At 47.1% G+C, this 140,742-nt stretch overlaps 4 protein-coding genes and 1 pseudogene across 12 annotated transcripts; 4 read left to right on the top strand and 1 right to left on the bottom strand.

Annotated features, from left to right (window-relative positions):
• The first annotated feature begins 5,537 nt into the window (after positions 1–5,537).
• On the top strand, positions 5,538–14,322 carry ZFTA (zinc finger translocation associated). Its single transcript, XM_037140217.2, has 5 exons — positions 5,538–6,244; positions 8,327–8,824; positions 9,313–9,699; positions 9,920–10,474; positions 10,709–14,322. Exons 1-5 carry the CDS (start codon positions 6,112–6,114, stop codon positions 11,170–11,172), a joined length of 2,037 nt encoding a protein of 678 aa, XP_036996112.2. The 5' UTR covers positions 5,538–6,111; the 3' UTR covers positions 11,173–14,322.
• A 246-nt stretch (positions 14,323–14,568) lies between these two features.
• On the bottom strand, positions 14,569–63,524 carry RTN3 (reticulon 3). Of its 3 annotated transcripts, XM_053659086.1 has the most exons (8): positions 63,213–63,460; positions 37,387–39,459; positions 22,362–22,569; positions 20,051–20,189; positions 19,560–19,629; positions 19,050–19,096; positions 18,153–18,211; positions 14,569–16,715 (listed from the first exon to the last, which is right to left on the bottom strand). In XM_053659086.1, the coding sequence occupies exons 1-8, from the start codon at positions 63,349–63,351 to the stop codon at positions 16,670–16,672; spliced, it is 2,781 nt and encodes a 926-aa protein (XP_053515061.1). In that variant the 5' UTR covers positions 63,352–63,460; the 3' UTR covers positions 14,569–16,669. The 3 variants fall into 3 exon arrangements, with proteins under 3 accessions (XP_053515061.1, XP_036996113.2, XP_053515060.1); XM_037140218.2 differs by lacking the exon at positions 37,387–39,459 and having other exon boundaries at positions 63,213–63,524; XM_053659085.1 differs by lacking the exons at positions 14,569–16,715; positions 18,153–18,211; positions 19,050–19,096; ... (2 more) ...; positions 22,362–22,569; positions 63,213–63,460 and adding an exon at positions 47,885–50,775 and having other exon boundaries at positions 33,536–39,738.
• Positions 63,525–64,267: 743 nt separating this feature from the next.
• Positions 64,268–67,059, top strand: LOC119045504 (ATP synthase subunit g, mitochondrial-like; annotated as a pseudogene).
• A 2,959-nt stretch (positions 67,060–70,018) lies between these two features.
• On the top strand, positions 70,019–102,943 carry ATL3 (atlastin GTPase 3). Of its 2 annotated transcripts, none has more exons than XM_037140221.2 (13): positions 70,019–70,110; positions 83,297–83,511; positions 83,642–83,785; positions 85,940–86,044; positions 86,542–86,592; positions 90,477–90,533; positions 91,176–91,268; positions 91,970–92,108; positions 94,599–94,726; positions 95,337–95,393; positions 96,396–96,467; positions 96,880–97,311; positions 98,084–102,943. In XM_037140221.2, the coding sequence occupies exons 2-13, from the start codon at positions 83,305–83,307 to the stop codon at positions 98,168–98,170; spliced, it is 1,572 nt and encodes a 523-aa protein (XP_036996116.1). In that variant the 5' UTR covers positions 70,019–70,110; positions 83,297–83,304; the 3' UTR covers positions 98,171–102,943. The 2 variants fall into 2 exon arrangements, with proteins under 2 accessions (XP_036996116.1, XP_036996115.1); XM_037140220.2 differs by lacking the exon at positions 70,019–70,110 and adding an exon at positions 70,199–70,395.
• Positions 102,944–107,387: 4,444 nt separating this feature from the next.
• Positions 107,388–136,206, top strand: LOC119045505 (phospholipase A and acyltransferase 3). Of its 6 annotated transcripts, none has more exons than XM_053659163.1 (5): positions 107,405–107,495; positions 108,108–108,185; positions 121,322–121,424; positions 125,569–125,837; positions 135,939–136,206. In XM_053659163.1, the coding sequence occupies exons 2-5, from the start codon at positions 108,171–108,173 to the stop codon at positions 136,038–136,040; spliced, it is 489 nt and encodes a 162-aa protein (XP_053515138.1). In that variant the 5' UTR covers positions 107,405–107,495; positions 108,108–108,170; the 3' UTR covers positions 136,041–136,206. The 6 variants fall into 6 exon arrangements, with proteins under 6 accessions (XP_053515135.1, XP_053515138.1, XP_053515137.1 ...); XM_053659162.1 differs by lacking the exon at positions 107,405–107,495 and adding an exon at positions 107,565–107,673; XM_053659164.1 differs by lacking the exon at positions 107,405–107,495 and adding an exon at positions 107,675–107,766.
• Positions 136,207–140,742: the final 4,536 nt, after the last annotated feature.

The following is a 140,742-nucleotide window of genomic DNA, read 5'->3' on the forward strand; positions in this document are numbered from 1 at the left end:
GTGTTCCACTGGCCGGAACTGGGGAAAGCTTTTTACTTATTTATTTTTGAGAGAGGGGAAGGGAGGGAGAAAGAGAGGGTAAGAAACATCAACTGGTCGCCTCTCACATGCGCCCTGACCTGGGACCGAATCCTCAACCCAGGAATCAAACTGACGATGCCCAACCAACGGAGCCACACTGATCCGGGCTGGAGAACACTCTTCTCTAGCGAAAAGGCAGAAATAAAGTACAGAGGCCCCCTTTATCCACGGTTCCACTTGCATGGTTTCGGTTTTCTGCGGTCAACTGTGGCCCAAAAATCTTAAATGGAAATAAATCTTCAGAAATAAATACCTTACGAGTTTTAAACTGCATGTTTTCCTGAGTCGTGTGATAAAGTCTTGCGCTGTCTGACTCCGCCCTCTCTGCCTGGGACTCAAACCATCCCTTTCGTCCAGGGCATTCATGCTGTACCTACAGGAAGAGAGTTTGAAACACAGAGAAAGCCTGTGTGAACATAGCTTTTATTACGACAGTCATTATCATTCTATTTTACTATTGGCTATTGTTGTTAATCACTTAATGTGCCTAATTTATAAGTTAGACTTTATCATAGGTATGTGTGTGCAGGAAAAGCCGGGCCTCTGTTGGGTCCGTTACTACCCGAGGTTTCAGGCATCTGCTTGGCGTGGGAAACACCTCCCCTGTGGCTAAGAGGGAGGGACTCCCCTCAGAAAATGATTGGCTGGGCCTAGCTGAACCCCTCGTTGGCTGATGGTGATGGAGCGCCCTTTGGTTTCACTTTTGCAGCTTGGGGGATCCACAAGCCTGCGCTTTGGTTCGCTCAGTAGGTGCCGTGGCCTCGTGGCCCACTCAGTCCCTAACGAATTTAACAGGCAATACCAGTTATTTAAAACTTAAACACATGAAAGCCACTGAGTTATTTTTAAAAAGTCATTGATTTTTATTGTTTACGGATTCATGAGCCATGAAAGTGTCAGAACTTGGTAGGATGGATAAGTGCAGGCTCCGGGCGGGGGAGGCGGGGGGAAAGACGGGACTGGGGCGGAGAGGCTGGCGTAGGAGCTTCGGCTGTCTCTGTGAGATTTTATTTCTTAAAAGCCATTATGTAGCAAATATGTCAAAATGTTTAGATGTGTTAAAACTGAGAGATGTGAGTATGTATGTGTACATATATAATAGGCTTCTTTCTGTATGTTTGAACTATTTTATAATTTGACAGTGTTTTTAAGTGTCAAGGATTTGGAGCCTGGTAGGTTGGGAGTTAAGGCTTCGTTTCAGTAATAACTAGCTGCATTTTTGGACAAAATACCTCTTTTCCCACCTTTTCTAAAAACAAAGATCATACTGGCTGATTGGCTTTCGAATTCAAGAGGCTGGGGTTGAAATAGCTTCCTGCCCTTCCCCCCCAACACACACACACACACACACACACACACACACACACACACACACACAGTTTGGAGTTCTGGCTTCCGGCTGGAGCTAATCTAGGTTCCGAGTTCCTTTGGAATGGTACAGTGGGATGATTTGATTTGCAATCTACATACACAGTCCCTTTGATGTTCACAGGGTCTGTGGCTAATTCACTTTTGTTCTTTGAAAGGGCTTAGGTCTGCTCTCTGGAGAATGCCCGGAAACTACGTTTCAGGACCAGTTTTATAGTTCTGAGACACAATGAAAAGTAGAATCCAGAATTGATGGCATATTTGGGTCTAGTGAGGTTTATGTATATAATTCCCTAAAAACTTCCTTTAGAAACACTATTAGAATTTCTTCCATTCTAGACATGGGCCCTTCCTTTCATGGGACTGAGGAGGCTACCAAAGTAGTGGGACCACAGCTCTGGTCCCCCACCCCGCCCCGCCAGAGTCTCCAGCCCCCTGCAGGGAGGGATCAGCCACCCTAAGGTCCTGGAGACACCAGGGGGTTGGCTAAGAATCTGAGCCAGAGAATGGAAGGGAAGGGACAAGTGTAAAAACGAGATGTTCTGGGTTTGAAACAGACTCCCAAATATCCTCATTCTGCCTCTATCCCCGCACCCCGCTGCAATGTATTTTTCTTTTCATACCCCTGTCCCTCTAATTCAGAGACTTGGGAGCTGGCCTCGCCTTTCTCCGAAAATCATATTCCACCAGGCACCACATCTCGTAGATTCTCCCCTCTTAACACGGCTCGATCTAGGACCACAAGCTCCCAGGGGCCTTGGCTAGAAATAAGCTAAAAAGATCCCTTCTGGGCTTGTAAATTATGAAAAGATGCTCCCTCTGGGCAGAAGCAGCTTTCAGGCACATCTTTGGTTAACAAATAACTTTCGTGAGGTGTCCTTTCCTCCTGGCACACGCCAGAGTTCGGGGCTCACTTGCGGGCACAAGCGGCACTTCAACCCCCTCGGCCTCTCTAGCGCCCCTAGTGTGCAGTGAAGGTTTCACCACGCCGTGCGGTGGCTGTGCTCAAATCTTTGGCTTCCTCTCCATTGGCTCTGCCGCTGCTGCTGCCTTGAAGTCGTTCTTGACCGTGCGGTCTGCTCCAGCAGTGTCCAGCCTCCTCTCCCTTCCTCCCTGGTGTTCCCAGGGCTGCCTCCTGAACACTCTGCCCACTGGCTCAAGGCGCTCCCCTGGCCTCCAGGACAGACAGACTCTCAGCTTGTACCCAAGATCTTGCCCCTGCTCCTTTCTATTTCTTCTGCCTCTTCCACCCCAAAGCTTCCTTCACCCCAGATCCCCAGCCTCCGCCTGAAAAGCCCTGGCTGCTTCCTCCGCCTGGCAACACCTCCTGGCCCTTCAAGACTTGGCTCAGGCAATGCCTTTCCTAGGAAGTCTTCCCAGCTGGGGGGCCTCTCCCTTAGCACTTTTCACCCTGCATTGTCATCCAGGCCAGCTAACCACTGGGCCCCAGGTCACAGTGCCTGGAAGCCAGGGTACTTTTAGGGGCTCAGGAAAATGTTTTAACTCTGGCTGGATAGCTCAGTTGTTTATAGTGTCTGTCCTGATATGCTGAGGTTGCAGGTTCGATCCCTGGTCAGGGCATGTACGAGAATCAATCAATGACTGCATAAATAAGTGGAACAACAAATTGAGGTTTCTCTCTCTCTCTCTCTCGAAAATCAATCAATCAACAAAAAATGTTTTAATTTATTTGGAAATCAGAAGACAAAAATGAACTTTAAGGGTCAAATAAAATGTGTTATTTTTTTCTCACATTAGAAAAAATAAAGAGCCCTGGCTGGTGTAGCTCAGTGGATGGAGAGCAGATCTGCAAACCAAAAGGTCACCAATTCAATTCCCAGTCAGGGCACATGCCTTTTTTTCTTTTTAAAATCAATTAAAAAAGAAAAAGAAAAAGAAAAAAAAGAAATTAGTAGGTCTCTCAAAAACTTATTAAAATCACATTTCTTTTTCGAAAGATTTTGTTTATTTTTAGACAGAGAAGAAGAGAGGAAGAAAGGGAGAGAAACATCAATGTGTGGTTGCCTTTCATGTGCCCCCAGCTGGGGACCTGGCCCACAACCCAGGCAGGTGCCCTGACTGGGAATTGAACTGGTGAGCCTTTGGCTTGCAGCCGGTGCTCAATCCACTGAGCCACACTAGCCAGGGAACATTTCTTTTTATAGAGGCAGGTTGCCCATGGAGGCAAAAGTACCCAGGGTCCATGAAAATCACGTCGCGGCCCTGCTTGCCACTGTTTCCCCCCTGACCACAGCAGGCCTGGAAGACGGAGAGCGCCTATGAGGAGGGGTGATGAGCCCCCTCAGGGGCGTGTGCTGTTCTTTCAAACCTTTGTATCTCCAGCCCAGTGCTCAGCACTCAGGACCGGCTCAGTTAATACTTTCTGAAGAAGTGGATGAGAAAATGAACCAATGCCTTTGGGTGAGACTCTTGACTCTCTAAGTCTCCCTTTCATTATCTGCACATTGAAACTTCATCTTCATCGGGTGTCTGCAAGGACAAGGGGGTGAATGGGAAATGCTTTGGAACGTGGAGCTCGGAGCCTGTCCTGAAGCTCTGCAGGATGTGGGCAAAGAGAGGAGTGCCAGAATTTGTTAAAAATGACTCCAGGTGGCTTTGATAGCTTTCTTTTGGTAACGAATAAAATTATCCTATTTATACACATAGAAACTGGAAGGACATGGACCAAAGTGGCTCGCAGCCTTGAGGGTGTGTTACCTTTGTAACTAAAAAAAAAAAAAAAAAGTAATAAGTCAATAAAATAATATAAAATAAAATACTTAGTAGCCCCTGAAAGCCAGGTCTGTGTCTTACTTTCACTTTGTGTCCCTGGGCCTGGCACTAAGGGACACGGAGGGGCATAATGAGGGGAGGAATCCCCTATCTCAGAGCCTCATCTGGCACCCCGGTCAGCACCGGGGCCTCTGCTCCCAAGTGGCCGAGAGGAAGTGCCGCTCCGCCCCGAGACAGCAAGGCCAGCAGCAGAGGGTGCACAGCTGCGGGAGACTCCGTTGGCCCGAGGGGACGTCTCTTGTAAATCATCATGGGGTTGAGGAAGAGATGGGGCATTTCCGATGGTGATAGACACCTTTAGGCACTTAAGAAATTCTAAGCCCACCCTCTCTTTATAAACACTTAGGCGATGGACTTCCTGAGTCCCTAGTCATTTAATATTTCCCATGGCTCCCGGAAGGCTGGGATTGCTGCCTTTTTATAAACCGTGCATGCTGTTAAATCTTAAACGGTGTCAGACTGGTCCATCTTGCTCACTACTGTATTCCCAGGGCCTAAAAGCAGGCGGATACACAGTAGGTGTTGAGTGAGCAAACCAACTTCTCGAGGGTGAATTTAACGGAACGCTGGGACCTCCCCAGCGAAGAGAATAACCCATCCCTGGATAATAAGACCCTGCGTCGGCTCCCGCACCCTGTCATTTGGACCTCTAGGAATCGCCTTTGTTGTGGGCGACCAACCACAGGCAAACCAAGCACCTGCTCTGTCAGCCGGTCCTCGAGGAAGGACCCTAGGCAGCCGCGCCCCCGGCTGCCTCTCCAAGCCCCTTCTCTCTGCTTCCCGGGAGCTGGGGGCTCGAGGCATCCCGGGGCTCGAAGCCAGAGTTCGCCCCAGTACTTCCCAACCTTGGTGGCGCGCGTCCCCAGGTGCCCGACACCCCGCCCAGGGTCAGCGTTCGTCGCCTCCTCCGCCCAGGCGAGGGGTCTGAGGCTGCGTCGAGGGTCTCATCTGGCACCCCCAGGCCTGCGGGGGCAGGAGCCTGAGTCAGGGCGGCGTAAGCCCTCTTCTCTCGGCTTCCATCCTGGGGCCCCCTCCACCCTGCAGAGTAGGGCCCCGGCGCAGCCGGCCATTCCCGGGTCTCCGGCACGCCCCTGTTCCCGCCCGAGTCTCCGCGGCCGCAGCTGCGGCCCCCGGCCAGCTCCATAGCAGCTTCGCCCGTCCGTCCCTCCAGTGGAGAAGCCAGGACTCCGGGCGCTCCCGGGCGGCTCCCGCGGGAGGGGGCGCGGCCGCCCCCGCAGCTCCACCCTCTCTGCCCGGCCGCAGCCTTCTGGGGCCCCTGCCAGTTGCGTCCGCCCTGGGGCCCGCGCGGAGCTTGCGCCGGAGGAGGCAGTCTCACCGGGCGACCCCCTGCCGGCGCGGATGCGCTGAGATGCCCGGCGGGTGTAGCGGCTGCGAGCCGAGCTTGGGTGGAGGCGCGTCGCAGCGGACGCGGCGCCCCTCGCCAACTCGGTGACTCTTCAGGAGCTGGGACCGGAGCCCCGGAGGCGACAGTGGGGCCGGCGCGGGTGGCAAGGTTCATTCTTCTAACGTCCCGGGCGGGCACCGGCTACGGAGCCTCGACCCGGCTCGGTGTCTCCCGCCTCTCCCCCACTCCCTCAGCCCCCAGCGAGCTGGCAGAAGGAAATAGCGCGCGGCCCCTTTAAATTTACCCAGGAGCCCTTAAAGGAGCCCCAGGGGCCCCCAGACAGGAATCCCCACCCCGGTCCAGCCCGCGCCGCCGAGCGAGCAGCCAGCCGTCCGTGCGGCCGGCTGCCCGGTGCATGCGCCCCGCGCCCCGGGACCCCGCGAACCGAGCGCCCCGCACGGGCCGTCATCGGCTCCGCGGCCCCGTGCCCCGCCGCCCCGGGGCCCCGCTCCACAGCACAGCGCATGGAGCCCAGCGGGGACCACCGGAGCCGGAGCAGCAGGGGCGGCCCCGGGCCAGCAGCGGCCTCGGCACGGGGCCGACGGCTGCCGCCCTCCGGATCGAGCGGCAGCGCAGAGCCCGAGGAGGACGACGGTGGTAAGGACTGGGGCGGGCAGCGCGGGTGGGGGCCCCGGCATGGGGGAGGGGAGGGCTGCGGCTCCGGGCTCCGGGCCCCTCTCCGCCACCGAACAAAGGGGGGGACGCGGGCAGGGCGGCCGGGGGCGCCACCTGGCGGGCACGGATCGCGGCTGCAGGGCCAGCGGGGGAGCCCCCCGCCCAGATCCCGGGGTCGGCCTGCGGGGCTCGGGCGGATCCCCTCCCCCTTAAAGGGCCCCGCGGGCCCCGCCTTGGAGGCCCAGCGGAGGGGCCCCAAAGGGCCTGGCTTGGCGCCGCGGGGCGCGCGCTCTAGGCTGTTGGACGGGGGCCCCCTCCCTCCCCTTTCTCTTTCAGACACCCAGGTGGTCTCCCTTATCGGGCTGTCTCTTAAAAGTCTGCCCAGACTGTGGATCCCTTTCCAGGGCTCCCCCCACCCTCAGATGAGCGGAGCTGGTAACTCCGCTGTGTTGTCTGGCTGGCCCGATCCTCTTGCTTAGAGACTGGAACTCTTTTTCTCCACCCCCCCGCCTCCCACCGCGTTCTCCCGTGGAAAGAGCGTAACTCGCACCGCCGGGGGCCTGCCCCTACCTTCCCCACTGCAGGCAGTTTTAAAGGGTTGGGCTCGCCCACAAAGGCTGACAACCCCTCCTGTCCGCGTGTTATCTCCTCCCGAATTTTCAGAAAAATTTGCCACAATTAGTCAGCTAGAGTGGGATCATCCAGTCCTCCCATTCGCTCTCAGAGGAGGCAGTTTCTTCATTCCCCTGCTGCAGAGTAAACGCCTTAAGACCCTTGGAGGTTCTGTCAGAGCTAGGAAGACTGCCCTAACCTTGGAGCTCCCCTCCCAGAAACTCTCCCCATCCCCTTTTGTTTTTAAAGAATTTCAGCTCCTCCCCTTTTTTCGGCTCTTAAAGGGCCAGTCCACCTTAGACTAGCATAGATCCAGCGCTGGAAGGATGCTTAGAGACCAGCTAGCTGTCCAGTGCCTTGGCAGACAAAGAGCTTAGGCCCAGAGTGACAAGACCTGTCAAAGGTCACAGAGCAAGTTCCCAGTGAAGTCAGGACTTGAATCCAGATCTCTAACTCTGAAGACTGTGTTTGTTCTTTGGAGCGATTTGAACAAAAAACACAATGGTGACAGGAGCCCTCTCTGTTCCTGTCTTTGTTTCCCAGACCCTGAGATTCTCTGTTTGGATAATGATCACACCTGGCTATTCATCTTAAACAAAACTGGGTCCAAACTGTAGGGAGGGCGGGACTGTTCAGGATCTGTCTCTGGCAAAAGGGAGCATCGCTGGGTTAGTGGGTTCTGCGCTGACCACCCTGGTTGCTGCCCTCTGATTGCCGGGCAGTGGCTGGCTCCCAGCCAGAGCAAAAACCAAATCCCCAGAAAGACTTAATGGTCTCCCAGGGGTGGGGACCACTCTGGTGGCTCTTCTGCTGTCCCCTAGGGAAGTCAGGGTCCTAAAAAACGCCTTTTCCTGGAGACGTTGACAGCTTTGTCCTGGGGATCCCTCCTGTGGCTGCCTATAATTTGGGAAACTGACAAAGCTTAGTGCCCCTAAAATGGGGCTCTTGGGAGATTGTACTGGAAAGAGGGAGAAGCTCTTTGGGTGGGGCCCTCCTGGCTGGGGCCTCGGGCGGGTGGGTCCTCTGTGCAGCCCTGGATGCAGACAGATGCCCCCTTTGTTCTCGCCCTGCTGCCCGCTCTGCTCCAGCTGTAACCGCCCCGGCATGCTGCTCTCCTGGCTTTACCCCTACAGCTCTTGTCCAAAAAGGGTACCTTTCAGAGCTGGCTGCCTCCTTGGTCTTCACCTTATTTTTTTAAAAGTCAGAGCTAGTCCCTCACAGTGTCCTGCATCCTTTTGTTCTCGATCCTCTCTTAAAGGACCCTCGCTGTCCGTAAAGGGCCAATGTTTTGACTCCCTGCTCTCCCATGTCCCTTTTATTGCTGTTGCCATCCCTTTCCTGCCCCTGAACGACCCCTCCCTCCCCCCTTTCTTGGGCTGCAAAAATCAAAGCCCTGGGTTCTTTCCTTGGAAATTGGAGATTGAAAAACTGTCTCCCTTTCCCCCTCTTCAGGGCAAGATCTTCATCTGGAAGGGGGTGCCTTGGGGTCCTGGGGGAGTGCCCCCCCTCCCTCTTCCAGGGCCAGGGGATCAGCATCTGCAGGCAGGAAATACTCAGACCACTGTGAGGCCTGGGCCTCGAGGCCTGGAAAAAGCCGCATCCCGGGCCGTGACCACCGGCGATACTACCATGACCACTGGCGGCTGGAGTACTTGATGGACTTCAACCCTGCCCGGCACGGCATGGTGTGCATGGTGTGCGGCAGCTCCCTGGCCACGCTCAAGCTCAGCACCATCAAGCGGCACATCCGCCAAAAGCACCCCTACTCCCTGCATTGGAGTCCCCGGGAGAAGGAAGTCATCAGCAACAGCTGGGATGCCCACTTGGGGCTGGGGTCCTGTGGAGAGGCCGAGGGCCTGGGGGCCCAGGGGGCGGAGGAGGAGGAGGAGGAGGAAGAGGAAGAGGAGGAGGAGGGGGCCAACCTCCAAGCTTGCCCACCCAAGGGCTCAGGTAATGTAGGACATGGAGAAGCAGGGGCCTGGGTGGCAGGTGGGGCCGAGTGGGGCCAACCCTGGCTTCTCAGCCAATTAGCTGACTTCCTTTGGGTGGGGTCTGCTTATTGCCCTTGTTGTACAATAGTGGGGGAGGGACAGTGGGACAAGGGAGTCTCTAGTGTCCCAGACAGCTCTGACATTCTGTTGTTTTAGAAGGATCGACTGGAGGCTGCAGGGGCAGGGCTGGGAACAGAAGGTGCTGGAGAGACATGGCTGGCAGTCCAGTCCGGAGTAGGGTCTGGGGGAGGAAGGGGTGGGCCTTAGGGTGTGTGTACAGGAGGGTTAGGAGATGGAGGGTTTCAAGAGTTGAGGGAAGAGGAAGAGGCCAATGGCTAGGCCAGGGGCTCACAGTGAGGGAGAGGCTTCTGGAGGACCTGGCTGTGGTGGGGGGGCTCCCCCAGAGGGCCAGCATCTCAGTTCCTTCCCTCCCTCCAACCCTTTCAGGCAAAGCCCCAGCTGGCAGGGGTGGCAGGCGCCAGCGACGAGGGGGCCCAGTGGCACCCCGGGCTCGGCGTCAGCGCCTCTCGGCCTCCCGGAGGGCCCGGGGCAGCAGGGGGCTGGGGGCTCGGCGCCTGGAACGGAGGCTGAAGGAGTCCCTGCAGAACTGGTTCCGGGCAGAGTGTCTCATGGACTATGACCCGCGGGGGAACCGGCTGGTGTGCATGGCCTGTGGCCGGGCACTGCCCAGCCTGCACCTGGACGACATCCGTGCCCACGTGCTGGAAGTGCACCCCAGCTCCCTGGGGCTCAGCGGCCCCCAGCGCAGCGCCCTGCTACAGGCCTGGGGTGACCAGGCTGAGACACTGTCTGAGCTCACTCAGTCCCCACCAGGTGCGAGGCCCATCCCAGGGCCAAGACCTCCTCATAAGGGCTGAAAAGTGGGGTCTGGCTAAAACCGGGAGGGACTCACTCGTGACCCCATCCCCCCCACACACATTGGCTCGGGCCTCACGCTTGGGGCTGGGGTGAGGAACAAGGGACCTCCTTCTGCGTGGGTAAGGGCAACCCAGCCAGCAGGCTGAGCCCTTCTCCCTCACCCCTTCCCCAACAGACGATGACCTCGTCCCCCAGGACCTGACCAGAAAAAGCCGGGACTCGGCCCCCGCTGCTGGAGCCCCCTCCTCTCAGGATCTCAGCCCCCCAGACGTAAAGGAAGAGGCTGGCTGGGTCCCTAAGAGGCCCGGGCCCGCAGAGGAGGAGGAGGAGGAGGAACTGGAGGAGGGCGAGGGGGTGGGGGTCCCAGGCCGGGGGCCACGAGGCCGAGACCACCGCCGCCACTACCAGGAGCGTTGGCGACTGGAGTACCTCATGGAGCTGGATGGCGGCCGGCGCGGCCTGGTGTGCATGGTGTGCGGGGGCTCGCTGGCCTCGCTCAAGATGAGCACCATCAAGCGGCACATCCGCCAGCGCCACCCGGGCTCCACGCGCCTCAGCGGGCCTGTCAAAGCCCTCATCGCCCAGGAGTGGAGCGAGAAGGCCACCCACCTGCTGGCCCTGGGGCTGCCCTGCCCTGAGTCCCCCAAGGACCCTGCCGCCCCCAGCACAGCCGCAGCCTCGGAGGAGGGGGGAGGGGACGAGGAGGAGGAACCAGAGGAGGAGTGGTGGGGTGAGCTGGTGGAGAGCCAGAGCAGGCGGAGAGGGAGAGGGGCAGGGGCCCAGCCAGGCAGGGAGAACGGGCAGGGGAGTGCTCGGGTAGAGAAGGGGACGGGGAATGTGGAAGGCTGGAGAGGAGACTGGGGGGGGTGGGGCCGGAGAGCAAAGATGGGGGTTGTGGAGCTGAGGCACGGACCGGGCTGCTTTCCACCCATCTGCTCCAGTGCGGCCCTTTGTCTCTTCCTAGGTGATGCCCCGCTTTCCCCTGGGGAGACATCGGAGCGGCCTACTGAGGAAGAGGAGGACGACGAGGATGGCCAAGAGCCCGGGGGACTCGCCTTCCCGCCCCTGCCGCCGCCGCCGCCGCCACCTCCGCCGCCGCCGCCGCCCCGCAGCCGAGAGCAGCGGCGAAACTACCAGCCGCGCTGGCGGGGCGAGTACCTGATGGACTACGACGGCAGCCGGCGCGGCCTGGTGTGTATGGTGTGCGGCGGCGCGCTGGCCACGCTCAAGGTCAGCACCATCAAGCGCCACATCCTGCAGGTGCACCCCTTTTCCATGGACTTCACGCCGGAGGAGCGCCAGACCATCCTGGAGGCCTACGAGGAGGCGGCGCTGCGGTGCTACGGCCACGAGGGCTTCGGGCCGCCAGCCCCGGCGCCGCGCGACGGCGGCACGGACCTCAAGGCGGGCGCTGTGTGTCGAGCGTAACTGGCGTAGCCGACTCACGGGCCGGGCGGGGCGGCCCTTGGCTTGGGAGAGCGCCGCCACTGCCCCCCGCTGGCCGGGCCGGGCGGAGATTGAGGATCGGCGGGGTGCCGCGGAACTCCCGAGTTGGTCGGACTTCTGGTCCTGGCCCTCCCTGCGCAGGGCTCCACATTTCCCGAGGAGCCACAGCGGTCTCCAGGTCTCCAGGCGTCTGTGCCGAGCGCTCGCAGCCTCGGCCAGCGGGTCCTGTGCGGGACCAGGATGGGGGCGCCTCCAGTCAGTATTAGGACCCCAAGGCGGGCTGGCGGGAAGGCCCCTTCCCTGCCTGGGGCCCGGCTCGGCGGTGTTGCACGCCCGCAGGCCAGGTGCCCGTGTCGGGCCGGCTGCCTTGGCCTTTGGTGTTCTTGGCCGCTCTGAAGCCCGTACAGCGGACGCGGGCCTGCACGGGAGGCGGGGCCCGGGAGCTCGTCCGGCCTAGAAGGCGGGTGGGACCGCGGTCCGGCTGCGGCTGGGGGGCGGGGCGGAGCTGGGCCGGGACTGCTGGCTGCGCCCTGCTCTCAGGGCAGGCTCTGTGGGGACAGCAAGCTGGTGGTCACACCCGCCTCCTTGCGTCCGCCTACCCAGATCTTGTAAAGGGATTAGTACTTTCTCTTTTACTCCTCTCCTGCTACGGAGGCCTCCGTTCACCTCTCCGCCCAGACGCTGCTGCTTTCATTGAAGCACCTCCATGGGTCCGAACCCGGGACACTGGGGGTCCCGGCAGTTGGCAGTATATTCCTGTTCCTTCCCTGTTCCCCTTTGTACGCGGTGGGCGCGCCACCCGTTCTCAGTCCCCAGGGCCTGGGGCCGAGCCTCGGCCTTCCTTTCTCTTCCCCGCGGCAGTGCCAGGCCCTGTGAGGCCGGGAAGGGGCCCCGCGATCTCCCAGGCAGGTCCGAGAGGGATGTGTCGATTCATTCTCCTGTGGAGAACAGGTGGCCCCGAGATCAGGCCCTTTTTGCTCTTTGTATTTTATTTTGAAACTGTATTTAATGCTTTTATATGAAAGGGGAGGGGCGGGGAGAGAGCTGTCCCAGTCACCCTTATGTGCAAATGTCTTATTTATTATGCGTGTATCAGAGATAAGCTGTGAGGTGGTGGAGGAAGTACTTAAAGGAAGAAGGAGCAAGGACAGGGGATGAGAGGATCCCAAACATCCCATGCTGTGATTCTCCAGCCCCGGTGTCTGGTCTTCATGTAGCCAGGCCAGTTCTTTGGGTCTTAAGGCCTGAGAATGGGGAGGTCAGCGGGTGGGACTTGACAGCTGGGCCTGGAGGTGGAGGGGCCCTGGCACCTGGGGCCAGGGGTTGCCTCTGTGGGTGGGAAAGCAGATAGCAAAGAGGAAGCCCTTCCTCTCATCCCAGCCCCCACAGACCAGAGCCCAAGGTTCAAGTGCCTCAGGCCCAGTCCCCTGGACTCCTGATTTGGAAATTGGATTTTATATCACAGATTTTATAGCATTTTTATATAATTCAAGATTGTCAGAGTTGGAAAGACCTTGGAGGCCAACTAGTATCTGCCCCCACCCCTTTCATGGATTGGTAAAACAAAGCCCAGAAACGGAAATGATCACACAGCCAGCTAGGAGCAGTACAGAAACTAGTACACAAAACTACTTCCAGGTCAGTTTCTTTGCACTACACGACACTGCCTCCCGATGTCTGGTAAACTATATAAAGAGTTCCCGTCAGGCCTGCCCAAGGGCGATGCGTGCTGGGCCCACAGGCAACCACAGTGCAGTCCGCTGTGATCTGGGGACAGAACACTGCACACTTCCCTGAACGAGCCCCCTTCCTGCGGGTCTTTCGGCCACCATAGACTTTGGCTGGAAGGCGCGGGCAGTGGCCTTCTGCACCGAACCTGGGCTTTGCAACCCGGCCCAAGGTCTTCCCAGTCCTCCCTGTAGGGCAAGGGCTCAGGAATTGCTTCCCTGGTTGCTGCCTCCAGGGAGTCAGGAAAGACTTGCACTGGCCTCACGGGCCTCTATTCAGCTGAAAAATGAGTAACCAGTGTGAACCTCCAGGGCTTTTGAAACAGTGTTACAAGCTTGAGACCAAGGATTATGGATGGCATCGGGCTGGGCACTGCCATTCTTTTGTTTTCCTTCACACGTTTTCAAGTCCAGAGTGAGTATTTTAACACTTCTACTCCGTTGGAAACAGTAGGCATACCAGGCAGCCTGTTGCAGTCACCACGCCCACCGCTCAAGTTCAGGTCAGCCAGGGCAGAGCTGGTTGGGAATGGTATTTCCTCTGGATAGGAAGGGACCGACCTTAGGACAGGAGGGGAGGGCTTCCTGACACTCCAGTGGTTCTGGGTGGCACCAGACCAGCAGTATTGAGAAAACTCACAGAAATGGAAATTATTTGGCCCAGTCTTACTCAGACTCTGGGGCAGGGCCCAGCAATCTTCGTGAGCCCTTGGACCACGAGCCAGGCTCGCTGCAGTGCTGAGCCCCTGTGACCCAGGAAGTGCCCCTGGCATGATGGCCTCACTGCTTGCAGGTCAGGGGGTCCTCATCTCTAGGTGACCTTCCCTGTCCCTGGAGTCGGACACAAACAGGTGAAGTCTCTTCATGAGTTTTGTTAATGGTATGCTTGCTCTTAAGGCCAATATGTAAATGTTACTCTGAATACATATTTATATACCATGTTAGTGACATTATTTGAACATTCTTATGCGTATTTGTGAAGTTTGCATCAGCTATTTTTTTTTTTTTACTTTCAGCCTACGTTTTCTAAGAGGTATGTTGAATAAATTCCTAAATTCCGGCATTAAGGGTCACAGCAGCCTTAGTTTTGGAGAAGGGCAAGTCCCAGGTGACAGGTTGTTTCAGCAAAGACCTAACGTGTTTGGTTTCCATTTTCCATGACAACTGACTCGAATTTTTTAAGTGCTTTGTAGTCATGTGTGGTTAGAGGCTGCCTCACATGTTGCAGGTGGGGAGCCCTCCTGGGCTGGTGTGAGGCTGGGAGAGCAGACCCCGCCGACCCCTCCCGCCCCTCGTGTGCGCTCTTACTTTCAGAAACCAAATGCACATCTTTGCTCTACTATGGAAATTCTGCGATCGTGGGCGTCAGTGCCGGCTACCAGCTGTTAGTTGCTTCTTAAAGCCTCAGAAGCGGAGTGGGGATGGGGGCTCGTGGAGGCCTTGTCTGGTTCTTCCTTTACCCAAACTGTGTATAAAGAATAAAGTTAGCAGAATGACACCAAAGTCTTTTTTTTTTTATTAATACCACATCAATTTGCAGTTTTACAGGAACCAAGATTTAAGCTCCTTAGGCGCTACTGTATTTTTATGTTGCACGCACATACACGCACACAGCTTCATTAGTGATTTTTCATCTACAGGTTTTTCTTAAAAAAAAAAAAAAATTTCCTGTGTGGCACAAAGATTTGTCCAATCACCTAAACACAGCATAACAAAACAGAAGAGCGGGTGTGGGGGCTTCCAGTGCAGAACACAGTCCCTTGGGGGGGGAAGCCCCAAAGATGATCAGTGCACGGCACCTTGGGGGGGGAGGGAGAACACCAGTCAGCAAGTTCAAAAGGAAAGCGGGCCAAGAAAATTAAGAGTGGAGTAAGGCAAGGGTACCTTTTACCCATCTAAATTGCTAAGTAATCCCCCCTGACGTAGAGAGACGACTCCTGCCACCTTCTACAGAGTCGTGTGCTCTGGGACAGTCGAAGGTTGTAGCCCTTACTTCCAAGTCACCAGCGCACATCCCCTCCGGATCCTCATGGCGAGTTACTATCCGAAGGAACTCACAGATGGCTTTCAAGTTCACGGAATGTTCATGCTCTGAGGGGAGGGAGATGCTTCTCAATCTCACATGGGAATCCTGGCATCCCCCTCCGTCTGACGGCATCCTGAGCTGTTCCGTTGTCTTCACTGTGCGCAGAGCCCACCAGCGGCGCCTGACCCTGCCTGGCAGCCCTTACTCAATGCTTCCTGGAAAACCTCAAAGAAAGCGCCCTGGGCCACAGCCAAGGTGCTCTCGGACATTTCATGTGCCTGGACAGGAAAGGAACCTTCAAAACAGAGCACAACCCAGAGGCTGGCCTCCAAGGTGAAACTACACGTGAGCCACGAAATGCACTTCCCTACACTACTCTGTGGTCTTGACCACACACACACACACACCATGTCCTCACAAGCCGGCTCAGCTGGGGTCCTCGGGGTTCAACGAGGACCGAAGTTAAAGCAGCAGCCCGTAGCCCTGCCCGGTGGCTCAGTCAGTTGGAACATCCTCCTGTACGTCAGAGGTTTCGGGTTCAACCTCCGGCTGGGGTGTGTATGGGAAGCAACTGATTGATGTTTCTCTCTCTACCCCTTTCTCTCTCTAAAATCAGAAAACATCCCTGGGTGAGGATTAAAAAAAAAAAGATGTAGGCCATGAAGGAGGAAGCTGTAGGGAAAAGAGAAAAGAGAAAAAGCCTGTGTTTCTGTGGTTCGCCTCCCGAGAAGGTCCCCCTCCCCACACACGAGCTGAGATAGGATCACGGTAACTTGACGACTGAGGAGCCCACATGCAGATTTTCTCTGACAAGTTTACAGCAGTTACAGACATTTATTTCATAATAAGAAAAGTACGACCATATTTATTAAACTTGAGGTGCGGTGGAGGGAGGAGGGAGGAACGCACACTCAGGAATGAGTCCTCACACCGAAGCCCGACTGCTGCCGAAACGCCCGACGCCTGGTCCGGTGGTGGAGCCTTTCCTTCCCCAGCTGTGCGGGGTGGGGGTGCGGGGCAGAGGGCGCTCGAGGGCGGCACTCCCACCCCCTCCCCAGGCCCACGGCCTGCGCCCATGCCCGGCTACCAGGGGGCGTCCCGGGAACCAGGACATTACTGCCACCTGTTGCCTATTCACAGAGCTGGAAGCCACAGGGATAAGTGAAGAGGAGGAATGTGAGGGCAGCCGCTCACCTTGTGCGGCAGGAAGAAGGGGGCGAGGGCTGCAAAAGCCGCGGACCTGTGGGAAGGGCCCGCTCTCGTCCCTAGATCATTTTTCTGAAGTTAACCATTATTTCTTAACTTAAAAATAGGGCAGAATTATGATGGGAAACTATGTAAGAAAATTACATAGCTTTGAAAATTAAATAGAAGAACCCAAAAGATGTGTTTTATCTTCCTTTTTTTTTTCTTTTACCTGCTGATCCTTCCCCTTTCAAGCTACACAGAAAAGCTCCACCACCACCATTAAGGTACTGATTTATCCATTCGACTGATTCTGTCTTTATTCTTTCGGGTTCTAAGATATCAGTTCATTTTTTAGTCCAATAATTCTTGTGCTTGATACTGCAGGTAAAAGGGAAGGAGGGGGAAACACTAAACTGGGGGGAGGGGCTTGGAATGCAGGCTCAAGCTGACACTGAGCACTTCCCTTCAAAGTACAAGGAACACGATATAACTATTAAATGGTGTTTTAGTGACTGTGGCATTTCTGGTTTCCATGTACTTATTCTGCCTTTTTCTTTGCAATTCCAGGTAGTTTTGCTTGGATCCTATTGAGAAGGAAAAGAAAAGGTAAAAGCAGCCATTAGTTCTGGGGTTTTATTCCAACAGTGATGCTAGAGGACAGGCGTGGACGTGCTGCAGGCGTGCGGCACACCGCCTCCCACTCCCAGAGGGCTCCCTCCGGGTGACGGGAGTCTGGTGTGGGGTGGGCCAAGGGCTGCACCAGATCCCCTCCCGGTCCCTGCCGCTGAGCCTGCTGCCTGCCCTCTTTCACTGCCAGAGCCTCACAGGCCCTTTGCTGGGGTTCCAGAGCAGGGTAAGGGTACCTGGGTGTAATGTCTGCGGACTGCTCTCCACACTGGCAGAAGAGCCCAGTTCTCTGTAAATGCCAGGTCACCCACTGGTACCAAAACAGGAATCAGAAGGGTCCCAGGAGTCAAAAGTCAAGGAGACATATCTGAAAAACTACAGGAGCTGCCATGCCAAAAGTTCCCAGCTCCCTGGAGGACACCAAAGCTGCCCTTTGTTGTTTATGAAGACTCATCATTACCAAGGTCACTCACGCCCCTTAGCTAATGTGGAAGCTAGTCCCCACAAGTGTGACATCCCAAGGCAGGCAGCCGAGGGATGCTAACCAAGGCATCAGGTTTAAAGCTAAGCTTTGACCAACCATTCTCCAAAATCAGGAGTGAACAGCACCTAGGTACAGACTTTGTGCCAACTGTCCCTGCCTGGTCCAGCGCTGGTATGCACCCAAAAAGAGCAGGTAAAGACCCTGGATCAAGCCAGAGCTGGGTGAAAACAGCCGGTTTCCTGTTCGTAAAGCTGCAGAGAGCACTAAAATGTGGGGTGTGAGAGGGGCCGGCGCAAATGGTGGATTTCACTATGATGCTTTGTTTCTTAAAGAATATCTGAAAAAACCAGAAAACTGCTCACATTTTTGAAGTGTTGGACTCACAGTGTTTGCTGTAAATAATGCAAAATTCAAAGAAAGTCTACTGATGCTTCACTTTTGATTTAAATTGGTTTTAAAAAGGAAAACAATCAGATAATCCCAGGAAAGAGGCAGAGTTGGCCCTGAAGGCACTTGTTTGACTTCTAGAAAGGCAGGGGAGAATCTGGCTGCCGTGGACATGGATCAAAATAAAGGAGAGGGAGGCAAGCGCCAACACTTAGAGCCAGTTCAAAGGGCAGAGTGGTCCTGACCCCACTGATACTTTGGTTTTTTTGTAACTTAGAAGCATTTTATTATTTCAAGCAACTCTCTATACATATTTACTAGCAATTTCTCCCACTGACCCTTTTTAATCTAAGATTCAAAGAATGTGTTTTTAAAGAAGCAGATAAAACAATTTCTTGTAAAATCGAACTATTAGGTCCTCCCCACCCCCGGGTGAAAATCTGGCACCAGCATCTGACGCAGGGGACTAAACCCGAGGGCAGGAAGAGCGCGGCAGTGGAACTCGGAGCCCAAGCACACTTACTTTTCAACAATCGACTTGGTCTGATCGCGGGCGATGCCAACATAGTGATCAATCTGGGTCTGCAAGGGAGGAGAGTGACTCAGCTGTGGCCACACACAGATTGACAACTTCCCCGGAGGTAATGTTCTTTTGTTCGGAGTAACTATTTTTAGAAAACACTACTGAATATTCTGGAAAACGAAAATAATGCCCAGCCTTGAAAAGTAATTTTTAAATGCCAGCATTTCAGACTCCAAATTGAAGTCCTAAAACACCCCAGACTCAGCTGCAGGGAAACCACCGGTTTCCCTGGCGGAGTGAAGTCTTACTTGCTGGGTGTGTCCTCTGGAGACATGGACTGACAAGGGCATTTTCTCAACACTAGGTGACACGTGTCTTGATCCACTTTCTGTGATCGTAAATATGTTTTGGCTCCTGGGCAAGACTAATCACTTAATACCAAACAACTGTGAAGTCTGCTGATGGATGACTCAGCCCATAAAGAGCGCACCCTGGCAGAACCTAGTATACCCTGCACACGCCATTCCACAACGCTAACATCTGTTCGCGCCGACAGCGCCTGAACAGCCGTAATCGCTCCTTAATCGCTCCTTTTTAGACATGAGCTTTGATTTATTTAAATATTTTTTCAAGTTGTTTTTTTCTGAACAGGTAACGCACTACGTGATAAAAACACAGAAGGCACACGACGACGTGTGACAGTCTCCCCACCCTTCTGTCTCCTGGCCGGTTTTCTGCTTAGAGGGAACCACCACCAGTTTCCTGTGGGCACTTGGAAAAGTCAGACTGTGCAAGAGTTTGAAGAGATTGCTCTGAACTCTCCATGCCTAAAAAATGAACTGGAACACCAGTCGCACATCAGCGGGCACGTGTGAGGTGGAACAGGCCGGTGCTCACCTTGTACTTCTCATAGACGATGGGAACGCTGAAAACGAGGAGTTCGGCTGGAAGACAGAATCGTGGGACATGGCAAGTGTAAATGTGGGACAGTCGCAAAGTCTCAGGACTCAAGTAACACGTTTTTCTTCATAAAATACAGAACATAAACCTTCAATATGAAAAATTCTGGCTAGCTCTCTCAGTTAAGGACAGTTAGATGCTGGTACACAGGCTACCACAGATAATTTCCAAATTATGAAAAGGATTTCTACAAGTAAGACCCCCATATGTAAATCAAATCTAGATGACTCTCCTTTCCTTCTCACTGTTTTGAATAGTTCTTTAAAATTAGGACCATTTCATAAACCTATGGTCACAAACACAGGTTCCTTCAATATCTAGTTCAAGGTTTCTAAGAAAGTTCAAGGCCGGGCTGTGCACAAGGTGGGGGCTGTGCTGGGCATTCGGTTGGCTCTGTCCTCACCCCTCACTTCCAAGAGCAGGGAGGCACTTCCCTCGCCCCCTTACCGAGAATCAGAAGGGTGATCCCATTGAAAACGGCGCCAACATAGGTCATCAGCCACATGAAGACAGCCAGCTGTGAAGGCCAACGTACGGGGTTAAGCAGGAATAGTTCTAACACAAAATTCAGGTTAATGATTTTCCTTCAGCTAATGAAGTCTACATGAGCTTAGTGATATATGCCGTAATTGCAGAATAAAGTCACTCCATTTGTGCTATATACATTTGAGGGTGCGTAAGAGGAGCCTGCAGCCCCTCAGGCCCAAAGACAGACTGTAAGTGTGTTTCCATCAATTACATTGTTCCCTGTTCTGACGTCAGTTCTCCAGGCATGAGACGACTCCCCCAACTACTCCTATCCCTGTTTTTATAGGTTGATGGAGATGAGTGATCAACCATTTTTGTCCGATAAAACCCTAGTTACTGTTTTTCCCCTGAATTGTAACACCACCCCTGGTTTTCCTCGGCCCACGACCGAGAACAGCAGTGGAACTGACCTTCAAGGAGTCAACCAGGTCCTCTACCAGGAAGAGGCGGACGATGAGCTTCAGGGCCTTGTTGACGTGCGCCAGGGCGGCGTTCACGTGGCCGTGGAAGGCCTCGGGGGACAGCGTGATGTCCACATCCAGGTAGGCCCTTCCGGAAGGAGAAAACAGCCACGCGTTGGACACAGAAGGAAAAGACCGCTGTCGTTAGCACAGCAGCCCTTCAGAGTGTGAAAGGCCCCACGGTTGCATTTAGAAACAGGGACATTTTGTTGTCATGGGGCAGGGCGGAGGCATCACTGTCATTTAGTGGCAGAGGCAAAGATGTCACAAAGTGTGGGACAGTCACAAGATATTTTCCCCCAACAGTTTCAATAGATCCTGAATTTTCTAAAACTGTATTTTGTTTATGTTAAACTTTACTAAGATTTTTTTCCCATCATTTTGAAAGATCACACTGTACTGGAAATCAGATATGTAGGTGCAAGTATCTGATATTTCTGCTTTCATTATTATTATGAAATTATTTTTTGTGTGTAGTCATTTCCAAGCAACTATATATTTACTGGAGTGAAGATTACTATACATGGCTATTTTATCATTCCTTTATATTACAATTATGATCTATTTTTAACTTTTTAATTTATAGATATATTATTTATGAATTTCTTGGTAAAATGATAAAGGAGATATAAAATATTTGTTTAAGAAAAAACAAAAAGGAGGGGAGCTACTGAGTTAACCAAACCGAAAAACACAGAAAAAGACAGACCCGGGTTCTGTTCCCGGAGGTGCCGTTTACTGAGATGTAACCATTTTTGCTCACGCGCTTGGCGCTGACCAAGCGTCCCCGAGCCCCACTGGGTGCGGTGCCTGGGCTACCAGCAAGGCGAGCCTGCTTTGCCTTAGAGAGCCCACAATCTTGTGGGAAAAACAGGGTGAACAGGCATGTTTTCCTCTATTGATTAAGAAAATATTTACTACCAAACACAAAAGTTATAAAAAGTACTTGTAATTAATAGAACTTGGCAAAACACATTTTACAAATTTACAACAGGGTCATGCAAGAGGGAAAAAACCCTAAGACATCTGAAACTTGTGGTAAAATAGTAAAATCTATTCACTCGTTCATTTAAACAACTATTGATGTCCTAAAGCTAATTTGCAATAACTTTTCAAATGCCACGTACAGTTCAACTTATTCCTTCCACTTTCACCAGGAGAAAATACAAGGACCACAGCCAGGGCCAGACACCTACTCTGCCAGTCCTGAGAGGTCACAGCAGGGGTGCTCTCCCCACGAGGAAAAGGTTTTTGAAAAAATAGTCACTTGCACTCTGGCTGGCGTGCCCCAGTGGACTGAGCGCAGCCTGAAAGGCTGCCAGCTTGACTCCGGGCCAGGGCGCGCGCCTGGGCCGTGGGCTAGAGCCTCAGCTGGGAGTGCGTGAGAGGCAACTGACTGACGTTTCTCTCACACGCCGCTGCTTCTCTTCCTCCCTCCCCCTCTCTAAAAATTAGTACATAAAATCTTAAAATATTAAAAAACAAAACAAAGACACTGTCATGTGCTAATGTTAAAAGGTTTTTTTTTTTTAAGATTTTATTTATTTATTTATCTTTAGAGGGGAAGGGAAGGAGAGAGGGAGAGAAACATCAATGTACGGTTGCCTTTCGTGGGTCCCCTGCTGGGAACTGGCCTGCAGGGAACCAGCCTGCAACCCTGACATGTGCCCTGTAATGTTAAAAGTTTTTATGGCCTAAGATTTTCAACAGTAAAAGTGTGAGGAACCTAGTTGTTAGAAGTTATAGCACCGTCTGAAAAGCTAGCAACAGGATCCCAAAAAGGCATGACCTACACTCACCAAGACGTGCCCCTGGTATTAAGAGAAAAATTAAGGAGAGATCACAAGGAAATCAGTAATGAAACTGAGGTAAACAGGCTGAGTTCTGATGCTCACCAAGCACACAGCCTCAACACCAGGATCTCCAAGCCCTTTGGAGACCGCACAATGTGGAGGCTTAGATGCGCGCTGGGCCCCCATCTAACCGGGCGCCATCCCAGACGCTGCGTCCTCTGTCTTGCTCAGGAATTTACACAGTCCTTCTTGGTCGTAAAGTGTGAGACTCTAGCTTGTCAGAAGTTCCTAAAAGGTCACTTTTTAAGGCGGCCCCACGGTATACACTTGATGTTTTATGTCACTGGATCAGCTGTTTTAGGCCCTGTAATTCTCGACTTTCCATCGGGTCTGATGTTTACACCTTCCCAGCCTCAGCAAACTCCTTCACTAAACTGCAGAGTGTTACCTGGGATCCGTCAACTCACTTGAATGGATGGCCTTCCTCTGACTTCTGCACGGCTTGGATGACAGACTTGTAGACCCTGAAGCTGATGGTGACGAAGAGCAGGGCCAGGATGAGGTACGAGACCACACTGATGACACTGAAAGCGGCCAGGGAGAGTAGCACGATCAGCGTGGTGCCAAAGACAAACCCGGTCTTCTTCACGTCCCGCCAGAAAATCAGGTCGTGCACTGCCGGAAGAAAAGGGGACACGTGTTACCGGGCCCTGAGCCTCCGGCGGGGCCGCTCTCTGCCTGGGTCCTGCGTGCCAGAGAAATGCCGGCCTCGAGTGTGGTTACAGCTGCCCCCTCCTCCGGGGAAATCTGGTGGCGAAAACCAGCCGTCAGGGCTGGCGGTGCACTACTCGAAAGGCTCCTCTGGCTTCTGGACAGGTTTATAAAAACTCGGGAACTTATTTTTTAGAGGTGACTGCCACTTAAGTACAATGGGGTAAAGTGTCACTTGGTTCGAATGTTTCAGCAGAAAGGATGGTAGAGCAAGTGTGGTAAAATCTTGGTAACTGCTGACTACATTAAGCAAACTATGCCGATAGGCCAGTTGGGTCAACACGCTATAAAACCAAAGCTAAACTGAAATGTGTAAATTGGGCTGAGGGGCAGAGAGTCGTGAATAAAAATAAATCAAGCTCTACACTAGTGTTAGCTGCAATGAAACACCAGCCCCTATGTTATTCGGAAGAGTACTCAGGACAGATTATGGGTAAGGGACTGTACCACTGTCTAAACCATGATACTTTTGAAAATAAGTGGGGGTACTATTAATAATTGCTAGGAAACAGGAATTAACTGAGACTGTCCCAGGCAAGTGGGTCTTATGACTAGGGACATCCAAACTGGAAAAATCCCCAGTTCTTCCACCTGAAGAGACCTCAAAACCCTGGGTATCAACTGCTAGTGACGACCTCCAATCCAGCAGTGACACCACAGCTGGGTTTCAATCTGTGAAGGCTCATTTCAACACTAGTAGCTCTACCATTGCAAGTTCCCTCTGCACTACTTTGGCTTGTATTTAAAAAGAGCAAGGGCTTTGGAGTTGGAGAAACATGAGTCTGAGTCCCGGTAATTTTATTACATTAATTAACCTTTCCAAACCTTTGTTTTCTCATCTATAAAATGAAGAAAGTGACATCTATTTCCTAGAGTTGTTTTAAGGAATATATAATATATAAGGCGAATGAATGTAGAAAACTTAGCATTGTAAATGACATGGTAACCGCTCAAATTTGAACTATAATAAAAATATGGTTAGCTTGGAAGACTGCGATTGAGGGTAAAACGAACTTGAATCTGATTCCAGTTGACGCCCTGGCACCTAGTTCCTTCCCATATTCAACTTCAACATTTCTCTGGAGCTTAACCTTGTTAGAGCCAAGGACACCTAACTTCAAACTAAGAAAATACTAAAGACACACTCATTGTACGGAACAAAGGATCGCGGGTTCCAAGAGTCTGGCCAGGGCATCCAACTACTAGGAGAAAGAAGAGGTATTAGGGTCACTGCGCGGAGGTCACAAGTCCCAGACGGTGATATTGCAAAGAAAGGAGAGAAGTGGGAGCCCTGGCGGGTGTAGCTCAGTGGTTTAAGCACAGGCCTGCAAACCGGAAGATTGCGGTTCGATTCCCCGTCAGGGCACATGCCTGGGTTGCAGGCCAGTTCCCAGCAGGGGCCAGTTCCCAGCAGGGGATGTACCAGAAGCAACCATACATTGATATTCTCTCCTTCTCTTCCCTTCTAAAGATAAATAAATAAATAAGTAAATAAAATTTAAAAAAAAAGAAAGGAGAGAAGTGGGAGTAACTCAGGCGCACCTGGCTGGACACTTGTCAGCTTTTGAGAGCAGTTCCTGTACTCAGAGGCCAAGTGCATGCATGTCACCATTCCTGTAACTATGGGAACAATTTCCACATGGAGTGCTTAGTATGGAACAAACCGACACCATGCGCCTCCTGATAAGGACACAAGACTGCGTCTATGATATTCTTGGGAAAACAACCGGAATCTAATGAGAAACACCAGACAAATGCAGACTGAGAAACGGTCTACAAAACTGGCCTGTGTTTTTCACAAATGTCAGTGGTGTGAGTGACAGGCGACTCGACAACACACAAACGCCAAGTGTGACCACAGACTGGCCGGTGGATGCGGGGGTAAAGTAGCCATAAAGAACATCACAGGGACAACCGAGAGAATCTGAATGTGGATTATATAAATGATAAAAGTTCTATCAGTACTGTTTCCTAAATTTGATAAAAATTTAAGTGTACTATCAAACAAAAAAATTCTTATTCAAAAGAAACGCACTCCAAAGTGTTTAGGGTACAGGGGCAGGCAGCCTGCAACCAGCTCTTAAATGGGTCAGGAAAAAGCATGTATCTGTCATGTGTGCCCTGGCCGGTGTGGCTCAGTTGGCTGGAGCGTCTTCCCACAAACCAAAGGTCTCGGGTTCAGTTCCTGGTCAGAGCACGTGCCCCAGCGGTGGGTTTGGTCCCTGGTGGGGCACGTACGAAAGGCAACCAATCAATGTTCCTCCCACGGATGTTTTCCTCCCTCCTCTCCCCTCTCTAAGCAAGTCCTCAGATGAGGATTTAAAACACACACATACAAACATGTGTCTACAGACAGAGGGATGAAGCGATAAAGCAAAAGTAACCGACTGTTAAGAACTGGTGTGCTCGAACAAGGGTTATACGGGAATTCTTTTGTACTAGGCTTGCTATATTTTATGTTTGAAATATTTGAAAGGAGGAATAAGAAAGAAACGCTTAGAGGCAAAGGCTGGCGCTCAGAGTGAAAGGCCACGATGTGTCAGTGAAAGGAAACAGGATGAAGACAGGACCGTGAATCCACCTCTGTGCAAATCAGAAGAACACCCTGTCCTCATGAACTCCTACTGCCACCTGCTGGAAACTAGTCGTAAGGAACACTCAAGCCCGGGTGGGTACGCTCAGTGGCGTGAGCGCCAGCCTGCCACCCGAAAGGTCACCGGTTTGATTCCCGGTCAGGGCACATGCCTGGGCTGCGGGCCAGGTCCCCAGTTGGGGGTCAGGCAAGAGGCAGCTGATTGCTGTTTCTCTACTTCTCTTCCTCCCTTCCACTTTCTCTCTAAAAAAATAAATAACTACAAATCTTTAAAGAGCGTGTTTCTACAAAGCCATTTCAAGAAAAACAAAATACGGACTTCAGAAAACCCCAAACACTCAAACCTAAATGTTAACACGCGTGAATGCTGCCCCCTAGAGACAGGCAGCACAGCACCCGCACAGCAGGTCACTGGGACGAGCGTTCGCGGTGAGCGCAGGGGAGCGCGGCAGATGAGGCTGGGGCCGAGGGAGGGGCTCGGTCCTGGAGCACTTCCAGGGGGCAAGGCAGGAGGCTTGGACTGCAGCTCAGGTGAAATGTGGAGTCACTACAGAGATGTCACGCAGGGGAAGGACATGATGTATTTTAACAAGAGGAGCACTTTTACTGCTGTACAGAGAGGATGGATGGGGAAGGGCGGAGAGGCTCCCTGGGAGGCTGACCTGGAGGTCCAGTGAGAGATGACGGTCATCTAAATAGGACAGGGGCAGTCAGGCTGGAGACGAGTGGACAGAGTCAAGCTATACTTTTGAGGTAGAACAGGCAGAACTTGATGATGGTCTAGATGTGGATGATGTGACAAAATATGACACCTAGGTTTGGGGCCTGAGTAAAAGGCTGAATGTGGTGTCGCACAGTACTGAGTATGCTAATTTAGGGCGGATGGCTAGTGACACCCATTATTAAAGGGGCGGTTAGATCCACCAGCGTGGAGCACACAGGACAAGTCTGAGCTGGGGATACACGTCTGGAAGCCACCAGCACACCAATAACAGTTAAAGGGCATCGAAACAAACGAGGTTACCTAGTACCGATAGGGAAGAAGGCCCAGGTCTTAATTCTGAGACACTCCAACGTTTAGTAGTCGGGTGGAGAAGAGCCGGTGACAGGAAACAGGAAGGACCCAGGGAGGCAGGGCTAACTGGGAGAGCAGAGGCTCTGAGGAGGAGGGTGTGCAGACTGGCTGAGCCTGCTGTGGCTGCACAAGGAAAACGGTGACCCTGGGTTTGGCAACAGGGAGAGAGGTGACGGCCCGATCCCAGCTGTTCAGTGGGGTGACGGGAACGCCAGCGGTTAGAGGGCAGTGGAGAGGAATCGGTAATGACACATGGTGGCAACGTGAGAAAAAAGGCCCGAGGAGCCCGACTGTAAAGGACAGTAGAGAGACACGCGGAGCAAGGCACAGTTTGTCCCAGGTGGAAAACTCTAAAGTGCACGTGCAGACAGGAACAGGCAGAAAAACGGGGCAGAAGCAGTGGAGTCCGGAACGGGGATGAGATCCGAAGCCCAGGCAAAAGGCTGACCCTCGTAACACAGTGATGAGCACAAAGACACAGAGAGGCCCGAATCGGAGAACAGGGGCTTCTTTTTGAAAGCTCCTATTTTCTCAACAAAAAGGAGCTGAGTTCATTAGCTGGGGTGGGGGCAGGAGGGCAAATAAGGTTTACAGAGAGAAAAAGATATAAAATAGTTATTTCAGAAAACAGAAAGTATTTTGAAGTTCTTAGAAGAAAACACAACATATCTTTGTGATCTTTGGCAGCAGAGGTTTCTCAGATAATACCAAAAGTGGGGGAAAACAGAAAAAAAAAAAAAAAAAAGATAAACTGGACTATATCAAAATTAAAAAACCTCTGTGCCATACCTAGAAAATGACAAGAAAACTCAGAGAACAACAATATATTTGCAAATTATATATCTGGTAAAGTATTTGCATCCAGATATATAAAGAATTATAACGCAATAAAAAAATTAGCCTAAATGAAAAATGAACAAAAGATCTGAACAGACACTTCTCCAAAGATACACAAATGGCCAATGGCACATTAAAAAGTGCTCATCATCATTAGTTATTAAGGAAATACAAATTGAAATTAAAATGAACCCACTAGGGTAGCTAAAATAAAGAGAAGAGTAACAAATACAAGTAAGAATGTGGAGAAACTGGAACCTAAACTCCTTGTGGGAAAGAAAGGGTACAGCCCCCTGAAAATCAAACACAGCTATTACATGGCCCAACAACACCACTCTTAGCAAATGTCCAACCAATAAAACCAGAACATACAACAACACAAAAAATAATGTATACCAATGTTCATAAGCATTACTCCTAATAGCCCCAAAGTGGAAACAATACGAACACCCGTCAAACACCCACCAATGCAAACATATAATAGAAGACAGGACACCCACACAATGGAATTATCGTTTGGCAATATGAAGGAATGAAGTTCTGGTGCTACATGCTACAGCATGACTAAAGCTTGAAAACATGAGGCCAAATAAAAGAAGTCAATTATGAAAGACCATGTTATATGATTCAATTTATATTAAATATCCAGAATAAGCAAATCTATAAAGAAGATCTTTAGCCCTGGTTGGTGTGGCTCAGTGGATTGAGCACAGACCTGAGAACCAAGAGGTGACAGGTTCGATTCCCAGTCAGGGCACATGCCTGGGTTGCAGGCAAGGTCCCCCCAGTAGGGGGTGTGTGAGAGGCAATCACACATTGATGCTTCTCTTACTCTTTATTCCTCCCTTCACTTCTGTCTAAAAGTAAATAAATAATCTTATTAAAAAAATAAAGTAGATCTTTAGTTGGTTAGGGTTGTGGTGATGGTGGAAAATGGGGAGGCCGCTGACAGGCATGTGGTTTCTTTTTGGTGGGGGACTAAGATGTTCCAAACTTGGATAGTGGTAATGACAACAACAAATTCTGTTGTATACTTAAATGGATGAACTGCACAGGTATGTGAACTGTGTCTCCATTAAGGTTTTAAAAAACCAAACAGATCTACGACTTACAGTCAGGGACTCCAATCCCCCTCTCCCAGTACTTGGTACAAAGAGCAGACGAACAGCCCTGCCTGCCGTGGCTCAGTGGACTGAGCGCCAGCCTGTGAACCGAAAGGTCGCTGGTGGATTCCTGGTCCGTGCGCGTGCCTGGGTGGCAGGCCAGGGCCCCGGTTGGTGGTGTGGGAGAGACGACTGATTGATGTATCTCCTGCACATCCATATTTCTCTCCCTCTCTAGAGCTATCTTCCTCCCTTCCCTCTAAAGATAAATACAACATTTAAAAAAAGAGTAGACCGGCGTTGATACGGATACAGAAGACTTGAACACTATTATCCAATTCAACATGTATGGAACACTGCACAACAGTAAAATACATGTTCTTTTCAGGTACTTGTGGAACATTTATTTTCCAAGGTAAAACAAACCCTGGGCCATGAAGTAGACCCTATAAATTTGAAAGGATTCAAGTAGTTTTTTATATGTTTCCTGACTACATTAAAAACAATAACAGAAAGATCTTGGGAAAATGCTCAATATTTGTAAACTAAACAACACACTTCTAAACAACCCATGAATCAAAAAAGAAAAATCAACAGCAAACTCAAAAGTATTTTGAACTGAGTGGAAATCAGACTTTGCGACTGTGGGAGAGAGGGGGGAACAAGGGGACTAAATGGTAACGGACAAACGTCCCAATAAGAACCGCTGGGGGCTCCGGCCGAAACTGCGTGGTATGGAAGTGCTTATGTTAGAGAAGGAAAGATGGTAATCAGCAACCTCAAAAGCTAGAAAAAGAACAACTTAAACCAAGGAAACAGAAGAAAATAATAAAAATCAGAACAAAAATCAATAAAACAGATAACTGAAAAACACCATATATCAATAAAACCAAAGTTGGCTGAGAAGCAATAAAACTCTAGCGCGAATGATCAAGAAAAAGCGAAACACAAATTGCCAATATCAAGAATGAAATAAGTGACACCAGTATAGATTTAACAGGTACTACAAGGGGAATATTATCAACACTGCTATGCCAGTAAATCAGACAATTTAGATTAAGTGAACAAATTCCTCCAAAGATACAAACTACCAAAGTTCACTCAAGAAACATAAACTGGAAGCATTTGCTATCTTGCTCCTTGGCATATATCATTAGTTTGGCTCAAATAAACTCTTCATAAAAATTTAAAAAAAGGGAAGCAACTGAATAGTCCTGTATCTATTAGAAATAAAACTTATAGATAAAATGCTTTCTATACAGAAAACTCCAGACCCAGACAGCCTCACTGGGGAATTCTGCCAAACATTAAACAAGAAATGATACTATTCTATATAAATTCTCCCAAAAATGAAGAGACGGCAGTATTTCCCAAAACATTTTACAAGGCCAGTATTATCCTGATTCTAAAACTAGGCAAAAACATTATAGGAAAAGAAAACTACAGACTCATAGTGCTCATGAAAAGATGCAAAAATTCTTAACAAAAACTTAGCAAATTACCTAACAATATGTAGAAAGAATACAACATGACCAAGTGGGCTCTTTGTTTTTAATAAAAATGCAAGGTTGGTTTAACATTCATAAATCATTTCATAAAATTCATCATATCAATGAACTAAAGAAGAAATATGATCATCTTAAAAAATACAGAAAAGGCATTTAACAAAACCCCAATATTGCTTCAGACAAAACTTTTCAGCAAGCTGGGTTAGAGAAAGAAATGTCCTCCATTTGACAAAGGCCATCTGTGAGGAACCTAGAGCCACCACAGCTAATACAAAAAGACAAGGGTGTCCTCTCTTGGCCCTTCTATTAAACATTGTGCCAGAGGTTCTAGTCAGTACAGTAAGTCGGGGAAAAGAAAAGGCATTCAGACTAGAAAGGAACAAGTAAAACCGTCATTATTGATGACGGCATGATTCCCTAATGCAGAAATTCGGATGGAATCTACAAAAAAGCTACTAGAACTATTAAGTTGGTTTAGCAAGTTTGTGGAATATACAAAATTAATTATATTTCCACATATTAGTATTAACAACTCAGAAACTGAGTTTAAAATGCCACGTTATACAGCATGGAAACTTAAAACGGCTTAGGCATAAATCCAGCCCAAGGTGTGTAAGGCCCATACACTGAAACCTGGAAAATAGTGCTGAGAAACTAATGAAGTCCCAGATTTGTAGAATGCTGTATTGTTTTCATGAGTTAAAAGACTAAAAATGCTAAGATGTTAACTGCCCAACATGTTTTATCTACATTTCTATGTAATTCCAATCAGAATTTTTTAGGTTTTTTTCTTTTTTTGGTAAAAATGGACGCGCCAATTCTAAAATTCCTATGGAAATTTCCTATGGAAATTCCTATGGAAAAGACCTACTGTTGTGCAACAATACACATTTAAAGTCTTGTGCTGTGCTAATTATGCCTTTTACTTCCTAGAACCCATTTCAATACATAACACGGCCTCTTTTTAGAACTTTAATTACCGTATTTTTCAGACTATAAGACGCACACTCCGCCCTGCCCCCCAATTTGGGAGGAATAATGGTTGTTAATGCTGCTGTCGAGTTACATTTACATTGGTGAAGTAGTATGTCATTAAATATTTTGCCACATTTTTTGCTTCAATTTTTTTTTTCTATTTTCCTCCTCTAAAACCTAGGTGTGTCTTATGGTCTGAAAAATACGGTATTTTGCTAATGGCAGATAAAGCATCAAATAATGTAGTCACCAAGAGTATTTATATTGTTGGTAGAATTATAAGTGACTCCTTCATTTTACTTTTCAAATCTTCTATAATGTGATGTTATTTTAAAAAGTTACAAGGATGTCCACCTCTGGCCCATGATAAAAGATGCCAGCCGCATCCCGTAGTACTCTTCTTACACCAAAAGAGGGCACTAACACATCCAATGGTAATCTCGAGGTTAAGGAAAAAAGGTACTGACTGGTCCCTGCTATTTCAAGAGAAAACACAGCAAACCTTGCTGACTTTCTACCCATTGATTTTTGTTACTGAATTTTGCGAAAGCTCTTCATTTGACTCCAGCTTCAGCCATTTCCAAAGGTCAATTGTCCTCCCCACCCCCTTTTTAAGAGAAGGGGAGGGAGGGAGAATGAGGGAGAGAAACACTTATCAGCTGCCTTCTGCATTGGTCCCAAACAGGACTGAATCTGCAACCTAGGTATCAAACCAGTGACCTTTCAACCTTTGCGGATCAATGACCACCCAACTGAGCCACACCAGTCAGGGCCAAAGGTCAACGATCTTGAATCTACTCTCCCAAGTATAACCCCAATCTACTTGAGCTTGCATGTCATTAAAGTACAATATTTATTGTTTTTCCTTTGATGTAAAATTTACATACAATGAAATACACAATACACTCACTGAGTTTGAACACATGCATATATGAAGTTGGTCTAGAAGATATCCAGATATGCAACATGAAAAATAGAGACATTTATTAAAGAAGGTACAAGAAACATTGTATATAGGACAATGACACCTCAGTCCCCTTCAGAGTCGGCACCTTGGGACCTCACACAGTTCTCCCAATTGCTATCAGCTGCTCCATCCAATCTCATTGGGGGTTTGAAATCTCTGCCCTTTCAAAGGTGATTTTAGTTTTGGGAAAAAACAGAAGTTGCAGGGCGCCAAATCTGGGCTATAGGGAGGCTGAGTTACCTGAGTGATTTGATGGTTTTGGTAAAAAACTCCCCAAGCTATGACGCATGAGTTGTGATGAAGGTGACAATCACCAGTTGCCCATAGCAACTGAAGCCTTCTGAGTCATCCACATAGTTTTCACAGAGGACTGTTGAAGCTCAACACCAAATGCGATGCAGATTCGTTGCTCTACTGGCTCAGTCATTTTGAATGCAATGGCCACGCAGTACATGTACATGCTCACTCAATGGCGTCTACCACCCCCACTGACTAGTAGAGTGAAGTCATCATTGTTCACGCATGCACACTCCAGTCCACTCTCCTTGGCTGCCAAGTTACATAGATGCCATGCAAACTGTCCTCATTATATTAACAGCTGGATTTTTTTTGGACAGATCCTGTACCTATGTAACCCTATCAAGCTAGAGAACATAACCATCGCCACCAAAAGTTTCACATTCCTCTCCAGTCAATACCCAAGAAGTAACCACTGCTCTGATTCCTTTCTCTGCACTGAAGTTTTTGCTTATTCTAGAATTTCACTTAAATGGAATCATTCAGTGTAAATTATTTTTGCACTGTTTCATTAACTTGGCACAATTTCTGAGCCATCCACATTTCTGCAAGATAACTAGCTATACCACATGTTAGATATGGTAGACAACAGGATGTTTCCAGCTTTGAGCTATTGATGACCAAAATGGCTATGAACACATGTATGTCTTTGTATGAACATGTTTTTATTTCTCGACAGCAGAACTGCTGGGTCATGGGGTCAATTATCTTTAGAAAAAAACCCAAACAACCTTTCTCCAAAGTATTTGTGCTATTTTATTCTACATTCTTACCAGCAGTTTAATTTTAGCTGTTCCACAACCTCGTCAGCATTAGGTGTTGTCAGTCTTTAGTTTTGGCCATTCAGGTGGATGTGTAGTGTCCTATTATTTTGATTTTAACTATGTGAAGATTCATGGTGTTGAATACATTCTCACTGGATTCTTGGTCATTTGTGTATCTTCTTATGAGAGGTGTCAGAATCTTTTCTGCCCACTTTCTTTTATTGTGTTGTTTGTCCTTTTACTGTTAGGACGTAGTTTTTATTACTTTTTAGATATTAATCCTTTATCAGATAATGTTTTGTAAATATTGTACTTCTTCCTAGGCAATGGCTTGCCTATTAGTGGTGTCTTTTAATGAGGAAGTTTCAGTTCTGATTAAGTCTAATTTATTGATTTATTTCATGCCTAGTACATTCTGTGATCTAAAAAATCTTTGCCTACCCCCAAATCATGAAGATATTTTCCTATACTTTCTTCTGAAATTTTATGATTTTTACCCTGGCTGGTATAGCTCAGTGGACTAAGCCCCTGAACCAAAGAGTCACCGGTTTGATCCCTGGTCAGGGTACATGCCTAGGTTGCAGCCAGGTCCCCAGTAGGGGGCACGTGAGAGGCAACCACACATTGATGTTTCTCTCTCTTTCTACCTCCCTTCTCCTCTGCCTAAAAATAAATAAATAAATAAATAAACAAATAAATAAAATCTTCAGCGCGCGTGCACACGCACACACACACACACACACAGAGACAGTCACCTACAAAGGAGTTCCCTTCAGACTGTCAGCTGATTTCTCAAAAGAGACCTTACAGGCAAGAAGGGGCTGGAAAGAAGTATTCCAAGTCATGAAATCCAAAGACCTACATCCAAGATTGCTCTATCCAGCAAAGCTTTCACTTAGAATGAAAGGACAGATAAAGTGCTTCTCAGATAAGATCAAATTCAAGGGAGTTCATCATCACCAAGCCCTTATTATATGAAATGTTCAAGGGCCTTATCTAAGAATAAGATAAAAAACATGTATACTAAAATGACAGCAAACTCACAATTACTAACATCCACACCTAAAATAAAAACAAACTAAGGAAACAACTAGAACAGGAACAGAACCACAGAAATGGAGATCACATGGAGGGTTAGCAACGAGGAAGTGGGAGGAGAAGGGGAAAGGTACAGAGAATAAGTAGCAGAGACGGTAGGTAGAAAATAGACAGGGGGGAGGGCAAGAATAGTATGGGAAATATAGAAGCCAAAGAACTTAAGACACATGGACATGAACTAAAGGGGGGAATGTGGGAGGAAGAGAGTGTGCAGGGTGGAGGGGAATAAAGGGGGAAATGGGACACTGCATTAACAATCAATAAAACATATTTTAAAAAACCACATGCACGAAACAAGTTTGTACTCCTGGAACAAACTCCACTTAGCCATGACACATTAACCTTTTGATATATTGTTGATTTGCTAATATTTTGTTAAGAATTTTTCATCTTAGCATGTTCATGAAGGGTATTAGTCTATAATTTTCTTTTTGTAATGTCTTTGTCCAGTTTTGGTGTTACTATCTACTAGTGTATTAGTTGTAAAATTTTCTCTCCTTTTTCCTTAAATGCCTGGAAGATTCTCCTAGTCAAACTTCTGGGCCAGGCCATTTTTTTTAGTAAGATTTTTGATAACAAATTTAATGGAAATTGTGTCAGCTTTGGTAAGTTGTATTCTTTTCAAGAAATTTGTCCATTTCATCTAAATTGATAAATCTGTTGGCATAAAACTATTCATAATAGCCTATTATCCTTTTAATATCTATAGGATCTAAGTGATAACCCCTTTTTTGTGCTTGATATTGTAATCTGCTTTTTTTTTGATTAATCAAGAAATCAACTTTGTTGATCTTTTCCAAAACCAAATTTTGGAATTGCTTTGTTTTTCATTCCACTGATTCCTATTCTTACCTTTGTAATTTCCTTCTACTTACTTTGCTCTTTTTTTTTTTAGCTTTTTAAGTTGAAACCTTAGATCTTTGGATTATTTTTCTTTTCTAACCTACGTATTTAGAGCTGTAAGTTTCCCGTTTCCCTTTCAGCACTCTGTTCCTCAAGATTGACATATTGTATTTCAATGTCATTCCATTCAAAACATTAAAATTTTTTTCTTGTGATTTCATTAAACTATAGATTATGTAAAAGTACCTTTGCTTAAGTTTCAAATATTTGGGAATTTACCTAGGTATCTTATTTTCCTTGTTTTAAAGTTTAATTTCATTGTGATCTTAGAACATATTTTGTGTTATAGTATTCCTTTAAAATTTACTGATTTAAGTTTAAATTTAAATGGTTTGTGGCCTGGCATATCGTCATACTGGGGAGCATACAGTCTGTACACTTGGAAAAGAACTAGAGACTGACAGATTTTACTGAAGTGGTTCATATTTTAAAACATTTACTCAAAGTAAGACAATTTAAAAAGGGTTTCAATTCTGAAACCACAAAGGAAGACCTGTCAGCTTCTTGGTCTAATCACGCTCGTCTTCCTTAATTATCATCTAAAAGTACGTACTAATCATAGAATTTGGTCAGTGACAAATATTCTAAACTTCCGCAGCCCTTTCTACCTCTCTCAGTAGGTTAAACAACTCAGTTGAGAATTACTAATTAGTATCTACCCAGAACTTTATTTACTACAACACTATAAAGCAGGGCAACACAATTACCACCACATTAACAAAGGAATCTGCTGAACCAGTCAGGCTAGTTGTCTGAGGTCACACGAAAGCAGGAACTTGCCAGAATTAGACAGTGGAGTTCTTGTGGCCTAATTCCCACACGCCTCGGCACTCCAAAGAGCTGCTTGTAAGAGTTATAGCAACTGACGATGAAACCTAAGATATACCAGAGTCAGAGGATCCTGTTATTGAAATGATATTAAAGATGATCTAACGCAACATCCTCACTTTATAGATAAGGAAATCAAATCCTCAAAAGGGGACGTGACCGAACTGCTCAATGTCACACTTCTAGACACAGTAAGGCAACCACGAGAATTTAGCACTCCTAAATCCGAGCTCAATAATGTTCAATTACTATGGAATAACCAGTATCCTTTACTACCATTTTAAATCTTTGAGTTTATAAAAAAAGTCTTGATGTTGCCACTGATAATTATTAACAATTCATCCACTAATAACAATTAACAAATAATTATCCAGCCAGGGTCTATACTTGCTAAATAAATAAATATTTAAATATGTTCAAGGCACTGCATTGCCTGCATTTTCATATTTAATTCTCACAATACTATTATAAATCTCTCTCTATTTTAAGGATTACAATCTAGGAAGATCGACTTATCTGCCCACGGTCCGTAGTCAGGAAATGCCTTTATAAGAGGTAAACAGTGCCCTTCGGCCACAGCAGCCACTGAAGAGGAGCAGCCCTCAACAAGGGCCACAGGTGACCAAGAGTGTCAGGACGCTGAGGCACCGCCAGGGACGCAGGCGCCTCACCAAGCACAGTGGGTGAGTGCACGTTAGCGAGGGGCAAGGCCCAAGAGGTGTCTCATTCGCTCGGTTTGAGGGCGCCCCCCCCCCCAGGAGTGTAGCACCGCTCTGGCTGCAGTGAGGAGGGGGCCAGCAGTGAGGCCTGAGCCCCTCCGTGCAGAATGACACCTCCCAGGAAAAGAGGTACGCGGTCTGACCACACCGGTAAGTTTGCAACAACAAATATATCATTTGTGTTTTAATTATTCAACTCCCCACATTTCAAAGAATATTTGAAATTATTTTTCAAATAATTTCATTTGAAAAAGAGATCTACTGTCAAACAAGTCTGGAAAACCACAGATCCCCACAGAGCACCTGCCATGACCATAAAGTCAGTACAGAACTTGGCATCAGAGCGGAGGCTGACAACCCCTTTTGGAAGGCCGTGAGTATCCCTTATCTCTCGCACTTTCCGAAACCCCAGAACAGACAGCATTTGAGGTAATTTAATTGAAGGCCAATGGCACTTGATCTTAGCCAAGAGGCCAAGAAGCGATGAAGGCCAATTGCTAGAAAAGTAATCATTCAAATAAACAGAAGGTAAGAAAAGGGCTTCCAGTACCATAGAATGAGTTTGGCCTGAAGAATATTAAATAAGGTCTAAAGAAGAACGCGTGAGGTCTCTTAAGTATTACTCACAAAATAGCATTGCAATACAGGTTACCTCCTTTCACAGCATGATATCTCTACGGTATAAGATCAAATTAATTAAAAGTTCCATTTACTGTCCCAGCAGGAATGCCTTTATCTTTGATTGCTAAGTAGATTTCACAAGGCCCCTAACAAAAAACCCAAGCGTGAAGGAAGTAGCATACTATTTTGGAGACTTAAAAATAAGCTTTGTAAATAAGTAATTATGAGCCTAATGACACTGTTACAAGTAGCATTCACCCTCGGGTCAACCTATAAGAACAACACAGAAAAAACTGGAGCATAAAAAATTTTTAGGACAGTATTAATTTTAACAAGTGGCTTACTGCTTTGGGAAATGTTTGTGTAAGAAAACCAAACCAAGCAACCACTGACAAAAATCTACCTCCCCCCAGTGTGCAGTGTGAACGGTTACCTGTGGAGTCTGCCAGAAGTCCTGCTAGGACACGCCTGTTTACCAGTTCGGTCTCGCTAAGGCTGGAAACAACATCTACACTAGTGGCTTCTTTGGTAATAGTGGGCTTTCTGAAAACCGCAAGATCAGGTCCCTTGACATCTGCGTGTTCTTGGACATCACGTGACCTCTGTGGCTGAGAAGATTGTGGAGCAAATGTGAAAGTCTGCTTGAGTGTTTCTTCAGAAGGAGAGTCCACTTCGCCCCGTGCAGGAGCGGACTTCTCAGTCTGCCTCTCACTCAGTTCTTTGAGGGCTCTGATTGTGAGCCGTTCCTGTTCCAAGTCAAGAGATGCTACTGAAGCACCTTGGGTAGGAAAAGCATCCAGAAGCTCACTTCCACGGATTCCTCTGTTTTGTTGAGAGTATTCGCTTTTTATGTCTTTAATGTCAGAACCGCCTGGCCCACGTTCATACAAGATGTCTACAGGAAGAGCGGTTTGGAAGTCCGCAGCCTTCTCTGATATTGCTTCAAATGCATTTCCTTCACTTTTATCTACTATTCCTTTCCCTCCGGTTTCTGTAAAGGCTGTTATCAGGTCCTCTGGGGAAGAATCATCTACATCTTTAATACTTCTTTCATGTAATGACTCCAAATGGGCAGAGGCTATCACGTTTGGTGAGAAATCTGTCTCAGGAACATGTGAAAGTGCTGCTGAAGGAAGTCCGGGGCCCTCGGTCGTGGCAGCCTTTTCAGGAATACCAGCACTCACCCCATCTGACTGTTTCACATGTCCTGACATGACATTCGTATCAGGTGCCTGGGAGCCTGCTGCCATGCCAGCTGGACTCCTTGCAAGAATATCAGGCTTAATTTGTGGCTCAGAGTCACTGACTGACCCCTCAAAGTTTTCAGATGTTTTGGTTTCCCTGTTATAATTGAGAATCTCTTTGATTTCTTTTTCATCTGCTTTTACGACAGCACTTGGACTGGAAACAGGTTTTTTAGCCTGAATTTTGTTACTTTCAAATGAAATACTGGCTGTGATGTCCTCTATCACTGTGTCATCAGACTCACCAGAACTATCAGCCTCTGTCACTTCTCCCAACATAGAGCTCTGCCAGTTCATTTCACCTTTCAGGTGGCCATCAGGTAAAACCACTTTTACTGTGGCCGTGCCAGAACCCGGAGAGACACATTTCTCCAGCGGAGATCCAGGTACCTCTGAAAGCGTGTCACCTTGTTTCTGCACGTTGCCTTGCACACCTTTGACACTGGCGTCTGGTGTGGAATCAAGATAGTCTGGGATAGGTTTTTCAATGGCAGCATTTTCTTGTGGGAGAGATGCTTCTGCCCAGTGACCAGTCAATTTAGCCACGGGTGTGCTCCCATTAATAGAACATACAGGAATTTTCTGATGAGTGTTAGTTTTAAGATTTACAACAGGAATTTCTGAATTATATTTGCTCGTGTCAAGTCCTGTAGTTTTTGTGATGTAGTCGGCTTTTTCGTTCTGCTGCTTCACGTGGGGAACGAAGTCCCAAGTCAGTACCTCATTGGTAAAGTTGTGCATATCGCTGACACACCTGGACACCTCTTCCAGAGCTGCAGTCGTGTGCGAAAACTGCCTAGTGAGCAAGGCAGAGGTTGGGAAACGCCCTGCCTCTTTATTTCTTAGTGGAAATACTTTGTCATTAGACTCTGAAATGTCTGCAGATGATTCTCGATCAGTGTGCACTGCCCAGCTACCCAAATAATTGGCACTCTCCTTATATGCGTCTTTATATTCTTTGTCAAATGCTGCTCTGTCAATAATTACTTCGAATGGTGATTCAGGGGAATCCTTCTCAATACCACTACCGCCTGACACTTTGGATGGGGACAAGGAGTATGTACCAGTGCCTCCTGCCCTAGACTGCTCAGTGGCTGGCTTCTGGGCTGTCGGCAAAGTAAACTTGTCGTTGGCATCTAAGACTGTTTTGTCATTCCCACTTGGTGTCTCACTGGGGTTCCTGGATCCTTGGTCTTCATTTCTCTGGTCCTCCACTTGAACAGCGTCCTCCGAGAGAAAAGCAGGATGACCTGGGACACTGGCTGGAATGGAAGGGTGGTGACAGCAACCTCCTTCCCCAACAGGAACTGGGCAGTTGGCTCCATCTTTACTGGTCCCCTGAGGCTCTTGCACCTTTGTCACATCTAGACGAGCCAAGCAGTCTTGTCCTTCTTTGGCTAAAACAGAATGGCTGCCTAACACGTGGCTTTGTTCTCCACGTAGTGTTGCAAGGTCAGTTTTACGTACTTCAGAAGATGAAAGAGAGGAGGAAGTCAAAATTTCTGAAGCTGGCTCACCAGAGCAAAGAGAGCTCATTCCCGCTATGGTTAGAATTTGAAAGAAAAAAACTGTTTACCAGGTACAACTGCACATTAGCTGGTCAGGCCAAGCAGCATGCTTTTTGTTTTTAAAATTACATATATACACAGAGGATGTATATATATACACACACAAACATGAAACTACTCAGTGCCAACAGTTATCCTATAGACATGCACAAAATTGCCACAGGTGAACAGAAAAGCCACATCATGCTCCAAACTGCAAATAATGAAAAAGGTTTTTTCATGACAAGTTTCAGTCGACTTTTTCCACTGTAAAGGTAAAGCATAAAGATGAGAAGATACTGGGAAGTCTGGGGAAGTTTTCCCCTTTGTTTTGGTACAGGTATCTAACAGAAACAGCCCAATCCACACAAAACAAGCACCCTGATATTATGAAGCACCGATAAGCTCTCATCTGAACAACTTAGAACGTGCCGCTTCTATAAATCTGCTATTATAGTCTGAGAGCCTGAGAAGAAAAACTAGTGACCAGAGTGCCTTCTGATTTTCGGGAGATACAGCAGATCCCTCCTAAGCCTAAAAATCAGGCGAGAATTATTCTGTTCTAACTACTAGGAAGACTAAGCCTATGTACGGATGGCCAAGGGTTAAACTGAAGGCACTGAGAAAGCTGGCCTGCTCCAAACTCTCTTGCACCAACTTGCCAATTTAACCAAACTGAATCATGCAAATTGGTTTCTTAGGTTAAGAAGAGTTAACTCCAGAAATTCTTTTAAAACAGAAAATAACCCTGGCTGGTGTAGCTCAGTGGACTGAGTGCAGGCTTCGAACCAAAGAGTTGCCCGTCAGGGCACATGCCTGGGTTGTGGGCCAGGTTCCCAGTGGGGGCCATGTGAGAGGCGACCACACATTGATGTTTCTCTCCCTCTTTCTCTGAAAAATAAATAAATAAAATAAAATAAAATAAAATAAATCCTTTTAAAAAGTATAAGTTAAGGCTTATCAGTTATTAATACCACAGTACCCACTGATTTACACAATGTTTTCTAACTTTCCAACCTAACAAGTTTTTACTGGGAAAAAGATCAAAACAACTGTTCCAAGGGCAGGCGCTATCTTGGTACTGCCCTCCTTCCATACTGCTGTATCTCTGCAGTTGGGACAAAGAAGGTCTTCATCGTTCCATATGAATGATTCAGGTCCGACAGGTGAGACCTAAGTAGATTCTGGACAGCAATGCCTTCCTCGGGAAGATGTAAAAGAGAAAGCTTCTGGGATTATCCTTATTCAGCTTACCTTCTTATGTGAGAAGCTAAGTGATAATTAGACAAAAGAAAAATTGTGACTTTATTCAAAGTCATTTTATAAACATGACTAGTGAGTCAAAATGTTTGAAGCAAGCCGTAATTCATCCGTAGTTCCAATGTAGTAAACACGGTCACATCTATCACTGTATAGTATGACTGTTCATCTTACAGGCCAAAGTGGGCAAATGAATCAGTAACAATTCAACAATTATTTATTAAATGCCTATCCTGTGCCAGACACTGTTTCAGAAACTAGGCTAAAGGCAGTTGAACAAAAGAGAAAATATCCTTGCCTTTGTGAAGCTCACAATACACAGCAGGAGACAGGCAATGAGCAAAACCAGTAAGTAAAATGGGGATGATTCGGTGGTGGGCCTGATGAAATGAAGAAAGAAAGCAACCGAGGCTGACTGCTGACCAGAGGACACCACCTTGTGTGTGCGTGCTGGGGGGGCGGTGATGGGAAGCATGGTAGAGACATTCCATGCTTTGTCAGCTTCCCCAGTCTTGCTGTTCTTCTGTTTTTGAATCCTTAATACTCCAAATGTTTTGAGTGAGATGTATAATAATCTGAGGTGAAGCCAGAAGATTAGGTCAGAGATCTTATTCTTGCAATACCAATAAGCCTTATACTGAATGCCATGACTACCTTACAGACTACTAAAGATTCTGTAATATGATAATTATAATTATATATATAAAATAACTTTATCATGTTTCCCAACAACTTTGTGACTTAATATCTGGGCTGGTAGTGTTTTCTGGGGGGCGAGCTTGGGGAGTAAGCAGAGTACGTGGCTGCAATAACTTCTCAGTGATTGTGAGCTGCAAGTGCTAGCTCTCGTGACTGTCAATCAAGCTTTCCCACAGGTAGCAAAATGTCATCTGTGGTTTAATTATCTTGTTTAGAATTTCAGCAAATGAAAAGATGAAAGTTTCCTTGGCTAGTTATAACTCTTAAAAAACTTGGACAGACCTGACTTGTACCAAGACAAAGGAAAAACTGGGCTGGAAGCAGTTTATAAAGGGATGAAAACATTAAACAGAACAAACATCAAAATCTAATAGGCCTTTTAGAGCAGTTCCTAGGAGCAAGGACTCTCCCAATTTGTCAGTAAGTCATTGGTGTTGTCCAAGCCTGTGCCTGGTAAAATGGCAGAAAACTCCAGGGAGTTTGAAGATTCCTAGTTTTTAAAATACCGTACACTGGCCCTGGCTGGTGTGGCTCAGTGGATTGAGTGCCAGCGTGTGAACCAAAGATCTCTGATGTGATTCCCTGTCAGGGCACATGCTTGGGTTGCAGACGAGGTTGAGTTCCCAGTAGGGGGCGTGCAAGAGGCAACCACACATTGATGTTTCTCTCCCTCTTTCTCCTTCTCCTAGCTATAAAAATAAATAAGTAAAATCTTAAAAAATGAAAAAAACAAAAACAAAAACCCTGTACACTGTAAGACTGGCTAATGAAATAATTATGGATTATCTCACATCTCAGAAAGTGTTCCCTACCCTTTTCTCTTTCAAAAGACTCAGCCTTTCATAAGCAATACAAGAGACTTTCGATACCGCTCAAAAACAAATGTCTGTCAGAAAATTCCCCCACCATGAACATCAGCTAGTTATTTCATGCGCACATTCATTTTCAAGAATCTGAATCACTTAAAAATATGGCATTCCTCTACTAACAAACAACACACCTACCAGAAGGGAATCAACACGTGGTAAGAAGGAAACATGTCACAACCCTACAATGATCGCAGAATGTCCCCAAATCTATCTAGTGCTGAGCTCCTTGCTTATCCTTATCTTCTTAAACTCTAAATTCTTTTAAGTCTCCATTGAAGTTTATTTTCTGAAATAAGACTAGGAAATTAAATTGTCAGTTTTATTCTAAATTTCCAGATAATTCCCAAACCAAAAATTCCAATTAAAAGATGCAAAATCTTTTCATAATACTTACTAATCGTGTGGCCCTGGCAAGTTGCTCAGTCTCATCTAAAAAATGGGGACACCAAAGCACCTGACTTGAGAACTGCTGTGAGTTAGTACATGCAAAGTGCTCGGAACAGTAATTGGCACTGAGCAAATTCTCAGTAAGTATCCCCGAACAACGCATTTTTAGTATATATGTGTGTGTGTGTGTGTGTGTATATATATATTTCCTGATATAGAGACTCCAGATCATCTGCCCTTTTATTAGGGGAGAAAAAAAAAGACACTGAATCATAACCACCTTCACCTGGTATATAAGAGAAAATCTTCATTCAGAATTTTAGACAATTTCCCCCCTATCATTCACAAATAAAAGGAAGGAGCTAAAGAGCTTTTATCTATTTCAAAATTTTGGGTGATACAACTTCTAAATCAGTTAGTACAAACCAAATGCCTATGATAACCTGAGAACTGTGCTAGGTCCTAAGAACCTATCTTTATGTGGATAAAGACATTTATGACAGCCCATATGAAAAAAACTATAAGCCAATGTTGAAAAGATAAAAGTTTCCTGAACAAAATGTTTCAGCAGATGATCTTTATTACCATCAAGGTCCAAGTACATGTTAGTTCAGTGTCTGACTAGCTGAACGATTTAGTAACCTAGCACAAAAACAGTCTTCAGCACCCTCTTTTACAGTCCACGCCTGGTTCTTCACAGGCTTTATCTCCGACTCACTGACTCACAATTTCCAGAGGATAAAGCTCAGGAGACTCTGCAGGACAAGTTTCCCAGGCAATGAACCTGGCCCAGGAACCGCACCTTGACTTACTTCATCAGTTCTGGAAGAGCAGAGTGAGCTGCACTGTGACATCCCTCAGGTGCCACGGCCACTGCATGCTGACTCCCCCCAGACCTCTCTGTCCTGGAGCACGACTGGCAGTCAGCAGGGGATGGGGCAGCAGTGGCCCTTTGTGCCAGCTTTAGACACAAATGCTGATTCTGAAGTACTGTAACTTGAAATTTTGAGTGGAATAAGGAAAAGCTGCATTTGGCTAGACCACATGGTGTGGAACTGAAGAATTTTCCCTCTTCCACACCCTTAGTATTTCATCTTACAGAACAAGGTGGGGAGTTAAAAATGACAACATGAAAAAACAACTTCCAAGTGAATGCTCTGTACACATCAAGTAAATATACACAAACTGAAAAGGAAAATACACGCCTGTGCTTCAACATATCTTCTCTTTACTGTCTGTTACTCCCCAAACTGTCCTTTAGTTCTTCCTAAGTGGACAGCTTAGAAATCTGTTACCATTTGGTAACTGGTTGCTCACCCCACCCCCACCTCTCTTAGGCATTCATTACTTTTAATTGAAAGGATACCTGTAACATGGAAAAACCATACACGTCAGTGAACGAAGACTGCCAGCCTGACGGCAGCAGCCACTGACTTACTTTTGCACATACACACTATGTATATTCATACCAGGTAGGCTTGAAATATTCAGGTATAGGTTTTCCTACACTTGAATTTTCTCATGTTCACAAAACAATAAAGACAAATTTTCGTGCAAAACGACATCAGCAACTTTCAGCCACAGCATCAAAATAGGAAGTTAGCCAGCAGACACTTTGCAGCCAAGCTAGACCTTAAACAAAAAGTCTCTTTTGTACAAAGAAAAATGTTTTGCTTGTTTTTTTTTTTTTTAAAAAAAGGCTGTAACTGGCAAGAGCTTTTTCCTCAATGCTTGCCCCAAAGTTCAGTGTTTAACTTCCTATTCCAGATGCCTACTGCATCACTCAAATTTAGCACAAATGTTGACTACTGAAAATGCGCTTCCAATTCTACATGGTTTATAGATCCTCTCCAATTTTATTCTCACCTACTTTTCTTTCCAATATTTTCAGTTTGATTTTGTGTTTGATGGAAGAAATACATCCCTCGAACAATACTAAATTGTAAAACTAATAGTGAAGATATGGTTAAAAGAGTAACTTCTCCTTTCAGCTCTCATGATTTTAACATGTGATTTTAACATTAACCTCAAAATGACATCTCTAAAAAGACCTGTAAACCCTAAAATGCAACTGATGATACACTTTATCATCTTTACAGTAGGCAGTGGCCATGGGCTGTTAAGTCCCAGGTGTGTCACACATAGTGTGACCGGAAGTAAGTTATTATTTTACCTTTTAAACCCTGGTTTCCTCAATCGGTAAAAGAGCTGGAAGCTTTCCTGCACCAAACTGGCTACGAAGTCCAGATGAGATGATTCACACAAGGTGCCGCACACCGCGCAGGCGCACTGAGGTCGCCGCACACCACACCTACACCTGTCAGTATCTGTACTGCACAGCACCGGACAACGTTACTAAAATTTACTCTATTTGGAAGTGCTCAGGGTTAGGCTGAAATTTAACTCTTTAATGAGAAAAAAGGAATCAATAAGCCAAAGATATACTCTGGAGTAAGAACTGATTATTCCATTGACATTCTCATGACAAATCTATTCATCAGCTTTCAAAAAGTTTAAACTGCTAGCTTAAGTAGTCATGTACCTCAAAATAGTACAATTTAATAAATATTATATAATTTATTTTTGAAGTATGTAACTGCCTTTGTTTACTCAGCCTAAGTAAGTTTTTGGTACATGCATCTCACTGAAGCTCCATAATGATAAGTATATATTTCAGGATTAAAGATGTTGTTCTTAAATATGAAAATGTCTCATTTAACTATGGCTACATATTGCTTAATATGGCTTAGATACATACAAAAATGAGGCACAATTCTCCAAGGTATGACGCTAAGGGATATGCAGCCAGAGACAGGTTAGTTGGGGCGGTGCCAGCCAGTGATGGACTGACTCAAGGTGCCTGCTGGTGGCGGCAGCCACTCTGAAAGGCCTGCGTGGGGCAGGACTGGTCTCAGCTATTCTCCCCGGAGTTCTACTGTAGTTCATCAAGCACACCGACAACTTCCTCTTCTCTTATTTTTATTAAGGCAGAGCAGAAGCACCAGTCTTGGCTACCTTGGAACACACCTAATCACGTGCCAAGGTGTCACTGCAAACAACTGAGCAGGCTGATCGTTAGACCTGCCCACGAGGCAGAGCACCAACAGGCAGAGCACCAACGGGGTAACTTTTCCACTGTGTGTGTGTGTGTGTGTGTTTGTTTTGCAGCAGGAAATGCCATAATAGAGGCTAGACTGAAACACCTTCAGATACAGGACATTTTTAACCACCTCTTTACCACACAGTTTTAGCAGTAACACTATCCTGGTCAAAATAACTCTTTCCACAAGAGCTAAAAGAATGACACATTTATCTTCTTTTACAAACTCTCATACTCACTGTAAACTTAAGTCTACTCAAACATCAGTTTTTAACTTAAAAAATCCTTTTTATTGACTTCCATTCTATGTCAGTGTAGGTGTAATTTTGCCTAACAAGGATTAAAACAGTTTTTAAAGCTACGGTGGTTATCTTCTCCACATTCCATATGTTAGGGATGCGCTGGGCTGCACTGTCACACTTGTAGGGTATCGATTACCCTTCTATAATAAAAAGTGAAAATCGTTAACTATGAAGGACGGATTTTAAAATGTCTGAAATATTTACAGTGGAGAAGTATAATAATTATTTGTTCTACTTACATTGTGTTGTTACTGGTTTATTTTCCAGAGTGGAATCAATGTAATATTTATTTACCTGAATTATTAAAATTTCTAATGAGGGGAAAAAAACCATTAAAAATATCATTCTGGTTGGGTTCCAGATGTCAAGAAGCACTCTGCAGGTTTGAGTTACTTGTTAACATTCACAAAATATTTATCTTTTAATGTGAACACATTAATTTCAAAGGTCACGATTTGACCCATAAGATGCCAAACTCACATAGTGAGGCCCATTATACAGGTTGGGGGCTCTCATGTTAGCGACCTGAATTAAAAGCAACAAATTATCTGCCATGCTTCCTAAGAAGCAGATTAAACCTAGAAAAAAATTTACTAAATTAATTTTAACCCACTATGTTTTTATTCTTATAAGGTCAAAGTCTTCCTAACAAACAAGTGTCCAGACTTTGCATCTAGAGAATTTAGTGAGGACAATTAACTGTTTGCACAGGGTTTCTTGGGCCTGTCTAGTGAGTTTAGGTACCTTTTTAAAATAAGGGTTTCCCACTGACCTATATTTGGTGCCAACACAACGGCACAGGCGAAACAGCGCTTTGTCATCAGTGCGGACCGACAAAGCACGCAGCGCTCTCTCTCCTGGCTTCTTGGCAGCGCTAGTCCCTTCACAAACCTACAGGAGGTAACACAGTCCCTCCCTCACTAGTTGGCAGATCTTAAAAACAAAACAAAAACAAAACCCCCAAACAACAAAGCCACAACATAATGTGTAGGCAAGTAAGTCTCAATTGCCAAAAATCAATTGCCTTGTTCAATGTTCCTTGGCAATTCAGAACTAGCCTAGCTCTTGGACGAATGAACCTCAGAGAAGTTCGCACTAAAAAACTCCAGCTAACGGAGTGTACTGGCTCAGTGGAAGCACACTTTTATAATTTTTCCAAATCCAGTACCTCCCCATCGCAGTTACATGAAGTTAAATGGATTCTGGGAGTGGGTTGTTTTCTGAGCCACAATTCTATCTGTTCCAAGTTCTGTGGGAGAGTTTTGGGTTCAAGAAATACTCAAAACCACATCTCAGTTCAAGCTTATGCTATGTTGAAGGGTCCACCTAGCCTCGTTCTACTTTATTAACCTTTATAGGAAATCCACTGGAAACTGCTAAATAATATAAAGGACTGGCTTTCATTAGTTTTTATGGAAAGGGATTTGGGGGCAACGGAAAACCTGTGCCTTACATCCCCAGTTACAGCCTCTTTCTCAACATTTTTCTTTCCTTAATGCACACACACAAAACGACAGACTTGCCTTGTGAGGTCGAAAATAGAGACACAGGCTGAGAGGAAGAGGAAGAAACAAAGGAATCTGAAAGAAAATATACAGCGTGAGAATTTGACAACCTCACAAAGAAATTTTAACTTTTATTTTATTTTGGCCAAGCATCAAAATTTCATTGGGTTTAAGCAAGAGGGGAAAACCCAAGTCTTTGTTTCCAGTTACTGTTTTCACTCACCTGCCAGCAAAACCTTACTTCATTCTGAGATGCATTTCTAAAAGTTAATCCATTTTGGGGGGAGGTGGAGTCCAACGGTCTCACCTTCACAGGAAGAAAAGAGGGACTCCTAACATTGTTCAACAATCAAGAAAGATGATGCTCCCCTGCAACTCTTCGTAGGAAAGGAAAAATAGGTATCTGATTATTAACTGATATTTGCTTTTAACCATTCTGAACTGCATTTAGTGGAGTCAGTCACTAAAATATAAGCATTTAAACATACAAAGCTGACAAATAGGCAAAGGTGACCCTGAATACTTAAAAAAACAACACAGTTCACAGGGAAAATAGGTTCACACGAGAATCTTCATCTTCTAAACTATACTCCTCTAACTTTGGAAACAGTAACATTTTAAAGGCATCTCCACCTTCCCCACACCCCGTGTACGTATTCTTTAACTTGGCAGTTATACTTCTGGGAATTTAACCTATAGATGTATTTGCATGTGTGTACAAAGCCATGTGTATGAGGATATTCATAAGAGCAATAATTGTAAGTACTAGAAATAATCTAAATGACCATCAACAGAAGACTAAATAATACTTGCTGTTATGAAAGAGAAAGATCCAGGTATAGACGTTGAAATATGTTAAGTTGATCCACGAAACTAAAAAGCAAAGGGCAGAGGTGCCTACAGTGGACCCCCATCTGTTAACTGGCAACAAAAAGGGACTAGCAAAAGGGACTTCGAGGTCTGGCATGGGAAGGAGATTTGTTTTTTACTACAAGGTTTGGCCCTTAAAAGAAGGGGGGCGGGCAAGAAAAAAGAAAAAAAGAAAAAAAAAAGCAGCTTGCCTGGTGTAGCTCAGTGGATTGAGCACAGGCTGCGAACCAAAGGGTTACAGGTTCTGTTCCCAGTCAGAGCACATGTCTGGGCTGTGGGCCAGGTCCCCAGTGGGGACCACACAAGAGGGAATCACACACTGACATTTCTCTCCCTCTCTTTCTTCCACTGTTCCCCTCTCTCTAAATATAAATAAATAAATAAATAAATAAATAAATAAAATCTTCAAAAAAAGTCAAAGAATATACACGACCTCTTCAGTAAAAATGAGGAAAAAATTAATGAACATAGCAGTGAAAAACAGAACCCTCTGAAAGTACGCCTAAATATACTAATCTTTACTTGTTAACTCCTCTTTTCTTGCAGTTATAAAAATGTTTTCAGAGTATTAGAAATATTAAAATGAGGAGACTGCTTTAAAGAAATGGGCCATAGCTGTACCAGCAAGTACTAATTTAAGAAAACTATTTAGTCAACAAAGATGAAGCATATTAGCTCCAAGGCAGAATTTACTGGACAACAGGCAGCAAATCAGTAACTCGAGACCAGAATTTAAAAAACCAAATGCTTTTTAACTATCTTAAAAATGTAATATTACATTTATTCCTACAAATGAAAAACTGTTCTTTCCTTTTTTAAGCAAGCATTTCTATCTATTTCTTTAATGTTTCCAGATGGGTTCATTCCTATATGCATTTTACCTTCAACATTATTATATGTTAACTAGTGAGTTTAAATCAGAATAAACTTGAAAAACCAAGTGCTAAGCCCAATGCCAAAAAATGATCCCATGAACGTGCCTTTTCGCCTCCACCTAACACCTTCTCCTAATGGAAAATTTCAACACACAGTTTTACGCACAGCATCTATTCTGATACAGAACACAGATAACCAGTTAACCATCTGCAACAACTCTGCACGAGGTCTTCTAACTTACAAAACCCCAATGTACTCATACCCCACATTTACACTACACAGAACTAAACCCAAGAAGAGTGACCTTAATTCTCAAATGCTATTCATCAAACCAAACATTATCTTCAAGGAGCCAGGCCCAGAAACAGTCACTGGGGTGAAACGCAGGAGAGAGGGCAACCCTGGTGGTAAAGCGGAACAAGGACGGGGAAGGCGCTGTGGAGGGAAGGAACCGCCGGCCAGATTCCAAATGGCTTCACGCGTCATGTAGTGAAGTTTGGATCACAGCCTGCGTGAAATGAGGAATCACTGAAAGTCTCACGGGAGTGACAACACGACACGTATTCTAAAAAGAACCCCAGCAGCAGTGCGGAGCGCGGACCTAACTGAAAAGCTACTGCGTCATCTTGGCAGGACAGGAGGGCATAAGGTAAGGTGGTGAGGATGGGAGTGAGAGGGCAGATTTGATGAGACAGAACACAGAACTAGGAATCGTACGGCGGAGACTGGGTAAGTAAAAGCCAAAGGGCTGAGTGACGAAATGAAATGCCACTGACTGGGCTAGGGAAGAAGGAATTCCTTACATTAGCTTTCACTAAAAAAATAAGTTGTCTAAGGCACTGCTAAGTGGAAACTGTACCGCCACGACAGGCTCAGGAGAGTGGAAAGGGCTGAAGGTCAATACCTGAGAGTTAACATTTAGCATAAACTGACACCACTGGAGTGAATGGACGTGTCCAGGGAGAATCAGGGGTTTTACAATGGAATCTTGAGATAGACCAATATTTAAAGAGGCACAAGAAAGAAGAACCAGTCGATTCAGGGGAAAATGGTATATAACTTGGAGAAAGAACACTTTAGAGAATGACTGACAGAGTCAAAAGCTGCCCTGGCTAGCGTGGTTCAGTGGACCGAGTGCCAGCCTGCAAACTTAGGGGTCACAGGTTCAGTTCCCAGTCAGGGCACATGCCTGGGTTCTGGGCCAGGTCCCCAGTAGGTGGGTATGTGAGATATAACCACACACTGATGTTTCTCTCCCTCCCTTTCTCTTTTCTGTTCCCCCCTCTCTAAAAATAAGTAAGTAAAGTCTTAAAAAAATAAAAAAACCAATGGTCAAGACTTTGAAATGGGTCAATGACATTAAGCCATCAAGTAATTTAGCACTGACGACTCTGTAGTCAGGGTGGTGGAGGGCGGGGCCAGACACTGAAGACAGAGGCGTGAATAAAACGCTTAAATGCCCCAACAGCAGGATGGGTGGTAAAGGAAGGGACTAAATACAATGCAGCAGTTAGCGGGAGAGGCAGAGTGGAAAGGAAGATTTTTAGGAATGAAAATGCCTTAAACATGTATTTTTAAAGATTTTATCTATTTATTTTTAGAGAGAGGGGAACAGAAAAGATAAAGGGAGGGAGAGAAACATCAATGTGTGGTTGCCTTGAACGCGCCCCCTACTGGGGACCTGGCCCACAACCCAGGCATGTGCCCTGACTGGGAACAGACCTGTAACCCTTTGGTTCGCAGGCTGGCACTCAATTCACAAAGCAACACCAGCCAGGGCTTTTTTTTTTTAAATTTTACTTTCTTGGCTTTAATGGAAGCAAATTCATTAGTATTTTTTTTCATCCATTGCTCCTGGATTTGAAATTTCTACTGAATTTACTGGGGTGATGTTTGTTAATAAAATGATATAGGTTTCAACAGACTATATATTTTAGACAGAGAAGCAAGTTACTTTCAGGAACAACTCTGTAGAATGACTTGTACATTTGAGCCTAAAGCTTTTTTGTGTATGTTAAGTTTCTACAGAGTATTAAAGCATCTTCTAAAACATAAGGAAAAGTGTTTAAAACTTTACCTAAAATTAACATAAAGGACAATTAGAAATTCATCAGCTCTTTTAGACATATTTTTAACATTAATATTCTAATATTTAAACAAATTATTTTTATAATTTACAGGTTTCCTTTCTGCTTTATAGCTAGGCCAAAAAAACGGGCAGTCTCTCCAGTCTTTCTCATGATCACAATTCTTGGCGACAACTTCCATCACCTCAGAAGCTGCTACCCTGAGTCAATCGGTGCCTCCTCCTCCAACAGATCTCCAGGGCTGGGCAGACCGATTTCCCCCAAACTTTATGCCATTTCTTACCGTTTGTGCTAACTAGGACCTCCATCGTATTAGTAAATAGAAGTAGTGAAAGGAGACCTCTCTGTGCCCCTCCCAATGTTTTATCTATTTCATGATGAAGGCTTTCTTTCTTTTAAAAAAACTTTTAGATTTGCAGAGAAGGCCCAAAGAAAGTAAAATGTTGCTTTACATCCGGCACTCAGTTTCTCCCAGTGTTAACCTGTCCCATCAGTATGATGGGACACTGGCCACAACGATACTGACACATCATTAATAACTAAGCCCCATACTTCATTCAGATTTCATTCTCTTTTCCCTAGCGCCCCTTTCCTGTCCCCAAGTCCCATCCAGGACACTACAGCACTTTCTCTTTTAATCCTTACCTGAGGACATTTTTTTTTATTGCTCTCAAGAGAGAGAAACATGATTCGAGAGAGAAGCATCCATTGGCCACCTCCTTCGGGCACATGACCGTGGATCACCCGGTGCCGGGACTGAACCCGCAACCCTGGCACTGCCCTGACCGAGAATCCAACCCACAACCCTCCTGTCACAGGCCACGCTCCAACCGACTGAGCCACACTGGCCAGGGCCCATGTCACATTTTGTAGTCTTTTTTTTAAAGATTTTATTTATTTATTATTAGAGGGGAAGGGAAGGAGAGAGGGAGAGAAACATCAATGTATGGTTGCCTTTCATGCATCCCCTGCTGGGAACTGGCCTGCAGGGAACCGGCCTGCAACCCATGTATGTGCCCTGACTGGGAACCGAACCGCGATTGTCTGGTTCGCAGGCCCGCGCTCAATCCACTGAGCTACACCAGCCAGGGCACATTTTGTAGTCTTGTTTCCTTAGCTTTCTTTGGGCTATGACAAACTTCTTATGCTTTTGATGATCTTGGCAATTCTAAGAAATACTTTTAAAGATATTTCACAGAATGTTCCTCAATTTGTGTTTATCTTAAGTTTCTCTCATAGTTAGACTGGAGATGGTTTTGGGGGAAGAACACTGCTTAGGCGAAGGGCCTTCTAGTATCTCATTAAAGTCTGTGCCATCACCCGACCCTTGCGGCTCAGTCGGTTGGGCACTGTCCAACAAACAAGTTCATCGTCGGATCGCCCAGGGGGTTCAGGCCTGGGGTGCGTACGGAAGGCAGCCACCCATGTTTCTCTCTCTCTTTCTCCCCACTTCCCTTCTTAAAAAAAAAAGTACATGCTAGCAATATGACTCACGACTGATGATGTTAACCTTGATCCCCTGGCTGAGCAACTCTGCCAGGTTCCTCCATGGTGTCACCGCTTCCTGCCATTCCATACTGTACTCATTGGAAGTAAGTCACTAAGCACTTCCCACGCTACATAAACTGGCAGGTTACTTTTTATTCATTTCTCTAGAGCTAACATAACTACAATAAAAAGAGACCAGTTATGGCCTTAGTTGAGTAGCTTGGTTGGTTAGAGCATTCTTTCGATACACCAAGGTTTGCAGGTTCAATCCCTAGTCAGGGCACATATAAGAATCAACCAATGAATGCGTAAATAAGTGAAATAACAAGCTGATACTTCTCTGGCAAATCAATCAATAAATACATTTTTAAAATGGATAAACTATAATGTTTTGGCCCTCTGGAACCAATAAATCTAGGTAAAATCTGGTATCTAGTTTTTAAAAATTCGATTTATTTGCTGCTGGAAATAAACTCTGAGCTGACTGGAAGTACCTTAGGATTAGGACCATCTTACACAAGGCACAGAACATTATGGCCGGCGCACAGCATTAACAGCAGGCACAGAGTACGGGGGCCCGCACATTACAGAGGCTGAAAAGAAACTGTAAGAGATTTTTAGTTAGTAGTTCCCTCCAGTATAAATCAAAATAAAGCTCTCTATGGAGATGCTCACTCTTCTGCTGCAACACTAGTTGGAGAGCTGTCTTTTGAACATTTATGGAATAGACGTATGTACAATCTAGGAGCAAGAACAAGCAGAATTCTTGTTGCAAAAGAAACGAGAAGGTCTAACAGAAACAAAATGGAGTGTGTATACAGGACATCGATTATAAGTATTTTAATAACCCAACTTTCAGATAGAAGCACTATGGTTATTTTTAGAAGTGTCTTAGCCATTTCTAAATGTACAAAATGTATTAAATCAAAATCTCAGATTTTGTTGGGTGTAAGATGGAAATTAATGGCATTACCATTTAGGCCCCTTCCACCTCCTCCCCAGCACTCACCACACTGTTGTCCACATCCACGAGTCCTTTTCCTTTTTACTCAGTCCCCCCACCCCCAACCTCCCCCCACCCCAGCTGTCAGACTGCTCTCCATCTGCAAGTCTGGCCCCATTTTCCTTGTCCGTTTGGTTTGTTCATTAGATTCCACATGAGTGAAATCATACGGTATTTGTCTTTCTGAGTGGCTTATTTCATTTAGCATAATGTTCTTCAAGTCCCTCCATACTGTCGCAAAGGGTAAAATTTTCTTTTTTGCAGTTGAGTAGTATTTCATTGTGTAAATGTCCCAGAGCTGTTTTATCCACTCCACTGTTGATTCCCTGTAAAATTTCCTTCATTTCACTTAGTGTAACCTTTTCTTTCCTGCCTGGGTCTTTTTTATGCTGTTGAAGTACCCAATGAGTTCCTTGAGCATCTTAATAACCAGTGTTTTGTGATTGCTTCTCTTCATTTTGTTTGGTTCTTTTTTGGAGTTTTGTTCTATTCTTTCATTTGGGCCATATTTTTTTTGTCTCCTCATTTTGGCAGCCTCCGTGTGCTTGTTTCTACAGCCTCCGTGTGCTTGTTTCTACATATCAGGCAGAGCTGCTGTGACTCTGTCTTAGTAGCATGGGCTAATGCAGAAAAGCCACCTGTAAGTTGGACAGGGCAGAGCCTTAGGTCATATAGCCTGGGCGGGGCAGCCCCTGTGAACCAGGTTGAGGGAGCCTCAGATATGGTGCTCACGCTCTGTGGCTCTGTGTGGGGGAGGCTCAGAGAAAGGACGATGGCTGCTGCTCTGCCTCTGGAGTTTTGTATGGGAGGAAGCTGTCTCCCAGCACTTGTCCTGATGCCAGACACTTCAGTTTCTCCCCGTAGGCCAACAGTGCCCTTCGAGCTGCTGTCCCGGTACTGGAACCCAGAGGGAGCGAGCCTGCATAAATCCTAAGCCTCCTGCTGACCCTTTGAGAGGAGACGCCTGAGAATCCTGCAGTTTATTCTGCTGTCCCAACACCCACTGGTTGTTACAGCCAGAAGTCATGGGGACGTATCTTCCCGGCACTGGAACCCTGGGTTGGGTGACCTGGTGCGGGGCTGGGATCCCTCACTCCCAAACACCCCTCCCGATTTTTATCCACCACACGTAGGTGTGGGACCTCCTGTTCCATGTCTTTGCCCCTCCTACCCATCTGCATGAATGTGACTTCTTTAATTCCTTGGCTGTTGGAATTCTATACAGCTCAATTTTCTGACAATTCGTGGTGATAGCTGTTTTGTAGTTTAGTTGTAATTTCTGCTGTGGTTGTACCTCCACCTCCATCTTGACCAGAAGTACCTGGAAGTGAATCTTTTTAATAGACCAAAATTTAGCATTCAAGAGATTACACCCTGGCTGGTATAACTCAGTGGATTGAGCACCCCCCTCTGAACCAAAGGATTGCAGTTCGATTCCCAGTCAGGGCACATGCCTGGGGTGTGGGCCAGTTCCCAGCAGGGGACTCATGAGAGGCAACCGTACATCGATATTTCTCTCCCTTTCTCCTTCCCTTACCCTCTGAATATAAATAAATAAAATCTTAAACAAAAACCCACTCCTAAAAAAAAGGCTTTACGGGAGTAATGTCATTAGTGGAAAATAGGTTATTTAAGAGTCCACAAGTAATGATAATAGTGAAAGAAGCCAAACTTAAACATGTTATATTTATTATAGACATAGCTTGAAGGACTTACATAAAAACTCTCTTCTCAGCACCTAGACGGAGATATCAGTTTCCTCAGGGGTAAGTTTTTGTAAAACTCATAATATGGCTGCTCTTTACCTGAGGTGTCTGAATGACAGGAGTTTACAGTAGTTGATGAACCCTGTGAAAGTTTACGCAATCGCTTCTGGGACTGGAGTTTCTTTGTTCATTCACTGATTCCATAAACATTTACTGAACACCTATTATGAAACAAGGACTAGTTTTAGTTGCAGAACAAAAATGGTAAGGTTTCTGCTCATTCGAAAATATCCAAGCGCCTGCTTTGTGCCAGGTTCTGTTCAGGCATTAGGGGTAAAACAGTGAGTAAAACAAGCAATAATCTCCACTCTGATGGGACTTGGATTCTGGTACAGAAGATAATTAATATGTAAAATATAGTAAGACAGATTATGACAAGTAGTTAAGAAAAATAATGCAAGAGAGGGCTACAAGGAGTTTTTTCCCCTTATATAATTTAAATAACCTGGCCAGGCAAAGACCTAAAGAAGATGCGGGAGAAGAGCATTCTAGGCAGAGTGAACAGCAAATAAGTCTCTGGGGCAGAGATGTATTCTTGGTGTGAAGAATAGCAAGGAGGTCAGCGTGACCGAAGCTGGGTGACCAAGGAGGCAGGTGGGGCCAGATACTACGGGGTTTCACGTGCCCTCTCAGGACTCTGGCATTCACTGTGTGACGAAAAGCCGCTGGAGCATGTGCCTGAGGGCTACATGATCCTACCAAAATTTTTCACAGATTTGCACCAGCTGCTGTGTGCAGAAGAGGCAACGGAGGTGTTAGGAGGCAAATGCAACATCCAGAGGAGCTATAACAGCCTGGTTGTCTACAGTGGTAGCAATGGAAGTGAGAAAATTGGCCAGACACTAGATATGTTTTGAAGGTAGATATGCTGATTTCAGTAGGATTTGCTGATAGTTGTATGAAGGAAAGAAAATTAAGGATGACTCCAAACTTTTTGATTTGGGCCAAAAAAGATGGCCAGAATGGCCTTTTACTGAGATGGAGAAGACTGTGAGAACAAGAGATTTGTAAGGAAGATCAGACATAGTAAATAAAGTTCAGCTCAGACATAGTATGCCTGAGATGGCTATGAAGACATGGAGACCTAAGATGAAGATTTGGAAGTCCTCAATGGTACTTCACACCACGATATGGATGACATAAACGAGACCAATGAAAACAGACAAAAGTCCTGAGAAGTGAGTACTAGAGCACTGTGAATTTTAGATGTTGGGAAAATGAAGAATGAGCAATATAAAAATCCCAATAATAGGAAATCCACAGACTCAGAAAGTAGATTAGTGTTTGTGCCCAGGGATGGGGGGAGGGATAGAGAGTGACTGGTAACAGTTACAGGGCTTTTCGGGGGGGGGGGGGGGGGGGATAAAATTTTCTGGAATTAGACAGTGATGATGGTTGCACAACCTTGTACATATACTAAAAAACACATTTAAATGGTGCTTTTTATGTTACGTGAATTACGTCTCAATGACAAAGGTGTGTCAAAGAGGAGGGACTGATCATTGTTACCAAAAGCTGTTGAAAGAGCATTTAAGATAAGGACTGAGAAGTGACCACTGGGTTTAACAGTGAGGAAAATAACTGGGGAACCTGACAAGAGATGCTTCTGCAGAACAGTGGAGCAAAAAGCCACATGGCTTACAAACCATGGAACTGGAAATTAACTCAAAGTTAAAATTGGTAACTTAAGGGGTGAGTGAACCATTTCAATCACATTTCAAACCTCGCAGAGAGACAGTGCGTATAACTGAAAGACAACTGAGCAGGGCCCTCTTAGATTTGTCCTACCCTCAGCATCACAGCCACAGAACTTTGGGCAGCTCACTCAGTCTTTGCACCCGATTTCCCACCTGTAAAACGAGGTTTGCAAAGCTGCCTGGCTACCTCACAGAGAAGCATAACTCAAGACTTTCTGCTGCTGAGTATTGCCTTTAGAGGGATGATACGATCTGTGTTTTATTTACCTTCCTGTCTCCCACAGCACCTAATAGATTTAATATATGCTTGGATATTTGTTAAATGAAGTTAATGTATACGCACAACTTAAACCACAAGCAATACACGAATCTAAAGACATAAAAGTTAAATATTTCTACTGCCTACGTAAAATAAAGACAATGCTCACTGTTGAAATGCTTTCAAGTAACAGGACAAAAAAAAGCTCTGTATTAGTTTACCCTTCAATATACCCTCGAGAGCAAGCTGCCAATAAGAAACGTCGAAAAGCTCACGTTCCCTCTTGCTTAGGTTATGATAATGTGCTCACAGGGAGAAAAAAGGAATGAGTTAATTTTTATAGGGAGAAAACAGATTAAGAATATTTCTTTGAGCCCTGGTTGATGTGGCTCAGTAGACTGAGTGCTGGCCTGTGAACCAAAAGGTCATTGGTTCGATTCCCAGTCAGGGCACATGCCTCAGTTGCAGACCAGGTTCCCAGTTGGGGGTGTTTGACAGGCAACAATCGATGTTTGTCTCCCTCTCTTTCTGCCCCCCATATAAATAAATAAATAAACAGTATTTCTTTGAAATTTAAGAAGACCTCCAGAGTGGGTTACCTGCTGACAAGCTCCCTTCCTAATAATGTAAAATACAAACACGATTCCTACACAGTAAAGGGATTCTCTCTGAAACTGCAGTAACACAGTGGAACGCCTCTTACATAAGTCACAGATGTGTAGTAAAAGACTCCAATGATGCAATCACAAGCAATACTGACGATGGCTAAGCTTACTTAGTACGCACTTTTTCTAAAACATCTATAACATACCCAATAATTCAAATAATTCTAGAATAGTTATTATAAACAAACAGAAGAACAGGTAAGTCTGTTTTCTGGGTAACTTATAAACGAGTTAATTATCTAAATATGTCAACCTAGCAATTTTTATTTAAAAAGTTATACTATGAAATTTATATATTGTTCACAAGTCTGTACGGTTTAGGTAATTATAAATTCATCATTAACAATAACCTGTAAGCTATGTTTGATCACAAAATGTAAGCTAAATACACACATGGCGAATACGCAAGGTAAACCAACTCTGCGACTGTGGGACATCTAAGAGACACGCCTTTCTACAGAACAAACCACTCTTGGCTCAAACGAACTGGAAACCTCAACCTTCCCTTTTCCCTTCAATGACATACCACCACTACCAAACTTAAATTACAAGTGCTTAAAACACAAGGGATTAAACAGGAAGAATATATAATTTCCTCACTGAAAAATACAATGAAAGCAATTACTTTAGTTTTATTTTGTTTTTAGACCATCTCTAAAATAATAAAAAACATTGATGCTCTTACCACAACTTAATAAACAGTCCCCTAGAGATTTCAACTGCTAGTTAAAGTAAGCCTGTCAAATATACACAGACTGGTTTGTTTGGTCATAGTGGTGTGAATTTGACCCTAAGAGAAAGGAGCATTAAAAGAAACCCTTTAGCCCTGGCTGGTGTGGCCCAGTGGATTGAGCGTGGGCTTGTGAACCAGAGGATTGCGGTTCGATTCCCAGTCAGGGCACATGCCTGAGTTGCAGGCCAGTTCCCAGCAGGGGATGCATGAGAGGCAACCACACATTGATATTTCTCTCCCTCTCTCCTTTCCTTCCCTTCCCCTCTAAAGATAAATAAAGAAAAATATCTTCTAAGAAAGAAACCCTTTATTCCTGGGGAATAAAAATCATCCAAAGCAACAGGCATTTGTAAACTACATTGACATAACCATTTTTGCTGTTTCCTATACTCTTGCTTCCAGTGATGGGAGTTTCATAATGTATCCTAACGACACTTATGGTCACAATGCCGCAGATGATATTTAAGCATCTAAATGTCATGCATGCCACACACGAAACATCCTGGCTTTCCCTACACTCAACCCCCACTTCTGTAAGAGACCAGCTGGGTGACAGAGGCAGCAGCTTTGAGACATTAATGCGAAGGGTCAAAAGCTGAAACAACAAGCTCAAGAAAGAAGGCACTAAGATCTTCCTTTATTATGAAGATGGTTATGATTTCTCACTTATAATTTATTTTGTATCTATGTGCAGAAGTTTGTAATCTGCAAAGAGATGCATCAAATATTAGGTATTGTAATTCAATAAAGGCTAGAATTTGAGGGTGCAAGGCCAATGTGGCTAGGTCCCACTGCTGAGGCTCAGGGTGTGCGCTAGATTATACAATTGTAAGGGTCACAACTCAAATCTAGATGTGTCCGGGGTTTGAGCCTGTGTTTCCCACCACGTCCCAGTGCTCCTGATGATCGGACATGGATACATACAGACATAAAGTCAGTGCAGAACAGGTGGTCAGACTCCTTCTTAGTTAAGACTAAAAATACAGATTCCATACATTTGATTTTGTTAGAACAAAGGGTGAAAATGATGCCATAAAAAGTATACAGAACAATGCCTTGGCCAGTGTGGCTCAGTTGGTTGGAGCATCACCCAGTAAATCAAAAAAGGTCGTGAGTTCGATTCCCGGTCAGGGCACATACCTAGGTGGCAGGGTCAGTCCTGGTCAGGGCAGGAATGAGAAGGAACCAACCGATGACGTTTCTCTCACATCATGTTTCTCTCCCTCTCTTCCTCCCTCCCTTCTCCTCTCTCTAAAATCAATAAACATGTCCTTGGGTGATGATTAAAAAAAAAGTATACATAACAACTAAATTTCATGAGTGATGAAAGAACTATTTAAAGCATAAACCTAAAAAAAAAAATTGTCCAAGCTGCTTCTGCTTTGAGCTAATTTCCAAGAACAGATACGAGAAATGCAGCTTTATTTTTGCAACATGATTTTTGTAGCAATGATAAAGAAGTCTCCAGCAAGTTATACAGAGTAAACTAAAACACTTTTAAAATTTAGACAACAGACATGTATCCATACTCGAGGGTCTGATAAAGACAACTTGCATCTCCAAAAGAACAAACACTAAATATTTAAGTCTCTTTTACCTTTAACCTCAAATTTTCGCCTCAAGGTCTTCAGTTTCCTTTAGAGACAGAAATCTGGGAAGCCAACCCTGGCCCCCGCCTGCCGTCTCCAAGCACACTACGCAGCCGGCTGCACTTCCATCTGAGGCTCTGGTCCAGAGAGTATTGCCACTCGTTCTCTCTACCACTGGGAGAAACCATTTTTTTAAAAAGACTTTTTATTTATTTATTTTTAGAGAGACGGCAAGGGCAGGAGAAAGAAAGGGAGAGAAACATCAATGTGTGGTTGCCTCTTGAGCACTCCCCACTGGGGGACCTGGCCTGCAACCCAGGCATGTGCTGCCCCAAATATTTCTAAAATTATTACCCGCTTGGAGAAACAGGTGAAGCTGAAGGCCAACCTCAACACATGGAGAGATTTTTAAACAAGGGGGATTTTTCTTAGCATCCATTTGAAATGTGTTAAATGTTGGAACAACAAAGTCCATCTTATTTTCCTGTGCAGAAGAAACCTGTGATGTTTCTTTTGAGGGACTGAGAAAACGTTTTTCAGGGGATAAAAGCTTCTGCAGCAAAATGACCACTGTACATGATAATGACAAGCTAAATTGATAGTGACCCGACAAATGAGGATCTTACATTGGGCCCACTAAAATGTACTAGTAATTTTTAGACAACATTAATACATATTTTCAACAGACAGGAGTTTAAGGTAGGGAATCTGTCTAGTTTATTTTTCAGGTGAATAAAAAATTTTAAATCAAGAACAATGCCAAAGATGTGCACAAAAGGGCCAACAGCTGAATGGTAAGCAATGACAAGCGATTAAAGCCAAAACATCAAGTTCCTAAGCTATAGGGAAGCTGCTGTTCACCTGGACCTTTGCCCAGAGCACAAAAATTTGAAGGAGAAACACTGGTGGTTTAAAGAGAACAAGGGTTCTGAATTTGCTGTCTCACGCCTCTATCTGGACAGGTAATCTTGACCTTGCAGAAGCTTCCTGTGCTACTGTTTCTATGAAATAGCCATAACCACATTGGAAAATCCATCTGGGTACCCAAGTTCTTACGTGGACCGTTCAAAAAACACGCAAAGAATATATTTAGAGCTAAGATCAGAAATTTTAAGTTCTTCATAACAATCAACCCAAGATTCTGACAAAGGGGACAATGAAGCATTTAAAATCTCTCAAAATCTTTTCAGGTAACTGAATAGAGAGCAACATTATCTGTACTCTCCCAAGATTATGGCCCTTCCTTTGACAAAAATCCCTTTTTTTCCCCTTTGGGTTCCTTTAAAAACCGCCACCTGCTCAGGGTGCTTTTTTTTTTTCTCCCCGAGAAGGCATCTGCACTGCAGATCTCGGCCCGGGGGAGCTTGCCAGCCAGCTCCCACCAACAGGCAGCCGCGTATACAATGGAAACTAAAAGCGGCCTGCAGTTTCCCTCCTCGTCTTTCACAGAGAGGGAAGAAGGGGGTTCCCCCAGCCCCTTCTTTGTCTGACTATCTCCCCCTCCCCACTATCTGCGGTAGACACCACCTTTTGTTATACTGCGATCAATGGCAGCCCACAGAGAGCTTGAAATCAAAATACGGTGATGGCTGGGCCTGACTCTGTTTATTATCTTCTAGAATATATGCTACTGATTGCACGTCCCCACCCCCACGCTGCGCCAGGGAAGAGCAGACTGTGTTGCAGATGCTGCCACGGATCCATCTTGGACCATCAGCAGCTCCCTCCCAAATCTTCCCTGAGCTATTCTCATCACGCCTCCTACCTCGCAGCCTCAGGAAAACTGGGCATTTAGGGAGTCTGGCTACAGAGAATTAAAGGCAGATAAATACGGTATCGAGAACGGCTCCAATGTTTCCACTAAACGTCCTTGTCCTCCCCACGGGCAACCAAAAATTTTTTTTGGACGACTACCACGAATGTCTGATTATGTCAACACCTGTGTGCAAGCCTGCAATGCAACCCTTTCACCACCATCCCCTTAAAATCGTAACTAATCATTTCTCCTATGACCAACCTGCCCAATCCTCTCAATCTCTCTAATCTCCTCCCAAGTCACCCGGGTTCGGTGGACGGCTCCCCCGATATGGTGTTTTCCCCCAACTGGACTTGGTGTTACTGCCCACTCTCTAGAATACCTCCCCGCCTCTAACCTGTTTTCTTCACACCCCGTTATTTCCTCACTGCCTGAACGACCTTATGCTCCCCTCCCCCCTTAGCCCGTTTCCAGACGGTCCCCGGGGTGATTCTGCCTTCCCCTTGACCCCCACCCTACACCCCTACGAGAGGGCGTGCTCCCCCGGCGCGCCTCACCCGCACAGGAGGAGCCGCAGCTCTTCGCCCCCAGGGCGGGGCAGGATCCCGGGCTCCCGCTGCCGGGCGCGGAGGGCTCAGCTCCGGAGGACGAAGAGGAGACGGACGGGGACTGAGTGGCCGCCGACAGCTCCGCCATGGCTGCGCAAAGGCGAAAGAGGGGTGAAGAGAGATGTGGGGCGGGAGAGAGGGAGGGGAAAGAAAGTAATAGGACAGGGGTCTCTTCGAAATCGCGTTGCTCCTCCTGCTCCGAGGGCAGACTCCGACAGACTGACTCAGCCGAGGACGGCGAGAGGGCGGGAGCGCGAGCGCGCAAGCGCACAAAGAGCCTGGCTCGGAGGGGCGGCGGGGGCGGGTGGCGGCCGCGTGCGGGCGACCAAGGCAGGACGCAGGCGCAAGAACGGCCCCTCCGCGTTTCCGCAGGGAAGGAGGGGCAAAACAGGCTTCCCGCCGCGCCCCTCCATAAAACCGACGCAAGGGGCGTGGCCAAACGCTAAGCCCCGCCTTCCACTGCGACCGCAGTGGCTGAGGGTCCTGCGGATTAGGGTTCCTTCGTAACTGAAAATTTTTAGGGTTGGCAGATTACGTGTTTTAACGACAGACGTTTCTTTTTGCTTTCAGTTAGGTAGAGAATATCTTTCCCAGCAATTCCAAAGGGGTTGTCTTTTGTTCGATGGCTTCCCACCTGTGACTCCAATGAAAAGTGAAAACCACAGTGTGGAGTAGCAATCTGTCCTTCTGGATATGTCATAATATCTTATAACCATGAGGCAGAGATGGCACGGTCTCCCATTTGGTAGGTGGAAAAGGATGCTGTGCAGACTGAAAAACTATTACTCATTCCAATCACATTGCACTGCAGCTGCAAAACCTGCTTCAAATTCGTATCTCTTTACTGCTGTTCCCAAAGAGGTGTCTGGTCCATATTGGGTCTTAAGGTCGACCTTTCCTGCGAATAGGTGATCAAGTAGAGAAGACAAATTTCGAAGGATAAAAACCTGAGCTACTGAAAAAAGGAGAGCCCAGAGATAACATCCTGGATATGCTTAGGGGGGATGGTAAATGAGGTACTAAAAATTGAGAGTAAGGCACAAAATTCATGACTGAATTTTATTCATAGCCTAAAAGGGGTCCTTACCAGAAAGTGTATTTGTAACCATATATCTAGCTTATTTATTTATTTATTTTTGGCTTCTCTTCGTTTGGTTTGCAAAATTCAAAGCCTTCTTCCTACATTTGGTCAAAATATTTGAAATGTGCATAATTCTTTTACAAAGGGGAGCACAGACTGGAAATAATAAAAATCAAGGCTGTAGGCTTTGTTATTGCCAAAGCCACAATTGATGACCCAAAGGGCAATTGCAGGATCAGCAGATCCTGTAAAGATGCTGCCTCATGAAGGGTGAGGTACTCAGCCAGGCAGCCACTGAAAGGAAAAGCAATCTGACAGTGGAAATCTTCTAGAACAGACAGTGGTCTACATGTACCCTTGACAGTTTTGAAGGTCAGGTAAAGCCCATGTAGGACAAAAACTCTTGGCTATTGCAACGCCCTGAAAACAGGCACAGAAGGATATTGCCCAAAATAACTTTGTGGCAAATATCTTACTCTGGCACTTACAGCATCAGTTGATAATGCAGCAATCTGTCCTTTAGATGGCGAGGGGAAATACGAGCCAAACAGATGACTAAGCCCATTCTGATAAATGCACAAATTAAAAAAAAAATTATGTTAGTAGATGCTGGATAAGGAAGTGAATGATGCTAGTCCTTAACCCTGACAGCAACTGCTAGAATCTGGAGACCCTGGCTGGAAAGGAAACCCATTTCCATGCCATCTAGAAGCAGAGAAAAGGAGCTAAAAGTCAAGACACTGATGTGGTCTGGATGGTCTTTCCAGGTCCTTCAGATTTTTATGAGACCTTTGTGCTAGGTCCACATCTTGAAGCTACCTTTCCTTCCTGCTCTCTCATTTTACCAGTAAACTTCCCAGAAAGCGAGACTGACTCTTGTTTGGGATGTTATTTGTATATGTGATTTAGTCCACAGATGTTTACTGATCACCTGCTGTGTATGTGTGACAATATCCTGGAAAATCTGGAGGTATCCAAAAAATGTTTATCCTGTCTTCAATGAGCTTACAAGCTAGTTGAGGCTTAGGACACATTCACGTGATGTTAAAAAACACAAATTAAATAGCAACCAAAAAGAATCCCAAACAACACAAACCTCTAATGCTATAATTAGATGGCAAGTGAATTGTATAAATTTACGAGGGCAGGGTATCACCTCATAATACCCTGTGAAGTTATAGTGGCTTTGGGAGGTTTTATGAAGATGCCCAAAGATAGGAGTTTGGAGTAGTAAAGAGGTCACTGAAGGAAGGGGAGAAGAGAAGCAGATACATAGTAAGACCTGAGCAGACCAATTGTAAAAATGCACCCCTTCCTCCCAGCCAGACTATGGTGCATTGCAGTGCTGGCTTATCCAGAAGGAGCCCAGATTTGATCGCCTTTTGCTCCTTCCCTCCACAGGCTGCCTTAGTGTACGCAATACCTAGGCCATCTGTGGTGGCTGGAGACTCAGAAATGTGTCTGTGTACAAGGTGTTTTGGGTGTGGTTAACTCAGGTTGGCTAGAACCAAGGGCTTCAACTGGGACAAAAGGGAGATAAAATGAGAAAATGTGTTGGGGACAGAGTTTGGAGAAGCAGAATTATAGAACCAAAGTGTTGAGACTTTGTCTTAAGGCTAATGAGGATTCGGTGGTAGTTTTCAGACAGGGAAGGGCCCCTGTGAGATTTATAAAGTGCTCCCAGGAGTGCAGCCACTGCTCTATTGAGCAATTAAAAAAAAAAAAAAAGCATTTATTTATTTATTTATTTGAGAGAGTGAAGGAAGGAAAAAGGAGAAACATCAATATGTAAGAGAAATTATAGACTGCTGCTTCTTGCATGCCCCCAACTGGGTACCTGGCCTGACTGGGAATCAAACTAGCAACCTTTTGGTTCACAGGCCAATGTTCCAGCCACACCAGCCAAGGATATTGAGCAGTTTTTAATGCTGAGACACTGGGTGGGGCCTCTTCTTCCTTGGCCCTGTCCTTACAGGATTGGTATTTACATAGCTAATTTCCCACCACATTTTAGCTTCTAGGCCATCTCATTACCCCATATTTTTCTTAACTTTTACAAAATATTATGTATTTTAATTAAACATTTTTAAATATAGCACTGATTGGTGTGGCTCAGTAGATTGTTGGCCTGTGAACCAAAAGGTTGCAGGTTCAATTCCCAGTGAGGGCACATGCCTGGGTTGTGGGCCAGGCCTCCCAGCTGGGGGGTGCAAGAGGCAACCGATTCATGTGTCTCTCGCACATCAATGTTTCTCTCCCTCTCTTTCCTCCTCCCTAAACATAAATAATAAAATCTAAAAAGAGAAAAGAAACCTTAGACATCCAGTGTGGGTTCAACCTTGGGCCGTTTGAACAGCCAAACTCCATCTGTGTGACATTCAGCTGGCCAACAGGGCCACAGAATTGCCATCCTGCACCCATTTGTCTGTAACCTCACAGAGAAGGACCCAGTGCTGGTAAATGCTGCTGTGACTGACTTGAAACCTTGATTGGCCACATTTTGACACTATGCCAAGGTTGAGCTGATTCCTCCAGCCCCTGCTGAGATCCCAACAGCTATTTAGAGCTTGAAAAAATAGTGCTCAAACTGGTAACTTCAAACTGCTTGCAGTTAAGAAAGCTCTGCTGAATGGTTTGGTGGCCACTGAGGTGTGGATGTGGTTTTACGTCAGCAAGATCATAGGCAAGTGTGGCATCATTGGCTATAATGTTTGAAGACCAATCTTTAAGTGATCAAAATGATATTTGAATAAAAAAGATATTTCAAAATAGATATATGCATATTCACATCATATATATGTTCATATACACACACATACACACATATTTTTCAAAAGCATATACAGTATACTATAAAGTTTCTTCTATACTAACACTCTCACCCACCAGTCTCTCCTTCTATATACACATGGTAACAACTGTTCGAAGCTTTTTGTGGCAAATACAAGGTGCATAAAGCAAACCTGTATCTTCATCCACCCTTTTTAATACAAAGGATAGTGTGCTACACACACCATTAGTTAATCTTGCTTCTTTAAGAGTAAATTCTAGGAATCTCTCCTGTTGTCTTTCTGAAGCGTTAGACAGCTGTTCTGTTGGCTGAAATAACAATAATGAAGCAGCTGACAGGTCTTGAGCTTTTGCTGTGTTACCAGGTTGAGGGACTGCTATTCAGCTTTATAACACTCTGTGAGTTGGGGTTGACTATTTTCTTTTTATAAACTAGGACACCAACTCATCACCTCATTTTTTACACCACAAAGTAAGATTTGTATTTAAGTAACACCTCGACACGCCAGTAGTCCAGTCCTTCTGAGTGCCCATATTATTGCTTAAACATAGATTTTGCGAGTGGTAGAAGAGAAGGCTGACCTGTGCCGAGCAGTCACAGTGAGCGATTTACTTGGCCACTTACCCTACAAGACTGTGAGTCTCTGCAGGACAGGAACGTGTTTCATGCATTGCTGCAGCATTACTGTCTAGCATTGTGCTTGGTACATAATAGATGCCCTATTTTTGAAAGCTTTTAAAACTGAGTCACAGAAGATATAATTGCAGAAAACAATTTTGCTATTTTTGTGCTTCATAATAATACTTGAGTATGCCAAATATTAACAACGACTTTGTTTGGCTTTCTCAGAATGAATGAGGATAACCAATTTTTGAGCACTAACCATGCATCAGTCATAATTACCAAACATACCTCATTTAATTTGCAACCCTGTGAGTAGTCAAATCATTTGAAAGACAACGATGAAATGAGTTTTAAAAAGTTAAGTATCTCACTCAAGTTTGGGCAGCTACTGAGCATCAGGGTCAGAATTTAAAGCCACTGACCTTAACCATCCAAACATGTCTACATGTCACCTACTTATGGAAAGCCACAAGTGAAGCTCAGCCTCTGGTCATCATGACTCAATTCAGGGTGAGAGAGCTGAAGGCAGGCTATAATCAGTGTTACCATATTTACCATTTCGACTGTCCACTGTTTTGATGCCCCTGGCGAGTTGAGAAGGAAATGGCAACAATAACAACAAAACATGTTCCTCTTTCAAGTCTACTTATAATTTGTACTGTGTTATTTCAAATGCCCAAAACTTCCACAAGGTATGGAAGAGGCTGATATTGGCTGACGCTCTCCTTGATTATGTTATATTGGGATGGGTGTCACATTAGTATTTGCTGGTCACTTCCTGACAGGATGTATTTCCATTGGTATCTGCTGGTAGTCCTTAAAATAGAATAGGGTATTTGTTCAAATGCAAAAGTAGGTATTTAATATTTAAGGAACAAGAAAGTGAATGAGCAGTGTTAGTGGTTTAACACATTCCTTCTTTATTCATCTGTTTAAAAGTATTTGAGTTTTTACTATCTGTCTGGCACCACTGAGGCACTGGGGATGTCGTAGTGAACAAAAACAGACAATTCCTGTCTGTTTGGAACTTACATTCTAGTGGGAAGAGATAAACAAAAAGAGAACAAGTCAGATAATCTGTCTTTCGGACATGAACCGGGAAATGGAATAGAAAATGCTGGGGTGTGTTACAATTCTGACAAGTCATTGGCCCTTAGTCCCCCTTTCTGAGTCTACCAAATATTGTCCTAGATTTGTGTCACTGTCCTGTAGGTCCCGTCTTCTGCACCCAGTGCGAAACCCGAGTAACCACTTGTCCTGATGCTCATGTCTAGTTTGTGGCTGCCCCAGCTGGTCTATGTTAGATTCTTCAATCTAAAGCCTGAATGAGAGTATTCAAACAATCTTCAGAGTTTGGTGAGGATCAGAAAGGGCAGGAGAAAAACAACACAGGACTTCTTTAGGTAAGATTTCACTTCTGACCTAACCACTAGCTGTTAAAAATAGCTTAAGGGCTTGGCAGAGCCTAGAAGTAGCTGGAAGGAAGTTCTAGGTAGGTTATACTAGTTCAGGCAGAGGCAAAAGAAAGTGATTAATTTGTCAGATGAATGAGGCAATGGTGATGCCAAGAGGTGGTGATGGTGGTATAATGGATGCTTCAGCCTCCCATAAGCTCCACCAGATACTTACCCCCAAGAGAACTGCCCCTACCTCAGTAAATCCAAAATAACACCACTATTCAATCGTGGCAACTGACATTTCCTCAGTCACGTGTGAAGTGTGAACAGAAGCAATTCCGGAAATTCTTGTATTGATCTACCATTCAGTCTAAGAATGGGCTTGCAAAAGCAGCTTCAGAAAAACTCCTGCAAATCTGAGGCTAACAAAAGATGGCCACGGTTTAGGGTGGACAAAGCCGGTGGGAGGGGTTTCCCTGGAAGTCTTTACGTTAGCTGTTAAGAGTGGTGAGAGTGCACCACCAGGGTTGGCCAGGGACGGAAATAAGGGGTGATGAAATCACAGCCTCCTCTCTTTGTGAAGTCAAAATCGTTAAGAAACCGGTGCTGCCCATCTGTGGACCTGGCCAGCATTAAGCACCAAAACCATCTCAAACGCGGCCGGTGGGGGGTTCGATAGGCGTTCGAGGCTGGTTTTCACAAGGGTTAGGTCTGCCATAGACTCACAGTAGGGCTCCGGCCCAGTAGGGCTCCAGCCCAGGTCGGCCCTCAACTCCTGGCAAGGCCTGCTGGGAATTGTAGTTCAGTTCTCGAAGAGCCGCGAGAAGCCCCATTCTTCTCTTCTATTTCCTCCCCTCCCGGGATGAGTCCGCAGAACAGGGAGAGCTGGAAGGGACCCAGAACGCAGAGGACTACCGTTCCTAACGGACCGTCGTCCGCAGCGCGCAGCCCCAGGTAGACGGCGGCGCGCCTCGCGCGCACGCGCACTCACGTCGGCGATGGCGGGATTCGGCCGCGTGCGCCTTCCCGCTCCGGCCTCGCGGCGGGCCTCGCCCATCCGCCGCGCGCCCCTCCTCCCCAGTTTCTGCCACTGCCCAAGCCCCGCCTGTTTCTCGCCTCCACGGCCTGGTTCGTTCCCGCCCGAGCCCTCCCCTCTCTGAGCCCTTGCTACTTCTGCTGAAAGCTGATGCTCCATGTTTTCTCCCCAGCGAGCGGTAGCGGCAGTCTCGGGAGGAGCAGGTGAGGCGCCTAATTCCCCCCGAGCCCGCTCTATGGCCAACCCTGCTGCTGTCCCTGCTAGAGCTTGGAGGAGGCCGCCTGTTCGCACTACTGTCCCTCCTTGTCACAGGGCTGGAACCGCACGCCCCACACCGGGGTCCCTCGGCTCGTGAATGCGGGGCTGGGGGATGCTTGCAGGCCCCGGTCGATCGGACGCGGGCGACGCCCTGCTCGGCTCCCTGTTGGGAGCGGCCGCCTTCGTGGGTCGGGCCCTGCTCCCGGGAAAGGCCGCTAGTGCTCCTCTGGGCTGTCGCTGCGGGTCTGGCGCCCCCGCACTCTCTGGGGCCGTCACGGGGCGCCGTCCAGGGGCTCGTGCCGCGCTCGGGCAGAGCCCGGCGCTCCGGGTCTGCGGTCCTCTTTTTGCCTAGGCGCCTCGCACGCTGGGGGACCGCCACCCTTGGGCGGGTAGCTCTTGCCTGGTTAACGGGCGGAGGGAGCGGGAAGGCAGATGCTTTATTATTCTGTCGTTTAGGAAGGGCTTGGAGGGCTGCGAGGCATTTGAGAATTGGATACTTTGTTTTTTATCCTAACGACCTTGAGACACGGACAAGAAATGTTAAGAAAGTTGATTTCCAACGCACACTTTATCTCCGCAGGGGTGATAAAAAGAATGTGGCCTACATTATTTTTTAGGAAGTTCTTTTAGTACGTTTGGCACTGTACGCTGTTTTTTGGCCTTCCTGGAGAGAAAAAAAAGAGTAAACGTGTTAAATAAAAACCAAACACAGAGTCACCATGAATTTCACGGGTACGACTTTCGTCCTTTACCTGGCTTTATCCTTGTGTAGCGTGCGTGCTTTTGAAATTGTCATTAGTATTACGTGCGAAATCCGAAGGCAAGAGAAGAAAATAGCGTCGTTTGAAGAATCTTTTAGTAAATAAATCCCAGCCCTCATATTTAATTAGGGAGTTAGGTGGGATGTTTTGTGAAAAGGAGAAGAGAACTAACGGGCCAAAAAACGTGATTTCCCACTTTGGCCTGTTTTTGGGGAAGCAAAACCTCCATAGTTTTAATCCGCGGCAATCACTGAGCATTGCAATGTACTGAAATTCTAAAATTAGAACTGTTTTTCAACCCCGTAGAAACTAGTTTGTACTGTGGTCTAGAAATCCCTGTCGTTGCCGCTTTAACCAAAGGAAACTCTTGGATAAAAAGTTCTGTGTGTAATGAAGCCATTAGGCTGGGACAGCACGTTGTTCTAGTAGTTATGGTTTATCTCATTGGAGTAAAAAGTTAAAAGTAACAATAGAGGTTAAATATGATGAGGTGTACTAGCATAATTTTCATAGCTTTACGAAAGTAGTTTCATTTAGTAGGATTTGTTTAGGCTTTTAAAAAATTGGTGCAGCACATGCATTTTTCATTCTTATGATTTCTAAACCATAGAATAAAGGAGATAGTCACACAAATTATTAAAAATTAAGTAATAGAGAATTGTAAGAAGCAAGAAATACAAAGTTGATTCTACCTCCCCAGTTCCCCAGTGATCATTATTAAGTTTGGTCGCATACAATATGTATGTATTTTTGGGGTCACATATTTCTTTTAAGATTCCCATGAAGTAACTTACGTAACCCTAGCTTGTGTGAACTTGCCTAAGAACTGGTTTAGAATTTATAATACTAGGTGTGCCTGTTGAAGTTTCTACAGCCTTGTGTTTCATACTGAGTTAAAATATCACAACTACATTTTAAAGTTAGCCTCAATTTTGAAACATTTTCCTAACTTTGACATTTCAGGAGCGTATTCTCAAAAAAAAAAATCAAGGGGAAAAGAGAGATGAAAGCTTTTATTTAAAAGAAAAATCATTTAGTTGTTATAGTGTTGCAGTTCTCAGCGCTGCTGCACGTTAGAATAACTTAGGGTTTTTAAAACCCACCAATACTTGGGACCCACCCACAGATTCTGATTTAAATTATTCAGTAGCCAGACAATAGTTAAAAAAAAAATCCAAATCTACTTTTCATACTAATTTATAACCTAATTTCCCAGTAGGTGGTTGCTTAAGTTTGAATCGATTTGTTATACAGCAAGTATAATTTGTAATATCAATATTTGTATTAGAAGTCGATACTCTTCATTGCAAATATCTAAAAAACTGTTTTTATTGGCATGTATTTTGATTATTAGAACATGTGAACTATATATTTATGAAATATTACAAATCGAAACAGGCTCTACTGGTCTATAGGCAGGTAAGCAGAGGGTTAGATTAACTCTTCCCGTGTCTTGAAATAATAAGGAATCTAAGGCAAATAAATATTGCCAATTAAGAAAGCCTGATTAAACTGGAACACATAATTAAACCCTTCAGGTAATGAGAATGATTTTGGTGGTGGTCTTATTTTTAGGGACAAGTGAATATTCATGTTCAATAACATGAATATTGAACTCACTCTATGAAAAAGATATTTTTCCTCTAGTACATATAACCTGGCATCGTTTTTAGATTCGGCTGGGTTTCTGCATTTCTGAATCTTTAAAACTATTTAGTCATAATTGATCTTCATAAATTATAAAGCACTGCAAAATTCTTTATTAATTTTTTATTGTATTTCAGTATTCTTTTTGTGCAAAAGATAATTATTTTTTTATTTTCGGAGAGAGGAAGGGAAGGACGAAGAGAGGGAAACGTCAATGTGTGGTTGCCTCTTGTGCACCCCCTACTGGGGACCTGGCTCACAACCCAGTCATGAACCCTAGACTGGGCATCGAACCAGCAACCCTTTGGTTTGCAGGCCCACACTCAACCCACAGAACCACACTAGCCAGGGCTTTAAACTTTCTTAATTGACCAAAAAAAAAAAAAATGTGGTTTTGTTCAGCATTCTGTGCTAAAGTATGAAGATTTTTTCTGCAACAGATGAATTGAGAAAAAGCTTCCTCTAAAACCCTTTAATTAAGTAGGATGTAAATTTCCACCAATATTCTGTTTGGTTGGGTTTAAGTAGTATTTCCACTGAAAGAGCCTTAAAAATTTGTGTATCTACCATCATACTCCTACCTTAAGACAAAAGAGAGTACGGAAAAGTACTTCCTCACCATCATCAAAGAGGAACCACACCCTGTAGTTCGAGAGTTGGCCAAGGGCCCAGTGTACGTACTTTCTCATGTGGTGATGTTTTCTCTGGCTGGGTCTGTGACTTAGGAATTTTAAAGACTTCCAGCAAGAACAAGGCATGAAAATGGTATGCTTCTGTCTTGGGTGTGTTGCTTTTTCCCCTTTAGATACTAATATTTCAAAAGATGAGTGGAAAACTTGGTTCATAACTTTACCCTGAGTCATGGACTCTATTTGCTGAAATGTTTCTAACTAGAGTCAATTTGCTTTTTGGAACTCTGGCTAGTAAGGGTGAGCATTGAGGCTCACTCTACCCTGTTGGTTCTTATCCTGAGTAATTTTGTCCCATGGGAGATTTAGCAAAGTCTGTAGACATTTGGGGGGTCTCATAATCAAAGGGAGGGGAGCACTACTGCTATCTAGTTGGGTAGAAGCCAGAAATGCTGCTAAATATCTTGTGTTGAGCAGGATAGTTGCACACAAGGAGTTGCTGCCCAGCCAGAGTGTCAATAGTGCTGAGGTTGAGAGACCCTGTTCTACTTTGTTGCATTGATGGACTAAATCCTGTGGGAATTTTTTGAAATAGCAATTGTAACTGCTTCTAATCCACTAGTTTCGTTGAATTTATCACAGCTCAGGTGGTCTCAAATATTTGAGGGGTATTTAAATTTCTCACTGTAATATTTTTTTTTGTCCAAATTTGAATCTCCATGCTTTTTTAAATTACATTTTGTGATTATGCTATTACAGTTGTCCCATTTTTTTCCCTTTTTGCCCCTTCCACCCAGCACCCCCTACGCCCTCAGAAATCCCCACACCTTTGTTCACTGGTCATGATATAAGTTCTTTGGCCACTCCATTTCCTACTGTACTTTACGTCCCCATGGCTATTCTGTAACTGTTTGTACCCTCTTCATCCATTCTCCCACACTCCTTCCATTGGACAACCACCAAAATGCTCTCATTATTCATGATTCTGTCTCTGTTGTTTGCTTAGCTCATTTTCTAGATAACAGTTGTTGATATGTATTTATTGCCATTTTATTGTTCATAGTTTTGATTTTTTTCTTAAATAGGTCCATTTAACATTTCATATAATAATAGTTTGGTGATGATGAACTATAGTTTTTTCTTGTCTAGGAAGTTCTTTATCTGCTCTTTGACTCTAAATGATAGCTTTTTGGGGTAGAGCAATCTTAGCTGTAGGTCCTTTTTTTAAAAAATTTTTTTTTATTTATTTATCTTTAGAGGGGAAGGGAAGGAGAGAAGGAGAGAAATATCAACGTATGGTTGCCTCTCATGTATCCCCTGTTGGGAACTGGCCTGCAACCCAGGCATGTGCCCTGACTGGGAATCGAACTGTGATATTCTGGTTCGCAGGCCTGCGCCCAATCCACTGAGCTACACCAACCAGGGCCTGGCTGTAGGTCCTTGCATGTCATGACTTTGAATATTTCTTGCTAATTCCTTCTGGCCTGCAAAAATTTTTTTGAGAAATCAGCTCACAGTCTTATGGGAACTCCCCTGATGTTAACTAACTGCTTTTGTCTTGCTGCTTTTAAGAGTCTCCCTTTATCTTTAAACTTTGGCTTTTTTTCCCCCTTAATATTTATTTATTTTCAGAGCTATGGGAAGGGAGGGAGAGAAAGACGGGGAGAAAAACATTGATCAGGTACCTCTCACATGCCTCCAACTGGGGACCTGGCCTGTAACCCAGGCATGTGCCCTGACAAGGAATGAAACCAGGGACCTTTCGGTTCACAGGCTGGCACTCAGTCCACTGAGCCACATCAGCCAGGGCACCTTTGGCATTTTAATTATGATGTGTCTTGGAGTGGGTCTCCTTGTGTCCCTCTTGTTTGGGACTCTGCTCCCCGGACTTGCATGTCTTTTCCTTCATCAAAGTAGGGAAGTTTTCTTTCATTATTTTTTCATATAGATTTCCAGTTTCTCGCTTTTTCTCTTTTCCTTCTGGCACCCCTATGATGCAAATGTTGGACCTCTTGTAGTTGTCCTAGAGGCTGCTTCATTTTTTTAAATTTCTTTTCTTGTTCTGATTCGTTCTTTTGTTCCTTATGTTTCAAATCATTGTTGTGAATCTTAGCTTCATCTACTGTATTGTTGATTCCCTATACATTTTTCTTAATTTCATTTAGTGTGTCCTTCATTTCTGACTGGATCTGTTTTGTGCTGTTAAGGTCCTCACTAAGTTCCTTGAGCATCCTAATAACCAGTGTTTTGAATTCTGCATCTGAGAGATTGCTTATTTTCCATTTTGTTTGGCTCTTTTTCTGGAGTTTTAATCTTTTCTTTCATTTTGGCCATGCTTCTTTGTCTCCTCATTTTGGCAGCCTCCCTGTGTTTGTTCCTGTGTATTAGGTCAAGCTGCTATGACACCCTGTCTTGGTAGTGTGGCCCAATGTAGTAGGTGTCCTGTAGAGTCCAGTGGCACAGCCTCTCCTATCACCTAAGCTGGGTACTCAAGGTGTGCTCCTCTTGTAGTTGTGCCTTGATTGCTGTTTGCAGGTCAGTGCGAGGGATTTCTGCAGGCCAGTGAGCTGCAAAGACTGGCTATGACCACTGACCACCAACCTATGCCCTCCATGGAGGATCAGCTGTGCAGGGGCAGGGTGGTGGTGCTCTGATGTGGTCTGTAGCTGTCCACTGGGTGTGCAGGCCCTGGCGTTCCCTAGATGGTGCAGGCCAAGGTCAGCCTCACCTGTGTTCTGCCAGGGGCTATGCTGCATGAGCTACAAAGCAGTCTGCAGATGGCTGCTATTTGTGCCGGGCTTGGAAGTTCCTAGGTGAAGCCAAGCTGTGAACCTAGGCTGGCTGCTCCTGGGCCTGTGACCTTCTAGCAAGAGGTACTGTGGCTTGAGGCTTGCTGAGGCTGGCTGTTGCTTGTTTGAAAGAATTTAGGAAGTTATGAAGCAGAAGCCAAGACCAGCCATTCATATGGAAAAGCCTCTGTTAACAGCTTGGGCCAGCCCATAAGTTGGGTGGGGCAGAGCCTCAGGGAAACTCCCAGGCAGGTTGGTGTGAGGCAGGTTGGTGTGAGGCAGGTTGGTGTTAGGCAGGTTGGTGTTAGCCTCGCTGATGGAATCTCAGATATGGCACCTTGGCGGCTCTGTGGCTCTGTTGGGGAGGGTTCAGAAAAGGAACAATGTGGCCTCTGCCCGCCTTTCTGTCTGGGAGGAAGCTGCTCCCCAGGTCTCGCCTTGATGCCAGATACTTATTCCTCCCTGTGTCCCTCTGGTGCCTTTTAAGCTGCCACCCAGTGCTGGAGCTCAGAAGGAGTGAGTCCCTGTTCAGGTTCTTTAAGAGGAACTGCTTGGGACTCCAGGAGTTTCTTTCACTGGGTCCCTGCTAGTTTTTGCAGCCAGAAGTTATGGGGACTTATCTTCCTGGCACTGGAAACCTGAGCTGGGGGACCTAGGCTGGTGGGCTTGGAACCTCCTCATTCCTGAGATGTTCTTCCCCAATTTTTGTCCACTGCACGTGAATGTGGGACCAGCCTGTTCTGTGACTCTGAGTCACCCACCAGTCTGCATGGATGTAGTTTCTTTAATTCCACAGTTGTTGGACTTCCATTCAACTTGATTTCTGGTGGTTCTGAGTGATGGTTATTCTGTGGTTGGTGGATGTGGTTGTGGGAGGGGGCGAGCTGTGTTTTCCTCCACCCAGACTGGGAGTGGCAATGCTGCTTTTCCGATAGAACCCACTTCTTGGAATTTATGTTTTCCATACTACTGCAAGGGCGCATTACGATTTAGTAGTCTTATCTACTTTCGCTTAACCTGTACAGCCACTTTTTAAAGTTCTTTAAAGACTCCAAGTTAGATAACTCTAGGAAGAGTCAGTGCTGTAATTTGTACATGTCTCTACACATCTTTCCCTGTCAGTAAATTTCATCTGTTGATCCTTCCGCTTCATTCTGCTGGAGTTGTCTTTGTCTTTTTAGTGCAGGGGCAGTCTGTCGAATTTAATGTCGTAGAGATTATTGAATAGGCATATTTAAACCTATTGGTAGTTTAGAGAGTGTTTTGATTTTCTAAGTATTTTCAACATTTCCTATGTACTTGAAATGATGGATGATATACAATTACCCTGAGCTATTTACAGCAATAATCAGAACTGGCAGTATGATACAGCGTTTCTGCCACTCACTGAAAAAAAAAGAAACATAGGTTTTAAGTTCATTTACAGGTATGTGGATGATAAATGTGACGCTCATCAGGCTGTCTGTGTGTGTACAAATGTCACATCTGTGACCCGTGGAGTGAGTGCAGTATAGCATGAGCTGTTCCTGTAAACGAGCACGAGCCATCCATCCCACTGAGCATTGCCGCTGTTTCGGAGCGCACATCTTGATTCCGGAGAGTAATTGCTTCGCTACAGGGAGAAGGCACATAATGCTGCCACTTACAGGGCTTTCTGGCGCCAGCCCTGGGTGTCAGGGCTCCAGAGTTCCAGATTCCCGGGGAGTAGAAGTGATTTCACTGGAGTTAGAAAGGACAGCCCCCCACCCCACCGCCAAGAGAAAACCCTAAACCTCAGAATCTTGTGTGTGGGTCCCAAGCAAGTTGCTTTAATGATTTTAGTCATAAATTTCGGTTTGTTATTTAGCCAACCCTGTAAAATTTAAATAAGGCCAAGGGGTGAATAGGGTACCTAGTGAGTTTGGCCAACTTAAATATCCAGGAAATTTTCAATTGTTTAAGAGTCGTTGAATTTTTAAGAGCTAGAAAATAGCTTCACCTAACTGCCTGATTTAAAAAAAAAAAGACTTTATTTACTTTTAGAAAGAGGGGAAGGGAGGGAGAAAGAAAGGGAGAGAAACATTGATTGGTTGCCTCTTGCTGGCCCACAAACCAGGCACGTGCCCTGATGGGGAACTGAGCCCGGGACCTCTCAGTTTGTGCAATGACCCAGCCACTGAGCCCCATCAGTCAGGGCTAACTCCTGATTTTATAGAGGAACCAAGGCAAGAAGAAAGTGGTTTACTCAGGCTGTTACATGCAGTGTAAAAGTGGGCCCCAAACTGCCCTTCCCTGGTTGTTGGGAAGGCCTTTCTCCTGTACATATTGCCTCACTAGAATAACCACCTTTGCCAAAGCAAGAGCTTAAATTTTGGAAGGAGGAAATGATAGAATTTGATGGTATATTGTGTATAGGAAGGTAGGGAAGATGTGGAGCCTGAACGATGGAGATTTTGAGAAAAGTGGAATAACTCGAGGACTCATTTGGATGATACCGAATGTGGATTTCTAAAATGTTAGCACTGGAAGGGTCGCTAGAGGGTGAACCTTGACTCAGTTTTCTGTTGTGAGTGAGACAGCAGAGCCTAGGCATGCCCAGAACCACACACATTGTGGTAGAACCGGAACAGGATTGTCTCCCGACTCTGGTGCCCATATATTTCTACATACTAACTCCCAAGAGCGTGAAGTGGTGCGGAATGTCCAGGTGAACCCGTCCGTAGGCGGTTGCACATTTGGACCTGAATGGAGGTTAGAAGTTAATGAAATTGCATCCCCGACGTAGAGGGTGTAGTGAACTAAGAATACACAGTTCGCGGAGGGAGCTAATGAGACCTGCAGAGGCTGAAGCCGAGGGCTGGTGTAAGTGGCAGGAAGCCGAGAGGGAGAGAGAGAAGTGCGGGGCGGGGCAGGGGGCGGGGTGAGGCAGCGCTTGGAGAACTAGGACTGTGTGCTGACACTGAGCCCATGGGTGTTAAGAAGCTTTAGAAGTGACAGTTGGGTTCTGTCACACAGAGAGAGGGTTGAATGAAAATCAAGAGAGGCCATGAATAGATTGGGAGGGAAGTCAGAGAGCCAGGTGCTAAGAGGGGATGGGTCCATGAGACGGGTTTTTGTTGAGGTTTGCTGTTGGGCTGAGAGTTCGCAACACTAGGGAGCTACTGTTCTTCTGTGTTAGGTGCTGAGGCTGAATGCCTCCTAGTTTCTCCTCCTCGGGAGCGCCCGGGCGGCACATTGCAATTATGTCTGCAATGAAGGAGTTCAGTCCTAAGGGACTGAGGTGACGTGATCAAAGAAACGCTTGGGGATGGTGACCAAGTGGTCGACTTAATAGGCGAGAAGGGTTGGAGGATGGCCTAGCCCAGGGGAAGGGGCCCCAGGTCTGGTTCAAGTGTCTGAGCAGGGGCGTGTCCAGGTAACACAACAGCTAACACAGAAGGTTAGCTTCTGGCATCTCTGGGCCACACTGGAAGCAGAAGAGTTGTCTCAGGCCACACATTAGATACTCTGTGATGTGTAATCACACCCCCAAAAATCTCATATTGTTTTAAGTAAATTTATGTCTTTGTGTTGGGCCTCATTCCTAGCCATGCATGACCGAATGCAGCCTGCGGGCTGTGGGTTGGACACCCTGGCAGGGATTGGGGAGCCTGAGTTGCGAGGATAAATCGGCAAAGGACATTGACGTGAGCTCTGGAAGGGGGTGCATAGGAGTGAAGGTTTTACCTGGAAGATCAGAAGTGTAGTCCTGTTGTCCTAGGGAGAGAGGTAATGATGGTGTGGTAAAAAGTGAGCAGCTGTTTGTTTCAGTCAGATTTGGTGAGCAGTTCAAGCCAAACGAACGGGGTCTTTTTTTAATCCAACGTGCCCACCGTGCTGCTGTGGAGACGAGTGCAGGGTCGCCCAGCTGAACACCGCCTGCGTCTCTTCCTTCACCCTGTGCTGTCGGCAGAAAGAGAGAAAGACTTGAGTGAGGGCTTTGTCGCTCTGTTCTTCTAACCACCCTTCTCAGTGGTCTCAGCTTCTGTCGAGTGTGCACCCACCTCGCTGCTGTCGCTGGAGCATTCCATCTTGTCTGGCGTCCGCTGCTCTAGCGGTACCAGCTGCATGCATGGGGTCGGAGCCTTCACCTGCATCACGGCACCTCACGGTGGCACATGCGAGGCCCGAGGGCCGAACCCAGCCCTCCACCTTGCTGTATCTGGCCTGGCGCCATTGAGCTCTCGCTAAACTGTGTTAGGGAGCAGTTACATGTATACAGCCCTGGAGTTTACATTTGGCCCTTTGAAGGCAGCTGCCAGGCTGATGTGGCCCCCAGTGACGATGAGTTTGATACCGCTGCTAGGTACATGTTCTTTTTACAGTTGTTCATTGTGTGTCTGCTATGTATCAGGGCATTCACTTTGCCCCGGGAACTTTAATGGTAAAATAGTAGAAATTCAAAAAGCCAGTTTCATGAACTCAATTTCAAGTCCTGGGGGACTGCTGTGTTGGTTTCCAGGTTTGGCGACATCTGATTGCGCCTCTAGGTAAGTGATGTACACAAGGTCGATTTTTAGTTTCCTTCATGTGGTAGTGAACCAGTTGGCAGTTCTGTTGTACAAAGTCCTGAGCCCTGCCGCCCCTGTGGCTCCAGTACTCCTCGGGTGTTGCCCTCCTGAGCCAGGCCCAGGATGACTCACTCCCACTTCTGTGTTCAGCCAGCAGGAAGGGGGAAAATGCATGACCTTGCAGTTGCTGTATCGTTTCCAGTCAGAATTTAGTCATGGTGACACCCCAGCTGCAAGGTTGGGTTGGAAATGCGTTGGGCAGTTCATATGCCAAGCCAAAAATCCCTCACTGTAGTGGAGGGGAAAATGAACATTGGGTGATCAACCAGCTCTCTCAGGGACTTCGTTCTGTGCTGCTTTGAGTGGGGTGTCCCTAAGGTCTGAACGGATGGTTCTCCTTAGTGCCCTTACAGGAAAGACCGAGGGTCTCTTAAGTTCTGGATTCACCTGCTGGTGTGGCGGTGAGAAGAACCTTAAGAGATTATTCACAAGCATTCCCTTTCTTATCTGCCAATAATTGTAAAGAAAAGTGTGAGTATGCATTTATCGCAATGATGGCATGACATTTAACCTACATTTATAACTTGTTTTCCAGTAGTCTGTAACAAATTAAAAAGTGGCATGAACCCCTTTGTTGCTACCTGATAAATTATAAAAAGGGAGCAGCAGTTCAGCAGCTTAAAGGGTAGACAGACTGGCACTTGAGCTTTGTCGACCTGGCCACCGTGATCATGCAGCCTTTTGTGCTTCCCAGACCAAAGTAATTTGGGGACCGCATTTATGATTTTTGGCCACATCGCCTACTTGTGTATACGTTACTTAGTGTTGGTCCTTGAGTTTACTTTAAATGGCTTCATCCTTTAAACTTAGTCTCTTTCTAAGCCATGATCCATTAAAATGTGATTTTTGTTTCCTAATAGACATGAAAATGCATACTTTTGAAAATAAAATACCCTTTTAACTACCTAAAACATCTCCTTTAGTACCAATGATATATACTCACACTTAGAGAGCTAGCGCTGGGCCTCAGCCCCTTGGTCTCACTGATAGTTTTTTGTAAACTTTCCAGATACCCATAGCTAGAAGATGGCGCAGAATTTGAAAGAATTATCTTTTGCTTTCAACTCTGGTAGGGAAATTACTAGTTAGTGCTTAATTTTGAGCTAAGGAATCAATTGCTCCTAAAACTTTGACAGGGTTAAGAGTGGTCTGTAAAACATAGCCACTTGAAGATCTTTCTAAGCCTTGGCCAGTGTGGCTCAGTTAGTTAGACCATTGTCCCTTAGACCAAAGGGTCATGGGTTCGATTGCCAGTCAGGGCATGTATCCAGGTTCCGGGTTTGGTCCTGGTCAGGGTACCTAGGAGAAGGTAACCAGATGATGTTCTCTCAGATCAATGTTCTCCTCCCCACCATTCCCATCACCCCTGCAAAGCAATGAAAAAATATTCTCGGGTGAGGATTAAAAAACAAACAGCTTTTCAAGATCTTCTCCAGGATTTATTGTGCGAGTTGCTTACCTTTTGTAGGTCTCAGTTTCCTTATAATTAACGGAACAGCATTATTTGCCCTTAGTGCTGTTCTGAGGATTAAATAATATATGCAAAGGGCACAGCTGTGGCACACACCCTTTCTGTTGATGGCTGTTTGGGTTGTTTTTATTTTTGGACCATTTCAAATAACACTGATGTGAAGAGTTTTGTACATGTCTTTTGGTGGACATAGGCGTTGATTTCTCTTACGTGTATATTTGGGAATGAAATTCCTGGATCGAGGGTTTGTTTAGTTTTCTTTTTTGGTAAGATTTTATTTATTTATTTTTAGAGAGAGGAGAAGAGAAGGAGAAAGAGGGAAAGAAACATCAATGTGCAGCTGCCTTTCACGCACCCCCCCCCCCCCCCGGGACCTGGCCCTCAACCCAGGCATGTGCCCCGACTTGAACTGGGGGAGCCCTTGGTCCGCAGGCCCGCGCTCAATCCACTGAGCCACACCAGCCAGGGCGGCTTGTTTAGTTCTCCTGGGTACGGCCAAACAGTGTTCCAAAGTGGTTACGCTCCCGTCAGAGTGGTGGGAGTTCCACTCCTGCCACATCCTCTGCCACAGTTGCTATCGCCCTGTGACCTTTTAGCCATTCTGATAGGCAGGCAGTGGGTTTCATTATGCTTTTAATTTGCATTTCCTTGATAAGCAATTGTATGGACGCACTTTTTCATGTGATTATTAACCATTTGAGTATCCTTTTTTAATGAAGAGCCTGTTCGGCCTTTTGCCCACTATTATTTTAAAAATTGGTATATTTGTCTTTTTCTTGCAGATATCTATATTGACTCTGGGTATGAGTCTTTTGGATATAGATATTGTGATATTTTCTTCCATCCCGGGCTTTGCATTTTAACTCTCGTAATGATATCTTTTAATGAACAAAAATTCTTAATTAAAAATATGTATTTAAAAAATATGCGAAACCAACGTTTTTCTCTGTAACAACACAGGTGATGCCATGGAGAGTGGAAAGCCTGCTCCAGTGCAGGTCGTCCTGGTTCAGAAGGACCAGCACTCCTTCGAGCTGGAAGAGAAAGCCCTGGCCAGCATCCTCCTGCAGGACCACATCCGGGACCTCGACGTGGTGGTGCTCTCGGTGGCTGGTGCCTTCCGAAAGGGCAAGTCCTTCTTTCTGGACTTCATGCTCCGATACTTGTATTTCCAGGTGAGGTAGAATTGTTTCATTTCAAATTAGAAAAATGAGACTTTGTGTTCGTAAGAGCAAAATAAGCATAGAGGTTATTCTTGATGTGTAAAATGTAAGATTTAATGGAAATGTCTTATTCTTTCTGTAGAAAGAAGGTGGCCATTCAAATTGGTTAGGCGATCCAGAAGAACCGTTAACCGGGTTTTCATGGAGGGGGGGCTCTGACCCAGAAACTACTGGGATTCAGATCTGGAATGAAGTTTTCACTGTGGAGAAGCCAGGCGGGAAGAAGGTAAGGAGGAAAAGGGCTTACACGTGAACAGAGACAACAACAAAATGAGAACTTGAATGTGCACTTTGATAATCCAATCAAAAAAGAATGTTTGTCAAAACAATATGTTTATGGTTTAAAAATAATGTATGAATATAGGTTAAAGGGTCAAATAGTAATATGAGGCTTCTAACAAAAAGTAGTAAGTGCAGTTGTAGAGCCTGTCTCAAAGGGGGTAAGTCAGGTGTCTCCTGAACTGGAAGAGGGGATTTGGGGGCCCCGCTATTTCCTAAACAAACTAACTATTCCTTCCAAAGCATGCCTTCGCAGCTGCTTGTTCCTCTCATTTTTGAATCCTGCTAGGACTTAGGGTTCCAAATTCCCCCTTCAGGTTGTTTAGTGTTAGCCTTTTTCTAAATGCTAAGTCATTCAGTATTCTGTGGGCTGGAGTTGGTGCACATGATCTGAGAATACCACTTTGAGTATACATGACTCCCATTCTTCAAAAACTTTTCTTTAGTATTTCCTCTATTTCACCTCATATTTTAGGGGTGTGTGTATGTGTGTGTGTATGTGTGTGTGTGTGTGTGTGTATATATATATATATATATATATATATATATATATATAATTATTTTTTTTTTAAGAGGGGAAGGGAGGGAAGAAAGAGAGGCAGAGAAACATCAGTGTGTGGTTGCCTCTCATGTGCCCCCTACTGGGGACCTGGCCCACAACTCAGGCCTGTGCCCTGACTGGGAATTGAACCAGTGACCCTTTGGTTTGCATTTAGTCCACTGAGCCATACCAGCCAGGCCTATTTTAGCCTCATTTTTTAAGTTGGCAAATAGATGCCATAAATCGCTTTTTTTTATTGAGATAAATTTACATGCCACAAAATTTGTTCTTTAAAACTGTATGACTAAGCGGTTTTTAGTATACTTGTAAAGCTGTTTAGGCATCGCCACTATCTAATTCCAGAACTTTTCACCTCCCCATTAAGAAGCTCAATCCCCATTAGCAGTCACTCCTCATTTCCCTCCTCTCCCACCCCCTGGCCACTACCGATCTTTCAGATTACAGGGGAGAGATCATGGTTTTATATGTGTATTTTTGTTATGTTTGTATGTATTTTATGTGTATCTGGTACTTGCTTTTTTTAGCAACATTTTGTTTTTAATAAAATAATATGTATATACATAGTTTAAATAGTTAGATAATATTGCAATATTGATAATAAAAAGGAGCATCCTTTGCACTGCTTAGTTGCTTTTTCCAGAGGTGGCCACTTACAGTGCTTGCGGCTGTGTCTTCTGCTGTTGGCTTCTAAATTTTTCAAAAAGATTTTATTTATTTTTTTAGAGAGAGGGGAAGGGAAGGAGAAGGAGGGAGAAGAAATAATCTGTATGAGAGAAACATCTATTGGTTTCCTCTAGCACGCCCTCTACTGGGGACCCAGCCTGCAACCCAGGCACACGCCCTGACTGGGAATTGAACCTGTGTGCCTTTGTTTGCAGGCTGGCACTCAATGCACTGATCCACACCAGCCAGGGCTGCTTCTAAACTTAACTCTCTTTCTGGGTGGAAATGGACCATTCGGACCTCTTTGAAGCTTAGCTGGCTTACACGGAGAGCAAGGATGGCCTGGATCCTTCTGCTTTCCTTTGGCATCTTTGGCGTGGGGCTTTTGTAAAGATTAAAATAAATGTTAGTTTTCTTTTATCAATCTACCAGAAAACCCTAGAAATTTGAGGGTTGAATACAACCTTGCACGTAAATGCCCATATGTTTTATTAAACTTAGGATTATACCTAAGTTTAAAATCATTTTTTTTTAAAGTGAGTTAGTATTTTAAATTTCTTTTTAACGACAAAAGACATCTAAATTACTGGCTTGGTGAGCGAGTTAATTTGGCTGTTGCCGTTGGTGGGGCAGTTTTTCCCTCTTTCCCTGTGGCTCTCTGTAGGCCTCTGTTTTGTGTCATTTTACTCGGTCAGAGCAGATAATCCCCAGTGAAGTTCTCCGCTTGGAACTAGGCACCAAAATAATCATGCTTCTGTGACAGAACCTATAATAAGCAGGTGCATAAGCCTCATTTAACCATTACCTGTACTTTCCAATTTCTCCTTCACGTTTTGCCCTTCTCACGCGAACATATTTTTCCCCCTTGTTTTCAAGGTTGCAGTTGTTCTGATGGACACCCAGGGGGCATTTGACAGCCAGTCCACTGTGAAGGACTGTGCTACCATCTTTGCGCTGAGCACCATGACCAGCTCTGTTCAGGTGACACCTCCCGACTGGGAAACAAGTTTGTAGAGAAGATGAGATAAAGAAGTGGCATCTGGTTGTAGTTACTGTTCTGTTATCAGAATTCCTATGGGGACACATGTAAATGTTCTTTTTAAACCACAGATACAGATACAAGTTAACGTCTTACAGGCTCAAGAAGGAGCCTATACTATTTTTCTACTTTGGTTATAAATTTATATAAAATACTCTAAGAAAAGTTTAAAAGTGGAAATTGCAGTTGCATCAAATAGGGAAAGCAGATTTGGTAAGAATTTAAGAAAACTGTATTTTAAACTGTAAAAGAAGATTAGGTTATTTTAATCACGTTTGCATAGTTTTCCAAAGGACAGAAAATATTACTGTTTGAACAGACTTCATATTTTTATATGCAAACTGTTAAATGTACAGAGCTTGTGTTCAGTGCTGTAGGCTTATTTGGGCTTTGTTTGATGTAAGCTAAAATAGTATCAATTTGGACTTTTGTTTTCTAGATTTATAATTTATCCCAGAACATTCAGGAAGATGATCTTCAACAGCTACAGGTATATATTCCTCATTGAAACATTATAATATATCATTTAAAAGTTTTAAGACAGAAAAATAAAAAGCTCACATTAGTTCAAGGTATGTTTTTCTTCAAATGAGTTTGCTGCTTAATTTGGGTTTTTAGAGCTTTTTGGATTTCAGAATTGCAGAGATCATGGGTTTTGTATAATTTTATGTGTGTTTTTGTTTTGTCTTTATATAGTATTTTATGTGTATCAGGTACTTTTTTTAAAACAGCATTTGTTTCAAACAAAACTTACACACACACATAGTTTAAAAGGTTAAATAGTTAAATAGTATTGCAACCTTGGCAACCACCAATCTGTTCTCTACCCATGAGCTTGTTTTATTTTACTTTTTAAAAATATTTAATTTATTTATTTTTAGAGACGGGAGAAGGGAGGGAGAAAGAGAAGGAGAGAAACATCGATGTGTGAGAGATACATCAATAGGTTGCTTTTTGCACATCCCCAACTGGGGGCCTGGTATGCAACCCTGACTCGGCGTGTGCCCTCACTGGGAATGGAACCAGTGACTGTTTGGTTCACAGGCTGGCACTCAATCCACTAAGCCACACCAGCCAGGGCTTATTTTATTTTATTTTACTTTACTTTATTTTATTTTTAGAGAGGAAAGGAGGGAGAAAGAGAGGCAGAGAAACATTGATGGGCCAGGACCAGGGACCAAGCACGCCATCCACACTCGTGCCCTGACCAGGAATCCCACTGGCAGCCTTTCGCTTTGACACCCAACTAACTGAGCCATGTGGTCAGGGCAAGCTTGTTTTGTTTTTTTTTTTTTTATTATTATTTTTTATCCTCCCTGAGGATGAGCTTGTTGATTTTAGAGAGGGAAAGAAAGTGGGAGAGAGGGAGAGAAACATCAGTGTGAGAAGCATTGATCGGTTGTTTTTTGCACATGCCCTGACTGGGGGCCAGACCTGTAGCCCAGGCATGTGCCCTGACCTGGAATTGAACTCACAGCCTTTCGGTTTACTGGACAGTGCTCTAACCAACTGGGCTATGCAGGCCAGAGCCTTTTTTTTTTTTTTAAAGATTCTGCATATAAGTAAGATCATATGGTATTCGTCTTTCTTCATCTGGCTTATTTCGCTTAGCATAATGCCCTCAAGGGCCATCTGTATTGCAAATGGCAAAAGTTGCGTCTTTTATGGCAGGGACATTCCATTGCGTGTGTACACCCATCTTTATCTAAAGTTCATTCACTCATGGACACTTTGGTTGCTGCCATGTCTTGGAAATAATGCAGCAATGAACATGGGGCGCGTGTGTCTTTGAGTCCGCTTTAATTTTCTCTGGGTTAATTTCCGGAAGGGGAGTTGGTGGATCGAAATACTAGTTCTATTTTTAGTTTTTTGAGGAACCTCTAAACTCCACAGCGGCTGCCCCAGTGTGCAGCGGTGTGCAAGGGCGCCCTCCTCTCCACATCCTCCCGGCACTCACCCATTTTCACAGGTGTGAGGTGCTGTCTCCTCGTGGTTTTGGTTGGCGTTTCATTGACGATTGGGGTGTTCGGCACCTTTTTACGTGTTTATTGGCCATGTGTATGTGTCTTCAGTGGGAAAGTATCTATTCAGAGTCTCTGCCCAATTTTAATTGGATTTTTTTTGCTATTGCATTATATGAGTTGCTTATATATTTTGGATATTAACCCTCTACTGATATGTGATTTGCAACTCTTTTCTCCCATTCAGTAGGTTTTTTTTCACTTTGTCAATAGTTTCCTTTGCTGTATAGAAGCTTTTGTTTGACGTGGTCCCATTTATTTATTTTTGCTTTTGTTCCCTTTGTGTTGGCTGTCAGATCCAAAAAGCCATCACCAAGACCTGTCTGTGTCAAGGATGAGTCCTCTGTGTTTTCTCCTAGGGGTTTTATAAAACAGTCAGGTCTCACGGTCAGGTTTCAGTCTGTCCATCGAGTTCATTTCTGGGCGTGGCATACGATAGTAATCTGGTTTTACTCTTTTGCACCTGCCGCCCAGTTTTCCCGATACCGTTTAAGATCGAGGAGACTGTCCTTTCCCCATCGTATGTTCATGTCGTCTTTGTTGTAAATGGACCGTAGAGCGAGCACGTGTTGTCCTGGGCTCTGTGTTCAGTTCCCCTCTCTGCTGTCTGTGCCAATACCATGCCTTTTTTTTTTTTTGGCTTTATAATATAGTTTGAAATCAGGGCCTGGCAATTTCTTCTCAGTTCTTTTCTCATTTGGATCCCATTTAATCTTTTATTTGTTGATTCTGCCTTTAATTCTGCGCCTTCTCCAGTGGCTTCCTGAGAAAGATTAGGAAGGATGCATAGGAGATAACTTGTTTGAGGTCTTACAAGTGTGGCAGTGTTTTAATTTTGTCTTAGAATCGTAGGATGGAGATAGTTTTCTTTTAGAACTGAAGCCCTTGCTTTATCACCCTCCAGCTCCCAGTGGTGAAGTCCCACACCAGCGGATTCCTGAGCTTTTGTCTCTGACCTCCGTTTCTCTTTAAAGCTTTCAAGGTCTTATTCTTGGCTTGAATTTTCATGATAATGTACCTTAGTGTGGGCTTTTTTGTAAATTCATATCCTCAGATAAGATGTTCAGATTGTTGCAACCAAGAAATAACAATAGGGTGATGCTATTAAAAAGCAACATTCAGATCACGAAAAAGAGCAGCTGGAAATTAAAACTATGGTAGCAAAAATGGAAAATTCTGCAGAGGAGGAGTTAGAAGATGAATGGGAGCAAATCTCCCTGGCCAATTAAATAAAAGACAAAGAGTAGAAATGGGGAGGGGGAAAGGCAGTGGAGCAGAGAGAGGAGGAGAGAGATCCGAGGGGCTGTGGGGCGGGGGGTGGGGGGTGGAGGATGGGAACAGTAGGCAAAGAACGGAAAAGTTGGTGACCAATTCAGGTGAGATTAACATGTTAATAATAGGTATTTTAATAAAAGAAAGAAGGTGGAAAAAAAGAAATTATGAAAGGAATGATATAAGATGATATTCCAAAATAGAAGGACATGAGTTTTTGTCTTTTCTGCTGAAGCTTTTTTCAAAGGTCTGGTGGTTCTCGGCCGTCTGTATTTAACAGGGAGCCGCTAAAAACATGACAGGGAGCTTTGGTAGGAGTTGAGCCTTGGGTATTGTTTTGGATCACAGAGAGGTGTTTGGGGAAGGTGACTTAGCTATTTTGTTTCAACCTCTAAATGTCTGTGTTTGCGGACTGTTGTTCTTGGGCTGCCCCACTCCCTGGAGAAGAATTCTTTAAACTCCTGCCGGGGTTGGTCAGGGGAGAAGCTTGCTGAGGCTCCAGCAGGGTGTGAGGGCCACGGGTTTCTCTGCTCAGCATGTTTGTAGACTTTGACTTAAGAACGCATTTCCAGTAAGGAAATTGGACATCCGCACAGATGTCTAGGGGAAGAACAGTGCCGGCAGGAAGAGAGGTCCGAGTCCCTGCAGCAGCAGGTCTGAGGAACAGCCAGGCGGGGCCAAGTCCCACTGTCAGGACTGGCTTTTAGAACGATTGGGGTTGGAGGGTTTGAGCAGAGGCAGGATGTGCTCTAACTGACCTTACTGATAACAGTCGTAGTGGCTGCCACACTGTGAATGGGGCAGGGAGGGGCAGGGAGACCAGTTAGGAAGCTACTGCAGTATTCGAAGCTGCGTGGAACATGTGAATGGTTGGATTCCGGAGTTGCTAATGAATGGGGATGTGGGATATGAGGCAGATTGAAGATTATTTTACGGTTCATGGCTCCTGTGGGTTTCTGAAATTAGAACTTTTGTTTCATATAGGTAGTAGTGAAGTCTGTTAAATGACTATTTTGATATAGAATAGCTACAGAAATATTTTAAGTAATTTTGCCTAATAAACTGTAACTTTTTTTTAAAGCTCTTCACAGAATATGGTCGTTTGGCAATGGATGAAATTTTCCAAAAACCCTTTCAGGTACAGTGTTAATTATAAATGTCATTTGTATCTTTATTTTAGTTCAGAGATTAGCAAACTACAGCTCACAGGCCAGATGTGGCCAGCTGCCTATTTTTATATGACCTATGAATTAGGAATTGTTTTTACGTTTTTAAATGGTTGAAAGAAAGCAAAAGCAGAATAGTATTTTATGATGTATCAGTTACCTGAAACGTGAACGTCAGCGTCTGGAGCGGGGGGGTGTTAGAGCAGAGCGGTCCAGTCCGTGGCTGCTTCATGCTGCAGCTGCAGCTGCCTGGGGTGCCTCTCTGTCCACGTGTGGAGGAGGCTCACTGACCGTTTCAGCCCATCGTTTCACGAGGGGGAAATGCGCGGTAAGCGCAGTGAGTTGGAGGAGCTTTAGATGTGGTGGTCTTCTCTTCTGCCGTTGAAAACTGCCGCGGGTCTGTGACGAGCTCTCCTGTGCTTCACTGCGCCCCCATGCTTGCCTTTAGTGGATGCGGTTACCAGGCTTCCGAGACGCACGGGACAGACCGGTCCTTCAGCACATTTTTTTGTCTCTTTCGAAGAAGCTGGCATTGTGCAGACAAGTGTGTCCATTGTTATTTTGAAAGTGGACTTATGCAGCATCATAATATGTCCTGCTCTTTTCCTGATTAGACACTGATGTTTTTGGTTCGAGACTGGAGTTTCCCTTATGAATACAACTATGGACTACAGGGAGGAATGTCATTTTTGGAAAAGCGTCTACAGGTAAGTAGAAGTATAACAGGAATCACGTAAAAGCAGTGATAACGTTCTCACTTGCCTTATCTCTTGTATTTCAAGCGGATTATGGGACATTATGCTAAGTGTGTTAAGTACTTATACATATTAACACACACTCATATTCCTGTTTCAGATTAAAGACCCTAGCCATGCAGTGCACAGGGTTGTAGAGAAGAGCTCTGTGCAGGAGCCCGAGCTGCGGGTGCGATTTCCACTGCACATTTCACACCAGATGCTGTGTGCGACTTTAGAATGTCACACTCAGAACTTGAGTCCGTTGTTCTTATTCAGGATTCCTATTTGTTTTCGGATGAATATAAACAGGCTTAGTTTGCATTTTTTCCAAAGTGAAAACATAGGAGTCCTTTGTCAGTTATTACTACCTGGTTAGATCCTACCTCATGCCCACAAACCTGTTATTCTTCCTAAGTATTGTGCAATACTCTTTTTAAAAGAAACTCTTTATCACCTATTCTTCAGTAGCTATAGGAGCTAAGCCACGGTCAGTCAAATTTATGCATTCATTGCTTCTTAGGATTCTGTGTTTGCTCATTGGAAAAAATACAGGCCCCGTGTCCCATCAGAGTGGGGAAGTCTTGCCTTTGTCCTCGTTCCCTTCACTAGCAGTTAGTTCCTAGTGAGGAGAAACAAACGGTCTTTTGTGACGTGTCGGTCTCCGTCGGCAGGTGAAGGAGCACCAGCACGAAGAAATCCAGAACGTCCGGAACCACATCCACTCCTGCTTCTCCAGCGTCTCCTGCTTCCTGCTGCCGCACCCCGGGCTGCAGGTGGCCACGAGCCCTGAGTTTGACGGGAAGTTGAAAGGTGTGTTACAAATGGTGTTTCAAACGTGCGATGTGATCTTTGGAATTAAATAATGACCAGACAATACCACTTAAGAATCTAGTGAATGCTTAAGCAAAACCGTGTGTTTTCTTAGAAAGAGCAGTAGCGTCTGGTAGTCCGGTTCAGTCCCCGCCTGCCTCACTGTGGCTGCAGAGTCAGCTCGCCTTCGTTTCTCTGTGTGGCGCGACGGTCGTGCTGTCCGTTGGTGCTCCTGCCGAGAGACGTGTTATGGTTATTGGTCTGTCAAAGGTAAAAGTGCTCAGTGAAGGAAGACGAACATTGGCCAGCTGATATTTATCAAGTAAAATGAGCTTCCCAAAGAAAGACGGCCCGGTGCAAGGCACGGCTGTTGTTTTCGCCTTAATTGTGATGGTAACAAAACCTGAGCCTCATGGCTGCTGGGACGTGCCGACGAGACGGTAGTTCACAGAGCCCGGGGTTGGGACTGATGGGTGCCACCGTCTTGTTTTTGTTCCTTATGCATGAGACCTTGAGTCACTGAATGGCTAGCCCTCAGTTTACCCATGTGTTAGACTTGGCACTTTTTAAACAAAAATATTTCATTTATTTATTTTTAGACAGGGGAAGGGAAGGAGTGAGAGAGAAACATTAATATGTGGTTGCCTCTTGCTCACCCCCTACTGGGGACCTGGCCTCCAACCCAGGCATGTGCCCTGACTGGGAATTGAACTGGCAAACCTTTGGTTCACAGGGCTGTGCTCAATCTGTTGAACTACACCAGCCAGGGCTAGACTAAGCACTTTTCTTTATAAACTTATCTGAGCTTCTGAGGTTCCCAGTGAAAATGATAGTAGTTGCCATTTGTAGATGCCCAGTCGTGCTTCCAACTGTCTTAGTCTGTTTGGGCTGCTATAACAAAATGCAGTAGCTCATAAACGACAGAAATTTAGTCCTTGTCTCCCTGAAGGCTAGAAGTCCAAGATCAGTGTGCCAGCATGCTGGGGGCCAGCTTAGTGTAGGAGTTAACTTGGCCGAGACTCAAGTCACCCATTGCAGTGGATAGTCTCAAAGGAGCCACGAGCCACAGCTGCACACGCACTGAGCTCACTGCTCTGGGTCAGCTCATGCCTCCTGCCACCCGCTCACCCCCTTGCAGCTGCCTCCCGGTTTGGCAGGACCCCGGTAGGAAGAAGGCCCCTTCAGGTTCTCTGGTCTGGAGCGCTGCCCCAAGCAGAAGCGCCAAGGTGCTCTTTCTCACCAGTTTTGAAAACAGTAAACATCTCTGGGGTGTTGAGAGTAGTAAACATGCCTTCTCAATACATTGGTGGGTATAAAGTGATACAGTCTGTTACAAAAACAATTCGGCAATATATAAAAGTCTAAAAGGGAAGGGGGATATTTTAAATGTTAATTGTGATTATCTGATGGGCAGCTTTAGAGATTTTTAAAAATAGTTTTGAATGTTTTCCAGGAGTCTACATTGTCATTTTAATATTGAGTCATCCTTCTTAGGGGGTCATATAATCTAAGGAAGTAAAGGAATCCGAAGTGTTTCACTGAGATTTTTATGGTGATATTTGTCACTGGAACCATTTGGAAGCCACCGTCGCTGTGGTCGCCGCTCCCCACACCGCTTGTGCACACGGGCCTGCCACAGAAAGGCGCCCAAACTGTCGTGTGCACGTCTCGGTTTTGTGATTCAGGGCCGTGGCGTATCCATGGTTCCTCACTTGCTGCGGGTTCCTGCCGCTCTCTTTTCAGATGAGAGTTGGAGTTAGTGGGAAACCTAGGAAGGTGCTGGACTACGTGGGTCGGATTCCTCTGTCTTGGTAGTTGACCAGCTGGTTCCCACCTTGAGGAAAGCCCTCGAGTTTCCTGGCTCTCCTGAGCCCTCTGTGGGAACCTCGTGGGAACCGCAGAGAAGCTGCCACCTTCAGGGACCGCAGGCTTTTCCCTTCGGGGTGGTCCAGAGGGCCCCTCTGGGGAGAGGACAGGAAATAGTATCATGAAATACTGGTGGTTCTGCTGCGTCTGACATTAACAGATGGCCAAAAAGACGAAGAAAGGAGTGGATGAATAGTGGTTTCTAATACATTTTAGGGGAGCATGAGGCTGTGGCAAGGGCCTGCCCTGAGAGAACTCGAGGGGTTGATCACTAATTTTTTGAAGGCCTTGTTAATGGAATTCATTGAAAAGTTAAATTTCTTGAGAGGCTAGGGAGACTTGCACCCCCCAGAGTGACAACCAGGGTAAGGGCATCCTGCACATCCTTTTCTGAGCAGGGAGGACCTAGTGCTGCAGACGGGAAGCAGGTAATGCAGGTGCGGGAGAGCAGAGGTCCATGTGTGCCGGGCACAGCCCGGGAGCGTCCGGGACCCCCCCCCCAACACACACACTCTGAACGAGTGTGCGCGGAAACACCTGGACAGACCTGCGAGTGTGTGATGCTCACCCTGGTTGAAGGGTCTGTTTGGCTTATTTTTTCCTTCTTCATGGTCCTGTAAACAGATATCGCCGGCGAATTCAAAGAGCAGTTACAGGTACTGATTCCATATATATTAAACCCCGCGAATTTAATGGAAAAGGAGATCAATGGCTCAAAAGTCACCTGCCGAGGGCTGTTGGAGTATTTTAAGGTAATTATGGGTTTTAATTATTAAAATGTTTGACTTTTGGTAAAACCGATCTAGGTCGTAAACCAACTTGAATTTCAGTATTTCGAAGCTTAGGGGAAAGTTTCCTGGGGGGAATGGTGAGAGGCATTTTCAGACTCCCGTGTTCTTCCCAGAACAGGCCACAGGGTGGCAGTATTGGTCTGAGAATCAAATGGGTGTTCTTAGCACTCTTCGAGGAGTGGTTACTGTGGCTAAAGAAAGCTTGTTCCTCAGGCAAGACGGTGTGCGCAGGAGGTGGTTAGGAAGCTGCTGTGAGTAGGAGACGGCACCTACGTGTGCCACGGCCCCCTCGAGGCGGACGGTCACTCTGCCCACAGGTAGTGGAGGCCAGCGTGCATGGGGCGCCTGGTGGGAACCGTAGCCGTGGTCGGCTTGCGCTGCTCGAGAACATTTCCGTTCACTGAAACGCTAACCTGCACGCGGAGGTGTGTGGTGGTTTTTGCTAATTCCTAGGTGTTGATCTAGGTCTCTAGGCAAATACAGTTGTTTGGTTTCTCCTTCTGCGAATTAAGAGCATGATTAATGATGACAGTGGCATTTTTGGTAACTGTTTTTCTGTTTACATTTTAAGGCATACATTAAAATTTACCAAGGAGAAGATCTGCCTCACCCCAAGTCCATGCTTCAGGTATGCAGCTCCGGGACCTGGGCGATGCCTTTGGTTGCGCGAGTCCACGTGGGCCCAGAGCAGCGCCCTTCAGAGGGCGGCGGGGGGGCTCTGCCTCCCCGTCCCGCGGAGCCCCGTGCCTCGTCAGCGGGCTGCCTTCCGTTTTCTCGTCTGTGTTGGTGGTGGGTCGGCGTACACAGAACGGCCCCTCCCCGCCTGGTCTCCCCACCAAACAGACCGTGAGAACCGTTTGGTTCCGCCCGGGTCAGGGTCACGTGAGCCTGGTGCTTCTCTGTGCTCTGCGTCTGCTGGGGGAGGGCGTGCCCTGCGTGTGGACTGGGTGTCTGTTTACTACGGACTCAGCGGGTTTTGTATTTCCAGTTAGGTTTACTTTCAACGTTTGGTATTTTCAAAGTGTCATTTGGTTAAAACACGATTTCTGGCTTTCATGTGCTGAACGTGAAGTCACTGAGTGCCATACACTTGTTCCTTTGGTAGAAAAACATGTCCACTCAGGACGCTAGAGCTTAGGATTGATGCTGTAAAGACAGTTTGTTTCCCCTTTTTGACTTGCGGCTTTTTTAACATTTAAAATTGAAGCAAAGGGCTCTGGCTGGTGTGGCTCAGTAGACTGGGCACCGGCCTGTGAACTAAATGGTCGCCAGTTCGACTCCCAGTCAGGGCACAGGCCTGGGTTGTGGGCCAGGTCCCCCAGTAGGGGGTGTGTGAGAGGCAACCACACATTGATGTTTCCCTCTGTTTCTCCCTCCCTTCTCTCTCTAAAAATAAATAAAATATTAAAAAATTTTGAAACAAAGGAATTTTCATATGTATAGTTTATGATAAAGATTCTTATGTGTGAGAACATTTTTGGCAGAAAAGGTGTGTTTTATTTCATAAATTGGGCTGTATGGAAAGCTAAAAAAATTAGCAGGATAATAAAAAAGGAAGAATGGTGAATAAGGTGAGAGAAGAATGTTAAAAGAGGAAGGACTTTCACCTCATGCTTTCCTTTCTTAAAAGGCCACCGCCGAAGCCAACAATTTAGCAGCTGCAGCCTCTGCCAAGGACATTTATTACAACAACATGGAAGAGGTATGGTGGGTGTACATCTTAGTCTAAAACATCTATAACCTGACTTCAAAAGCCCCAACTTGACCCCGTGTACGCAGGTCACCCTGGTAATCAGGGCCTTGTACCTGGTGGTGTCTCCAGCCGAGGCCCTGCTGCCTGCTGTGGGCCCCGCCCAGCAACACGCCCCTGGGATTCAGATGTCCTTTCAGAGGCAGTGAACCTAGACCGTGTTGGTCTTGGTTATCATTTTTAGTTAATTTTTAAGATCTTAATATATTCTAGCTCTGGAATTAAACTCTTTTAAAAAAAGAGAAGAAAGTGGTTAAACTTCTTTAAAAAGTATTCTAAACTTTTCAGTGTTTTACTTTTTAAATTGTTTTTGGTCCCTGTGTTTGAAGGGATCTTCAACACCCTGCGTCTTTATTTTTTTTAGGTGTGTGGCGGGGAGAAGCCATATTTGTCTCCAGACATTCTAGAGGAGAAGCACGGTGAATTCAGACAGCTTGCTCTGGACCATTTTAAGAAGACCAAGAAGATGGGAGGGAAGGAGTTCAGCCTCCGCTACCAGCAGGAGCTGGAGGAGGAAATCAGGGAACTGTACGAGAACTTCTGCAAGCACAATGGCAGCAAGAACATCTTCAGCACCTTCCGCACCCCCGCCGTGCTATTCACGGGCATCGTGGCTTTGTACGTGGCCTCGGGCCTCACCGGCTTCGTCGGGCTGGAGGTTGTGGCCCAGCTGTTCAACTGCATGGTGGGACTGCTGTTGATCGCGCTCCTCACCTGGGGCTACATCAGGTACTCTGGTCAGTACCGGGAGCTGGGCGGCGCCATCGATTCTGGAGCAGCGTTTGTGCTAGAGCAGGTGAGTGGTGCCGGCCGCAGCCTCAGGGTGACAGTGGACAGGCATCTGTGTTTCTACTATTTGTGCTTGTAAAATATCTCCATCGGAAGAGCTTCCTAGTGAGAGAAGGCATGAGAAACGTTCCCTCGCTATTTTTTTCTGATAAGCATGTTTCATTGTCCTTCTTAGGATATTAATATTTAATTTTGATGTTTTGTTTTCATGCCTAATGATTACCTTTCAATGCAAAAGTGTCCCAGCTCAGACACACTGTGTTCCTCCCGGAAACTTCGGACCGGGTGCTCTTCAGATGCAACCCCTGCACGGCTCCTCCTCCTGCCCCGGGCTAATCTGTTTTACTGAAAACCAGAAGCTTTGAAAAACAGGAACTTAACAGAACTTTTTGTTTTGAATCCTAGTAATGAATGGCATTTCTTTCACTTAAAATTTTCTAAAAAGCCAGTGGCTTTTGACATTCGCGTGATGTCTAGGTTTGTAGATCCTTGCGACTCTGATGGTTTCTTTTTCTGACAGCATGAACAGATGAGTTAAAAGCTCGTGGTGAGTGAAGCCCAGAGAGGTGCCTGCTGCATCCCAATAACAGGGCAGAGGCTCAGCTGACTCTCTTGGGAGGCAGCTTCTGTCACAGGGTCCCCCCATCTTCATTTCCCTATTTTCTATAACATAATGATGATACAGACTGAAATTTTTGCAAGTTTATCTCCAAGGACTTGCTCTCTTGATGCTGGGCTGTACTTTCTCAACTTATATGTTGGATCATGGACTTTTGCAGGCCACTTCTCACATTGGCAATTCCACTCAGGCTGCTGTGAGGGATGCGGTTGCCGGAAGACACCTCACGGATAAAAAAGCTCAGTAGCATCTTAGCAAGAGGATTCGACACTCAGCGGACCGGCCCCTGCTGATTTCTGGGTTTCTGCCGCAGCCACAGGTGCAGGCCCGGAGGGATGCGGGTCTGGGACCAGCCAGGAGGAGCCGGAGCGTGGCGCCAATAAATGAACGGTCCTCTCCTGTGGTTTCAAATTCTTGAACTCACTTCCGTTTCTGATGGAAGCATTTCTTTTCCTTTCTGGTGGCACAGATCCAAGCCTGTGTCTGTTTTCTTACTGCTCTCTGCTTTGTGCACTTTATGGGGGAAAGCTAAAGGAAAAAATGGACATGCAGTTCTAAGCCCTTTCTGTGCCGCTTTAGTGCCTTTGAAAATGGAATCCGCGCTTCTGTGGGCTTGACGGGGAGGGACGGAGGGGCGGACGGGGCAGCCTCAGGAGTGGTCCAGGTGCCGGTGAAACTTGTCCTTTCTTTTGTATCTGGTCTATTGAGAAGGATTCCTTTTTGAAAAGTTTACAGAACTTGCAAAACCTTCAGAACTAAAGACTGAAAATGATGTCGTTACACCTTTAAAATCTCATAATATTAGACTCCTTTTTGCCACATCGCGTGGGAAAATCATCCCATTAAATCTACCATTCACTGACATTTCCCTGACAAGCTGTCAGTTTTGTTGGAACATCTTTTTTTTTGCCTTTATTTCTATCTCTTCTAGAGCAAACATGCCTTGAAAAGTCAGAGAGGCTCATAACAAAAGGAATGAGCTTGATGATATGAGGAAAAAGCTAGTGTTTCAATGAACCACGTGACCTCTTGTAGTCACTTGAACTTGTGCCTTGGCCAGACTCACCGTAGGTCTACATTCTTCTATGTATTATGCGCGGTTCACACGTCTGTCAGTTGGAAGGTTTTGTTTTCGAGGATACTGTGTAAGGTCGAAACTTGATTGCAAATTTGAGGAGAGACATTTCCGAATGCCACGCCCTGTTTCACATGACTTAGCAGTAAATTAGGTCTTTATCCAGAATGTTCATTTGCATTTTCCTGTGCACTGGTGATTTTAATAACGGGGCTAAAACTGTCCATTTTGTTTTTAGTGAGTCTTTCTTTGTTTAACTTGACTTGACCTGTCTGCCGGCTTGAAAATGGCTCTGGCTTAGTAAGGACCAAAGCCCTGTCCAAATAAGGACACTGTCTAGAAGTAGCTGAGAATTCTTTTGTTAACCTTGATTGTGTGATAAAAATTTATCTGTTAGTTGCCTTTTTCTTTGATTTATAATGGTGAAATATTGTGGGTTTTAAAACTTCTAAAATTTGCCTGCACGTATTTATATAAACAGTCAGGTGTGTGAGCCTTAATTCTGAAGATAATTTAATTTTCGTGGGAGGGAGGGAGGAATACTTATGCAAAATCCAAGTAAATTCTGTGTATGTGAAGTATGAATGGAAGGAAGGTGGGAAAAAGAAGGTTTCTTCTAGCATGTGCTCTGTTAAATAATTTTTTGACTACTTTAACAGTTTACCATGCAAGTATTTTTATAAGTCCTGAATTAATTCCAAGCATTTTATATTTTTTCATATTTGCATACCATCTTGCCCTGAAGTTCTTGCTATTTTATTCACTTGTCGTTAAATTTTTGAAAAATTCCTATTTGTTCTAAAAACTGTTTACCTGCATATTAATGATGCTTAGCTTTGACTGTTAATCGAAAACTTACTTTTGAAAATTTAGTGGATTTCAGGTGGCCTCTCATATTCCTGGAGGTTCACGCTTAGTAGCTAAAAGCTTTACCTATGTTAATTAAAAACAAACCTGCAAAGTCTGTCGAGTTGAAGTGGAAAACATCAGTGTGGTGGACGGTGTTTTGCTAGCACTGAAGTGCTGATAGTGGGTTTAATAAACCTGTGTTTCCGTGGTTTACTTTTTGCTTAAAAAAACCTTACAGATGCTGAGATACTTCACTTTGAATGCATTTTATAAGTATTTATAGATTTCAAAATAATTGTCTAGATTGGTCCTACTTTTAATGGTAAGAAAAGGATGATGTGTCGAAAATATTTTAATACTAAAATAATAGGTTTTTTTTAAGTAAAAAACACAATAATGTGAGATTCAATGACATCTTAGGATTTATTTACTCTTCAAATTCACCATTTCTGTTTTGATCTTAAAGGAATAATTTGATTTAATGATGCCAGGAAGCCTTAATTTTTTTGGTCTTTATTAACCATTCTGTCTCTGAAATGTGTTTATAAGGTTTTCTCAGTGAGGATTCTTCTGAGTTTTCTTTGGCCTCTTTCCTAACAGCGAACCCATAATTTTATATTGTCTTTTTCGGTGTGAGATGCATTCTCATCATCGTTGGCCTAAAACAGTCCTGGGGAGGCTTATAACCTGGTGGAAGAGAATGGCTTTTACCCCTTCCCCTCCCTTAGTCTTTAGTTTGTGGGTCGGGGATGTCACTGGGGGTTCAGACTGTTCGCTGAGTGTGATGCTCTGTCTGCCGCTCCGGCGGCCCCTCCACGCGGCCTTTTCCACTGCGCGTCCCTGACGGCGAGCGGACGCTCCTGTTAGCACGTGAAAGGAGGCTTCCAACATTCTCTAGTGAAAACCCATTTCAGGAGAGGTTACACGTTTTTTTAAAAATACTTACAATTAGCTTAGAGTAAAAATGATAGAATGAGCATGTTGATTCTTTCACTGAGAGACCTTCCCAGATCGGTGTGTGGACAAAAGGAGGGCGACTGCCCGTGGTCACGCTGGCGGCGCGGACGCGGCCCTTGTTTCCGCGGCCCTCGTGTCCACGGCCCTTGGAGCAACTGGCGGCTCCGGGCACGTCCGTGTCTGACGCGTGCTGTGCGTTTGCTGACGCTGCCTGTGAATATTGTTTTTGCTTTACCTGTTACCACTTCTTTTGCACAAAGTAAACTGCTTTGGGCAGACGGCCGAGCTGCCTGGCGTTGGCAGCGCGCTGCTTCGCAGTCACGCCACTGACAGTCGGCGGCAGCGGTAGTGCCCCGGCCTGGGCCGCGGGGTGTGCGCACAAGTTTGTGAGAATTGTGGAGAAACCCAGTGAACTGATCTAAGTTCGGGCAGAAGCGAGAAAAGGTTTTAGATGTTTCCCAGAGGGTTTTTTTTTTTTTTTTTTTTGTAAATAACTTACATGGACCCTGGCTAGTATGTCTCAGTGGATTGAGTGCTGGCCTGTGAACCAAAGGGTCACTGGTTCAATTCCCACTTAGGGCACATGTCTGGATTGCAGGCCAGGTTCCCAGTGGGGGCATGCGAGAGGCAACCACACATTGATGTTTCTCTCCCGCTCTTCCTCCCTCCCTTCCACTCTCTATAAATAAGTAAATAAATAAATATTTTTAAAAATATATATAATTTACATGAAGTCTTCATGATACGTTTATTTTTAATCCCATAGAACTGTTGAAATTCAGATAGGCCTGCATCGTCCTGGCTTACATTTAGATCCCATCGAGATTTTAGCCAAGGGAAAGGGCATAATGAAGTTGAAGTTCAGTTACGAGAGTGCAGTCTGTCTGTGTAAGTGGTTTTTTAAATGGCACTAAGGACCCCACTGTCAAAAACCACTTGTGATTGGAGAGTTTTCTCATGTTCAGTCACACTGAAGCTGTGTTTTGGGGAGTAGTCCTTTTGTACCTTGGGGTGCATAAGACCGACCTGGGATTCTGGTTTTAAAGAGTTCAAATTCCCAGCTTCCTACTGAGCGAGGGGTTGCCCTCGTTGGTCTGGGCCGTGTCCCCGGAGTCCCCACTTCCATACACAGTATTGCAGGTGGTGCAGAGACCCCCCCGTGTGGTGGGAAAGTGCAGTTCGGTGCGGTCTGCAGGCCACTGGAGGCTCTTACGTGCGGTTCAGGTGAGGTGTCTGCCAGGCGCGCCCCCAGGGTTTGCTCCGTGCAGGGTGGCGGTAAAGGCGCCTGCAGTCGAGAGCATTCGCCGAACCCCTTAAAGCTGTTTTTCAAAGTTGGGATGTCATAGTGCCTTCTCTGAAAAATGAATGTACAAATATTCTGTTTACTAGCAGGTATAATTAGGATTAAACAAAACTATTTTGAAAGTTGTGTTTCTTTTTTAAAAAACGAAATTCAGCACTGTGACTTGACTCTCTGAGTCATGCACAGAAAACCTTAAGCCATAAATAAGAATAGTGAACAGAAAGGAAGGAGAGGATTATAACTTGGAAAGTTAGCGACAAAGGTAACCCACATTAGGAACTTTCAAAACAGATCTAGGGGCAGAAGCATTTGAAAAAATTTTTATGTTCCAGAACTAAAATTTGAAAGTAGTGTTATTAAGACCAAGGGGAGGTTGACTTTGATCCCCAAAGCTTTCCAATTTGGATGAATAAACGCGTCATGGACTAAAGCCCTAAAGGAGTTAATGATGATCTTGAACATACACTATTTTTCTTCTCGGATTTAAAAAAAAATAATTTGCCCTGGCCAGGTGGCTGAGTTGGCTAGAGCATCATCCTGATACGCCAAGGTTGCAGGTTCGATCCCCGGTCAGGGCACATATAAGAATCAGCCAGTGAATGTATAAAGAAGTGGAACAACAAACTGATGTCTCTGTCTTCCTCTCTCTCTAGAATCAATAAATTTTTTAAAATGACCTGTGAAAAACACTTTGTCCTATACCCTTTAAAATGGCTTTAAAATTTGATACACTTAAGAAGTGCGATAGGATGCGATTATGCTATTAGTACATTAAAAGCATGTTTCTGTTTCTTAGTTATAAGGTCATTTAATGGAATAAAGATCACAGCATCATGTCCGTGTGTGTGTGTGTAATTTTTTCCTTTAATGTGGGAAGATCCGTGGAACAGGTGTGGGCTTAGCAAAGCAAATAGGAGATCCAAGAGGAGGCCAACTGGTCAAGCGCAGCGGCGGTGAGGTCTGGGTCGGCTTCCTCGTGCCGGCGTGGGCTGCCGGTGCTGGTGGTCCTTCCAGTCAAACGCAAGTTGTATGTGCAGCAGGTAACATGCAGCTTCTGAGGACCTTCGAATTTGCCACACTGCCCTGTGGTTGTCCCACCTGGGTCCAGCTGGTTAAATGGTTTCTCTTTGGGTTGGGGTGAGGTGCGGCTCCTGAAAGCTTTCCCTTTCGTTGGCCTCCTTGGAGGCTGTGGGGAGGTTGCACAGAGCTGCTCATGTATTGACTCATCACTGGATGGACCCTACAGTAACAAAGGCTTCTCCCCAGTTGGAAACACCCTGGGCAGTAGCTGCCATCCTTCCACCCATCCTTCCCGGCGGTCCTGCGTCAGGTGCCGTGCTGGCGTGACACAGCGTGGTTTAGCGGGGAAGGGGCAGACCTCCAAGCTGCTGCGATTTGCAGAGTGTGGTGAAAACTTGGCGCTCCTGGGAGAGTGCTGATGCATCGCTGTGAGCCCGGAGAAGGAAAGACGGGGGGGGGGAGTGGCCTTGCACGGATGGATGGGGAGAGGTCAAGTGAACTGGCTCGTTTTTTGCCACATTGGCATTCTTGCCTTTCGTTGCCATATATCAGTTTGCCAAGAAGAAATCCCAACTCAATTTAAATTTTTAAAAAGATTGTGTTTATTTTTAGAGAGAGGGGAAGGGAAGGAGAAAGGGAGGGAGAGAAACACTGATGTGCAAGAGATACAGCAATGGGTTGCCTCTCACACACTCCCAGTTGCGGGCTGGCCCCCAACCCAGGCATGTGCCATGACTGGGAATCGAACCACCGACCTTCTGGTTCGCAGGCTGGTACTCGATTCACTGAGCCACACCAGCCAGAGGCAACTGAAATTTTTAAAGAAGAAATGGTAATTGGGAAAATGTTTCTTGTAACTCTATGTCTAGGAGTAAAACCTACAAAAGGCATGGGGAGGAATCATGTCAACAGGCTGTGTTTCAGAGTCTGCAGTGGTGGAATTATCTGTTCCGACAGTGAGATTTCCTTGTGCCGCAGGGAGGAGCAGGGGCAGATGGTTCCACGCTTACATCATCCCACTTCTGTGTCCCCAGAGGAAAGACACTGTTTGCTGACCCACCTCCTATTTAAAAACCTGGGTGTGTGCATAGCTTCATCCCAGAGAACGCTTCTTCCTCTTCCGACTGCTCTGGCCTTGGGGCATATGCTCCTTCCAGGGCCAATCAGTAGCCTGGGGGCTAGTCAGGGCGATAGGGTAATGTGATTGGCAGCTCCACCAGACCCCTCAGTCAGCAAATGAAAGCCTGCTGGACAGACGAGAAGCAGTGTCCACAACAGCTGCCAGCTCCCCGGCCTGGCCACTTAACGCGGCAGAATGAGCGAGCCCGGAACACTTCGGGAGTGTTCCTTGAAGGGGAAGTAGAAGTGCTTGTGCTGAACACTTCGTGTACTGGGAGCTCTTCAGGGTCTCAACAAGGATTTGTTCTTGCCTCTCAGCAGGACTTGAGGGGTTGCAGAGAGGGGGTGGGTGGTTCAGGAAGAAGTTATATTTCAGCTTCCTTTTCTTTCAAAAAGTTTGATTTTGTTCATTCAGAGAGAACTGTGGAAATGGATGCATCCCAAAGCCTCACTGGAGTGGCCTGGGTGCTTGGACAAAGCCGGTGCGGGTGGCCGATGGAGCACCTTTGTGGGAGCAGCTCCTGTCCTGAGAGATGCTGATAAGCAACAGAAATCTGCCTGTTATTGCAAAATACTCCCATGGTCCTGCTCCTTGTGTGTAAAGCAGCAGTGCAAACAGCCTCCCCCTTAAAAAAAAGAAAAAAGATTTTACTTATTTTGGAGAGAGGGAAAGGGAGGGAAAAAGAGGGAGAGAAAGATTGATGTGAAGCAATCGGTTGCCTCTCGCCTGCACCCCAGCCCGGGTGGGGGTTGACTGAGGCCTCAACCCAGGCATGAGGCCTGGCCAGGAATTGGGGCGACGCTCACCCCACTGAGCCATGCTGGCCAGGGCTACAGCCTCCCTTCAACGCCCAGCGCCTGCCCACTCTCCCCAAACCCCCTTTCTCTGCCTTGGCCTTGCTTCCTCCACTCCCAGCTTCCTGCTCAATCCCCGCAGGGCATTTAGCTTTGAGCCATTTTCTCCCACTTTCTCAGTTACTCCTTCCTCGGAGACTTGGCAAAACCGTGGTTTCTCTGGGAGGAATCATCCTCTTCCTCTGAAGGCAGAGAACGGAAGAGATTGCATTAAACATTCATCGGTCTCTCTGTCACAGGCTTCCATGGCCATGGCTGCGGAAAAGACTGGAGGCTTCAGAGGTGGGTGACAGTTTGACCCTGGCATGGTTGTCCACCTGCACAGCGGCGATGATGTGAGATGGGGTTGTGGACGATCCTGCTGACGGTGCTGGTGCCCTGTGGTAGCTTCCTGGGCCTGGGGCCTTAACAGGGCTCCTCTTCTGAGAGCCGCTTGGAAGGTGACAATGTATTGGGTTGGCCAAGAAGTTCATTAGTTTTTTTCATAGGATGGCTCCAGTAGCTTTGTTGTCTTTAACATCATTCGCAACAATTTTGTTAGATTGTACGGTAACAGCTGTCACATCAGCGTGCATTTAAACAAACAAAATTGGTAAATTTTTGTGCATCCATTTGAATATTGAAAATGGAAGAACACATGCAACATTTTTGGCATATTATGCTTTATTATTTCAAGAAAGATAGAAATGCAATTGAAATGCAAAAAGAAAGATTTGTACAGTGTATGGAGAAGCTATGACTGATCGAACGTATCAAAAGTGGTTTGTGAAGTTTCTTGCTACTGTTGACATTTTGGCCAAGTAACCCTTGGCTGTGGGGCTGTCTCATGCACGAAGATGTTTAGCAACACCCTTGGCCTCTACCCACTAGAAGCCAATAGTGGGAGACAGCGGCATATTCACAATACCCAAATCAGTAAAGTTGTTGGTGAAAGTGAAAAACGTGTCTTTTATTTCACGGAAAAAACCTAAACGGACTTCTTGGCCGACCCTGCCCCTCTCGATGCTTTTTGTTTGGTTTTTCTTGGCACAGAAACAGGACACGAGAAAAAGGACAAAAGGAGGGGATGTGCCATTTGGGCAAAACGGAAGCGCCCCGTCCTGGTCTGGATCGCCTGGCAGCTGGTCGCCTGCCCCAGGCCCACAGCGCCCTGCTGGGTGTGTGGTCCCGCACAGAACTTGCTTGTAGTCACGCTCGTGGCGCTTGCTTATGTCGCCTCTGACTGTCCTTGTCGGGAAGCTGCTGAATAGTGTGTGGTGCGCATGAGCAGATGCCTTCCCTCATGTTAATCACACGGTTACCACATTCCTGACACGGGGCTCTGCACTTTATACGGTCATTCCATTTTTTTCTTTCCTTATGGGAGTTCTTATTTTTTATTATTTTTAAAAGATTTTATTTACTTATTTTCAGAGAGAGGACAAGGGAGGGAGAAAGAGAGGGAGAGAAACATTGATGTGAGAGAGAAACATCTGTTGTTTGTCACTTGCCCGTCCCCATCTGGGGACCTGGCCCGCAACCCAGGCATGTGCCCTGACAGGGAACTGAACGGGCAACCTTTCAGTTCTCAGGCCAGTGCTCAACCCACTGAGCCACACCAGCCAGGGCTCCCTTTGGGGAGTAGAGTTTTACATACCATCTTACACGTTGTATGGTATCATCATTGCTCCATTTCACAGATGAACACACTGAGGCTCAGAGAGGGAAGGGGGCCTGGATCCTATAGCTAGCAAGTGGCGGGGCCAGCGTTTGGCCCAAGCATCCTGATTCTAAGGCTTGTTGCTGGCTGGGAGTGGGGGGAACAGGGAGATGGACAGGAGCTGGTTCTACTCTTGTGGAGTCACAGCGGGGTGCAGAGGGAGGGCCTGTGTTTGGTCATGTCATTCATTCATTCATTCATTCATTCACTCATTCATTCATGAGATGGCTATTGTGTGCCAGCTTTGGAGGGCTATCTAATGGCTCAAGACCCCATTAGTTAAGGCTGTGGCCTGGTAGCTCAGTTGGTTAGAGCATCATCCAGATATGTCTAAGATTTTGGGTTACATCCCCGGCAGGGCATATACAAGAAATAACCAATAAGTAGCATAAATAAGTAGAATAACACACAAATAAACAAACAAGACCCAATAGTTCAAGGTACTTTCACCCTGCAAACCCTTTGTCTTCTAAGACCTTTAAAATTTAATATAGTCTTAAACTATAAGCCCCCCCTAGTGGAGAAGATAAATCGCTAACACTTCAGCGTGATGTGTACACAGAGATCCTACATAAAACACTGTCCTCGAACGTGGGCGGGGCGGCCCGCAGATCGCCTGTGGATGAGGCGCAGAGGCGGTGGCCTTGGAGCCTTCCGCGCAGGGGCGCAGGGGCCGGTGCAGGGAGAGGCCCAGGGTGAGTGGGAGGCCTCGGCCGGAGCGGGCAGCCCCGGTGGCCAGGCCGGAAGCTCTGCGAAGCTCTCATTAGTCAGAAAGTCGGGGAGGGGCCGGGTGACCTCACGCGGGTCAGGACTCCGCGTCCTTAAAATCCCGTCCCTTTGCCGCTGCAGCGGTGCTGCCTCCCAAATTGCGAGGTGGGTGCAGTGGTTCTTCCCAGGACCCGAGGAAGGGCGAGATGCCGGGTGGTCCTCCGGCCCCGAGGGCGCTGTGGGAGACGGAGAAGTTGGGTGAGGCCGGAGCAAACAAGTTAGCGAGCTGCTGTCGCCTCCTAGCACCGCGGGCGGGGTGGCGCCACTGACTGTCGCGGGCGGCCCTCCTGGCTGGCGAAGTTCGCAGCGCTCCCCGCGGCCTCGCCCCCGCCTCTCGGGTATCTGGGGAGCCTCCCCTGCCCCCATCGAGGGGTTCATCCCGCCGGTCACAGCCCCCGGGCAGGACAGGGAGGGGGCAAGCGAGGGACTCCAAGGGAGGGATCGGAGACCAACCTCACGGTCTCCCTGCCAGAAGCTGGGGTCTTGGGGTCGCTACTACCTGTTAATGACTTAATGAACCCCTGCTCCCCCTGCCTCAGGCGTTTACGCAGCTGTTAAAGCGAGCTCCAGCCTGAAACTGAGGGTCCACAGCAGGAAAGAAGATGCGGGCGCCTATTGTAAGTGTGGGGCGGGCGTGGACTGGGGCCGGGCCGTGTTTTAGTGGTGGCTCATCCTGGAACCAGAGTTATCACTGCAGAGGGGGGCTCCTTGAGGATGCGGGGCCACCCCTCTATCCGCCCTGGGGGTCACGTGGCAGACGAGGGCCAGCAGGCACCTGCTGGAGTGGTCTCAGTACTTGAACTTCCCCGGGCAGGTTTAAAAACAGCCCTCACCCTCGCAGACAGAAGGGGGCAGTGAGGTGCGCCTTGCTCTACGGAGGTCCTGGGCCGCCCTCCCGAGTCGGACCCCAACCCTGGACTGGCTCCTGGGGACAAGCGTCAGGGGGCTGGTCTGCTGCCCCCGGCCCCCCCGGGGTCTGATCACAGTGGCTTTTTCTGGTCTCAGCTGATGCATCTCCTGACCCACCCTGTCAGCAATTTCCCAGCTTTCGCTTTCCGTTTTTCTAACCTGTGATGTGGTTCAGAAATCATGAAGGGGCCCACCCAGTGCTTCCTTTCAGTTTTGCACTTCTGGGTGCGGAGAGGTTCAGAGGGTGGAGGTTGGGCGGGGGTAGGGGGTGGGGGAGGGGGGCTGCGGTCTGTCCCCCACCCCCAGCACCTAGCTGTGGGACTTCCCTCAAGTCTCAAGTCCATTCTGTTTACCTGAGTGAAGGTTTTATGACTTAATACTTATGAAGCATTCAGAACAGTGCTTTGCACACATATGAAGTGCTCAATCATGATTCACTATTGCTATTACTATTATTGCTATTATTATTTTAATCCGTGTAAATGGCTTCACAAGTGCCCGGCATCAGGATGTATGTACCTGGTATATTTGATGCCTGGAGTGGTCACTTTTAAATGTCCCCGTCCATCATCTGACAGCATAGTTTTCAGCAATAATAATAAAATGAATAATAATAATGTCCAGCAAAGGAAACAATACACAATTTATTGAGCTTTGTCTAGGAACTCATGTCAGTGAAAAAATAAAACATGAAAAATAAAGTAAATGTCATAGAGAAAAATAGAAAAAAGTAATGGATTGATAGTTTTTAATGGCTTTAATGTGTTTTTGAAAAAACCTTATTCTTCCATATAGGTTGGTCACAGGAACAAATTAACATTACAGTTTCTGTTTTGGAACTTTAACTTCTGAAAAGTCGTCCATGACTTTGTCAAAGTTGTTGTTCTCTGCATATTCCTGCTCACAGTTCGGGAGAGCGAGGTTTGTCAGTCTGCCGTGCTCACAGCTGACTGAAGAACGCTTTATTAATTGTAATTTCAAGAGCTTCTCTCATATGAAACAACAGGGGTACAATTAGGAGGAGCCTTAAACATTAGGATAAGTTTGTTAGATTTGTTAAAAACCCTCAGATCATAATACACCCCACAGATTGCAATACCGCCTATAGTCTTTTTTTTTTTAAATTCAATTCTGGTAGCTTATTTAAAAGCTACCCATTTCAAACACTTCTATTAAAACATCTTCACCAGAAAATTTATCATACGTTTTTTAACTTATCAGGCAAAATTCTCCCATGTTTTTGTTCTTCTGCAAAACACAGGGGACATGCTGACCGAAGCTGATGCTTGGGCGGTCCGTTGCTTTCGAACCAGAGTCTAGCGTTTGGTGAAAATGGCCCAGCTTCGGACACTTCAGTTTGGGTTTCTTCTGGCACCGGGAGAGCAGACTCTTTTATTTGCTCTTGTAACACAGGAAAGCGTAGATAGGGCCACAGGCGTTGGGGGACACAAATCCTGCCGAAAGTGACCTTGACCTTGACCCGCTGAGCGATGGGAAACTGCCACTGGAACAAGCAAACAGGCACATGTGGCTGTGTGGTGGGGGCTGGCTGGCCAACGGGGTGCTCTCTGATTGCACTTCCACGTAGAAGACAAAGCTTTTTAAAGTATGAGAAATAAAAACAGGCTAATTGGAGGCTCACGTATATATGATTAAGTCTCAGAAATAGAGCTTAAACCTGCAGAAATAGAACTGAGAACAGTGAAACAACTTTGGGGAGAGTCGTATTTTATCACTGATGTGCTTTAGAAGTGTCGGCATGTGGAGATAAAAACAGGAGACTTGGGTTTTGGTGCGTGTTATTGTTTTAAAGTTCTCTGTGGACCACTCACTGCTGTTCGCACCCAGGGAACATGGCCGCCACCGCCCCCTCTGGGTGTCCCACTGCCTGCTGGTCACAGGGCCAGAGGAATAATTGTTTTCACAGCAGCTCCCCGAACTCCCTGGGATGGAGGGGCTGTGTTTCTCTGAGCCCTTTAACTAGCTCGTGACGTCTCCCGGTCAGTGCCAGGGCAGCTGTGTCCACGTTTCTCTCCGGACCGTGTCCCAAATGGGCTTCAAGGGAGTGTGCCAGGGCCTCTGCCTTCCCTCCTCCACCTGCCCGTACTGAACACTGTGCTGTGTCCTGTGGAGCAGCTGCGGCTGGCGAAGCGACGGTCCCAGTGAAGTGGAGACCCGAGGAAACTGGTGGGCGTGCTCTGAGCGCTGCCTTTCTAGACGCCTTTCTGGGCTTCCCCCTGACCCCTCTGTTAGATGTTCGACAGGGCAGGAAGCAGGGGCGCCTCCTCGAACAGCAACGGGGCTTTCGCTCCTGCAGGGCTTCCCCCTCACGAGGCGCCGCAGGCCTCTGCTGAGAACTTTGTATGTGCCAGGCTGGCTGCTCGGTCTCTCCGGTGGGCTGGGCGGGCGTGGAAACTGGCCGCTCCTTCCCCCGGGCTCAGCCGGCGGTTATGGTCACTGGACCTGGACAACAGGGCGGCAGCCGCACTGTGCCGGGTATCGGGGAGTCAGCGAGCAGGTGGAGACCTTGGACCTGTCTTGAGGGATGAGTAGAAGTTTGCCAGTGAACAGCCAAGAGGATTTCCGGCCTAGAGAGCAGTGACGTAGAGGCAGAGTGTGCCGTGGGGGTGTCATCGGAGGTCAGACCCTCGTGTGAGTCACTTGGTGTCGTAGAGAAGAACTTGGCCTTGGATTCAGGCAGGTGCGCAGTGGGATCCTGGCACCACGTCCTGGAAGGTTACTTCCCATTTCTGAGCTGTTTCTTGGTCTGTGACGTGCGGCTGCTGGAAGGACCCCAGAGATGTGTGAAACACCCTAGTGGGGCCTGGCGGGGGGTGGCGGCGGTTTCCAGAGGAGTCCGAGGGGGGCCCTGGTTCTCGTGGGGTGGGGTTGGACACATAGAACGAGCCTGGAGCCTGGCGGGCCAGAACCCGGGAGGGCAGAGGAGTTTTGATTCCTTTTTCCTGGACACCCATGACCTCTGGGCTGCTGGGCTCCAGCCTGGTGCCTGCTGGCATGAACACGGTCCCCTCCCCCGCAGCTGGCTGGGGAGGAGGTCATGTGTCACACCTCCTCCGTCGGCTCTCTGGGCCTGAGGCTGGGGAGTCTGGGGGGCAGTCAGGCCTCCTCCTTGCGCCGCCCGGCCTGGGGCACAGTCTCAGCTGTCCCCTAGGCCTGATTGGTTTTACAGCTCTCCCCCTCGTGTTATCTTACCTCTCACACAGACCCTGCCTGTTGGGTCTTAACAGCCCCATTTTACCAGAGAAGCTCAGAGAGGTTAAGTGATTCCTAAAGGCCACACAGTAGTATAGCAGAGAGGGCTCAGCCTCTGTTGGACTGGCCTCTGCTTCTGGGAAGGCGGCCTCAGACAGACCAGGTCGCTACCCAACTCCCCACCGGCCCTTCCTCTTCCTTAGAGGTCAGCCCAGAAACTCCCCTTTTCCCTACGGCAAGTCCCTTCTCTGCACCCGCCCGGGACATCAGTCTTTTATTTTTTGAAATCAGGAGTTTCTAGACATTTCCCCCCAGAGTATCCAGAAATGAAGGGGAGGAAGGTGGGATTTCTACACTCACCAGAGCCAGGGGAGGAGGCTGCTCCCAGCTGTGGTCTCACAGCCTCCACCGCATCCCCAGCCAGTCCCAGAGCTGCTGCCGGACCTTCCCAGACCAAAACAGCGGTGTTGGTGGGAATCCAGCCAGACTGGTGTAGCCACCCATTCTGGACTTAACTCCAAAAATTAAAAATCGCTTGTGACCCAGTGATTCCACTTCTGGGAATCTGCTTGAAGAAACTCAAAAGAATATGTGTTCACCGCTGTGTTCGAGGCGGCGTTATTGACAACAGCCAAGATCTGGAAGCCGCCCAAGTGCCCGTCAGTGGGCGGGTGGATGGAAACACTGAGGTGCCTGTACGCACCGCAATGCCGGGCCTGGTGCCCGTTGGCACAGACACTGGCCCTTTACCGGCAGCTGGAAAGGGAAGAGGTTGTTAGGTTGGAGTCGCTCAACAAACCAGACAGACACAGCGAGCCAAAGAGCAGGTTTATCAGCGGGAATAAGAGGGAAAGTGGAGCTGAACGACTCGCTAGGTCGCTGTTAGGGCAGGGATTTGAAGCACAAAAAGCTAACTGGTTGGGGTGGCAGAGTCTGACTGGCTAGAGCCAGTTGCTGGGTGCCGTTTCTGCTGACCACTGTTCTTGATACATCTTGTCAGGTTCAAGTTGGAGCTGCATCCCGTGATGCCAGATCTGTTTGTCCTGGGCAGGGTCGGCAGGCGGGCAGCTTCCCGGGCTACAGTTTCCCACGGTGCAGTTTCCCGCCTGGTGATTGTCCATTCCTGCTGGGCCCGCCTAGGTGTGTCCGAGGTCGTGCGCCATACCTTCTTAAAAAAGAAGGAAGTTTTCCCCTGGCGACAGCATGGGTGGACGTAGAGAACGTTCTGCCAAGTGGAATAAACCAGCCAGAGGAAGACGAGGACCGTGTGGCTTCACTCACATGTGGAATCTAGTGAACAGAACAAACTAACAACAACAGAAAGATAGTCTCATAGACGCAGAGAAGAGACTGCCAGCTGTCAGAGGGGAGGGGCTGGGGGCTGGCTGAGGGAAGTGAAGGGATTAAGCAAAGAAACCAAAACCAAAACCAACAAACCATCACATTCCAGAGGGAAAAGGCGGGGAGAAGATAAAGGGGGGGATCGGAGACTGGGGTGGTGAACACACACTACATGGTTCAGATGGTGTGTTATAGAACTGTACCCTTGAAACCTGTATCATTTTATTAACCAGTATCACCCCAATGAAGTCAATAATAATAAAAAAAACAGTGGCCGCAAAAACGGCCATTTATAGAATGCGTCCTGGGTGCCAGGCGGCTTCCCTGAGTGCGAACCTGTCGGGTCCTTAGGGCGCCTCCACCAGTCAGGTCTGTACTCGTCCCGGTTTCACAGCTGAGGGCACTTAGACCGGGAGAAGTCGGGGAACCTGCCCCGGGCGCTCCAGGTGGTAAGTAGCAGGGCTGGGACTGGAACCCAGGCCGCCTGGCTCTGGAGCCCCAGCCTGAAATCAGTGTGCTGTTGCTGCACACTGAATCCGTCCCGGCTTAGACGCCAAGCGGCCGCGCTCATTGGCCTGCTTTCTGCAGTTTTGATTCGCCCAACTTTCGTCTAAGAAAACAAAATAGCAGATGCCTGATGACTGGGCTAAATGGAGCCGAGTGTGGGTGGGTTGGAACACTTCCTTCTGAGGCCTCAAATGAAAAACATTCTTTGTGTTGTGTTTCAACCCTTCGGTTGAAAAATCTTCTAAAAGGGCCCTCACTTTCCTCTCCGTTCTCGTGCAGGGTCCCCTGTGCAGTGTCCATGGCGGGGGACTAGGACTGGAGGCGGTGGAACCTGCTAGAAGGCTGTTTACTTTCCCCCGTGGTGGGGGAGGGGCAGTGTGGCAAGCTCCACTTCCAGGCTGACCGTGGGTAGGTGACTCATCTCTCTCCACCTCAGTTTCTCTCTTGCAAAATGAGGTATGACTGCCCACCTCCTCTCTCCTTCAATTACCCTCTCCTGTGGTTCTCACTCCCAGCTGCACGGTAGAATCATCTAGAAGCTTTAAAAAAAATGTCAGCCTCCAGCTCCACCTCAGCGATCCTGCTCCAGGCCAAACCCCAGAGCACCCTGAGTGCTGTGCTCTTGCTCCTTAGAGCCCCCTGTCCCCACCGTGTTTACCTGTCTCCCTCTGTCCCCTTCGAGGCCACTTCCTCTGCACAGCCTGCCTCACGGCAGGAGAGTGTAGGATCTGGGTTTGAATTCTGTCTCCGCCGCACACCCCTCCCTGCTCATCTCGGCCAGAGTCTCAGGTGCTGCCTTTTCTAGCATTACCTCCATTTCCTCTCCTCTCTGTTCTCTCTTAAACCCGCTCAGCCAGGCTTCTGATCCTCGTCGGAGCTGTTCTCCTGAAGGTCGCCAGGGACTCTCACCCCAGGTCCCAGCTCAGACTCATGTGTTCAGCTGCTTCCCAAGCCTCTCCATTTGGCTGCCTGGTGGGCATTTCAAGCCAGCCTGCCCGTTCAGCCCTGTGTCGCTCTGGGCAGAAACCCTGGGCTCGTTGCTGACTTCTCTTTCCTTCATGCTGCCCCTCGTTCTGTCGGCTGTTTCTTCCTTCAAAGAAACCCTGGACCCATTACAGCCCCTCCCCCGTTGCCCCTCCTCCATACTCCCACTCTGCCACCTCGCCCTCTCAGCTTCCGCCGCCCTGGCCTCTGGGCTGGTCCGCAAACACATCCCTCCCTGGGGGGCTTTGCTTAGGCTGTTCCATGTGCCCAAATGTTCCAGACATCTGCAGGCCCCACTCTGTCTTCCCTGAGCCCCCTTTTAATACTGCTGCCCCTGCCTCCATCCCACTGCCTTTTCCCCTTCCTTCCTTCCTTCCTTCCTTCCTTCCTTCCTTCCTTCCTTCCTTCCTTCCTTCCTTCCTTCCTTCCTTCCTTCCTTCCTTCCTTCCTCCCTCCCTCCCTCCCTCCCTCCCTTCCTTTTTATTTGGTATCTCTTCTGAAATTCCAGATGATTGGCTTTTTACTAAGGTATTTAAGGACTTTTTGTGTGTCTCCCCAAGAGTGAACAGAGGCCCCGTGGGGAGGAGATTTTGTGTTGTTCAGAGGCACGGCCCAAGTGCCCAGGTTGGTGCTGGCCACCGGCCCAGCTCTGTGGGTGTCTGTTGAGTGAATGAGCAAATGAGGTGGGGCTCCCCAAGGGGAGGGGGCTCTCGAGGGGTGTCACTGACCACTCACACCATTTCCCGGAGGTAGGCGGAGTGTGTCTGCGGTTCTGCGTGCACGCCAGCAACCCCCGTCAGGTATCTTGCGTGCAGGCTCCAGTCTGAGCACTGCAGCCAGGGGTCAGGCCGCGGACGCAGAGGCAGGAACTTGGGCGTTCCGGAGCGAGCGAGCGTAGAGATACCACGCAGGGTGTGCCTGCTTTGTTGCTTTTACTGCTGTCGTCAGTGTCTCGGGGGCTCCCTCCCTGCTTTCTCTCCGCCTCTCAGAGCACCGTAAGTTTAAAAGAAGAGTTTCCAGTGACGAGCAGGCAAGGAGGAGCGAACAGGTGGACCTGTTTGTGATAAAGCAAATATATTAACGTAATAGTAGCATCCATTCCGGGGGTGGGTATTCAGGTGTTCACTAAAAAGTGCTTTCAACTTTGAATATTTGAAAAATCAAACTGTATGCTTAAAAACTTCTCATAATACAATATTGGGGAACATGCGAGGAATTTAAAAATGCTCATTGCAGAAAAGCTGGGTATTACAGAAAAAGAGACAGAAGCAAAACACTCACAACACCACCTTCGGCCCCACACCCAGAGGGAATCTCCGCTAGAAGTTGGTACGCACCTTTCTAGTCCTTTCGCTGTACTTTGTACTTTGCTACATGATGGTAATTATATGGATCACCACAACACTGAACGTCCTGATGTCTGTCAAGTCTTTAGTTTCTTTTCTGATTCTTCAACAAATGTGCATTTAAACAGTTTGGAAAGCTAGAAAAGAATTCAAGGCAAAATACCCCAAATTCTACCACCTGGTAATAAACACTTTATGTTGCGTGTCCACAGTTCTTCTTTTATGTATCTGTTTCCCTTTTTGAAACAAAAATAAAAAATATACGAAAACTTTTATTAACCATTATGTTATGGGCATTTCTTGTCGTTCAGTGTTCTTTTAAAATACAACTTTAAAACGTATCTATGTGTTATCCTGATCTATAAGGATGACAAGATATAATTAATCTCTTTCTGTAGCATATTTGTGTATCCAATATTTTGCCATTAGATGTGACTTTGTGGGGGACATCTTTTGTGGGCATTTTGGATGATTTCCTTAAGATCTGGCCCATAAACAGAAACTGGGTGGAAGGGTATGAACATTTCTAAGGTTAGTGAGACAAATTGCCAAATTGTCCTTCAGGAAAGTTGTACTTTAATTTACGTTCCCGTCAGGGGTGAGTGAGAGTGACTGTTTACCTGCACCTTTTCCAATATTTACCCAAACTGGTTTTTATTTTATTTTATTTTTTAAAAGATTTTATTTATTTACTTCTAGAGAGAGGGGAAGGGAAGAGAAAGAGAGGGAGGGAAACATCAGTGTGTGGTTGCCTCTTGCACACGCCCCACTGGGGACCTGGCCCGCAACCCAGGCATGTGCCCTGACTGGGAATCAAACCTGTGACCCTTTGGTTCACTGGCTCATGCCCAATCAGTCCACTGAAGCACACAAGCCAGGGCCCAAACTGATTTTTAATTTGCATTTATATCATTACTAGTGAGGTAGAATATGTTGTCTTGCATTAATGGTAATATATATTCCTCCTTTTAAAGTTATTTATCATGCTGTCTGTCTAGTTTTTTTCTGTTGGGGTGTTGAAATCCTTTTTTATATTGATTTATAAGAACTCTTTATATGTTAAACACGTTCACCGTTTTCTGTCATCTTCCAGCTGGTCACGACAGTTTGTTTGTGGTATCTTTCTGTGCACAGGAAGTTCTCCTCTGGCTCTTCTGGTTACATTCCATAAAAAACAAACAACCCACTTAAGCCAGTTCTGGTGAATAAGGTTTAGTTTAAGGACACGTGTGCAGAGGTAGGGGGATTCTGCAAAAACCTAAGAACAGGAGCTATAATAGGGCTGGGCCTGCCGGGCCTCCAGCTGGGAGGCAGTTCAGGGTCAAGGTGGTCCCAGGCGTGTCAGGCCCTGGGGTGAGTGCACCTCCACTGCAGCCCCCCTCCGCCGTGCACCAGCCACGTGACTCCTCAGGTCCCCCACACGCCTGCTCCCTCCCCTCCCGCTGTCAGCAGGCTCTTCTGTGCCCTCAGCCTTGGTGGTCTCCCTCCCACCCTGGTTAGTCCACTGGGGTCTTTCTTGCCTCCCGTACATCATGACTTTGCGGTTTTAGCCCCTTCTTTTCACTTTCTTTTTTTGGTTCAGATTTTCAAGAGAGAGAAAGAGGGAATTTGACTGGTCCGGCTCCACCTGTCTCGGAGGGGTGGAGGGGGCGGACCTGTGTGGGGCTCTGCCTTCTTCCAGTGCAGCTGGCGTGGAGCACAGCTGCCGGGCCCTGGGGTTCGGGGGGGTGCTTTTCCCTTAAAAGGGAACACAGACATACTGTGTTTTGCCATGTATGATGCGCACCCACGTTTTTGGCCCAAACTTTCAGGGAAAAAAATCTTTTAATTTTTAAATTCAATTATTTATTTATTAACATTTAGAAACGAAACTGATCCTTGTATTCCAGGGTATCATTTTGTACACGGATATCGTTATTGCTTTCTAGAGTTACGCTTTCAGTGCGGAAGCATAAATACAAGGATTAAAAATATGTAGACACATGTATAATGCACACCTTATTTTTCCCTCAGAAATTTGGGCAAAAAAAAATGTGTATTACACATGGCAAATACGGTAATAGGCAACAGTACAAACTTTTAATAATAAGAAATTTAACATTTAAAAAGTGGTAAAACCTTTTAATCTTTTGCTTTATGCCTCTTTCTTTGGCCTTTATCCTTAGAGCGTCGTGCCTTATTCTGAGACCTGGTGTTCATCCGCCTGTGTTATTTTAAAAATCACTTGGTGACTTTACGTTCCATTTAAGTGTTCCTTATTTCTAAGCATCAGGCACATGGTCCTAGTTACAGGCTCCGGATGGGAGATGGTTTCAAGGTGACAGATAATGTCCACCTGTCCAATGAGATAGTCCAAGTTCACCACCTTGAGGCATTTTTGCTCATCTAAAAATCATAACTTTTTTTTAATTATGGAATAATTCATATTGGCAAAAACGAATTAAGTCATATAACATAAAGTGTGCAAGTCCCTGAGCCCAAAAGCTCCTACAGTGTGTGATATACATTAGTTTGCTGTATTTTCCCCAAACATAGAGTGTATAGTGTAGTTTGATTTATAATTGTGTAAAAATGTACTTCAAGCAAAAATGGGGATAATAGTGTTTTTCAACTTCCTAGTTTTGATTATTCGTGTAAGCCCACCCTGTTCTCCCTAATGGTGGTCTCTACCTGCGGCTGTGGAGCAACCCACTTCATTGGTTTTCACTGACGGCCGTTCAGGCCGCTTTCCTGGTACGAATTTTGCAGGCCAGCAATTGTTCCTTAACTTGCTTACCACGGGAAATGGCCCTGACGCAGCCCTTTGTGTGACTCTGCTTTTGTGAGGAGGAGAAAGACTTTTTGTTTCCAAATCCCACGTGAACAGAGTCTCAGCTTTGCCATTGTTGATGGCCTGTGTCCTGTAGGAGGGCCCTGGTCCCTGTGCTGCTGGGGGACCCCTGGGGAGGCCTGCTGGTCCCCACCGTTCCTGGGGCAAGAGCCACTGTGAGAAGTCGCAAGTCCCGATTCCTGGGGACTGGGGGCAAGCTGAGTGAGGGAGGCGTCACCAAGGGGTCGAAAGCATTTTTGCAAAGGGCCAGATGCTGAAGGCTTTCGGCCTTGCTGGCCACAGGGCCTCTACGGCAGTGACTCGACTGTCTGGGCAGACGGCAGCCGGGGACAAAAATGTGGGTGTCTCGTGTGGCCGCATGTGGCCCTGTGCCAGTAACGCCTGATGGACACTGAGGCTGGAATTTCACCTGCAACCGGACATTATTCTTCTGACTTTTCCTCCAACCATGGACGGAGTGTCGGAACCATTCCTGGCTCTGATACGAAACTAAGTGAGAGCCACGAACTGGCCTGTGGGTTACGGTGCTTGTGCTCGTAATTTTACAAAAGGATGGCCCGAGTTCTCAGTATTGGTTCCGCTGAGGTGGCTTGTGGGAGTATCTCATTAAGGCATTGTTCCCCTAGTCAGGTTTTAGTGGCAGAGAGTGAAGTACGCCCTTGGTTCGTGGCCCCTTCCCGCACTGCAAGGCCCCCCCCGTCTTACGTTTATTTTCCCCTTTGGTTCCCTTATATCATCGCCCTTCACACCATCCTCCCGATGGCCGGCACTGGAGTGTGTTTCATGGGCAGAGCTCCAGTCTGTGTGATTCTCTTCTGGTTGTTGTTGCTTTTTTAAATTTATTTTTTCAGGGATGGTTCTAAGACGTGCGTGAGCGGGTTCGGGGTGGACATCTTTAATTCATGCGAGCCTATCGCGTTGCAGCGCTCATTCTCGCGTTTCCACTCAGCCCTGCGTCCGCAGCTCCTCTGTGGTCAGCGGGCTGTCGCTTCTAACCCACAGAGTCCGGGCGGCATGTGCACGAGCCCCCGCGCTCTCTGGACTGCGCCGTAGTGTTCTGCAGCGATGGGCTCTTCGCTCATGGAAGAGACTTACGGTGGCTTGGACCAGAGAGGCTCTCACGCCCGGTTCTGGCCCAGGTCGCAATGTCCCCATGCCCAGCACTTAGCACACTGTCTGTGAGTGGCACCTCAATAATGTTGAATGAAAGTGACCTTGAACCTCTCCAGCGCTGCCCCATGCTTCCCTGCAGGGTGGGGCTGGGATGGGATTTCCTCGCCTTCCCCGCCAGGCCCTCGCTCTCACCCACTTCATGGTGATGCAGTCAGAAGTAGGTATTGGTCTTTGTCCCCAGTTCCTGGCACAGAGCCCCTAAAACCCTTGTCAATTCCTAAGTGATTGGGTGAGAGTAGGGATTTGGCTCGTTTGCCCTAATAAGCCCTTTTCAGCTGCACCCGAGTGCATGCGAATTGCCTCGGCCCGCGAGGCAGTCAACGGGGTCCGCCGATATACCTGTAACAGATGAAGAGGGATGGGACAGGAGGCGCGAAGAATGGCAGCAAGACAAAGGATTCTGATCAAGCTGCAAATTTTATTTCAAAATGGAGGGAGTTATATAGAGGAGGGTAGTAGAGGAAACGCAGTGGATAGGGGGCTTCAAGGCGTGCTCTAGCCCACGATTGGGCGGGGGGCGCATGGTGGGCCCATGATCAAGGCACTGATTGGTGTGCTACCTGCATGTCCAGGAGGGGAGGTTTTTATGGCTCCTGACTGCAACATCCTGCCATTCAAGGCGTATCTCTCAGGTCTGATTGTATCAGCCTGTTTCAGGCTTATCCCAGCCCCCAACAGCGAATGAGGCCATTCAGGGCTTGCTGGGAGCCAGAGGTGCCAGCCCTGTGTTTGGAGGCCTGGAGGTTGTGCCCACTGCTAACGCCGATGATTTAATCGACCGTGTGTGTGCGTGTTGTGGCCTCTGTGAAATCCGTGATCTAAGGCACTGGTGAACGCTTGGAGGTGCTGGGAGGGGCCTGGAGCCCCGTGTCCCTTCCCACACGCCGTGTCCCCGCGTCCCTTCCACCGGCTGTTCCCGAGTTGTACCCTTTTGTTACAAACTGGTGATCCAGTGAGTGACTCTTCTCGAGAGTTCTGTGAGCCACCCCAGGAAGTTGCTGACCCCAAGGAGGGGCTGTGGGAACTCCCAGCTGACAGCTGGTTGATCAGAAGCACAGGTGGCCACGTGGATCTGGGGTGAGCACCTGCACTGCTGTGGCGGTCTCGTGGGGCTGAGCCTTCCACCTGCGGGGTCTGCGTTAACTCTGGGTGGTTCATGTTCACCGAATCGCTCGGTGTGGAAAGCCCACCTGCGTTGGTGTGTTGGTGTGGGTACGGTAGGGAGGAGGAGGAGATTTCCTGCACCCCCCCCCACACCCTTATGGTCTGGACGGGCAGCCAAGAGGACGTTACTGCCGACACCATCTCCCTGGCAGGCCCCGGGCCAGGTCGGGGGGTGTCTGTGGGACATGCCTCCGTTTTGACAGCTTCTAGCAGGACCCCAGCCTTCGCCCGGGGTTCCAAGGTCTCGCTCGCATGGCCTCTGACAGCCCTGTTTCTGGTTTTGCAGCCTGAGCCCAACCCTGGAGACCTGATTGAGATTTTCCGCCCCCTCTACAGACACTGGGCCATCTACGTCGGCGATGGGTTCGTGGTGCACCTGGCCCCTCCGAGTAAGGATTCGGGGCCTCCGCGGTGCGGGGCGGGCCGGCGGGGGGCGCTGTGGGCACGGGGGACCCTACTGCTCTCTTTGCTGCCTCTCTGGCAGTTGGTTCCCAAGATCTGTGAAAAGGTGGGTTGGTGTGGGGCCATGGTTTTCAGACTGTGCTCCTTGGAACCCTGGGCTTATGTAGACGGGCTGAGGGGGGCTCCCGAGTGGGCAGCTCGGCCCTTCTGGGGTTATGTACCGTGGCTTTCACTAAAACGCGTTTGACATTTAAGTGTAAAATTCCCTGAGAGAGCACGGGTTTGGGGCAGCAGACTTGGCCATGAACCCAGTTTCTGTTCCCCAGCCTTGGTTTCTTTATCTGTAAATGAGGCTAAGAACATGGAACTTGGAGAAGCGTGAGAACTCCCCACCCCTTTTCTTAAACATTTCACTTAAATGGAAGTGTAACATAATATGTAAGTGCACACACATAGTAAGATGTGTGGCCTGTGAGTTCTAAGAAACTGTATCCATCCGTGTGACAGTGACCCCGTGAGGATGTGGGACATTCCCACTCCTGGATGCCACCCTCTCGAGAGGCAGCTGCTGTTCCAGCTCCTTTTGCTGTAGATCAGTCCTGCCTGTTCCGGAACGTCTCGGAAGAGCAATGGCTCCTCCCACGAGCCCTGGGAGAGGGGTCGTGTTGTCAGGAGCGGCAGTTCTGACGTTTTCATCGCTGTGTAGTTTCCGCTACGTGACCCCACTGTGGTTGGTTGCCTGTTCTGCTGCTGATGCGCGTTGGGTCGGTCAGCCCTGTGTGCAGCTGCCAGGGGACCTTCATGGACGTGCGTTTTGCCCTGTGTTACGGAGAAACCGGGAGTCACCAGAGAAGGGGTCATCTTCCCCACCCCTGATCAACCCAGCCACCAACACCTGCCCCCACAGAACCCGCCTTTCCTGTCGAAATGCAGCGAGTGTCCCGGCCCTTGTTTAAAAAGCCAGCCGCTGCGTGTGGGTCCTGGACCCGCTCCTCTTACTGTCCTAAGCTCTTTGCTCCTCTGGTTTCCCGCCTTCTCTGTGTTTTCCTCCTTCCCCTTCCTTCTAGGCTGTTCCTGTTCCTTCTGGTCTAAGCTCTCCTGTCGATAACACAACACCCCTGGACTTCACCTTCCCTCTCAAACTCTCCGCAGAGCAATCTGTGGACTGTGGCCTTTGCCGCTTCCTCACTTCCCCTTCCCCGGCCACTGCCCCTCCCCCACGCTCTCCTTCCCTCCCCTCCTGGAACCACACTTAGCAATGTCACCAAACAGCCTCCCGCGTCTTGACAAAGGTCAGTATTCTGGCCCCAGCTTACTTGACCTCTGTCCTCTCTTCACCAGTCAGTTGCCTTTCTCCCTCCCCACTGGGCCCTCCCCTCTCGGTCTCTTGTGTGGGCTCCCCCTCACCAGCACCCCAATTCCTTACTATCCCCCGGTGACCCCATCGAGTCCTCTGACTTCCCATACGTCCTATTTGTTGAGGTGTCCTAACCCCACCCCCTCAGTTTAGGTGACCCCAGCCAGCTTCAGACTCATTTATGTGACCCCTTGGCTGCTGGGCGTCTCTGCGTGGGCGTCCACAACATGGTCCAAAGGGAAGGCTCGGGAGGGGGTCCCCATGCAGCTGCACAGACCCCGAGTCTAGCAGGCATCTTTGGTCCTTTTCACTCCATATCTAATCCATTAGGATATCCCGTTGGCTTTATCTCCAGAGCAGACCCCGCATCTGATCACTTGTCACTGCCCCCATGGCTGTGCCCTGGGGTCAGCTGCTGCCCCCTCCTGAGCCTCTGGCTCCTGACGCTCCTGCAGCTTCCGGTCCGTGTGTCTGCCTCTTGCCCATGGTGACCAGCCCCTCCTTCACTGGGCCGCCAGCGTGATTGATTGCTCTAAGCAGGGGTATCCAACCTTTCGGTGTCTCTGAGCCGCACTGGAAGAAGAAGAGTTACCTTGGGCCACACGTTAAACACACAAACACTGTCAAAAACTAATAAGCGAGAAAAAAAAGGTTTTAAGTAAATTTATGATTTTGTGTTGGGCTGCATTCACAGCCATCCTGGGCCACAAGTGGCCTGTGGGCCGCGGGTTGGACACCCCGGTTTATAAATCTGATCACATCACTCTTCCTTACAATTCTTACCCGGCTTTTGTGCCCCATGCAGACTAAGATTCTGAGTCTGCGCTGTGGCCTGTGGGGCCCGGCGTGGTGGGGCCTCTGCCCGCCTCTGTGACCCTCGTGTCCGCTTCTCTCCTCCGGGGCCTCTAGACCTCAGCGGCCTCGGCCTCCCAGCAAACGCCACGCCCTTCCCTTCCGGCGCCTTTGCTCTGGCTTGCCCTTCTGCTTGTGGCTCTCTGCCCGGGATCTCGGCTCGGCCGCCTCCTCCTTGTCCTCAAGTCTCAACTCAAGTGCCGGTTCCTGGGACGGCCCTCCCTGATCTGGGCCAGCAGCCTCCCCAGCCACGCGCCCCGACCGACCGGCAGCACTGTCAGAGCTGAAAGTGCCCTATTGAGTCTGCCCGTCACTTGGTCAGCATCCCTCACTCGACCGTGAGCTGCCCGAGGGCAGGCGGGCTGTCCAGGTCCCACCACTGTCTCCAGCACCCTGGACAAGGCCTGGCTCGGAGCCGGACCTCGGGCTGGGCTTGTGGCTGCTCCGAGTGGGTGACACTGGTGGACGGAGCCAGGGGAAGGCACGGCAGGGATCGGGGGTGGGGGGGCGGGGGGTGCCACTGATCACAGGGTGAGCGATGCCCCTGAAAGGGAAAAGATGCCTCTACCTGTATCTTCTCACTCGACCTTCACAGGAGTCTTGCCAGTAGGTCAGGACGGACCTCAGGCTACTGAGAAAGTGGTAGAAATTAGGTCTGGAGGGAGCTTAGAGAACAGCCCCCAGGATAGTGCTGGCGAACACTCGCTGGCCATGCCCCTGGGGCCAGGCGCTGGTGCAGGCGCCCCCCTGCGTGTTCTGTGCATCTTGCTTGCCCCACCCCGGTCCCAGCCCTGCCACCACCTGCCAGGGGGCAAAGCTGTCCCGGTCCGTCCCCACCCCAAGCCTCTTCCTGCGCTCCTGGCGTACACAGAGTGCCATCTCTTTTACTCACTCCAGGGAACCCCTCAAGCATCTGCTGCCCTGTTGGTAGCAAATCAGGAGCCCCCTGATTTTAAAAAATCTCAGGATTGTGCTCAGGGCAAGGGGGTATCGTCCCTTCTGGGAGCCGAGCTAAGGGGGACGGGGGTCTGAGCAGCCCCTCCTGCCATGGCTGGGGCTGTCAACCGTGTCCCCGTGGGCGACGCCTGCCCAGTGTAACGGTGCCTCCCCTGCTGGGGAGGACTGGGCGTCTGGACCCAGCGGGGCCGCAGTGGCTCTGAGGGAGAGCGAGCCTCCTCTCTGGGTTCCCACCGGCTTCGCAGGCGTCACACTCACTGTGTGCCCTGCCCACACAGGGCGGGTTGGTGGCCTTGGGAAGGGGGCCCAGGCTCTGTGCTGGGATCAGTGCCACCCCCCACCATCCTGGCCGTCAAGCCGACCCCAGACTTCCTTTCTTTGAAGCAGCTTCACCACTGGGGCGATGTTGCCCCTTCCAGCCCCTCAGCCTTGACCAGGGCTGTGCATGTGCCACAGCCTCCCTGGTGTCACATCTTGGAGCAACTGTGGGCTTTTGGTCCCTTTGCTCCCAGAAGGGCGGGAACCACCTCTGCCCATCCATCCACCCTCCTGGCAGCAGTCAGCTTCGGGTGTGTGGAGGACGTGTACCCAGGACAGAATTACAGAAGGTCCACACCCTGTTCCACGCCCAGGGAGGTGGGTGGCTCAGGGCCCACATCTGCGTAACCAAGAGGGCCACTGAGGCATCACAGGGTACAGAAGGCTGCTGCTCTAGGTTAAAAAAAAAACCATAATGAACCATGGAATCTCAGTATGCCTCATTTCAGATAAGGAAACCAGGGCCCAGAGACGACAAGCACCTTCCCCAAAGCCACACAGCACGGGTTTGACCCTCCCTTCTTTTCCCTTCCACCTCTGTTCATCTTCATGTGGGTGGTGCCAAGGGTGTTGCTGGTGGGGGGCCCCGCTCTGAGCCCCGGGGCCTGACCAGGACCATCCCTCTGTTTCCTCTTTGTGGACCGCAGGTGAGATCGCCGGAGCGGGGGCGGCCAGCCTCATGTCCGCCCTGGCTGACAAGGCCATAGTGAAGAAGGAGCTGCTTTATGACGTGGCCGGGAGAGACAAGTACCACGTCCACAACAAACATGACGACAAGTACGCGCCGCTGCCTCCCAACAAAATCGTGCAGCGGGCGGAGGCGCTGGTGGGGCAGGAGGTGCTGTACAAGCTGACCAGCGACAACTGTGAGCACTTCGTGAACGAGCTGCGCTACGGGGTCTCCCGCAGCGACCAGGTGCGTCCCCAGCCCGGCGGTGACCGTTGGTGCTGTCAGACGAATCTGCGTGGAGTCTCCAGACCTGGCACTTGGCCTTTTCTGGGAGCCTGCAGCTCCGCGGAATGAGTAGCGGAGGGGGGACTAGGCGCCCCAATCCGCCTGACACGGCTCTTCATTTTTACGAGAAGCACTGTCCTCAGCCGGCTGCAACCCCAGGGTCGGTTCCCAGGGGGCGCAGTTTCCTTCATTCACTGAGTTTGATTTGGGTTGTGATCGGCACCTTCCTTACCATTTTGTGTGTGCGTGTGAACAATTGCAAAAGTCCTTAGATGCTTGTTAAAACAAGAGTATATGTTTTCTTTCAAAAATTTGAAGGCGTTACTTCATCGTCATCTAGTGAATGCTGCTGTTCTCGAGAAGTCTGAAATGGTTTAGATTTTTGATCCCTTGTCTATGATCTATTTTTTCTTTCCAGAAGTTTCTAGAATCTTCTCTGTGTCTTCAGCGCTCTGAAATGTCACCGTGCCACACCTGTGTGTGCCACACCCGTGTGGATCCGTGTTAGTGTACGAGCTGGGCACCCGTGACTCCTTTCAATCTGGAAACCCCATTCCTTCAGCAAAGGGACATCTGTCTCCTCTCCTCTCGTTCTGCAATTCTAGTCGCTTGGCCGTTGGGCCCTACACTTCTCCTCCAAGTTTCTCATCTTCCCTGTGCTGCTTCCCATTTATTTACTTAATTACTTTTAATGGGAAAACTAACATGTATCGATAGATTTGAGTATACTAGCAGTTTTTTAGAAAAAGTCACAGTGACAACATCAGCATAAAAAAGAGAAACTTAGGAATCATTATTGGTGATACCGCATAAGAGTTGAAGTCCTCATTCACACGTGGCTCCTGCTCCAGGTGGATTTGCACACTCCTGTGCAGCAATGAACTTCAAGTAAACTAACCACAGAAACTTTAAAGCAGTGAGACACTCTGTAAAATTAGGGTGCTACTTTAGGGAGATTTCGTAGACTTATAAAATATCCCTTAGCCAACTCACTTTTACTTGTTCTTTATTATTATTATTTTTTAAAACATTTTTTATTGATTATGCCATTACAGTTGTTCTATTCCTCCCCTCCGTTCCCCTCCACCCTGCACACCCCTCCCCTACCACTCCCCCTTTAGTTTATGACGTGTCTCAAGTTCTTTATATTCTATATTTCCCCTACTATTCTTGCCCTCCCCCCTCTATTTTGTACCTAGCGTCTATGCTACTTATTCTCTGTACCTTCTCCCCCCTTCTCCTCCTCCCACTCCCCTGTTGCTAACCCTCCATGTGATCTTCATTTCTGTGGTTCACTCCTGATCTAGCTGTCCTCTTAATTTGCTTTTGTTTTAGGTGTGGTTGTTAATAACTGTGAGTTTGCTGTCCTTTCACTGTTCATCTTTTTTATCTTCTTTTTCTTAGGTAAGTCCCTTTAACATTTCATATAATAAGGGCTTGGTGATGATGGACTCCTTGAATTTGGTCTTATCTGAAAAGCACTTTATCTGTCCTTCCATTCTTTTTTTTTTTTTTTAAAGATTTTATTTATTTATCTTTAGAGGGGAAGGGAAGGAGAGAGGGAGAGAAACATCAATGTATGGTTGCCTTTCATGCATCCCCTGCTGGGAACTGGCCTGCAGGGAACCGGCCTGCAACCCAGATATGTGCCCTGACTGGGAATCGAACTGTGATTGTCTGGTTCGCAGGCCCGTGCTCAATCCACTGAGCTACACCAGCCAGGGCTTGTCCTTCCATTCTAAATGAAAGCTTTGCTGGATAGAGCAATCTTGGTTGTAGGTCTTTGGTTTTCATGACTTGGAATACCTCTTTCCAGCCCCTTCTTGCCTGTAAGGTCTCTTTTGAGAAGTCAGCTGACAGCCTGATGGTCACCCTTTGTAAGGGACTGTCCCCTTATCTCTTGCTGCTTCTAGGATTCTCTCCTTCATTTGAATCTTGGCTAATGTAATGATGATGTGCCTTGGTGTGTTCCTTCTTGGGTCCAACTTCTTTGGGACTCTGAGCTTCTTGGATTTCCTGGAAGTCTATTTCCTTTGCCAGATTGGGGAAGTTCTCCTTTATTATTTATTCAAATAAGTTTTCCACTTGTGACTGTTCCTCTTCCCCTTCTGGTACCCCTATAATTCAGATGTTGGAACGTTTAAAGATGTCCTGGAGGTTCCTAAGCCTCTCCTCATTTTTTTGAATTCTTGTTTCTTCATTCTTTTCTGTTTGGTCATTTTTTACTTCCTTCTGGTCCACTCCCTTGATTTGAGTCCCAGTCTCCTTTCCATTACTATTGGTTTCCTGTGCATTTTCCTTTATTTCACTTAGTGTAGCCTTCATTTTTTCATCTAATTTGGAACCAAATTCAACCAATTCTGTGAGCATCCTGATCACCAGTGTTTTGAACTGTGCATCTGATAGGCTGTCTATCTCTTCATTGCTTAGTTGTATTTTTTCTGGAGCTTTGATCTGTTCTTTTGTTTGGGTCATTATTTTTTTGTCTTGTTGCACCTGTTACATAGTGAGGGGCGAAACCTTAGGTGTTCACCAGGGCAGGGCAACCCATGAGGCTGGGTTTTGATGCTGTATGTGGGGGAGTGGTAAGAGAGGGAGCAATGGCACTTGCTCTGCTCTCTGCCAGATTTCAGTCACTTGCCCTGCTGCCCACAAGCAAACTGGGCCCTTCTGGTGCTGATTCCCAGGTGGGTGGGCTTGTGTATGTTCCAGGACCTTGTGGGTCTCTCCAACGAACTCTCCCGTAAGGCTGGGAGTGTCTCCCCTTCATCCCCCACAGGTGTTTTCAATTGGTGGTTTGAGGCCTTATTTCTCTGTTCTGGGACCCTGGGTCATGCGGTCAATCCTACTCCCCCTTTGTTTCATTTGGTTTATCTGCACGAAAATGTGGGACCACCAGGTGCACCGGCCGCTGCCTTGCTGGCCAGCTGCAGCCTTTCGCCCCCCGTTCCACAGTCCGCCCCCATCGCTGGGTCTGCCAGCCACCCCCCTGCCACGAGTCCTCTCTGCCCCAACTTCCCAACTCCGCCCCTCCTACCGGTCTGGATGGATGTTTCTTCTTTAACTCCTTGGTTGTCAGACTTCCATACAGTTCAGTTTTCTGTCAATTCTGGTTGTTTTTTTCCAAATTGTTGTCCTTTTGGTTGTGCGAGGAGGCACAGTGTGTCTGCCCGCGCCTCCGTCTTGGCCGGAAGTCCTTCAGCTCTTCTTGCAAAAGGAAACCATACGGATTGGACATGTCACACTCTTCTGCCTTTGGCTTCTGCGCACTGCCCATCCCTCTGAAAGGCAGAAACGGCAACACAGCAGTGAAACAGCACAGACAATTCTGTTGGACCTCCTCACGGAAAATGGAACCGGAACATATTCTAAAACAAAAAGGGATGCTGTCTATACTGAATCCAAAGTTCCCTTTTTTCTTTTCTTTTATTGATTCTAGAGAGAAGGGAAGGGAGGGAGGAAGAGAGGGAGAGAAACATCAATGTGAGAGAGAAACATCAATTGGTTGCCTCTTGCACACTCCCTGACTGGGAATCAAACCCCAGGACCTTTTGGTCTGCAGGATGACGCCCAACCAACTGAGCCAGGGCCTAAGATTTCCTCTTTCCTTTCTTGGCCTAGGATGAGGGTTTCTCAACCTCAACTCTACCAACATTTTGGTCTTGGGCAATGGAGGTAATTCTTCATTCATTGTCATAACTTGCCCTGTGAGTTGCAAAATGGTTAGCAGCATCTGTGGCCTCTGCCCACTAGGTGGCAGTAGCACTCCCCAGACCCAGGTATCCAGGTATAAGAACTAAAATATCTGCAGATATCGACAAATCCCCCCTTTCCCGCCCCCACCACTGTCCTGGGTTGAGAACTGCTGGCCTTGGAGAGTAATGGTCAGCGTCCACAGCGTAGACAAACAACCTCACACGTCTCCCTTGGCAGGAGAGACAGTGGATTTGGTAGCAGTTGGAAGCATCCAGCAGCAATTTTCTCCGTAAATGCTGTCTGAGGGCCACTTCTCCTTGTCATTCGGCTCACGAGGACACGTTCGCTTGTCTTTAATAATCTGATTGGTCACCATGTATATGTGGGTTGTGCTCACTGATGCGGCTTAGGTTTTCATTCAACAGAATATTTATGACTATTTAGTTTGCCAGTTAGAAAAGGAAGCAGTGGGTTTAGATCAAATGTAGTTTGTGCTTTACATGCCTAAGAGTTTCTAAAAAATAGATTCCCTGACTTTCCACCTACCTGAAAATACTCGGGTTTCAAACAAGGTATGCTTAGTAGGCTTGTGTAAATAAGCCTTCAGACTGAATAGCACCTTTTATTGACGGTTGATTGATTTTTGTTTCTTAAATGTGAAATCATTTTTTATTTTTCAATTACTGTTGATGTATAATATTATATTAGTTTCATATGTACCCCCCAGTGATTAGACATTATATAACTTAGTAAGTGAGCATCCCAGTACATCTAGTACCCATCTGACACCATACAGAATTATTAGAACATTACTGACTGTATTCCCTATGCTGTACTTTTCATCCCTGTGGCTGTTCTGCAACAACCAATTTGTACTTCTTAACCCCTCACCTTTTTTACCCATTTCTGCAACCCCCCCCCCCCATCTAGCAACTGTTAAAATATTCTCTGTATCTATGGGTCTGTTCCTGTCCTGCTTTTTTGTTTATTTTGTTTCTAAGATTCATTTGTCGGTAGATATGTATTTATGGCCATTTTATTGTTCATACTTTTGATTTTCTTCTTCTTCTTCTTCATTGTGTTTTTAAAGAAGACCCTTAACATTTCGTGTAATACTGGTTTGCTGGTGATGAACTCCGCTAGCTCATTCTTGTCTGGGATGCTCTTCATGTGTCCTTTGATTCTAAACGAGAGCTTTGCCTGGGAGAGGAGTCTTGGTTGTACGTCCCTGCTTTTCATCACTTGGAGCATTTCTTGCCAATCCCTTCTGGTGTGCTGACTAGTACTTTGTAAAAAAGCAACCGGGAGTCACACCCCTAGTGAAATCTACTCTGTGTCAGATAAAATATTAAGATAAATAAAAATTGAAGCCCGGGCTGGTGCGGCTCAGTGGATTGAGCACAGAGCTGGGAACCAGAAGGTTGCAGGTTTGATTCCCGGTCAGGGCATGTATTTCGTTGTGGGGCCAGGTCCCCAGTGGGGTTTGTGGGGGAGACAAACCATCAATGCAGTGCTCACATGTTTCTCTCCCTCGCTTTCTCCCTCCCCCTCTCTCTAAAAACTAAATAAAGTCTTTAAAAAGTAGGAATTAAAGATGCGGCCAATGGTAATGCATATATTACATAAATCAGGGTAATTTTTACATTGCTCTACATATTAAAGTCAAATTGCCATATAAATACTTTATACCCATTTTTATTTTATAACTTCTCATAGTCAAAATTAAATTGCTTTTAGAATAATGCTTTTCTTTTATCCATTGAGAACATTACGGAATTTGAAGAAAGCACATTAGAATTTCTTTTCCCAGAAACAATTCTGGGGCTGAGCTCAGAGATGCTGTGTGGCATAAACAGCTAAGTTTTCTGTAGTCTGATCGTATTTCAATTTGTCCATGTAAAAAAAAAAGAGAAATCTTAGCAGTTCTAATGAGGGACAGTTTTCTCTTCCACGGGACTCCGATTGGAGGCCTGTGCCTCACACCTCGGGGCCCGCGTGCACGATCAGGGCGCCAGGCCTTTCGGCGCAGTGGCTGGGCGGGACTCACCAGCCTCGCACACGGGAACCACCAAGGGCGTCTGCAGAAGCACCGACTCTCGGGCATCTCACTTTCCCTGTAAAGTTCGCACTACCAGGACTAACTGCACACCACTTTCTTGTGCTTCATTACGCTCCTGGACTCTGCACAAGCATGGCCGCAAACAGCGGGGTCGCTGTGGTTCTCCTTGACAAAGAGTTTTTGGCCGCAGCGGTTGCATCAGCATTTCTCCTCCCACCGTGAGGTTCTGTGAGGAACTAGGGGCGTAGTGTGCCTTTTCCGTCATCTGCAGTCCACGTCTCCCACCCCGTCACAGAGCCGAGCCAGGAAAGCGTTGGACACTGGGGGCCGTACACAGGTTTCCTAGTGAGTCACCCCAGCAGAACCGTGGCTGCCACGAAGCTGTGGCTGATTATCTCTTTGAGGGAAGGTTTGAAAACCGAAGAGCGGCCAAGCTTCAGATTGGTAGCTTCATCCCATTTTGGCATCGTGTGTTCTGGCTGCTAAGAACACCAGTGGTGGGGGGCTTGTGACGTTAGTTACACCGACGTCTCACGTAGCTACACTGAACGCACTTTTCAAAGACCTCCACATTTGTCTCTGCCTTGGTCACGCAGGGGCTGTGGCAGCCACAACATGAACAACCCAGGGGACTCCGCAGGTGCAGCAGGAAGGGCAACGTGGACCACGCCGTGTAAGGATGTGGGGTTTGGGTTTCGAGTCCACGTTTCCATCCTTTTTATTCCTGGGATTCGTGGTGTCCTGTCTTCATTGGATGTCTTGGCATAAAATGAGGAAGAATCTTTTTCGTCACTGTTCTGGATTCTGCTTAAGTGCCTGGCTTGGCTCTGCGGTGCGGCTTCTTGAGCTGTGTTCCTGACGCCCTTCTGCGCCCTTGGTGGGGACAAGCAGGGTTTTGCTGGCTTCAGCCGTGTGCCCTCCCTGGGGACAGTTGCTGTGGGCGGGGGAGAGAGTTTGCTCTGCCTTTGCTCTGTCGCAGGAGCCGGAGGCCCCAGAGCGGGCCCTGGATAACACTGGAATGGGGAGAGGCCCGGCTTTCTTGCTGCTGCTCGCTGACCTGCGTCGCTTCCACTCAGTTTCGTTATCTGCGGTGTTGCTGCTGCTGCGCCTGGCAGAACCCGAGGCGCTGGAACCGTGGATAGACAGGACACTGGGGAGGAAGCTGGGGGGAGGGCCATCAGGGACTGGCCTTCCAGCTGGACAGCAATTTGGGCTGCAGACCTCTGTAACGGAAATGGTTTCTGAGCTTCAGAATGTATCCCCAGCCCTCACCGACAGGCCCTTCATCTGCACAGAATCTGAAGCTCTCAGTGCCATTGGGGCTCAAGTCCATGGCCACCACGTTTCAGTTCAGTGGCAGACTTGTCAGGTCCTTGAGGTCTGTGCAAATAGTTGTGTGCATCCAATGTACTTGAATAGTGAGGTGCAAGAAGAAGAGTTGGGAATACCACGTCCAACTCCTTAAAGCTTATACTAAAAGTAGACAGATCCCCGAAATCTGAAATGTCAACAGCATTGCTCAGTGTACTCTTAGGCACTTGAGATAAACCAGATCGAAGGTCAGAGATCAAAGGTAAAGGGGAATGTTTCACACAGAGTGAAGGATGGATCTCACTTGTGTGTGTGTGTCCTCTCAATGCAGTGACCCTTCGCTGGACAAAACCAAATGTCAGAAATCAGTGGCCTCTGTCATCTTTGTGGCAGCACCGTTATCTGCGAAATAGATTAGGAACCTTTTTCTAGTGGCTGTTTTCTGGGATGTGTAATTGTTTGTCTTCCTAAAACCGCGGCCGGTAGCCCTTGCCTCGACGCTGGGACAGTTCCGTTGCTGTCTTGCTTTTCACGGCTGTGGACCTGGTGTTGGTTGCCATTTGGAGTTAGCAGGTGCGGTGAGGTTTTGGATCAGCTTACAGTCTATGCCTCTACTACTTTAGCTTTTGTTCTTTTTCTCCGGAAGAGTTTTTAAAACTTAACTTTTAGTTTTTCCCAAGTAACACACACATTTTGAAAAGACAACCAGCCCTCGAAGACACAACAAAACACGGGTTCCCTCCCCCACCCTCTCTTTTCTCTCAGTCCCCATTCCAGAAGGCAGCCACTTCTCTCCTTTTTAGTTATTAGTCTTGGCATTTACCTATTTTCGAATTTCTAAGCAAGGTGTGTATACTACTATCTTTTTATTCAAAATGTCTAGACGTGCTCTTTTGACTTCTTTTTATGGTAAGTGAAGATTAAGCTTTTTAATCCCTGCATCCCTTCTCTCTCCCCCGTTCTCTCAGCACAACTTGGTAGTTGGCCTGGGTATAGAATTCTAGGCTAGAAAGTTTTACTTGAGAACTTTGCAGGCATCGTTCCATTGTCTTCTTGCTCCCAAGCCCGACTCTTGACCCTTTCTCTGACCCCGTTTTTCTCCCCCGCGCCAGCAGTTGTGACGTCTGTCCTTCACCCCGAGTTCTAAATGACACAGCGATGCGCCCTGGTGTAGGTCTGCTTCCATCCGTGGAGACGGGCCTGGGAGCCATGTCCGTCTAAAGACACACGTCCTTTGGCCCTAATGAATTTTCAGGACTTGCTCCCTTTGAGTTCCCGCCTCTGCGTTTCCTCTGTTACCTCTTTCTGAAAGGGCCGTTATTCAGACACCAGCCTGCCTGGATTACTCCCTATTTTCTGCCTTTGGTTTTTCTATCTTTTTGCTCTTTAGTCTGACAGATGTCCTCAACTTTCTCTTCAACATTTTTTATTGACTTTGTCGTTTCGGTTGTACTTTTATTTCAGGGACTGTTTTCATTCTCTTAACATTTAATTTTTTTATAGCACTGTATTTTCATTTATAGGATAAAATGTTGTCTTATTCTTTCATGGCAGTTTTGCGGAAGGTGCCTTTGTTTCTGCACGTGGTGGCCGTTTCTCCCGATTCCTTTCGTTCTTTTTGCTTCGCTCTCGTCTGTGTCGCGTGTCGGGGGGTCGGTCGTGTGCTCGCAGCCAAGGGTCAGGCTTTGCTTCGGGTTGAGGGGCCGGGAGGGGCGGCAGCCGGTTGGCTCCGAGCTTCCCTTTCGGGTGGTCTGGGCGGGCTGTTTGGGGACCCTCAGGGTTGGTTCACATCTTTTGTTTCCACTTGGGCTGGTGGGATTCTGCAGAAAAGTTTGCCTGACTCGTAAAGAGGGTAAAGTTCTGGGCGCGGAGAGGTTTAGGAGGGCCAAGAGTCCCAGTGCAAGTGGGCTTGCTTACGGTCTCTCGGTCCCCAGTTTTCAGCATGACACTCTGTCCTCACATGTGCTTCTAGGTCTCCAGACCCCAGATCTGTTTTACCTGCTCCAGAGAATGAACTTCAGACTTCCAATGTCATTTAGGGAGGACACCCGGGGTCCTAGCTAAAGTCTTGCTCTCTGCCATTTCTTAGGTACTTGGTGTTGTCAATAAGTGATCTCTTTCAAGGATTCTGTTGTTTGAGTGCAGGGTGGGGCAAAGGTAGATGACAGTTGTTTGCATAGAAAAATAGTACAATAACTAGTTAATAAGAAGTTAACAAGAATAAACTCTGTGTTCTGTGTACTCACACCTATACTCGTAAACCTACTTTTGGCGGGCACTGTGTGACCAGTCCTCAGCTTTTCCCGCTGCTGCCTTGGACTTTAGGGCTCTCCGCGTCCTTGTGGAATTGCCCCTCAGACAACATCCCACTTTACCTTTAACTGGGTTCCAGGAAGGAGCAAAATTCAACACATGTCCAATTTTTACCTTGAGCCCTACTCTTCCTTTTGCAACTTTGTTTTGGTAGTACAAGCAATGCAAGTTATATAGCTTAATCTTCCAAAGTATAGCATCACTGTTATTTACGGTTGGGTCCTTATTTAAGAACACATACAGAGAGCCTCCTCGGCCGGCTGGGTGCCGGGGACACAGAGGTAAACAAGGCCCTCACGAGGTCGTAGGTTACTGAGTGAGCAATAGCAATTCCTCCGTGATGTCATCCTAGCTTCCCGGGCTCCCCATTGGCCAGCCAGGATCTCGGCCCTGCTGGCTTCGTCTCCCTGCCCTTTCCACAGTCACCCTCTGGGGGCTCATGTGCTGTCAGTGCCCACGGGGTGGTGCGAGTTTCCCTCTTCAAGCCCATACGCATTCCTGGCCAGCTGGCTCCATCCATCAGTTCTTTCCCCACCCATCTCCTCGCCAATGTTTGTTGACTTGCGAGTTTGTCAAGGAGGCCAAGGGGCCTGGGAGGCTCTCTGAGCCCAATGTCCTAGTTGAGTGTCCAGCCTGCCCTCCGTTCCTGACATGGAGTCTGACCACCGTCCTCTCTCTTGCAGGTCAGAGATGCCGTCATGGCGGTTGGCATCGCAGGAGTGGGCATGGCAGCCTTGGGCCTCATCGGAGTCATGTTATCAAGAAACAAGCAACAGAAGCAATGAGTCGAGGGGACTGTCCTGCCAGCAGTGACTCCACACGTCAGGGGTCTTGTTTGGCTAGAGGTCCTGAGGCGTGGCTTATGGATTTCACTCTGTTTTTATAATAAGGCTTATTTTCACAGAATTAAATAAAGCCCAATAAAAGGAGGTTTTTATTGGGGAAAATGTAGCAAGAACTGCTTGGCGTGAAGTCCGTTGAAGGCACAGCCCCGCCGTGTTCCTGCCGGTTTGTGCCCTGGCCCTTTGCTGCTTTTCTCTCACTGTCTCTTTGCAGGCTGCTTTCTTCACTTTGCAGGAAGCAGAGTCCAGCTCCTGTTTTCTCAAGCAATGGGCATTTCCGGTTGGGAGGATGTACCTGGGCTGCAGGGCACATAGAGCGGCCTCATAGCCAAGAGCAGGAACCGTGGGCCAGCCAGGACTTTGGCCTAGAACTGGACCCGGGGCGGCTTCCAGATTCAGCAGCTGGAGGCCACAGATGTTCACTGGAGTTAAAAACAAACCGAAACCAAACCTTTGCCGTAAGGAAATTCAGTATATCAGCAAGGAAACTTGCCAATCTTAAAACCGGCCTTATTGCCATTCTGCTCTGCACGTCTCTCCACAGCCCTGTTCTTTCCACGCACACCACCCCCGGCCCTGGGACTGTGGCTTCCTCCCCGCTGGGGCTTGCGACCACCCCCCACCTCTCTGACCCCACATTCCCTCCTGTGTCCCCTGCTTCCCGCATCAGCTCAGCTCCATCCCTCCCACTGCCTACTGGGTGCTCCCAGTTCAAGTTCAAGGAGAGAGAATCTGATTAGCCCAGCTCGCTACATCCTAGCTCAGCCTACCGATTGGCTGCCGTTGGGTCAGATGACCCCACCAGGGCCCTCAGCTCTGCCCTGATGGGGCCGGGTCACATGGTGCAAGGTTGCCTCCCCCCTTCTGAGGTGGGCGTGTGGCAGGCCGAAGGGCCAGGCCTGGCCTCCCTGCTGCCCAGCCGTCCAGGGTGGGCCTTCTGGGCTTGGCAGATGTTCAAGGTATAACATTTCTTTTTCAGAAAGGGGCTTTCATGCATTTCCCATAAATCCTCTGCTGGGACCGCGAATGTTTCCTTCGTCAGCCCCGGTGGTCAGGGGAATCATCCCCGACAGGACTGTCAAGGAAAAGAACACGGAATCTGTAAATTTAAGAGAAGAGTTTTATGTAGGACTTACTGAGGGCTAGCCCAGACACAGCCCTCCGACCGGGGGAAGTGAGAGGGATTTACGGGGACAGAAGAATGAGCGAAGGTGCCCTTGGCACTAGAAGTCACAGGGTGCATGTGCTTCCGAGGCCGTCTGATCGTAACTTTGGATCGAGAGGGTGCACAGGAAAGAGAAGGTTGAGTTGCTGCTGAACCTCCCGGCGTGAAAACGATCAATCGCTTTGGGACTGTCGAGATGAGCCTTTGATTGGGCTACAGGAAGAGCAGACACTCTTTCCGGGGGTCATCGTCCCTCAGTGTCACCGTCCCCCATGGTGGCCGAAGTACAGCTGTGGTTAGTAAGGCTCCTTGTTCTTTCCGGCGGCCGATTTTGTCAGGGGGGTTTGGGCTCCCAGGACCTGAAGTGGCTCCTCGCCGGCTCCCTGCTGCCGGGCCCACATCTGGCTCCGGGCAAACCCGCACACAAGCCCGTGGCCCCGTGTGACGTAAAGACAGTTCTCTCCCAGTGCAGCGTCCTTTGTTATCTGAACTCTATTTCTCAAGCTCCCCAAACCCAAGGGACACAGGGCAAACTCAGAGGGTGGGTCTCTTGACGCCCCTCCCTCACCTGGCACAAAGGCGCTGGGGACACATGAAGTGAAACCTCCCAATGAATTACAGAGAAAAAGGGGAGTGAGGGAAAATAAACTCTGAACAAACCAAAGAAAGGTTCAGACTGTAATCAAGAATAGAAATATGTCGATTTAAGCAAAGGAGGGATTATAATCTGGGACACGGATTCCAGTAACGATTTAAACTGGGCTCCAAAGGGAGCTGAGAAAGGCAGGGTTCTTCTTACGAAGGGCAGAACCAGCAGAGCGGTTCTCATGAAGGTCCGGGGAAGTAAGGGGCGTGGCCGCCTCCCGGGGTGGGGTGGGGGTTGGTCAGGCAGGAGGTGAATGAGCGATGCTGGTCGTGGAAATGGACTGGTTCCTTCCAGGTGAAGAACGCGGACGGCCCGGTCACCATGATGAAGTGAAGTCTGTGTGTCTGCACGGCCATCGCGGGTCCAGCTGGTTTGTGGTTCGGCCTCGAGCTGAATTTAGTGACAGGTCAGCGCCTTCCCTGTCTTCCAGGAGCTGAGGCCTGAGACCCATTTCCCCACGGGCTGCTCGACTCCCTCCACAGGGACTCTCAGCAAGGCTTACTCCATTTTTCTTTCTCCATTCTCAAAACACAGGAAAGCAAAAAGCCCCAGTTCCATTAAAGGATAAACTAACAACCGACATACAGAAAGTGGAGTGTGTAGAAACAACCAAATAAGGTGGAAGAACTAAGTCCAAATATATTGCTAATTGCCATGAATATCAATGAGCTACACTGCCAAGTAAAAGACAGATACACAGATACACTTGAAAGACGCGAGGATTGAAAAGATGGGCATTTACCACAACTGGTGTGGCGGTTTAAAAAAGTTAATGTTCTCAAGGAGAAAAAGGAGGGTGTGTGAAAACTGTCATAGATCGGAAGACATGGAGACGAGATGCTACACGTAAAAAAAACAACTATAAAAGCAATTTGGGATAATCGGGGAAATTCGAATGCAGCTTGGGTGTGGCCGAAAAAGGGGCTGCCTGTGAAACCTGACCGGCTCAGGGGAGGCCTGCGTGACAGTCTTGCAAACACAGAGACCTCAAGTGGCCTCGTGGGACGGTCTGGAATGAAAAGCTTCTGTCTAAAGCTGGTTTCGCAGGCGGTCCTGTCCCCAGCCCGCATTCTTCCCTAGCAAAGGTCAGTCTCTGCCTGAAGGGAACCTATCTGTCTCCTTCTTTCTGCTTGTACGACATTGGACCTGACAACACAGCTTCCCGTGGGGGGAAGAGTACGGGGGCGGGGGGACACCCCCCCTGGCTGACTGTGATCCTGTTAACTGTTGACCTTTCATGTCCTGCACTCGCCCACCTGTGCGAGCGAAGTGCAAGTCTCTCCGTTTGCTTCTTCTCCAATCCCGGAGACACCGCCCTCCTCCCCTTTGCTCTCCCCCTCGTCCCTGACCTGGCGCCCCTGACTTCACATCACCGCTCACGGCCTCCCCTTGGATTCCGACCTACGAAATAAGTGGTAAAACGGCCATTTTCTGGAGCGATTCCTCAATCTGGTGAGATTTAGCTTCCGGGCAATGGTCGCCAGTTTGGCTCCAATAAACACATAAAAAAAACTCTTACAGGTTTGGACCATTTTCATGTTGACAGGTTGTTAAGTAATATGAAGAAATTATTAATTTTATTAAGTGTGATAATGGTATTAGGCTTATGTAAACGCGTGGCCAAATTTAAAAAGGGGATGCAGCTAAAGCAAATTTGACAAAACTATAAGGTTTTAATCTAGTGTGGGTAAATGGGTGGTCACTGTACTCGTCTCTCTAGCACTTTCTGGATGTTAAAAAATTCACACAGCAAGGAATAAGACAACAGCCCCTCTTCCCAGAGCCGGCTGGGCCCCCTGAGTGAAGCATGACTGACCAGAATTGTTTCAGGAGCCTTTCTCCTCGGGACTAGGAAATTACCAGGAGCGCCCTGAAGCTGCAGAGGCTCCTGGGACTTGTGAAACAGGACATTCGGGACCACGCAAGGCAGGACCCTGCACCCAAAGCCGCCATCGAGACAAGCTGCAGCGCAGCCCAAACGTCCTGCCTCCCACCCGCCCCGTCGCCCGATGAAAACTCCCGGCCCGACCCCTCAGCGCGGTGCTGGGGCCTTACTCCGCACCCAGCCCCGTCCCTCCGCTGGGAAAGTAAAGGAAAACCTTTACTTTCTGCACTTCCTTCTCTCTGTGAGTTCACCTGCACTCACACCTAATTGTAAGCATCTTGAAATTATCTGAATTTTGAACTCGAGAGTGTAAATAAAATAAGACTTTTGAATCTCGTTCAGTAAATTACGTAATAACTTAAAAATTAAAAGAATGAACAGATATACTAAGCAAATACTAACTAAAAACTGGTATAGAGATAAAAGCAGGCAAAACTACTATAATGATATCAGAAAATATGGCTTTAAGGCAAAACTGATTGCAAGACAGGGGATGAAGAGTGTGGCATAGTAAGAAATGTATCTGGACTTGGCCCTTGGTTCCCGGCCAGAGCCCCTAAAGACCTCGGAATTTCCCGAGGGATAGGAGTATCTTTTGTTATTCATAACAACCCCCTGTGAGTTTGCGCCGTGAGCTGACTTAGGATAGAGACCCTGGATGGCTCCAGGTGAGGTAGTTCCTCAGAAAGACCGAAGGGGGAGAGGGTTGGGCCTTGTAGCCTCACCTTCTGATCTCTGGGAAGGCGAGGAGGGAGGGCGCTGAAGTGGGAACATCCTCTTCATCTCCTATAAAAACCCCTGAACCCGGAGACCTGCGGAACTTCAGGTTGGTGAGCACGCGAAGGGGCTGGGGACTGGCCGGAGGCTGGGCCTCCCACTCAGGGTGCAGGGGCTCCTGCCACCCCCCTGCCCCCCGTTGGAGGGAAAACCACAGGTCCCAATGACATCA

Source organism: Artibeus jamaicensis, unplaced genomic scaffold (assembly GCF_021234435.1).
Source record: "Artibeus jamaicensis isolate MK-2021 breed Jamaican fruit bat unplaced genomic scaffold, CSHL_Jam_final scaffold_614, whole genome shotgun sequence".
NCBI lineage: Eukaryota > Metazoa > Chordata > Mammalia > Chiroptera > Phyllostomidae > Artibeus > Artibeus jamaicensis.

What these genes read in the sequence shown, in the direction of transcription:
- ZFTA (XM_037140217.2), top strand. Translation starts at nt 6,112, where the DNA reads ATGGAGCCCAGCGGGGACCACCGGAGCCGGAGCAGCAGGGGCGGCCCC. An exon ending in GCTCACTCAGTCCCCACCAG is followed by an intron (nt 9,700 to 9,919) that starts GTGCGAGGCCCA and finishes CTTCCCCAACAG; the next exon opens with ACGATGACCTCGTCCCCCAG. An exon ending in ACCAGAGGAGGAGTGGTGGG is followed by an intron (nt 10,475 to 10,708) that starts GTGAGCTGGTGG and finishes GTCTCTTCCTAG; the next exon opens with GTGATGCCCCGCTTTCCCCT.
- RTN3 (XM_053659086.1), bottom strand. Translation starts at nt 63,351, where the DNA reads ATGGCGGAGCTGTCGGCGGCCACTCAGTCCCCGTCCGTCTCCTCTTCG. An exon ending in GATCACCCTTCTGATTCTCG is followed by an intron (nt 19,097 to 19,559) that starts GTAAGGGGGCGA and finishes TCTGTCTTCCAG; the next exon opens with CCGAACTCCTCGTTTTCAGC. An exon ending in TCGTCTATGAGAAGTACAAG is followed by an intron (nt 18,212 to 19,049) that starts GTGAGCACCGGC and finishes CCTCCCTTGCAG; the next exon opens with ACCCAGATTGATCACTATGT.
- ATL3 (XM_037140220.2), top strand. Translation starts at nt 70,350, where the DNA reads ATGTTTTCTCCCCAGCGAGCGGTAGCGGCAGTCTCGGGAGGAGCAG. An exon ending in GTTTGACGGGAAGTTGAAAG is followed by an intron (nt 92,109 to 94,598) that starts GTGTGTTACAAA and finishes TCCTGTAAACAG; the next exon opens with ATATCGCCGGCGAATTCAAA. An exon ending in GGCTGTTGGAGTATTTTAAG is followed by an intron (nt 94,727 to 95,336) that starts GTAATTATGGGT and finishes TTACATTTTAAG; the next exon opens with GCATACATTAAAATTTACCA.
- LOC119045505 (XM_053659160.1), top strand. Translation starts at nt 107,423, where the DNA reads ATGAGGCGCAGAGGCGGTGGCCTTGGAGCCTTCCGCGCAGGGGCGCAG. An exon ending in AGAAGATGCGGGCGCCTATT is followed by an intron (nt 108,186 to 125,568) that starts GTAAGTGTGGGG and finishes TGTGGACCGCAG; the next exon opens with GTGAGATCGCCGGAGCGGGG. An exon ending in GGGTCTCCCGCAGCGACCAG is followed by an intron (nt 125,838 to 135,938) that starts GTGCGTCCCCAG and finishes TCTCTCTTGCAG; the next exon opens with GTCAGAGATGCCGTCATGGC.